Genomic DNA, 144,179 nt, shown 5'->3' with positions numbered 1-144,179 from the left:
TGAATAAATATATTCATAAGGACAAACTGGCTGAAAAATAAAATACCAGTGCTTTGTAAAAGCAATGATGGAGGTGAGCAAATCCTAATCTTAAATGAGACATAAAAAGGACCGCAAGTCAATTCAATTGTTTAATTAGAGATAATTCTCAGAAGAAAAGGGGTTAATTTTTTCAAAATAAATGGTTCAATTTATGATAAGCCCTAGAGGCTTTATGCTAATTACAAGTTATTTTAAGACTTGCGGTTGTAAGCACAGTTTATGGTTACCTCTGTGAGAGCTGTTTGGATCATGAGAGCTCTACTTTATGCCTTGTTTTAGCTGCTTGAAATGAGATTTTGTTGTCAGTTGCAGGAACACTAATATAAAAAGCAGAATTTGTGTGTTTTGTTGGTACGCATAGATCATAACTGTGGGCCATGAGAAATGTGCAGCTGTTCTTTCATTGCACTAGGAAGGAAAATGTTTTGCTGTGTTACAAGTCTGTGTGCTTATACCTTCCTGACTTGCTCCTTTCAGAATAATTTCCCCAGAGTCAAATCCCAGGCAAGTGCAGCCTTTACATATTGAGATGGGCATAAATGCTAGCTCGAGGCTTTTTCTGAAGTTTTGAAAGGTTGACAGTACTTTACTGGTTGGCTCAAGTAAGAAATTATGGAGGTTTTCATGTCAGAACAGCTGCACTTACATTTTCCATCCAAAACACTTACCAATTTACTCAAAATTAGGAGATAATTGAAAAGCAGTTTCATAACATTCTGGCTTTCTAAAAGAAAATAAAATTGTTTTAAAACATGCAAATTATATTGTTAATTGCTGAGTGTTTTTTTCTCTCATAGTAGCGGTTGTGCATTCTGTCTATGCCTGCTTGGATATTTATGTTGAGTAACTACATTTGTTTTGTTTTCAGTTATAAAATGTTCTTTTACTCGAGTAAGAGCAAATTCTTCCCTTATTTATTTTTCCAGAGATGTCATGCTCATTATGTATGCATTTGGGTGTAACTACAACAAAACAAAATGGATTTTCATAAATAAAATTTACATAGCTGAAAAGAGCACATTTTATCTCCAAGATAAGCATTGCCATCTTTTTTCTGATTGTTGCTCTGTAATTCTTCTGAACAGCAAAATGAAAATAAGTCAAAATGAGAAATCAATTCTGTCTCTTTATAAAATGTCAGATATGTATGTCAAATTCCCTAAGAACTGTAAATGGCTCTTCTTAGTATTTTTAAAAATCCTAGATGTAATTACATTAAGTAATTTGGTTTCCAAAGGAGTTTGAATAATTAAAAAGCACCTGCTGATTTTCTTCAGTAGACTAAAAAGTATTTTAATAATATACAAATAGCAGAAATTGAAAAAAGACTTAAATAGAAGGATCATTTTAACTAACCAATTTATGAATTTTGAAATTTCAAGTTTATGGTGTTTATACCAAGACATGCTACCTATTAGTTACAGGCAGATGACATTAGTGAGAAATCAGTTATATGTTAGGCTTTTAAAATTTAACTCAATTCTAAAAGCTTTCCTCTCTCTTTACATGGCTGTTCCATAACCATATGGGAGACATGAACTCCAGTTGACTCTGGATTACCTACGGAATTGGGGTGAGGGTTAGTATGGATAAATGAAATCCACAGATAATCTTAAGACATTTTAGCTTTCATCTCCCCAATCTCCCCTGCCTTCAAATTATTTCAGCCACTGAGATGCAGCAAAATGTAATATGTCCTTGTTTTATTTTTTTCTCTGATGTTTCCTAGTTTTCTCGATTACTTTAATAGAAGTTTAGGGAAAACTGAGTGGTCCGTGTGTAGGCATGAGGCAAAAGGCATTGAATTTAGATCCTCATCCTTAAATACGCATGACTGTATGAGCCATGCTGTTTTCTTGCAAACCATTTTTTTTTCTTGCCCCTGACAAATTGTAACCTGCTTTCTCTGGTGAAAGCAGTTCTGACCCTTTTCCATCCCTAATAACTGCTTGGAACCTGACTAAGATAAAGGGTCCTGCTGCTGCAGACGCCAGCTTACAGGGCACAATCAGGGCTAGCATTGATTGGCAATGGTTCATTACCCATGGGGACAGCTGCCCTATTTATCATCCTAACCTTTTTTGGACCCAGTGTTTTTTGTTTTTTCACCCACTCTGTGGTAGAGCTGAGGCTGGAGGAGGCTGTGCTTGGGTTCATCTTACCAGCTGGAAAGAATGAAAACGTGACCAAACACCTGAAAAATTGCCACCTGGCCACACAATGACTTTAATGAGACTGGCTCTCATCTCCCTCTGGGAATGCAATCACAACAAGACAATGTTTGTTAGTTTTTAATGCAATAATCAGTTCTTTTGAAGGAAAGCACTCTATGTAGGGTTAGGGGTGGCTGGGTGGCTAAAAACAAACTGTGTTTTTTAAAAAAAACATCAACTGCTGCTAAAAACCAATGTGTTCATTGTTTTTTAAAGTCAGGACTATCATGTAAGTAGACATTGCTTTTATTTCTTTTGAAAAAGAAGAGGCTGATTCAAATCAAGAATCTCTCAGTTTATTTCTTTGTAATAATTTATACATTTATAAATTCAATCATTTCTGTATTCTTCCTGTGAAGAATTATTATAATTTATCTGGCTCTAATAAGGACTTGGGTATCCAAGATTTAAACCTTCAGTATCTAAACACCAGGAGGTGCTCTAAGATAACATGAAACAACACATTTCCCCGAGATTTACGGATTCTAGTTACATGAAATTTACTAACAAAACTGTTTGCTCTGAGAGGCCCTAAACGTTCAGATTCTAAGGTATGCAGTGTAGTAGACCATCTTCTGGATCTAAAGGACTCTTTCAAGGGAGAACAGTAGCCATGTCAAGATTTTGAGGACATTAGTAAAAATTTGCAGAGAGATGTTTTCTACATGCCTATGACCTGGAACTATCTGTGGAAGGATAGTAAACAAAGAATGTTAATACTGAGTTTGTTTTGTGTTACACAGTTTAAAATGCAGTGAGAAAGCCAGGTAAGACTATGAAATTCTGGAGCTGGTGTATTACATTGTGCATGGATAAGTACTGTATTTGCTCTTCCAAACCAGAGATCAGGTAAAATTATGAAGACAACCTTTTCAGGTATTATATAGAGAGAAATTAAAGAGAAATTTATTTGTGTTTTTCTGGATAATCAATAGGATCCTATCCTGGGGAAAGCATTCTAATAAGTAATTAAAAAAAATAAGCTTCACTGAGTTACAATTTACATACAAGAAAATTAATACAATGAATTTTACAATTAGAAATGCACAATTTGATGAATTTTGGCAAATGTGGATAGTCATGTAAGTACCACAAAAGTCATGATATAGAACATTTCTATTATCCAAAAAGAGTTCTTTCATGTTCCACGTCAATTAATGTCATTGCTCCACACCTTGGACCCTGGTAACTAATGATTTGTTTTCTATTGCTATAATTTTGCCTTTTCTGGAATTTTATATTCATTTTTTTTGTGGCCAGCTTTTTAAACTTTTCATACTGCTTTTGAGATTCACCTATGTTGTATGTATTAATAGCTGATTTCTTTTTATGACAGAGTAGTATTCCATTGCATGGATGCATTGTAATGTTATTATACATTCACAACTTGATGAATATTTGAGTTTTTTCCAATTTTTTGATATTATGAATAAAGCTGCAATGAAGATCTGCATGCAAGTCTTTGTATAGACGAGTGCTTTTCCTTTTCTCTTGGGAAAATACCTGGGAATGGGATGGCTAGAACATATAGTGGGTATATTTTTAACTTTTTCAAGATACTCATAATATTTTTCAGAGCATTTGTACCGTCTTACATTACCGCCAGTAGATTATAAAAGTTCCAAATTCTCTGCACCTCACCAACACTTGGTATGGTCAGTCTTTTTAATTTTAGCCATTCATAGTGGTTGTAACTTGCATTTCCCTAAAGATACACTGAGAATCTTTTGTATGTGTTTGTTTTACATGCATACATTTTCTTTAAAGGAGTTTCATTCAAATATTTTGCCAAATTTTAATTTGGCTGTGTTTTCATATTATTGAAATTTGGGGATTCTTTATATATCAGAGTACAAATGCTTTATCCAATGTAGGCTTTGCAAATATTTTCTTCTAGTTCATGGCTTGTCTTCTAATTCATTCTTTTCAAACAACAAAAGTTTTTAGTTTCGATGACATCTTCTTTATCATTGTCTTTAATGAATCATGCTTTCTGTGTTGTTGCTAAGAAATCTTGGCCTGATCCAAGGTTACATAGGTTTTCTCCAAAGTTTTGATCTAAAGGTTTTATAATTTCAGTTTTTACTTTAAGCCTATTGTTATTTGTGTTAATGTTATATATGGTGTAAGATAGGATTAAAACTCATTTTTTGCATATTAATTTCAAATGTTTTCAGCATCACTTGTTAAAAAAGACTATAGTTTCCTCACTGAATTGCTTTTGCACATTTGTAAAAAAAACCAGTTGTCCACATGTGTGTGCAATTATTTCTGGACACTGCAGTTAATCTAATGACCTATTTCTCCCATCCAAATATTAGCTAGGCCTGACTCTGCTTAGCTTCTGAGATCACATGACAGCAAGTGCATTTAGGGTGGTATGGTTGGAGACTATTGACCTATTTCTTTATCTTTATACCAGTACCACTCTGTCTTAATTCCTGTAGCCTGGGCCAACTACCTAATTTTTGGGATCTAGTATAAAATAAAAATATGAGTTCCTTTGTTAAAAGTAAAGAATGTCAAGACAGAGACAAAGAGCATTAAACCAAGCACAGAGCTCTTCCGACGGTGGGACCTTGTGCAACTACACAGGCTACATGCCCATGAAGCCAGCCCTGATCACAGCATTATAATATGTCTTGAAATAAAAATCAGGCAGAGTTAGCATTTCCACTTTATTCTTCCTTTTCAAAGTTATGTTGACTAGTCCAGGATTTTTGTGTTTCCATATGAATTTTAGAGCTAGTCTATTTTTTTTAAACAAACCAGTGGAATTTTTATTAGAATTGCAGTAAATGTATAGATCAACTTGAGGGGGATAGATTTCTTTGCAATATTGTATCATCAGACAAATTTAGGGCTATGTGAGTTATTTATCTTTTTTATTATTATACTTTAAGTTGTGGGGTACATGTGCACATCGTGCAGGTTTGTTACATATGTATACTTGTGCCATTTTGGTGTGCTGCACACATTAACTCGTCATTTACATTAGGTATATCTCCTAATGCTATCCCTCCCCCCTCCCCCCACCCCATGACAGGCCCCGGTGTGTGATGTTCCCCTTCCTGTGTCAAAGTGTTCTCATTGTTCAATTCCCACCTATGAGTGAGAACATGTGGTGTTTGGTTTTTTGTCCTTGCAATAGTTTGCTGAGAATGATGGTTTCCAGCTTCATCCATGTCCCTACAAAGGACATGAACTCATCCTTTTTTATGGCTGCATAGTATTCCATGGTATATATGTGCCACATTTTCTTAATCCAGTCTATCTTTAATGAACATTTGGGTGGGTTCCAAGTCTTTGCTATTGTGAATAGTGCCACAATGAACATATTTATCTTTTTTGAGTGAGTTTCGTAGTTGGTGTCTATTGAGGAACTAGGCCATGTCATCAATGTTGTCAAATTTCTTGGCATAAAGTTGTGTCCTTCCTTATTCTTTTTTCATATATGTAGAATCTCTGTTAATAGCACATCTGTCATTACTGATATTGGTGATTTGTATCTTCTCTTTTCTTGATGAATTTGACTAGAGTTTTATTAAGGTTATTGATTTTCTCATAGAATCATTTTTGGTTTCACAATTTTTAAAATTTGATTGATTTCTGCTCTTATTTCCTACTTACTTTTTACTTAATTTTCTCTTCTTTTCCTAGTTTCCTAAAGTGGAAACTTTCAGATTTGAACCCTTTCTTATTTTCTAATATGGATGTTTAGTGCTACAGTTTCTCCACTAGTTATTGTGTTAGTGGCATCTACAAATTTTGATGTATTATGTCTGTATTTTTATTTCATTAAAATGGTTTCTAATTTTTAAATTTCTTCTTTAATCTATGGGTTATTTAGAAGTTGTTATTTAGTCTCTAAATATTTCAGGATTTTCCAAAGGTTTTTCCCTTATTTATTTCTAATTTAATTCTATTGTGGTCAGAAAACATTTGTATAACTTAAATTCTTTTCATCTTATGGGGATTTGTTTTATCACCAAGACTCTGGTTTATATTGGTAAATATTCCATATACATACATTTGAGAAGAATGTACATTCTGCTGTTCTTGTGTGGAGTGTTTTATCAATATCATCTTGGGCAAGCTAGTTAATGTAGGTCAATGTTGTCGAAAACTTTTATGTCTTCACTGATATTCCAGCTACTTTTCAACCCACTTTTGAGAGAAGGGTACTGAAATATCCAACTGTAATTATGGATTTGTCTGCTCCTTATAATTCTATCATTTTTTCCTTATATATTTTGAAGTTGTGTTATTACATGCAAAAACTTTAGAATTGTTATGTCTCCTGATATATGTTGAATTCATTAACAATATGTGATGACATCCTCTATTGTCAATAATATTCTTGGCTCTAAAATATACTTTGTCTTGTATTCATTCTGGTTTTTCTTTGATTTGTATTAGAATGGTATATATTTTTTCCATCACTTTACTTTAACCTGCACACAAGTATTTAAAATGTGTTTCCTGTGGGCTGCATATAGTTGTGCCTTGTTTTTAAATCCAATTTGACTTAGACACTATTTTCATCTAGAAATAAATTTGACAATTTATTTTAATTGAGGATGTTTAGACCATTTACGTTTAATGTGATTATTGATACAGTTAAGTTTCAGTCTTTTTTCTTGTCATTTGTTTTCTGGTCCTCTGTACTTTGTTTACCCTTTGCAAATTTCCTGTCTTCTTTGGGATTAATTTAACATTTCTTATGATTTTATTTCGTTTTCTTTGCAAGTTTACTAGCTCTTACTTTTTGTTTTATTGTTTTAGTGGTTGCTTTAGAGTTTATTTTATACATATTCAAGTTATCACAGTCTACCTTCAAGTGGTATTATATCACTTAATGTGTAGTACAAGAACCTTACAATAGTATTATTTCTATTTCTTTCCTTTTATTCTTTATATTATCTATGTCATGTATTTTATTATGCATATGTTATAGGTATTATAATTCATTGTTATTATTTTTGTCTAAATAGTAAATTATCTTTTTTTTTTTAATTTTGAGACAGAGTCTCACTGTGTTGCCCAGGCTGGGTTGCAGTGACACGATCTTGGCTCACTACACACCTGGCCTCCCAGGTTCAGGCGATTCTTGTGCCTCAGCCTCTCAAGTAGCTGGGATTATAGGCATATACCACCACACCTGGTTAATTTTTATATTTTTATTAGAGATGGGGTTTTGCCATGTTGGCCAGGCTGGTCTCAAACTCCTGGTTTCAAGTGATCTGCCTGCTTTGGCCTCCCAAAGTGCTGCAATTACAGGCATCACTGCACCTGGCCAGTCGATTATCTCTTAAATATATTTAAATGAGGAAAATATCTCATACATTTACCCAGACAGTTACCATTTCAAATGTTCTTTCTTTAAAATAGATTCATATTTCCATCTGGCATTATTTTCCTTTTGCCTGAAGGACTTCCTTTAATTTAAGGAATGTTTAAATATGTTTAACATATCTGTACTGTGGGTTTGCTGGTGATAAATTTTCTGTGCTTTTGTGTGTCTAAAAAAATCATTATTTGTCTTTATTTTTAAAATTTATTTTTTCTGTGTATAGAATTCTAGGTTGGCAATTTGATGTTTATTCATTCAGTACTTTACCAGCACTTCACTGACATTACTTACTATAAGAAATTTGCTATTATTATTATTATTATCTTTGTTCCTATTTATGTATCATGCTATTTTATTCTGACGTGTTAAGATTTTCTCTTTATTATTAGTTTTCATAAATTTAATTATGATGTGCCTTTGTGTAGTTTTCTTCATGTTTTTTGTCCTTATAGCCACTGAGCTTCTTGAATCTGTGGAATTATCATTTTCATTAAGTTCAGAAAAATTTTAGCCATTTTTTTTTTGTATCGTGCCCTTTTTCTTTACCCTTTTGGAGAATTCAATTACCTATATATGAGCTATTTGAAGTTGTCCCACAGGACAATACTATTCTTTTTATTCATTTCTTTCTCTATGTCTTTCATTTTAGATAGTTTCTACTGTGATGTATTTAAGTTCATTAATCTTTTCTTCTGCACTGTCAAATTTGTTGTGAATCCCAATGAATATTGATTTTATCTTAGACACTATTTTCTTCTAGAAATTTTATTGGTATTATTTTTATATCTTCCATAGCTTTGACTGTTAGTATAGTTGATACAGTTATATTATCTGTTTTAATGTTTTTGTCTGTTAATTCTAACATCTGGGTGAGTTCGGGTCTGATTTTGATTTTTCTTATCATCATGGTTCATATTTTCCTGCCTCTTTGCATGACTGGTCATCTTTGATTGGATGCTTGAAATTGTAATTTTATATTACTAGGTGCTAGATATTTTTATATTTCTATCAATATTTTTGAGCTTTGTTTTTGGATGCAGGTAAGTTGCTTAGAAACAGATCTTTTTGCATCTTGCTTTTCAGATGTGTAATGCAGGAGCAGTACAGCAGTTTAGTCTAGAGCTACTTATTCTGACCAATGAGGCAAAGTCCTTCTGTGAACTCTATTTAATGCCCCTGAATTATGAGATTTTCAAGTAGGCTGGTGCCAACAAGAAATATTCCAAGAACTGTGTACATGCCAGATTTCCGCTAATTGTTTTGAATGGCTTTCTGGACTCAGATAGTTTCCTCACATGCATGTACTGATCAGTACTCAAGGGAGACTCTCTGCAGACCTCTGGGATCTCTTTCTGCTCAACATTTTCTTCTCCAGAACTCTTTCCTGCAAAATGTAGCTACCTTAAGCATCCTTAGATTTTTAGTTCCACTTCTACTCAGGGAGTCCACTGGGCTTTGCATGGGTTGTCCCTCTCTGTTCTGTGGTCTGGAAATTCTTTTGAGGCAATATATCTGGAACAATCATATGGCTTACTTAGTCAGTTTCTTGTTTCTCTCGCATTGCTGTCCTTCATTGCCTGATGTTCAGTGTCTTGAAAGCCATTGTAACGTATATTCTTGTCTGTTTTCTTTTGTTTCTTGTTATTTCAGCTTGGAGGTTAAATCTGGCCCCTTCTTGACTAGAAATAGAAGCAATTCCCATACTCTTTTTAATTTTTTGGTATTATTTATCAGACTTTGGGTTTGTTTAGATATCTGTCTATTTTCTCTCTCACTGGAGATCAGGTACTCTGTTTTGTTCACGTTTTTTGAACATTAGTGAATGAATAAATGAATGAAGTATATGATCTAAAATGACAATGAACATAGAAATCTTGAAACTTTCTGTAATCACCTACCAAGTTATCTTGCCTTATAATTGTTTTATGTTGATAATCAGTGGCTCTTTTCTAAAGAATTTGCAACATTTTATTGATAATTGCCCACTGTTTCTAGTGGTAAGAAAAGAGTCCTTTCTCCTCAGTTTGCAGAAGAAAAAGTAGAGCATTTAAAACTTTTTTAGAGTGTCAAGCAAAGGTTGTTTGCATTATAAAATCAATGAAAATACTGAAGCTTTTCATCTCTGAAAAATATTGAATATGTAAATTAGGGCACAAATTTTAGTTTGCTCTTAGGTAGTTTGATGATAATTATGAGAGTTATATTATTTAAATCTAAGCTCTTGAGAGTTCTTTGTTTTTTATATTTCTAAGAGAGCCCAACCTTATGTTAATGTACAAATTCTTTTTGAGTATTAGTGAATCAATAGTTTTCACAAATTATCTAACTCCTCATTATCCTCACTTTCCAGTATGAGAAATCTCATTTAAGATAAGACAATATCTGTTACTGTAATAATTCAGTTCTGACAAATTTTAATTTTATTTTAAAATACTGGCAGAAGGTAAAATCTCAAATATGAAATTCTCCTTTTGACTTTATCTATCTATTTATCTTTTGGAACTCATGGTTTTCCACTTGCTTTTTTCCATTAACATATCTTGAAGATTTTTTCTCTATTAGCTTTTATAATTTTACCTTTTTCTTTTAATTGCTGCAGAATATTTCTCATGTACATGTATTATAATTTACATAATCAATCTTCTATTGAAGTTTTAAATGGAATTCTTTGTGCAACTAAGAATATTACTATCAACCACACCTTTTTATGTTTGATATGAAACATCTGTGAACCTTCTAGGATTTGTATTTAATTTACTGAATTTTCTGGAATTTTTGGACCATTCCATTGGGGACATTTAGATAATTTCTGGCCAAGATAAAGTGTGACTGCTTTGAAAAGTCTACAAAAGCAACCTTTACAAAAGCTTCTCTTGGCAAAGCACAGCCTAGAACCAAGCCAATAGCATTTTTCAGCTTCACTGCATTCATGGCTTTTGAGGCCATGAGGTGTCAGTATCCTTTCTGTAGATGTTTCAGAAGAATGCCTCAATTCATATTTCACTTGTGGGATTTTGTAGTTTCGCATAAATGAACACTACCAATAGGTTCTAGTTTGGTGACCATATATTACAAAAATGGTTGGATTCATATTTATGTATATTCGTGAATTTCAGGTTTTTTGAAATTGATATCCAGCCTGTGAAATCAGGTGTAATGTTTTCAAAAGCAAAATTTAGGATTACTAACATGTTTCAAATACTATTTTATAATACACTTGTTTATTAGTCTGTTCTCATACTGCTATATAGGACTGCCTGAGACTGGGCAATTTATAAAGTAAAAAGGTTTAATTGACTAATAATTCCACATGGCTAGGGAGGCCTCAGAAAACTTACAGTTATGGCAGAATGGGAAGAAAACACATCCTTCTTCACATGATTACAGGAAAGAGAAGAATGAGAGCCAAGCGAAGGGGAAAGCCCCTTACAAAACCATCAGATCTTGTGAAAGCTTCCTATCATGAGAATAGCATGGGGAAAATCACCCCCATGATTAAATTACCTCCACCTGGTCCCTCCCATGACACGTGGGGATTATGGAAACCACAATTCAAGATAAGATTTGGGTGGAGGCAAAAACAAATCATATCATTCCATCCCTGGCCCCTCCCAAATCTCATGTCCTCACAATTCAAATCACAATCATGCCTTTCCAACAGTCCCCAAAAATGTTAACAAATTCCAGCATAACTCAAAAGCCAAGTCCAAAGTCTCATCTGAGACAAGGTAAGTCCCTTCTACCTATGAACCTGTAAAATCAAATGCAAGTTAGTTACTTCCTAGATACAATGAGGGTACAGGCATTGGGTAAATACACCCATTTCAAATGGGAGAAGTTGGTCAAAACATAGGGGCTGCAGGCCCCAATAGGACAGTCATTAAATATTAAATTTCCAAAATCATCTCCTTTGACTCCATGTCTCACATCCAGGGCACTCTGATGCAAGAAGTGGTGGCCTTGGGCAGCTCCACCCCTGTGGCTTTGCAGGGTACGGCCCCCTTCCTGGCTGCTTTCATGGGCTGGCGTTGAGTGTGGCATTGCCAGGTGCATGGTCCAAGCTGTCAGTGGCAGTACCATTCTGGGGTTTGGAGGATGGTGGCCCTCCTCTCACATCTCCACTAGGCAGTGCCCCAGTGGGACTCTGTGTGTGTACTCTGACTCCACATTTCTCTTCCACACTGCCCTAGCAGAGGTTCTTCATGAAGGCTCCACCCCTGCAGCAAACTTCTGCCTGGACATCCAGGCATTTCCGTATATCCTCTGAAATCAAGATGGAGGTTTTCCAACTTCAATTCTTGGCTTCTTTGCACTAGCAGGCTCAACACCACATGGAAGCTGTCAAAGCTTGGGGCTTGTACCCTCTGAAGCTAAAACCTGAGCTGTACCTTGACCCCTTTTAGTTACTGCTGGAGTGGCTGGGATGCAGGGCACCAAGTCAATAGGCTGCACACAGCAGGGGGGTCCTGGACCTGCTATCAGGAAGCCATTTTTTCCTCCTAGGCCTTCAGGCCTGTGATGGGAGGGGCCACCGTAAAGGTCTCTGACATGCCCTGGAGACATATTCTCCATTGTCTTGGTGATTAATATTTAGCTTCTTGTTACTTATGTAAACTTCTGCAGCAGGCTTGAATTTCTCCCCAGAAGATGGGGTTTCCTTTTCTATTGCATCATCAGGCTGCAAATTTTCCAAACTTTTATGCTCTGCTTCTTCTTGAATGCTTTGCTGCTTAGAAATTTCTTCCACAAGATACCCTAAATCATCTCTTTCAAGTTCAAAGTTCCACAGATCTCTAGGGCAGGGGCAAAATGCCACCAGTGTCTTTGCTAAAGCATGACAAGAGTCACTGTTACTCCAGTTCTTGACAAATTCCTCATCTCAGTCTGAAACCATCTCAGCATGAACTTCATTGCCCTTATTATTATCAGCATTTTGGTCAAAGCCATTCAATACATGTCTAGGAAGTTCCAAACTTTCCCACATCTTTCTGTCTTCTGAGCCCTCCAAGTCTCTAGGAAGTTCCAAACTTTCCCACATTTTCCTGTCTTCTTCTGAGCCCTCCAAAGTGTTCTAAACTCTGCCTGTTACCCAGTTCCGAAGTCACTCCCACATTTTTGGGTATACTTATAGCACCCCACTCCTGGTACCAATTTACTGTATTAGTCCATTCTCACACTGCTATAAAGTACTGACTGAGATGGTAATTTATAAAGGCTGAATATCTAATTTAATAACAGTTTAGCATGGCTGGAGAGGCCTCAGGAAACTTACAATCATGGTGGAAGGGGAAGCAAACATGTCTTTCTTGACATGATGGCAGAAAGGAGAAGAATGAGAGCTGAGCCAAGGAGGAAGGCCATTAGAAAACCATCAGATATCATGAGAACTTATTCACTATCATGAGAATGCCATGTGAGGAACCACCCCCATGATTCAATTACCTCCACCTGGTCCCTCCCGTGACATATGGGCATTATGGAAACTACAATTCAAGATGAGATTTGGGTGGGGACACAGCCACACCGTATAAGCTTGATCAAATAAACTTTTTGCAAAAAAAAAAAAGAACAGAAGATCATTTTGAAAATAACACAAATGTGCCACACATTTCATACTTTTTCTTCTAAAAGCTTTAGATGCTTCCTTAGATATCATCAAATTATATGTCACTGCAGTCCTGGAAGAAAGATCAGTGATAGGAATTGTTGGCATTTATGGGCTTCATGGTTTTGTCCAAGATAAAAAGAGGAACCCCTATTTATTGCTCACATCCTTTAGAAAAGTAACTTACCATACATTGTCTCTTGTTAGCCTCAGAACATCAACGTAAGGGAGGTATTATTAGCCCCGAGGTTCAATGACATTAAGAGTTTAAACAAAGCCATACACCTAGAAAGTGAAAGTGAGGGTTTGAACTCAGGTCTTTCTTTTTTCAAATCTTGTGCTTTTTCCTCCAAAAGGAATACTTTTTTTCCACTATAGAATACTTTTTTTGTGTATGTGCACATGCATACATGTGTGTATGGAGAGTTGCTCCAGAATTCTCAAACATTTCTATATCCTAATGTAAAGGGAAAAAAAAATCCACATAGCCTATATTTGTTTTGAACAGGAAAGAAAATAATTTTTTTTTTTTTTTTTGAGATGGAGTCTTGCTCTGTCACCCAGGCTGGAGTGCAGTGGCATGATCTCAGCTCACTGCAAGCTCCGCCTCCCGGGTTCATGCCATTCTCCTGCCTCAGCCTCCCGAGTAGCTGGGACTGCAGGTGCCCGCCACCACGACTGGCTATTTTTTTGTATTTTTAGTAGAGAGAGGGTTTCACCCTGTTAGCTAGGATGATCTAAATCTCCTGACTTCGTGATCCGCCTGCCTCAGCCTCCCAAAGTGCTGGGATTACAGGTGTGAGCCTCGGTGCCCAGCAAGAAAATAAATTGATAGGAGATAGAGTCCTTACTAAGAATTTGATTTTTGACAGTTTAAAGAAAAACACATTTTTAAAAATATATATTCTTTCTTTGATTTTCACTGGAATTAGAAAAAGGAGAATAATGTTCTCATGAGAGAAGGGTCCTAGCATAATAAAAGCAAAGCCTAAGAATGAATTGTTCAGTAAGAGATTTCCTGTGGCTAGGACTGGAGGCAAATTTTTTTGAACAGTACTGTCTGACATATATTCAAAGTTGTTTACTATTCTATGTGATCATTATCCTCTTTGTCTTTAAATCTTCAAATTGATTACATATAATATCCTTGTGTTTGTTTTAATTTGGGTAATGAGGGAGAAGATGATGGCCATGGTGGGCAAAATAAGAAAGGGCTTAGCAGTACAGAAGGCTAACCATGAACAGCAATCAAGAATTAAGCAGGGGCAGCAACTTAAAGGGGGAGGGAGAGGAGATTTCACTTCTCTTCCAGATTTCCATTCTGTTCTTCTCAGAGAATCTGCAGCAGTATTAGAACACTAGACTTCTCATAGTAAGTGGAATGGGGACTAAAACCTAAAAGACTTGGGAATTCTGGGGAGGAGGGTGGAAGACTTGGGGATATTTGATTTAAATAACTTTCATAATCATTAGGCTTTCTTGTTTTACCATTTTGGGTAGCTATAAGATGCCTCACAAAAATATTCCTGTAGTTACCTTCAGTATCTCTGAAGTGATAACTTATTAATAAAATTATCGTTAGTGCCCTCATGAGACATAGAAAATGCTTGGTTGCATTCTCTCTTCCTTTATTTCCTCTTTCTTTTTGCATATTTGGGGGGTATGTGTCTACCTGCAGATGGGCAGAATTTTTTAAATATAGCAAGTGGCTTCCTAACAAGGTGTTTAAAATTCATAATGAACATGTTATAGGTTTTAGAAATAACTTCATTGTTAATAAGACTGAGAACTTGAGGCACGAAGAAAGTAACTCATTTCAGCAGAATGTGGAATATATGCACAATAGCATGAGGTAAAACAAGCTGTAGTATTTGCTAGATTATGTAGGCAGTCAATACCATTGCCTTCATGTAATTTAATTCTTAGTTTTGATTTTCTGTTGAAGTAATTGATGGAAGATCAACATAAATTAAATAATATTTTCATTTTTTCTTAAAGACAAGTAATACAACTCTGTTTTGAGAAAATATTATTTAAAATATCTATTTTTAATGTAATGATTTAGTTATCTATTTCTTTGAGTTTTCCTAAATTAAGTTTTGCTGTTAAAAAACCTTAACTAGATAAGCATCTGTTCCTTTTGTGTGGTTGGAGTCTACCCTCTTCCTAAGAATAAACTCATTTCAGTTATTTTTCTTTAATAAAGCCTGCTCTAAGACTGCCATTTATGACTCTCAATTTGAGTGGCCTTTTCTCAATGCCTGCAATTTAAGTACATAATATTTTCTATTGTTTTTCCTGCTTATTCAAGTAAATTACTGCCATTGTCCCCTGATCTACCTACTGTTTAAAATCTAAATTGACAATACAAAACAATTTGAATATTTGGAACAATATTTATCCTCTAACATAGGTCAGATATTAATAAATTCTTACAGAATCTCCATTAAGAGAGGTAGCTGTGTCATGGCTAAGAGCACGGACTTTTAAATGAAATGCCTGGATTTTAATCCAGGCTTCACCACTTACAATTCTGTGAAACTGGACAAATTTTAAAATCTCTCTTTAAATGGTTACCACATCTGGAAAATCTCAATGAAATAGCATATTTCCTATCTGGTTGTTGCAAGAAAAAAATATATGTATATGTGCCAAATTACAGCAAAATCTATCCCATGGTATTTCATGTATTTTACATTAAAAAAGTACACTAAGAAGCAAATTCATTTAATAGTCAAAATACCAATTAAAATAATCTCTAATGCAGTGGTATGTTGATTTAAATCATCCTTAATGTTATCTGCAGTATCTCAGTTGTTAGAGGAGATTATTTAATCCATGAATAATAATATATTATTGAAAGCACAAGTATACTGGCATCTGTCTTAGTCAGTCCTGGCTGCTGTAACAGAATACCGTAGACTGGGTAGCTTAAACAACATTTATTCCTGAGTTTTGGAGGCTGGGAAGTCCAAGTTCAGAGCACCAGCAGATCTCTAACTCTTGGTGCACATCAGTAACCCAAGTCTCCTCTCCTTGAGTGTGGATGGAAACTGTGATTTGTTTCTTAACCAATAGAATAGGGCAAAGGTGATAGGATGTACGTGATTATGTGCATGTGATTATATAAGATTGTAATGCGTGTCTTGTGAGAAGCCTTTCTTTTTTGTTGGCTTTGTAGAGGAAAGCTGCTGTGCTGTTAAGAAGTCCACAGGGCAAGAAACTTAGGCCCTCGGTCTGGCAACCCTCAAGATACTGAATATTCCTAGTAGTTACATGGGCAAAGAAGTGGAACTTTCTCCTCTCAAGCTTTAGAGAAACTACTAGGCTGACACCTTGGTTGTAGCCTTGCGGAATACTCAGTTAAGCTGTGCTCACACTCCTGACTCACAGAACCTGTGAGACAATAAAAGCATTTTTATGGTACTAAGTTTGTGGTAAAAGGTAGGTAATTAACACAGAATCTTTGCTCTGTAGTGGCAGAAAGCTTAGCAAAATTGTCTCCTACAATTTATATGGAAAGAAGAATTTGTAAGTATCATGCACATAGTTATCTAGCTAAGGAGATTTTTGAGGAAAGTATTGAATATTCTGCCTAATTTCTTCTTGCTGCTTATGGTAAGATGCAAGAGGAGAGTTGTAAATTGACAGAACTGTTAAACAAAAACAAACAAGGGCTGGATGACTTAGGAAATGCTCGGCCTCTCCAGAGACAAAAAAACCCATGACATTTGAGAAATGACTCCAGTCCCTGCCACAAATGAAGGTCTAAAGAAAAACATGAGGGTGTGATTGTACAACCTTTTGTTTAGAGTAGTCTTCAGTTATATAAACTGCCCTTTCAAGAGATTGAAATTGTGCCTCATGGAACTTTTTGATTAAATGACAGTATCTCTAAGAAGTTAAGTGTATTGTCCTTTTGTCTAATGGAGTGAACCTCAGTGAAATTCACAGGAGTCCTACGAAGTATTTGAGAAAATTGTTACAGCAAAAGCAATGTTAACTGGAACTGAAAGTGGCAGAGAATAAAATGTGAAAGAGGCTTCTGGACCCTCAAATTTTAGGTAGGAGCAGGCTGTTAAAATTACTCAGCTGCAAACATGCACTCTCTCTCTCTCTCTCTCTCTCTCTCTCACACACACACACACACACACACACACACACACGAAGGATGATTCAGAGGGCAAAGGTGAGAGCCATGAAGAATTATCCTATGCTGAGAAACCTAGTTAAGAAAATTTTTAACATTTGCCAGGCTGGATTTCAGAATTGCTATGGACCAGTGACGACTTTGTACTTTCTATTTCCCCCATTTTGAACAAGAACGTCTGTATGTCTACAGATGTTTTCTTACGCCTGTTCAACCACTATATGTTGGGTGTGTGGGTGGGCAAATAACTTGTCTTTTTAGTTTGACAGATTGACAGATCAATTTAAACAGCCTTCATCAATGCCTGGACCTGATTTAGATAATACAATTCTGGATATTGTGCAGATGCTATAACAGGATGGAACTCTGGGGGACCTTGGGAGAGGATGAGTGTATTTTGCACATGAGAAGAATGCGAATCATTGCCAGAGGGTGAACTGTGGCAGACAGAATGTAGGGTGCCTCCATGGTCTCCACCTCCCACGTATTTATGCCTTTATGCAGCCACTTTTCCTTAGTGTGAGTGGGATCCATGGCTCACTTCTAACCAATGGCAAAAGAGATGTATGTATGTAATTACATGAATGTCATTTAGTCACATATGGTTGCAATTGTATCTTGCAAGGTGACTCTCTTTTTCCCTTGCTGGCTTTGAAGAAGCAAGCTACCATGTTATAAGATACACATGAAGAGGGTCCCATGGCAAGAAACTGAGAGCAGCCTCTGGCCAATAGCCAATAAGGAACCAAGATCCTCAGTCCAGTAGCCTACAAGAAACTGAAAGCTGTCAACAATCACAGGAGTGAGGAAGCAGATCCTTTCCTAATTGAGCCTTAGATAGGAAAACCTGGACTATACCTTGATTGTTACCTTGCAGAAGAGCCAGCTAAGCTGTGCCTAGACTCCTAACCTATATAAACTGTGAAATAATAACCATGTGTTTTTGTAAGGTACCAACTTTGGGGTAACACTGTTGCACAGCAGTCAATAATGAATACATAGAATTTACTAAAATGTAAGTTTCATGATTGCAAATAATTTTGCACGTACCTAGAAATGGGTCTGGAATTTGGAGGTGTTCAGTAAATGTTGGTAGGAAATAAAGAAGTCAGAAAGAAAGGAAGGAAGCACAGGACAGCCACTGAGACATCAGTGTGGTCTGGTGAGCAGACTACTGATGTGTCATGTGATTTGCTGGTACAAAGCAAGTTTGGTAGGATGTGCTGGAAAAGTTTTTTTCTAGATGATTTTGTATCTGTGTCAAATGAATATGGTTATTTATATATTGAGTTGAGGGATTTACATGTAGGTGTTTGGTTAGGAGGAAGAAATGACATGGATGTCAAGTTTACAATTTCTCAGTACTACCCTATTCCCTAATATTGTGGTAAGAACTAGTTATAGCAGTCCAATCTCAAGAAATAGCTCCACTACTTCTCGCTTATGAGAATATATCATAATTGTATATTATAAATATGTAATTATATGTATTGCATATATTATATGTAATTATAATATGTATTATTGCATATATAATATGTAATATAACATATAAGATATATATAATACATATATAATTATAATGTATTTTATTCTCAGAGGTGATAAGTGGTTATTATATAATAGGTGGTTATATAATATATAATTACACATAATATATAGTATATAATATATATACTATATATACATATATAATACCTGTCAAGTAAATGGAATCATACAGTGTGTGATCTTTTGCATATTGCTTTTTCACTTAGCATAATACTTCTGAGGTTCATTCCTATTGTACTGTGTATCAGCAACTTCCTTTTTACTGCTGAATAATGTGCTGTTGTATGGTTGTGTCACATTTTGTTTAACAATTCACCAGTCGATGAACATTTGAATTGTTTCAAATATTGTTTAATGAAAACAATGCTGCCATAAATATGACTCATATGACATGAAAGTCTTTGTATGGATATATATTTTCATTTCTCTCGGGTAAATTTCTAGGTGTAGAATTGCTGGGTTATATGATACATTTAAGTTAACTTTTGTCATGCTATCTTCAGGACAAGATTTAGAAAAACAAAACCTTGTGGTGCTTAACAATGCTCTTTATAAATAATATTTCTTAAAGCTCTTTTGACTTGATTTGCATGTTTGAAAAAAAGGTGGAGTATGGGCTGCTTATTTTATATAACAAGGAATATTAAACATATAAAAAAGCACACCTTTAAGTGGAAAGGATATGTAGTACTCTAGTCAACTACTGATAGAAAGTATACATACAGAGAGAGATTAGGGTATACATACAGAGAGAGATTAGGTATTACTTTAGAACCCCAATATTACCCAAAATGATTCACTTATAGGAATACTTGAACCTATATTAAATGAAGGTAATTAAAAAAAATTAGATGCATGGATCTAATTATCACACATTTTGAGGAAGGAAATTTGAGGAAGGAAGCCATTTCATATACTTATTTATATAACATCTCTCAAGTGCAGAAACATAAAGCTAATTAGCGTAAATTAATGTACAAATAGAGAATTCATAGCAAATAAAATGAGAAACTATGCTCAGAAAAGATTGCTTCTATTATAATGAACTGCAAATGCCTTAGCATTTTCATTGGCTTGGTGAAAAGTTCATTGATCTGAATAAGGGGAATCATGAGTGTAACTGTAACTGTTTTTTTTTTTTTCCAGAAACAAGCGTCACTACAGGCTTTATAAGATTAATAAAGTTTTCTAGGAATTAAGTACAAAATATCCAGAATGGCTTTCAACTCATAGGTTATGTGTATGATTCTTCTTCTCACTTTAATGTTAATTTACTTATTTGTGGAATTCTAGCACAAAAAGGCACTTAGTGAAGATTGAAAGTGTAGTCTTTGGAATAAATATAAAAGGAAAATAACATCGATTTAGTTTGTCTTCCTCATAGGCTGCAAGAGATTAAAAAATGTAACATGATTTAAGAAGGAAAGGCATAAATTAATGAACAATAGATGATGGGTCTGAAGAAAGGTATATAAGATGGTTGTATACGTTCCTAAGTGTTTTGGTTTGTTTATATGGACGGCATCAATATTATCCCTGGAGACTTCTTCTAGGTACCATTGTCAAAGAGAGAATAATCAGCTACAGAGGCCATGGGTGCAATATGGTGTGGTATTTCTTCTGTTCTAAGCTCTAGGTATGAAAGGCTGGGCTATTCAAGAGACCAATACTAAGTGCATAACAATTCTTTACAATACCAAGCTTTTTAAAAAGTCACCATTTTTTTTTTTGGTGTCCAGATGTCATACATACATTTTGCAATAGTAGGAAACTTAAAAAAAAATTATGTGTACACATAAAAGATTGCGTGAGTGTGTCTACACTAGGACTAAAATTTGGGGAATTTGTAAGTCAACTTCAGCATGGGAAAATTAACTGGCAGCTGGGTAACTAATGCTTTTTGAGTGACTACCATGTGCTAGGCACTGTTGTAATTGCTGTATACATGTTAACACATTTAATCTTCTTAACAGTCCTATGATGTGGGTATAATTAGGGTCATTTCCATTTAGTGGATGAGGAACCGTGAGGCACTGGGAGTTAGGTAAATGGTCCAACATTACACAGCTTGGAAGTGCTGAGGTCAATATTTGAACTCAGACAATCTGGCCCCAGATCTTACATTCTAAACTAATATGCCATATCATTCTCTTTAATGATTACACTGAGTAACTTCTTTGTAGAAAGTAAGATATACTTAACTGAATATTGCCCTGTTATCCCAAAATACATACTACAATAAAAATCCTTCATATTTACCATATACTAATTGAATATTTGTAATCATTTGAAAAAATGTAATACATTTCCATGCTGTTAATAATTATGTTGAGAAGAAACTATTTTGTAACTTTTTTGAAAACGGAAAGTACTTTTCTGTTTAATATCTTTTAAATGGAAAATACTTTCTATGGTCGTGATTATAAACTTTCCTTTGGTTTTAATTCTGTCTCAGGGTTTGTTGGTGGTGAACTTGCCTGATTGAAAGTCTTGGGCAAGTTTGGGATATTCTCACTCTGACTTAAGACTTCACAATGCATTTGAACTCCTCTGTCCTGGGCAATGTCAGGATTGGTTCAAATAATTATTCATAAGACATAAAATGTAATGAGAAGAAACATTATAGGCAAATAGTCTTTTAGAACCTTGTTTTAAATTAAAACATGGTTTTAATTTACTTGGGCATTTTAATTAATGCTTAGGCATTTTAAATGCAAAATTGATAGCATCATTAACCAAACGAAAAATCATAATATATGTCTTTCAGATAACCAAAAAGATGTGGAAAAGTCTAGCAATTGATACCACAAAGATACTGAACTGTGGTTTAGCCAAGTAGAGGGCATGGCTCCTGGGAGTGGAACAAGTTGCCTCTGAAGTATGAGTTTATAAACCTCAAAACAAGACTAGCGACAAATTTTGCTTCAATACGTCTAAGTTAATATATAAAATAAGATTTCCGGTGGAGAGGTTTATAGATTTTTCAGTAAACAAATTGTTTTTAAACACCTTTAAGCTGGAGAAGAAGCAACTGCCTACCTGTAAGTAATTGGTATGCTAACTGTAGGTAATTCTTTTCTAGGCATCAGCCAAACCTCATAAAAAACACTACTGTGGTAGTTATTTCATTGGTTTGAATTGTCTCAGGCACTTGCAATTTTTTCAAAGATTATACTTCTCTGAAAATATCCTATAACTTAACATTTTCACTCTTCTGGCTGTTCTTTGCCTGGTTACTTCAAGGGGTTTCTCTCAAGTACTACCGTAACTTACAGGATGGATGTTTTCTTATTCCTATCTGCAATTCTGTGAAAATAAAGCAATTGTTCAGTGGGTAGTAACATGAATGCAAAAATATGTCTCCACAGAAGCATTAGCATAATTTACTGTACATTCAATGAAATTAAGACAGCCAATAAGGAATATAATTCTTATTTATTTTGAAATGATGGTAACAAATAGCTTTGTTACCTTCAAGCTTCATACTGGCTTAAGCTCTTTTAAAATTCTATGGGCTATATAAGCTACTCAATTTTAAGTTTTCATTTTTGAATTCAAGCTTCTTTGGTTAGGTAAAGAATAGAAGTAACTAGCATAAAGAAGAAAATATAATCATCTAATTTCTCCTGAACTCTGTATAACATTGGCCATTAATCTACATCAATATATGGTGAAGATATGTAAGCAGAATGTACAATGTATAAGACATGCATATATCAATGTAAGGTAGTAATGTTTATTTTAAATTCCGCAGATCCATTTAGATTCCTTTGGTTTTATATTTGGTCTATTTTGCTACTGCCTCTATAATTCTGCTTATTTATTTCAAATTTTACAACATCTATTTCTCCTTTGAGAAAATGTAGACAACTGATATTGGGATAGAGTTTAAATTGTGACAAATATTCAATTACAGTAAAAGAAATGCATTAGAACTAGAACTTGGGTGATTTTAAATTTTATTAGAAGTAGGTGTCAAGTTACCTAAGATGTCCAAGAGAGAGCTGATGGGTTATGAATTAAATTTTAGGTTCTGCTTATCGTTTCTTAGAAATCAATTTAAGGCATCAGTTTTCAATAGCTTTTTTATGTATAACTAAAAAAGAGATATATGATATTTGGTAAAATAAAGATACATGGCTTCCAGTCTCTTGAGACATCTGTCTTCATGAAAGAGATGGAGAGTTCCCATTTCTACTTACAAGAATGAATATATGTCATAATAAAGACCATCTATCATTTGTTATATACAAAATATGTGGTTCTTTCTTTGACTTTTTTTCTGGATTTAGACAACCACAGATGACATTTATGAGAAATGAACTACACTGAATTCAACTGAGAAAGTAGAAGATTCTGTATCTCCATTAACTTGTGAGAGGCTTATCATTCCAAACCTTCTCCAGACAGCCCAGCGATCTTCACATTCTCTCAACTCCGTGGTCTATGACTGTCATTTGTCAATTAATTGCAAACTGAGTTCATATATAGTCTGTGTATGTTTCAGTACACATGTAGGAATATCTAGGGAGGTATTGTTCTTCTGGGCTCTTTGGAAATATACTCTGAGACCCTGAGATTTACATGAGGAAAGTTTATTGAGGAATACTTTTGAGAACTTGAGTGAGGAAAGCAGGGATGGGCAGAGGGAGAAGTTGAACTGTGATGCAGTTGCAACAGAATCCCTACCAATCCCACAGGAAGGGGGTCTAACTTTGGGTGAGGCAGCTCTTTTTGCCTGAGGGTGATTCCCAAGGAGAGACTAAGCTCTGAACCACTGGCAACCAATGTTTCTGATAGCTGATGAAATGAGAGCCTCAGTCTCCAAGAGTGAAACTCCATCTCAAAAAAAAAAAAAAAAAAAAAAAAGGAAACGAGAGCTTCAGCCTCAGTCCTGAAGCTGGGATCTAGCAGGTACACTACAGCATCCACTACGGTAGGTAATGTAATGAAGGTTAATAGCACAGTCCAACAGACAGATGCATTGGCTTGAAACTTGCTTCTATCATATACTGGTTATGTAGGCTTGGGCAAGTTACTTAACCTTTCTGTCCCTATGAAGCGGGGATAAAGATACTGCAGGTTATCTCACTGAGTTATTGTGAAAATGGATGAGTTAACACATGTAAAGCTTATAGAAGTTCTTGGAATATGGTGAGAGCTCAACACTTGTCAGCCATTATTATTAGAGGCTGCTATAAAATAACAAAACTTGTTTTCAAATGAACTTACCTGTATGAATATTTGTTCCTGTTTAGATCAGGTGGGCTAGTAACAAATATACTCCAAATCTCTAGTTGCTTCAAACAACAAGGATTTATTTCTTGGCCATGCCACGTGTATATCATGTGTTGACTGGTGTTTTCCTCACTTTAGGACTCAACCTGACAGAGCAGCCAGTAGCTGGAACATTGCCCCTGCTGTGGTGGAGAAAAATATAGCATTTGAAATGCATGCTGACTCTTAAAACTTCTACCTGGAAATGAAACATGCCATTTCTACTCGCATTTCATTGGTCAAAATAAATCATGTAGGTACATATAACTCTGAGTGGGAAGGAAAATGTAATCCCGCCCTCTTCCTGGAAGGAAAACCAGAAATACCTCAGGAACAGCACAAGATTATGGCAACTTAATTTTTAAAAGTTATCTGGGGAGATATATACTCAGTTCTGAAAGCTAACTTTTTTTGAGCAATTAGTATCAGCCAGGCACTGTGACAAAGAGCAATATTATGAAATAGATTCTATTGCAGTAATATCCCAATATTGTACATTTAGAAAAAAAAGCTGAGGCCGGGTGTGGTGTCATGCCCGTAATCACAGCACTTTGGATTGCCGAGGTGGGTGGATCACCTGAGGTAAGGAGTTTGAGACCAGCCTGGCCAACATGGTGAAATGCCATTTCTACTAAAAATAGAAAAATTAGCTGGGTGTAGTGGTTGCGCCTATAATCCCAGCTACTTGGGAGGTTAATAGCACAGTCCAAGAGACAGATGCATTGGCTTGAAACTTGCTTCTATCATATACTGGCTATATACAGGAGAATCACTTGAACCCAGGAGGCAGAGGTTGCAGTGAGCCAAGATTGCGTTACTGCACTCCAGCTAGGGAGACAGCAAGACTGTCTAAAGAAAAAAAAAAACTGACGCTTACAGAAACTTGATCAATACCATATATCTACAGGATGGTGAACACAGGCTCTTATTCAGGCCTATCTGATTGCAAAGCTCATACTCATAACTACCACTCTACTTCCCCCCAAGAACTTCAGTGATGCCAGCATGACTTGAAATTTTTTCAACACATGTTCTAAGTTTTTTCCCAGGAACTGCTTTTAGAGTATGGTTTAGAGGAATCTAATTCCCTAAATGTATGAAGTCTCATATGTAGTAGAAACTTCTTTCTTGCTCCCATGATGGTATCAGATGGGTAGATAGACCAGTAGAGTGGTCCTCTTCCATGGAGTGGGAGACTGATGGACACTCCATCTTCTTCAGCACAAGGTATTCAGGGGTTATCTTCTTCCATACAGTCAGAAGGATGCCAGCGGGCCAGGCCTGGAAGTGATGCACATAACTTCTGCTTACATTCCATTGGCTTGAAACTCAGTCATAGTGCTATACCTGACTATAAGGAAGGCTGGGAAATGTAGTTTAGCTGTGTACTAAATGTAGACGCATGTACTGTGCTGTGTGTTTTCAAGGGATTGAATAGAACTTAAAATTGGGTAAATATACTTGAGGACGGCAGGGAATCTCTTAAAGTGACTTCATTGTTTGGCCTGCAATCCTCTCTCATTTCAGTATTCCAGAATATTGTCTTATTTTAGTTTATTCCACTCTCTAACATTTAGTATCCTGTACTTCTTAACATGTTTTATAGTTTGGCTTTGTGCTAATGGAAAGATTATGGTTAGAATTCTTTACCTTTCCTTTAATTTTTTTTTTTTTTAGTATGAATACAGGATAATACAGAGGACACTCTGATAGTAATTAGTAAAGAACCCTGCATTCTGACCCCAGAGAGGAGGGTTTCACATGCTCCTTGGCCAGCACTGCATGCTTTAGGGGCCCACAAGGCCACCAGATAACTCTGAAGTCTGGTGGGAAAGCAACATTTTCAGACTTAGCCCCCAGAGGGCTCCTAACAAACTATATGAGTTTTTAAGGAGCTTCACAGGGGATGGAGTGGGAGAGTGGATTGTTGAACTGGAAGAGAATTTTGAAAGCTATTGCAATGAATTGCAAAACTTAGCCTTTATTAATGTTTTAGAAACTTTCCTTTGCAGGTTGGGTTGGAGCTGTTTTTTTTTTTTTTTTTTTTTTTTTAGTTTTTTTTTTATTATACTTTAAGTTTTAGGGTACATGTGCACATTGTGCAGGTTAGTTACATATGTATACATGTGCCATACTGGTGTACTGCACCCACTAACTCGTCATCTAGCATTAGGTATATCTCCCAATGCTATCCCTCCCCCCTACCCCCACCCCACAACAGTCCCCAGGGTGCGATATTCCCTTCAGGAAGAGGAACAGGAAGGAAAGGAACAGGAAGGGTTGGAGCTGTTTTATTGCCTACTCCCATAATTAATCATAAGGTTACTAAAGGTTGGATTCTATATCACACCATGATTCTAGTGTGCTCATCATTACTGGAGACATGAGGAGTCCAGTAATGTATATCATTTAAAAATTTTTAAATGCTTTCACTAACACTATATATTTTTTTCATTTTGTTCACTAGGGAGACTCAGGGTCTATTCTCTTCTCCCTCTACTTTGTATTTCTAGACTAATCTGGGGTTTTTATATTTTGTTACATGGAACATGTATGTATAACATCTCTAAAAGTTAATAAGACAGATACCTACAAAATTGTTTGGTAGAAGAAAAACAGGTTCAGCTAGGTTGTATTACTTTCCTCAGGTCATGTAGTTGGTAATAACACCTCAAATTTTGAAGTAAGTTCTTCTGACTTTTCATTGTTCTTCTCCCCAACTATGTTGCTTATCATATTGTTAGAATGCAATCTAGAGAAGCAAATATTGACTCTTTGAGGATCAATTCCAGTTTTGAGAATAGCCGAAAGTTGCCCAGTATTAAAAGTTGGTGACTAAGTTAGATAACATTATTTTGGATAAATAATAAGGTATGTTTATAAATATTTTTGAAGCTCATTAAATTGACAAATAATATATATCCTTAAAATATTTGTTAGCTTCAATTGACAAACATGCACAAATTTAAAAAAATGCATAAGCTGACTATGTATCCATGTGACTATCAATTATTTTAAGATCGGAATCAGATCTAAGGAAACTGAAAACAGAAACTAGCTGAAAGAAAACATGCAGAGTTCAAACAATGGCCGTGTTTAAAAACTGAACTTTTCTTTTCAGTGATTTTTTAATGAAGTCTAGTATGCAGCACTAAGCGTGTGACTTGGCCTTTGAGAGGGGTTATTCATAAAGGTGGAGGGGGAATGAGCAGTTATTCCTATCCATTATGTGTCAGGTGATTTATTTCATTTAATCCTTGTATCTGTCTATGAAACAGATAATACTTCTATTTTAATGATGAGGGAAGGGCTCCTGGTTTTCAGTACCTGATCAAAGGTCACACAGCTAGAATCACACAGCCACCATAGGAGGCAGAGCTTGAATTAGAATCCTAGTCCATCTGTTCCAAGCCAAGGTCTTTCTTCCAAACAATGCTGCTTCTTTTCAAAGGGATAAGAAAGGATGGGGATGAAGTAGGTTGAATCGTGGTTTCATTCATGAATAGTTGTTCTGAGGGTCTTAGTCATTACAATAAATAACAACAACAACAACAAAAATTATAAAGATTACAAAAGAAGTAAAAGTGTTCCCTGCTATAGACTGTTCCCGAAGGAAATATGCAAGTCTCCAAATCATCTACATGAACTAACAAATGCATTCAGTAAGGGCACAGGAAACAGAGTTAATATAAAAGAATCAACTGTTTCCTTGTGTAACAGCAGCAACGAGTGAAAAGTAAGATGATATAAAATCCCATTTACAGGAGCACCAAAAATATGAAATATTTATGAATAAATTTAACCAAAAAAGTTCAAGATCACTACATTGAAAACAATAAAGCACGGCTGAGAGAAAAATAAAGAGGGCCAAAGAAAAGGTTCGTGGATTAGAACACTCAATATTGATAAGATGACAATTCTCTCCCAGTTGGTCATAGAGTTAGTATGATCCGAATAAAAATTTCAGCACTCGGTTTTGTAGAAATTGAGAAGTGATTATAAAGTTCATATGAAACTACATTACCAAGGAAATTTTTAAAAATAAGAATGGAATTGGAAGACTTACCTTACTTGATTTTAATACTTAAAACAAAGCTACAGTAACAAAGACAGTATGGTTTTGGTGAAAGCACACACATATAGTTTAGATCAGAACAGAGTCCAGAAATAGAGCCACAGGTACTTGGTCAATGAATTTTTGACAAAAGTGCTAAGGCAATATAATGGGAGAAATAAAAGTCTTCAAAAAAAGGTCCAAGGTCAACTAAATACTTGTGTGGAAACAAAATTAACACGTATCCTTACATCACCCTACACTCAAAAATTAAATTAAAATGAATCATAGACTTAAATGCAAAATCTGAGATTGTAAATCTTCTAGAAGAAAATATAGAAAAATATCTTCACACACTAGAGATAGGGGAAATATTTTGGAAGAAAAAAGTGCATGAAACATAAAGAAAACAATTGACAAATTGGATTTCATCAAAATAGAAAACATTTGATTTTTAAAGACACCACTAATAAGATATAAAATCAAGCCACAGACTGGGAGAAATGATTCACAACACGTATATGAAGAAAGTAATTTATATGTAGCACAGGCAAAAATACAGTCATGACTCATTAATAAGACAAACACTAAATAAAAAAATAGGCAAAAGGTATGAATAGACTTCTCCAGAAAAGATACATGGATGGCAAATAAGCACATTAAAAAGTCACTAGGGAAATATTAATTATGATCACAATAAAATACCTCTATATACATACATATAAAAATGGCTACAAATGGTAAAAAATGACCATTCCAAATGTTGGCAAGGATCTGGAGGAAATAGAACTTTCATAAACTAGTTTGATTGTAAAATTGTACAACCACATTGGAAAACACTTTTGGCAGTTTCTTTAAAAGTTTTATACATACCCTATGGCCCAGTCATTCCACTTCTAGGCATTTACTCAATGGAAACAAAAACATATGTTGACCTAAAGATAGTATACACATGTTTATAGAGTTTTACTTATAATATCCCCAAGCTGCAAACAACCCAAATGTCAATCAGTGGATGTATGAATAAAGAACTTGTGATATATCCATGCAATGGAATACTACTCAGCAATAAAAAGAAATGAGCTGTTGATATGTGGAGCAACATGTACAAGTATCAAAATAATTATGCTGAGTAAATAAAGCCAGGTAAAACCAGGGTACATATTGCATGATTTCATTTTAATATTGTTAAATGTAAATTTATGTATAGGGATAGAAAGAGGATGAGTGATTGCTCGGGGAAGAGCTGCGGGAATGCATGGCTTATAAATAGGCACAAAGAAACTTTTAAGAGTGATGGACATGTTTTCTGTTTTTATCATGATGACATTTGTATACATGTCAGGTTGCATGCCTTAAATACATACATTTTCAAGTACTTCAATTATACCTTAACAAGGTTGAACAAATTAGCACTAGCAGACAGGTCTATAGATTTTCCAGCTGTGGAGCAAGTGAGCATCCATTCTTAAACCCTAGGTTAATTTCCAGATTAAGATGGCATAAATCTAATTTTGTTTACTCTTGATAATCAATCAAATCTAAATAAAGGAATTTTTTAAAAGCCACAAACCTTTAACAAACAAGAATAGGGAAATGACAACAATAAAATTTTGAACACTTGAATCAGATTGAAAAGTAGTAAATTACCTGAGAATACCAAATCTTCAACTGGGAATGAGTAAAGTCAAGAATCAACTCAGCTGATGTTGCAAAAGGCTCAGGAATTATCAGCACTGACTACTCTTGGAAGTGGGAATGAAAGGGTGAAGGTAAATAAGAACTGTTTGCAATCTGATTTAGAAGCATTAGATACCTAGATTCCCCCTCACCTGCTCTATGATCCTATGCACTGCCCTTCTCTGTCCAGCCATAGAACTGGAAGTTTATTCCTGGGTCGAGTAAAACAGAGAGTCTCTGGACTGGGGATGCCTGGCAAAATTGAGAATAGCTTATACTGAAAATAAGGTGCTCAGGGAATATGTGCACAATGAATGCTGAGGCTTGTAGCCTACTTCCCTCATGGGCTTGAGAAACAATAGTAAGCAGACTTTTCCTTCTGGGCAGGAGATTGAATACTCTATGGAATCTGACCAGCCCAAGAGGAAAACATCTAAAGAAACTGATATTGGAGGTTCCAGACGAACAGCCCACCCAGTTCTGTTGACTGTGAAACTCTTGGTACAAAAGCTGTGCCCTTGGACTTATAGCTTCCATCAACTTTTTAGCTCCCTTTCCTAAATATGAGAAGACAACCAAGAATTTCTAGACAGCTGATGAAATTTCTAAATGAGATATAACAACTAAAAAAGAAAAATCCAATTTGGTGGAAAGAATACTTTTCAAAAACTCTCATTAATATCTCCAGAAACAGAAGAAAAAAATTATATACTTATAAAGAACAGGATGCTTCAAAATGAATATTCAAAAAAACCTTGGAAATTTAAATAAAGTAGAAAAAGAAATAAAATGCTCAAAAAAAGACTTGAGAGATAAAGGAATTTCTTCCTGTGAGTACTGCAAAACCAGAACTCAAAGCAAAATAAAACAAAAAACAGAAATGGAAGCTAAGAAAAAATAAGAAAATCAGAAGACCAGCTCAAAGTCCAGGAATTTCAGAAAGACATTCCAGAGAAGTGAAGGGGAGGAATTCATTATCAAAAATAATTTAAGATTATTCTCCAAAACAGAAAGATGTGATTTTCTGGAATGAAAGGATGCTGCAAAGTCATTAAAAATTGATCTACTACCAAGGCTCATCATGATATTTCAGAGTACTGGGGATAAAGAGAAGATCCCATCAGCTTCCAGGGGAGGGGAAAACCAAGTTATTTAAAAGGAAAAGAAATTAGACCAGCTTCTGAGTTCATAAAAGTAACATTGAAAACTGTAAAACAATGGAGCAATATCTTCTACATTCAAAGGGTAACTAATTTCCAACCTAGAAATCTATACTCAGCCAAATAGTCAATAAAATCCAAGGAAAGTCTCAAAACGTTTACTCCCATGTACCCTTCCTTGGGAAGCTACTGAGGATACACTTTATTAAAACAAGTTAGTGAACCAAGAAAAAGGGAGAGATTGGATCGAGGAAACAGGAGATCCAACTCAGGAGACAAGCAAGCTCCCTTTGTTTGATGGTGAAAGGAAATCTTTGAATGAGAATTATCAGACATAAAGGGGAATCACTGGAGTGTAAATCAGGTTATAATTTCAGAGAGAGAGATGTCTTCAAAAACACAAAATTGATAGAATAGTTAAGGTAAAGAAATGTATTGAGAAGGTATTTAGTGACATAGGGAAGAACTTGAAGCTGACTTAGGGATAAGTACATAAAAAGTTAAGCAAATAGGAGAAAACCAGAAACAATTGTTAGCTCCAGGGTAAGTAGGATATTGAGCAGGGAAGAATTTTAATCATAATTTATATTATGGTTCATTTTTGAATTATATACATAGATTTGATAATTAAAATACTGAATACTCAAAATTTTGATTTAACTCTATACTAGGAAGGAATGGGGTATGGGGAGTGAACATTTACTTGGAGAGCAAAAAGAACTAAACTCTTACCTTCTGTAGTTAATACATAACACCTAAAACAGAAAAGAAATCTAGAAATAGCAATATGATCATGTTTTTGGGGTAAATACCAAGACTCAGCTAAGAGTTGAAAGTGATTACTTTGTGGAAGGAGAAATGGAAAATGGGGGTGTCTTGAGATTCCTGTTTGTATTAACAAGTCATAGAAGTAGCTTACTCTTGAACTATGTGCATGTATCACTTTGATAAGAAAGAAACATTTAAAAAAATTGTCCTCAGTTCTAGAATTTTCAACCCCTAGAAATTTCTATTCACTCTGGTGTAAACCTTGAGAACTTCTAACATTCCTCCCAAATATGTGATGAGATCGTAGATCTCATAAGCTCTTTGCTCTAGGGCAGTTTCAAGCATGGCTTACATCTGACATAGCTGACCTCCTGGTGAATGATAGACAAGTGAGAATATCCAGGTAATATTCGCCCTTAGAAACGTGGAGAGTAACTAAATTTTGTTACGTTGGGGATAGAGACAAGAGGAGAGTGGTTCCACCATCAGCTAGCTTGTTAGCAGAATTTTCATGTTTGAAGCAGAAATACTAACAGAAAAAAAAATGCACCATTAGGTACGTGAGTGATATGGTCTGAATGTATGTGTGCCCCCCCACATTCATGTGTTAAGACATAACCCCCAAGGTGATGGTAGTAAAAGGTGGGGCCTTTGGAAGATGATTAGGTCATGAGGCTAAAGCTCTCATGAATGTGATTAGTAACCTTATAAATGGGCTTGAAGGAGCCTGTTTGCCCCTCCTACCATGTGAGGACCCATGGAAAGTTCCATCTTTGGAGAAGAGAACAGGCCCTCAGCAGACATCAAACCTGGTGGCACCTGGATCTTAGATCTCAGACTTCCCAGACTCCAGAACTGTGAGAAATAATTTTCTGTTATTTAAAAGTTACCCAGTCTAAGATATTTTGTTATAGCGGCCTGAATGGACTAAGATAGTGGGAAAAGTAAAGATGATAAGAACAGCTAAGTTCAGAGTAGATTCATTTATTGGATCACAAAGGAAGATCTTATTCTTCTTTTGGACCCATAATTAATTTCAAGGGGAAGTTTGCTGCTTTATATAAAATGGGAAATTCTGAAAATACTTCTAGATGAGGCACTATGGCAATATTACTCATTCAGAAAGGTTGAACTTTTTAAGGAGCTTTTTCTTCTTTGATTTTATGTTATTTGTAAAGGATTTAAGGTACCTTTTAGTGTTTCATGTCCTTTGTTTGGAATTCTGGACGTGATTTCCTGTGGAAACACTTGCAGGTGTTTGGGTCTACAATGCCAACCCTCTAATGACTCATTCATCTCTGGTTGCCACAACAGCACTGAACTAATTTTTCTATGGAAAAATTCAAATATGCCTTCATATAGGGCAGTCAGGAATACTTGTGACCTTATTTTGTAATGGAAATTAAAAAGGACTGATGATAGGTGGGATCAGGAGTAGAGATGCTCTTTAAGGGCAGGAGAGTATTACTATTGGGAAAGGTACAGCTTATAGCAGTGAAGAGTTACAATTCTTCTTCCAGTACCTCTTGGCAGAAAATACTGTGGTATCCAGACCCCATTCTGAATCTGATTTGATTTATTTCTTGGGCTAGAAGAGAATAAACATGTAGTTAGGAGCGTTTCTAGGCAGTAATAGGTTGAAGAGACAGGTAGAGTGGAATCTCAAGAGGAGAGAGGGAAGGAAGGAGATTTCTTTGGTCACATAATATTCTAGTTCTGGCTCAAGATATTTTATTTACATATATATGTATATCTTCTGAGTTGGATGCATGCACACATATGTTGAGCTCGTATAAATCAAAAGCTATCTGTACATCATTTTGGTATCTTGTCAACCTCACAAAAACTAGTATCAACGAATGTTGTGAAATTTCACAATTCATTAGAGAATAATGAAGTTTAAATGGTAAGAATATAAACTCTTAAGTTAATATGCTTAATAATTAAGAACTTTTGCCTTGGAGTAGACGAAGAAACCCAAGAATTATATATTAATTTAACGAAGAGAAAAATATCTATTTAAAGAATTGACCATTTTCTAAAATTCCAGAACAACAGTGCACATAATTGGATGCTCATAACAACACAGAAAAGGACGCTCAGTCTGTGAAGTTCAGTCTCAACCAGCTTTGCATTTTATCTTCATCTTTAATATCAGGATAAATATTATAACTTAATGCTTTGGTATTTTCCTGAATATTTCCTTTGGGAGACTGAAGTTTTTCATAGATAAAAGGGAGGTATACAGATATGTCCAATCCTATTTACCAGAATGAGTTTTTGGCTCATCTTTCATATTGTTTTAATGACTGCTATGAAGAATTGTCCTCCTCCTCTTTTATTTCATAGAACATTTCTTTTTCTTTCTTCTCTTTTTCTTCTCCTTTTTCTCCTTCTCCCCTCCCCCTCCTTCTTTTTCTCCTTCTCCTCCTTATTCTCCTCCTCCTCCCCCTCCTACAACTTCTTTTCCTTCCTCCTCCTCTTCTTCTTCCCCTTCCCCTTCCTCCTCCTCCTCTTCTTCTTTCTTTCTTCTGAAATGGTGTCACTCGGTTGCCCAGGCTGCAGTGCCTTAGCACAATCATAGCTCACTGCAGCCTCGAGCTCTTAAGGCTCAAGGGATCCTCCCACCTCAGCCTCCTGAGTAGCTGGGACCTCAGGTGTGCACCACTGTGTCTGGCTCCTATTACACAGAACATTTTACTTGGTTTTCTCACTGATTTTGTGATGTTGCCCTAATTCCATGCCTGGCACAAAGATTATATAAGCAGTAGGGTAGTTTGTGGACTCACGTGTGGCCAGGTTTGTCCCAGAATCTTCACCCTTTCACTCCCTTACTTGTGACTCACCCCAGCCTATACAGTGGGAAGAAATTGAGGTGGAGTTGAAGGGATTCATAGAGGTAATGCCCTCTTGGATTGCTGGGGAGGGCTGTGGCAACATCCTCCACCCACCGCCACCTCAGGTAAAGGAAGCAGAGGTGAGAGGAGGCTCTTCTAACACGTCCTTTAAGCCAACCAAGGAGTTGGCTGCAAGGATACTACTAGGAGACAGTGAGGGAACATAGAATAAGAGGAAACTGGCCTTCTTGTCCCCAGCTGGAGACTTTTGGAAGTACAGAAGCCCTTTGCCTTTCCTGGGGCTGCCAGGGAGTACAGAATCGGGAGTGAAACTGATCCTGAGCGAGTGCACAGTGCTCCTTGATGATTACTCCTCCGCAAATTCAGAGACTGGGGCTTACTGCTTATCTGGGGAATTCTGAAGGCAAGAGGGCAGCTGGAACAGCCATAACGACAGCAAAATGAGGGGGTGTCCGAGAGTAGCCTGCTTTTTTTAATCCTTTGGCATGGAAAGGATGTGTGACTTTCCCACAGATTAAGAGGATGCTGTGAAAGGTAAAAGCTCCCTTAAAAGTTTCTTGCTCCAAAGGTGGCTTGCTAAGGCAAGAGAACACCCTAGTAATAGGTTGGGATGGGAGGAGATATACCATTAAGAATAGGTAAGGGAGAATGTCAAGAGGCGAGCACAAGCGTGTGCTTGCAAAGCTTCTAAAGAAACTTCCTGTGTACCCCACTGAAGTGCTAGGATTTGGATGTCTGACCAACCCAGAGGTCGCTGATGGCCAGCCAGTATTAACCAAGGGAGGGCTAAAATGCAGAGTAATTGAAGCCAGCAACAAAACATGCACCTTTCCTTTAGTCTTCTCTTCCTCTGTTCTGACCTTAGAGAAACCAGAAGAGTGGGGTAAGGATAGGAAGGAAAAGAGAAGGAACAGTCCAGTTTCTTCTCCACCACTGCAGCCCTGAGTTAGGGGAGTAGAAGAGAAGCTTTGAATTGGATATGAAATTAAATTTTGATTTAGACTGGACCAGATACCTTTAATCCCTGCATGGATGCCATCATTGATGGAATGGGGCTTCTTTGTATACCTGAGAGAATGGGGCAGCTATGGGATCTGCCCGAGACAAGGACTGAGAGATGCATATCCAACAAAGCATGCTTAAAAGCAGTGATTGGAGAGAAGTAAAGCCATTTCCTGCTAAGTTCAGACTGTTCAGTCAATTGATTATACTGAGAGAGATTATGCAGTAAAGTTATTTAGCTGACTGGTAAAGAGTCTCTTTGGGGATGGTGTGCCCAGTGCACAAGGTTAAGGAGTTGGAAGATTTCTTCTGTGAATAAAATCAATGTTTGGGGCTCAATCTATCGGGAATGACTTATTACTAGTACTAAAATTTGTGTGTGTGAGATTTAATAAGTCTTTAATATGGTCTTCATTTGTTGCTTCATTTATTCAAACATTTATTAATTGCCTCTGTCTTACACATAGAAAAAACCTAATGCTAAGGCTGTTGTCACTGCGCTCAAGGAGAAGAATAAAATAACAGTAATTTATACCTGCTAGTATGTGCTAGGAACTATTTTAAGTGTGTTATGCACACAAATCTAATGTAATTAATCCAAAAGGTAGTTGCTCTTATAATTGTTTAATAATGAATAAAACTGTATTGCAAAAAGGTTAAGTAATTTGCCTAAGATTATGTAGCTAGTAAGAGTTGAGGCTGGAATATGCTGCTTCTCATAATATAAGGTATTTCCTCTAATACAGAATTTAATTTAGACTATGACTAAGTTTAAAGACAAGATTACAAGAAGGATTAATGTGACCTGAAAACATTGGATAAGACTTCAGACTCATATGTTCCAATGCTCCTGGAAGGCCAACCATAAATGGAAGGTGTATCTTTAGGACCTGGAATGAAAGGGCACGGTAGTATCATTTCAGAGTTTCAGCTGTTTGTAATATTTATTATAATATCTTTTTTGGTCTTATCACCCACAGACATGTTCTTTGCAATAAAATAGACAGCTTAAGAGATTTCTTTAATATTATTTGGAGCAGACATCATAATTTCATTTAGACTTTAAGCCTTAGGAGATATCTATATATGTATCTATAACATCTGTATCTATATTATCTAACAACGTCTGTATCTATTTGTATTTATATCTGATAATATTGGTGGGTCATTTGTAGAGTTGTCCTTGAATTCTGGAACAAATCTCTTCTGATGCATTCTGTAAAATATGAGGAAAAAGCCTTTAACTCTTTCATATCCCAATTTGGGCCAAGGGAAGTCATAGCTATAGAAAAATGACACCCTCAATAAACAGTAACAATTAGAAGGCTATTGCTTGTTGTATTTTGGGAACAGCTTTCGAATGCTGGCTTTGTGGCACCTCTTACCTCAGAATAATGTGGTATTATCTTATATATGAAGAATTTAGCATTCTAGCTGCTGAGAACTCAACATTTCTAAGGTGCTGAGATTATGTATCCTATCACTTCCAGAAACAGTTTTTGGAAGAAAGAGAGTCTAGGCGTACAGCTTCTTAGGAAGGCTTAACACAGGGTTTTTAGTTATGCTATTGTGGCTCCTAGGCAAAGTGCAGAAATGAAAGAGCCAGTACCTGAGTCCTAAACCTCCTTCTGATAACAATCTACTTCATGACCCTGAGAAGGGCAATTCACTTTCCGGAACCTTTTTATCATATATGAAATTAAGGGGTTTGGACTAGATATCTAGGATTCTTTCCTGGTCTAACATTTGAGTTATTTCTCTATGGTTCAAAGCATAACCTAATGGGGAAGTTTATGACATTCTAACATGGCATACTGGGTTAGGAGTGGATGATAAAATATTTATTTATACCACTCTTTCATCAGTAAATACAGAAAAAACTGGTGTGAAACTTACCAGTAGGGCAAGAAGTTGATTACCTCTCTTGTTTTGATCTCTTTTATTACATGTCTTTGTTTTGCAGGCCTCTACACTTCAGTGCCCTCCTTGACCTAGTAATAAACTCTCCTCCACACTGAAGCCTTCACTGAAAACTTCAGAATAGAAGTTGGCATAAAGTATAGTAATTACGACTTTCGTGGACTGACGTGTACGTTAAGGACTTCAAAGCATCCTACTATTCAGATGTGTGGACTGTGCTAAAGTAGAAGAATCTATAAAACCAAAGGAAAACAAAAGTGACAAAACTGGAGGAGTTTTATTTTTATGGAGACAGATGGGCAAAGTAAGGTAGGTTGAATGCCACTTCAGTTCTAAAAGTCTATTTATTTTCTCTTGGTCTGACTGGAAGTGCCATCTATATAGCCCAACATTTTCAAAAGAAGGATGACGATGAAGGCTTCCATGGCAAAATAATAAGACAATTGTCAAATTGTCAAAAATCAAGCTTTAGGATTCAACCTTTGACACTCATGATTCATGATATGCTTTCTTTACTCAGCAGTGGTGCGTGTTACTTTAAATGTTTAGAAAACATACATGTGCATGTATCTTTATAGAAGCATGATTTATAGTCCTTTGGGTATATACCCAGTAATGGGATGGCTGGGTCAAATGGTATTTCTAGTTCTAGATCCCCGAGGAATCGCCACACTGACTTCCACAATGGTTGAACTAGTTTACAGTCCCACCAACAGTGTAAAAGTGTTCCTATTTCTCCACATCCTCTCCAGCACCTGTTGTTTCCTGACTTTTTAATGATTGCCATTCTAACTGGTGTGAGATGGTATCTCATTGTGGTTTTGATTTGCATTTCTCTGATGGCCAGTGATGGTGAGCATTTTTTCACGTGTCTTTTGGCTGCATAAATGTCTTCTTTTGAGAAGTGTCTGTGCATGTCCTTCGCCCACTTTTTGATGGGGTTGTTTGTTTTTTTCTTGTAAATTTGTTTGAGTTCATTGTAGATTCTGGATATTAGCCCTTTGTCAGATGAGTAGGTTGCGAAAATTTTCTCCCGTTTTGTAGGTTGCCTGTTCACTCTGATGATAGTTTCTTTTGCTGTGCAGAAGCTCTTTAGTTTAATTTGATCCCATTTGTCAATTTTGGCTTTTGTTGCCATTGCTTTTGGTGTTTTGGACATGAAGTCCTTGCCCATGCCTATGTCCTGAATGGTAATGCCTAGGTTTCCTTCTAGGGTTTTTATGGTTTTAGGTCTAACATTTAAGTCTTTAATCCATCTTGAATTAATTTTTGTATAAGGTGTAAGGAAGGGATCCAGTTTCAGCTTTCTACATATGGCTAGCCAGTTTTCCCAGCACCATTTATTAAATAGGGAATCCTTTCCCCATTGCTTGTTTTTCTCAGGTTTGTCAAAGACACGTGTTTATTGCGGCACTATTCACAATAGCAAAGACTTGGAACCAACCCAAATGTCCAACAATGATAGACTGGATTAAGAAAATGTGGCACATATACACCATGGAATACTATGCAGCCATAAAAAAGGATGAGTTCATGTCCTTTGTAGGGACATGGATGAAATTGGAAATCATCATTCTCAGTAAACTATCGCAAGGACAAAAAACCAAACACTATATGTTCTCACTCATAGGTGGGAATTGAACAATGAGAACACATGGACACAGGAAGGGGAACATCACACTCTGGGGACTGTTGTGGGGTGGGGGGAGGGGGGAGGGATAGCATTAGGAGATATACGTAATGCTAAATGATGAGTTAATGGGTGCAGCACACCAGCATGGCACCTGTATACATATGAAACTAACCTGCACATTGTGCACATGTACCCTAAAACTTAAAGTATAATAATAATGATAAAAAATGTTTAGAAAAAAATTCTATCATAAATATGACCATTTAATTTCCTACAAGTTTTTCAAAAGTTTCTTCTTGGGTTTATTCATCCCTATGGAAATTTCCTTAGAGAGTTTTAAGAATCTTCAGTGAATACTTTTAGAACAAATGGAAAGAAAGCAAAAATGCTGTTTCATCATTGAGAAAAATAAAACTCAAAACAAGCTTAACCATCAAACCTCTTCTTTATTCCAATTTGTCATATTTGTAATAGCAACAATAAGCTGTTCTTAGAAATAATGTGTTCTTAGAAATAAATAAAATGCATGTTTCTTACTGCTAAATGCCAGTGTACAATGAGATTTCCAAGCCAATTTTTTGGGGAAAAGGTGTAACTTCTGTATAATGTATTTAGGATCTTAAGTGGCATATTTCTGTTGGATGGTTTATATGTCATCTATAGATAGCACCTCACTACTAAGGCATAATAAAGAAACTTGTGCTCAAAGAGGAGGGATAAAATAAAAATAGAATTTGATTTCAACAAATGGATTTGATCATTTGCAAAATGGTGATAACAATCCTTTCTCTAACTCACAGCATTGTCATATTATTAGTTAATTATAATGTTAATAGTACTAATATTCATCATCTCAGTGTTCCCAAGAGGGTCCCAAGGAGGTCATACTAACTTCACTTCTTATATTTTCCAGTTTGTTAGCTTACAAGTTGTAACTGCAGAGTCTTAGCTTCACATTCACCTTCCCCCACCATTTCTCCTCAGGTGTGCCCTAGTGTGAACTAAATCTGTTACTCTTTTTCTGTTCTTTTCCTTAAGGGGTGCTGCCATGAGAACGCAGATCCCCTACTTCTCTGAAAAGTGCCGTGACATTCCCACTGCTGTGTTGTTCCCCCTTAGTTTCTTCAGACACATCTACAATTTTCCTTCCTCCCAGAACTGGGAAAAGCTCTTTTTCTTTGCATGGACTTTTTCACCTGAGTTTGAAAGCACCGGGCATGGTTGTGCCTTTAAGTTTCACAATGCTCTTCATAAAAACGGTCTGAACTTCAGCATTTCTTTTTTTTCCCTGAGATGGAGTCTTGCTCTGTCACTCAGGCTAGAGTGCGGTGGCACGATCTCGGCTCACTGCAACCTCCGCCTCCTGGGTTGAAGCAATTCTCCTGTCTCAGACTCCTGAGTAGCTGGGATTACAGGCGCCCACCACACCCGGCTAATTTTTGTATTTTTAGTAGAGATGAGGTTTCACCATGTTGGTCAGGCTGGTCTTGAATTCCTGACCTCGTGATCTGCCCACCTCGGCCTCTCAAAGTGCTGGTATTACAGGCATGAGCCACCATGCCCGGCCTGAACTTCAGCTTTTACTTGTAATCTCTCTCTCTCTCTCTCTGTGTGAGAATGAGCCCTTGTTTTGCTAAGCCAGCCCGGAGAATACATCCCATTCCACCCTCCATTTTTTTATCATCCTTCTTCCTTTGTTTCTTCCTCAAGTCTCTCTTTTCTCCTTTAGAAAACACACACACACACACACACACACACACACACACACACACGGACAAGAGCAACAAACCAAGTATATCCACCCACAAAAAAACCCTCCAAACATCATTAATTCATGCAAATAGATGGGGAGAGACGAGACTGTCGGCCCCACACCAGCAATCACTGACTCAGTCTAAACAAAGAGTAACATAATAATGGTATACAACAGAGAATCACCGTTTAAATTTTATGACCAGGTCTTTAATAAGTATCTTGCAGCCTGTTATAGAAAAGCACTTTCAAATAGTGTGATATGTCTCATAATGGGAAAAGCATCCCCCGGAAGTACTGAGCTTCCAGCAATAAAGGCATTTAAGTAGACATATCATATGATCAACTTTAAGAGGCAGTTTCCAACATGTGTTGTCTTCATTGCTGGATTGGAAGAAACCTGGGGGCAACGTATCATTTATTTAGCGTAACATTGTATTTTGCATAATACTAGAGTTTCTAAAGAATTTTCATATATACTAAGCTATTTTAATCCTTGCAAGCACCCTGTGAAATAAAGCAAGGACTCTGCTTATTTAATAAGTAACGAAAGAGGCTCAGCATGATTCATAAATTTTCCTGGAGTTTCAGGACTGGCAAATAGCAGAATTGGAGTCTGATGCCAGCCAATTATATCCTTAAACTTTACATATATTGCCCAGTGTAAAAGTTCAAGAATGCTCATTTCTTTGTTATCTGGAAAGGGCTGTTGTAAAAGCCAACCTAAGTGAGACTGTTTGATCGTCCATGCCTGCCCCAAAGTTCCAAGAAGTTTTGAATCACGTAAAAACAATCAGAAAACCCTGTTGGTTTTATTCCTTTTTTTCCTCCATCCCAGCTGGACTGAAATATGTAAAATCTATGGGATTTCATGTCATACCAACTGTGCAAATTAGTGGCACAATAGATTGTGAGTTTCTTCAGGGCAGGAACCTTTCATCTTAATATTTCCCCCTTATGCTGCATAGTATTGACTTAAATACACACACACACACACACACTCTTAAAGAAATGGATAGATGGAGAGATGGATGGATAGGTGGGTAGGTGGAGGTGACCAGGGACCCTAAAGTCTGTGACTCAAGGATCTAGGCCCAGTTCTTAAAGATTCATATTGCAGCTGATTTTTTAAGAATCTCCCCAACTTTCTCACTACCATTCGACAGAGAGAGAGACATTCTGCTACATTTTTTCTCCTGGGTGGCCTATAACGGTTCACATTCACCAGTTCTTGTAACTTGTTTTTCACTCAAACCCAGCTTGCTGTTAGTCTGCTGTGTCTAAATAGTCATGGATCCTGCACCTGCTCTAAGACAGCCTGTTAAGTGAGGCTTCTTTCGGAGACTGCAAATTCAGGACTCCAGGCCCCGCAGAATGGTTGTTTCATGATTTATAGCTGGAGGTGTGTACTTCTGTGTGCTGTTGGTCAATGATGTTAAAGTAGGTATCAGTGCCTCTGTGAATTTTCTGTTGCCCTTTCATAACCACCATTTAGGAGCATTTAATCAGGAATAAAGTGCTAGGGGTGGGAAAACCATTTCAGGTTGCCATTGCACTGTGGAGGCAATTGTGGACTTTCCCCCCCCATATTTTCTAAACTACTAAAAATAGCATTTCACATTTACCTGCATAATTTTATGTCTGCTCTTTCCCTGCTTGAGCAGATAACATGATGACAGCTTCTCTGACCCCTAATTTTCCTTTTATTTTCAACTTTGACCATGGAAACATGTTAAGCCCTAAGGAAGCACTCATTTTTACTATCAACAGGTATAGTTGCCCCCTTAACTGGTCATAATGTCTGCTAAATAGCATCAGGCCCTAGTAATCCAGGAGGCAATCCACATTCCCTTACTGAAAGAGTGAAGGGGAAGATTCAAGATGGAGGGGATATTGAATATTTGAATATCATGCCTAAGTATTCTTACACATTTACAGGTTTAGTATGCTGTGGATATTGATGCTTATAAATCTCAAGATTTTGGCAGTTCTCAACATACAGTCTCTATCACCAGCAGTATCCGTATCACCTGGGAACTTGCTAAAAATGCAAATTTGTGTCCACCCCCATCCCCAATCTACTGAATCAGAAAATCTGGGGGCAGGGCCAGCAATCTGTGCATTTGCACAGATGATTCTGATGCTCACTAAAAATTGAGAACCACTGGTTTTAGGAAGTTTACAAAAGACTGAACCTTTTTCTTTCTGTCTTTTTAAAACATTGGTGTGGACAAATTAAATTGTCCCTTTTCTGAACAGCATTTAATCATACTGAACAATTATTCATACCTTTTCTTAAGCATATGTTAATCATATTAGAAATGCCATTCCCTTCTCGTGCAAAAGGGCAAAATCAGCAACATCCTTCCAGTGTGGGTGGGTAAATGAAGGCTCTGATACAAGAATTGAAATGAAATATGTGTGCAAACAGTTCTTAGTACTGAGCTGTTTAAAGAAGGCCTATCTTTGCACAGAAAATGTCTATAAGAATTACTCATTAATGCCACTTAACAGAGAGAGGAAGAGTAGGAGATAAGGTGGGAACAGGGTCTTTTTAAAAAATACCACTTTAAAGAAGAGGCTTATGTTTCATCATAGACAAAATGCTTTGTATAGTACTAACAGGGGCATATCTATTCCTTTAATGACACTCTAAGCCAGTGCTTTAAAATTTTGTTGTTTTTATTGCCCCCGGAATTCCATTTATCTATGATAGTGTTGGATTAATGTGTGGTAAGCACATTGCCACATCAGTCCATGATTAATTAGCCGACATTTATTGAGTACTTAATATTTGACCCAAACTGGATCAAAATTGGGGAATATAGAAACTGTCGTCTCTGCTAACAAGTTTGCAATCTAGTTGGAGAGATGGGAGTAAAACTCCTGAAAAACTTGGGCTCAATAAGATAACATGATCAAGAGTGAGGAGACATGATATAGACTGCAAATGCAGGGAAAGTGCACTTTGTGGAGTGGTCACTCCAGTGTTTAGTATGTCAGAAAGGAGGCTTCATGGGGCAGATGGATCTCAAAGGATGCCTAAGTTCAGCAGTGGATTGTTTGCAGAAATGGCCTAATTCTTCCCCTGCTTGTATCTCTGTTCTTTGGCATTGCAACTTTTCAGGTCCTTATGTGAAGAGGTAGAGTCTACTCCTCTGCCCCTGGCCTTGTAATGGTGGCAATGTTGACGTGCTAATTCTGATTCTAGACCTCAAGAGACCTCGCACATCTCCGGCCACTCTCTTGAAACACAACCAGCTGCCATGAACAGGCCCAGGTTAAGTCTGCTGGAGGAAGAGACCACATTCTTTATGAGATGAGATGTTTCAGCAGAAGCCATGGGAGACTAGATAGCCCCCAGCAGAGCCATCAATGAGGTCAACAGAAGAACCCCCTAGCTGAACCCAGTCCAAATTGCCAACTTGCAGAATCTTGGGCTAAATGAACCAACAGGTCACCAAATTTTGAAGTGGTTTGTCATATAGTGACAGATAACTGATACAAATCTGGAAGGTAGAGAGGAAGAAAGTGTTCTAGGCCAGAGTTGTACCTCCCAAAAAGTCGAGTCAGAAATATGGGAGGCCAGGCTAAAGAAAAGTAAAGAAATTAGTAGGATTGGATGTTTGAACCACTTTCTTTCAGTAAATCGCTAGAAGCACCATGCAGGGTTCAAGTGAACATATACTGGAGGCCAGACCTGCCCAACTATGCTGCTAAATGGTGATCTTCTCCTGAAGCGCTCCATCAGGGTATGAGTAACAGGAATCTCCCCTTGCCAAGACACACAGGGAGTGTGATGACCCTGTCCCTCCAAACTGCACTTTGAGAGAATGGAACCTTGTTTTGTAGCCAACTATATTATGCCAAGAACAAAAAGATCTTTGTAGCTTATCATCTGTTTTTATTTTTTATATAAAAATCTAAAGCTTCTATGACATACTTTCAAGAAACTGCTAGAGGCAACACGTAGAATCCCAGAGTAAAGATATTATGAAGTTAGAGTACTTTAAAATTCTTCAGTTCTCACAATGTGGATCTATCACCCATTGAATAACAACTTTAACTGTTTTATGAGGTCACTGAATATATTTTTCACTATAAAAGAACATAAGAGAAAATATTTACCTTGAAATGCTAAAAATGTGTTCCCTTTCTGTGGAATGGTATTTGTTGAAAGGAATATCCTGGGAGAGGACGGATTCTTGTTTTAGACACAGCTCCTTAAATTTGGCAGGACATATGGGGGTAGGGGGACAGATGGGGGTGGAGTTGGGGGAGCTTGGTATTCAGGTGGCACAATACCAGGTGGAGGTTAAATACCTACAACTCCTTATGCCTGGGATCTTTTGTTCCAATGGCCATAGAAGCTTCTTTCATTTCATTTTTTATTTTTATTTTTTGCAAAACCCATTAGTTGACAAAGTGCCATAAACTTTGTACAAAATGGCCTCGTTCAGCAAATATTTTATTCAAACTATGCTTCTATCAGCAGTACCACACATGTCATAAAGTCACGGTGAAGCAAGAATTTCAGTAAAAGAAAAGGCGGGGGTCATGAAGACCGAAGCATCAAAGGAGCATGGAGTAGAGGAGGCGTCACATCTGAAGTGCACAGTGTGTGTGAGCGCTGCAAGGAGAGAGAGCGTTATAAAGTTGTTGTTTTAATCGCTGCTTGTCGCCTGCGAACATGTTGCTCCCTTTTAAGTGTCAAGCAACGGGTTCACCCAAAACTTTTCTGCACCGAGGACCCGCACGCCCGGGGTCCCACCTGCCCCTCTCTGCCTGCCTCCCACCGGCGCCTGGGCGTCCTGCGCCGGCTACAGGTCCTCGCTCACTGAAGCGTCACCTCTCACTCCCCAGTAAACCTCCGCAGCCCACTCGGACTGCAGCCTGTTTGCCGCCCGTCCTCCCATTGCAGCACTCGGGGCGACAGAGAGGGAGGAGGCGCGCGGGGACGGGGACGCCCAGGAGGACCCACTCGCGGGTCCCGCTCCGCTCCGGCAGCAGCATGGGGAAAGGACGCGCGGGCCGAGTTGGCACCACAGGTAAACAGGCTGGCGAGGCGCAGGACGCTGTCGCCGCCGCGGCCACCCAGCGATTTCCAGGCACGCAACTCCGCCTCCAGGGCTCTCTCCCTCGCGCTCTCTACCAGCCGCTTGCTCGCAGCCCCAGCAGCCGCCGCAGCATCACTTCACACAAAGGACTGTCACCCGCGGAGCAGCTCCTCCACCTCCACGTCCTCCTCCGGTGACAGCAGCCCCGACAGCAGGGCTCGGGCGCGGCGGCGGCGCGGGGGGTGGGGGGACCTGTCACTCCCTGTAACCGAGGCGGCGGCAGCGGTTTTTTTGCCTTTTCTATTTTGCCTTTTTTTTTTTTTTTTTTTGCCCTTATACCTCTTCGCCTTTCTGTGGTTCCATCCACTTCTTCCCCCCTCCTCCTCCCATAAACAACTCTCCTACCCCTGCACCCCCAATAAATAAATAAAAGGAGGAGGGCAAGCGGGGAGGAGGAGGAGTGGTGCTGCGAGGGGAAGGAAAAGGGAGGCAGCGCGAGAGAGCCGGGCAGAGTCCGAACCGACAGCCAGAAGCCCGCACGCACCTCGCACCATGAGATGGCGACGCGCCCCGCGCCGCTCCGGGCGTCCCGGCCCCCGGGCCCAGCGCCCCGGCTCCGCCGCCCGCTCGTCGCCGCCGCTGCCGCTGCTGCCACTACTGCTGCTGCTGGGGACCGCGGCCCTGGCGCCGGGGGCGGCGGCCGGCGACGAGGCGGCTCCCGCGGGGGCCTCGGTGTGCTACTCGTCCCCGCCCAGCGTGGGATCGGTGCAGGAGCTAGCTCAGCGCGCCGCGGTGGTGATCGAGGGAAAGGTGCACCCGCAGCGGCGGCAGCAGGGGGCACTCGACAGGAAGGCGGCGGCGGCGGCGGGCGAGGCAGGGGCGTGGGGCGGCGATCGCGAGCCGCCAGCCGCGGGCCCACGGGCGCTGGGGCCGCCCGCCGAGGAGCCGCTGCTCGCCGCCAACGGGACCGTGCCCTCCTGGCCCACCGCCCCGGTGCCCAGCGCCGGCGAGCCCGGGGAGGAGGCGCCCTATCTGGTGAAGGTGCACCAGGTGTGGGCGGTGAAAGCCGGGGGCTTGAAGAAGGACTCGCTGCTCACCGTGCGCCTGGGGACCTGGGGCCACCCCGCCTTCCCCTCCTGCGGGAGGCTCAAGGAGGACAGCAGGTACATCTTCTTCATGGAGCCCGACGCCAACAGCACCAGCCGCGCGCCGGCCGCCTTCCGAGCCTCTTTCCCCCCTCTGGAGACGGGCCGGAACCTCAAGAAGGAGGTCAGCCGGGTGCTGTGCAAGCGGTGCGGTAAGTTCCTCGCCCTTGGGGGCGCGAACCCGCGGCGAGGAGGGCGCATCCCGGGCGCGCGGGCACCGGGGCTCGACGGCCGCCCGAGCAAGGCAGAGGCGCTCTGGGTCCCAGTTGTTGGTTTCAGGGTGGTGGGTTCTCAGCGATCCTCAGAGAGGGAGGTTTCGCCTTCTCCAGCTTCACTTGTCTTAGGCTTTGCCACTGGAGAAAGCCCAAGTTTAGTCCTGGGTTGGGGCCTCCTGAAACTTTTTAATCCTTTGGGGTTTGGCTCACCAAGTAGATCGGAAATGTGCCGGCCGCTTTCTTGTGGGTGATATGAACTTGGCTTTGGTTAGGAGTTGCTGATTCTGGGCCTCCTTTGAAGGAGGAAGGGTGAGTCCCGCAGGATTTTAACGCCTTCCCTTCACTTGGAGTCCAGAGTGTGGAGATGGTTAGGGGTTTGCTTCTGTGTCTGTGAAGTCTCTGCAAGGAACGGGCAGTGCACTGACATTCCCCGACAGATGTGGCAGAGTTTTTTGGCAACTCAATGTCCAGCAGAGAGGTGCAGTCTGTACCTTGTGAATATGTGTAATATGTGAGAATTATAAAGTTGTTATTGGTGGGGTTTTTTTTTTTTTGGCCAAGTCATCTCAAGAAATTTTGTTTTCACAATATTTTGGTTTGGAGGATGTTTTTGCACTTCACTGCATCAGAACAGATGAACGAAATTATGGAATATCACGTGTAGGCCCTGAAGAAGAAGAATTTTAGAAGTTTAGCAATTATTTGCTACACCTTTTCCCACTTACCGCTGAAAAGTATTCTTCCCGGGTCTGCTTCATGTGATCAGGTTTGAGAAATTAGCTGATTATCTCATTACGTTGCTGAGGTAGCATTATGTTTATGCCATTCATAAACTAATTTCTATGATCTAAATATCTGTATAATTTCCTGATTACTATATAATCACTAACACATAGCGGGGTTTCTTCTCAAACAGTAAATTAACACGATTACACATCACAAATTCCAACATGCATAATAGCTTTTCCCCCTGGTCTTTATGTATCCGTCTAATAGACGTTTGGGTTAATTGAATTTTTATAAAACTCAGCACCATGCCATGCAGAGTCTGCCTGTGATGGAGAGAGTGTCAGTTCTTTTAAATTTGTGTCTGGTGGGGGCCAATTATTTAAATTTCTGGTTGGCATTTGTGGTGGTTAAGTCCTGCTGTTAATTAATACCTGATGATTTGGTTTTAATGACAACAAAGATCATTGTTCACCCACCATTCCCTTATCTGAACAATGTACTTTGTATGCCAGAGACCTGTTAGGATTGCACCACTCAGTGGACAGAAGCTGTTCAGAGAGTGGTGCTGAAGAAAGCTGAGTGGCATTGGGATTCCCCGAGACCCACTGATAGATGTCACTCCAAAGCATGGGAAATGCTCTGCTGGGAGCTGTCTTATTAGGCAACCGAAAAGCTCAGCACCATCGTACTGCAGCATATGTTACTCTGTTACAGAATCTGAAACAAAACCTTTTAAGCAACACCACTGTCCAGTTTTCATATGTTTTATAGTGTGTAATTCAGGAAGGATTTTTCCTTTATCCCAAGTCATATGAGTTTTGAATCATTCACTCCACATGGTGGGAAGTTAATATAAAGGGGATTGTAGTTAGCTGTGATGCCTAGGATTGGGGGTGCATTACTAGATTATCAATTGTGTTAGTTATACCTTTTAACTAGAAATAAATGTAAGACTTGAGAGGTAAAGTTCTTACAAGCATCCAGAGAATGTTTGGAAATGGAAAACTCATGTTGTTTGGAGGAATCATATTCTATTCTTGTGCTTCTAAGGGGAAAAAACTTCATTGAAGGTACTTAGTTTTGTCCCTCAGTTTGCCAGTCAAAAGAAATATAATACATAGTTGTAAGTTGTGGCACGTTTTTAAAAAATGGGTTTTTAATGAGCTGGAGATCTTTTTGCATGTAATCGAGTATATTAAGAAATCACAAAGTTACTGCCCTGGGTTTCTATAGCTATTGTGTGTGCTTGGCGATTTTACTGTTATATGATTTAAAGTAGGATATTGCTTTTAACCTCAAATAGATTTAGCTAAGTTCTAACTGAAATCATGCTAAAAGTTTCTCCTCGCATTTTTACAAACATAGTGTTTCTTGTAATACTGGAGGATAAAAGTAAATAATATCAGCTATTTTATATGATGTAAATTCAGTAAATCTGCACTTAGAATATTGAGTGTAAAAGTGTGTGTGTGTGTGTGTGAGAGAGAGAGAGAGAGAGAGAGAATGAATGAATGTGTGAATTCATCCAGTTGTGTGGTGTCAGATAATGCCATTCAGAATCTGCCAGGCAAAGAAACACAGAAAAATGGAAAAGAGAGAGAGAGAGAACTAGCGAGAGGAGAGAATGAGAATGAGAATGGGGGCTGATTTGTTCTGGTTGATCTGCTTCTGGTCAGAAGATTTCAGGGAGAGTAATGGAGCAGAAGGCCCTCACCTAACATGAAGCTGCCCTGGGGGCGTGATGGTTGTGTGCAGGCTTGAGCCATAATGCTAGGCTGGAGAAGGAATAGAGCAAAGTCATTTTGTGATATCATACCCAGGGGAACAGTTTCCAGCTCTGCTGCTCTCAGCTGCAGTGTTGTTTCCTACAAGTTGTTTGCTAGTGTAGAAACTACACATGCAACAGATTAGCCTTAGGGTTGAGTTAATAAAAATCTTTCCTCTTGAAATTCCTTTTTCTCTTTCCCCCTCATCTAATATAAACTCCTGAATAATGTCGATAAAACAAGAAGCTCTTTGAAAAATGGACCTTTGGAAACAGAAACTATGAGTGTATTTTAGAAGACAACACGGAAATTCATAGCTTGTTTGCTTTGTAGTTGAAGTTCGTATAAATGACACTTCCTTTACAGTTATTTAAAGTTTTTGTAGTCTTCACTTTTTCTGTTGCTCACTGAACGACCTAAGAAATATCCTTGGGTTTTATGTTCATTGGAATGCAGGATAATTTGCTGTTCGATTAAATCTCTATTATTCAAACAAGTCATTGTTTGATGTGCTACACTTTTAGCTTCCAAAGCATTGTGGTTATATGAGGCAGAAGCTGATTTCCAAAAAGGAGTACAAACACTGAGGTTGAATAACATCTACAATTGGGCTATGCCAGATTTGTACATCAATTCTGATCTTACAAGCCAATATAAGTATTTTATATCATATGATGGTAGAATGAAGATGTATGCATGTATGCATGTATTGATAATGTAAACATCTTTATCAAATATTTATGATACATAGCACTTGCTCTTTTTAATATCTTCAGTCACTATTTAATAAAGTGTGCTAACCTTATGGTGTTTTAAAAATGAAAGAAAATGCTGCAGAGATTTTCCAGTCAGCATTAAAGAAAACTATTCTTAATAAAAGCTATATTAAGGAAATAGAAACAGTAACAGATATAGCCTGACTGCTTGTATGTTGTAAATACACATGTAAATTTAATTTCCCAAGTGTTTGTGACTGCTCTTTTTAAACTTTATAAATCTTGCTGTCAAGAATCTATACCGGATTTAAAATAGCTACTTCTACTGAGTAGAGAAACTATGTATTTATTTATATGTATGTTAAAAATGAAACCAACATAGGTCATTTGGGAGGAGAACTCCTTAGAATAAAAATATTTTAAAAAGTGGATTTAAATATCTGAGTTAGAATATTTCACTAGCACTAGGGGATCGTTCTTGTTGTTGTGGGGTATCTATAAATCCTCTGAATGTAGAGAAAGTCTTACCATATGTCCTGATGTATTAAGTAAGACTAGGAGGTTAAGACAACAGAGAATTAAAACAGTGAGCTGTACTTCCTCTGGCTTGTATATTTATAGCAAATGAGAGCAAAAGATGTGATTGGGCGGGTTATTGCCCTTTTCAAATATAATCTATTCATTCTTCCGGAAATCTCCTTTGCTTCGATACCTATTTTCTTCCTGTTTTTTTTCTTAATTATAAACATAATGTCTTTTACAACCCTCTTGTACATTTCAATGACAATTTATGAACTGCTTGGATATCCAAAGATCTCTAAATCCTCATAGCAATACTTAGCCTTTTATTTGTTTTTAATATGGTTGAATGATCTGAAAAAATAATCTCTTTTGATAGCTCTTAATGAATGGGTATTTTGATTAGCTTTGTATAGATAAATGATAATGAAAACAAAAAGTATACAATTAGGGTTCTTACTGATTCAAGCAATTTGTTACCACCCCAAAATAGTGTAACATGGGTTAGTGAAAGTCTTCATAAGAAAGTAAAAGCTAATTTACAATGTTCTTATTTCCTAATCACAGAAATGGGCATTGTGGACAGTTTTCAACCAATATATGAATACTCTAAATTTGTGCATACATATTGTTACTCCGCTTTTATGTTATAACATGTAAGTTAAAATTACTATTATGAAAGAATATATAACCTGGCTAGTTTACCCCCAACCTCTCCAGAATATCAGCCGCTTTATAATACTTGAACGTTTGCTTAGTGACACATTCTGTTGAAATCTAATGTTGAATTATTTGTGGATTTACAGAACATACAAATTCACAAATAATCGTATGACTAAGACAAAACTTGGTCATTTTAAGTTGAGGGATTGTCCTAGTTGAGAGGTTGTGTTTTCATATTGCCTAAGTTGTTGAGTGCTGTAGTGCACTTCAAGTAAATCTGTTTCTGAAGACTTGCCCCCTGGATTTTCATCCCTAAATGATCCATACAGGTTGAAGCAGATAAAATACAAGAAATTTTGGTGAAGTTGAAGGTTAAAAATAGATTGACTAGCCTCTTCTTGGCATAGACACAATTATTAGGAAACAGTTCTCCCTAATACAGACTTGCCATCCAGGCATCCTAGAGAGAGATGCATATGTGGTAATTTACATTAATTTTTGGTCTTCTTCAGGAGAACCAGGATATTTTTCCCTACGGAAAATAGTTTGTTAGGAAGTTCTTTCCTGGCCCTTGATTTACCTCATTTGGACCTAGTAAAATTTATACCTTGTTTTAAATTATAACTAAAAAATCAAAAAGAAGAAATGTTACCTACAGTCTGGATGGACCGTAGGAGACTGTCCTACTACTTTCTAACTCAGACTTCTGTGTTTTTTCTTTTCTTCATCTTTATTTCCCCTATGAAGATACTACAGGGGAAGCCTTGGGTAAATGATGGGGCCCAGGAGTGGATTGTAGTGTATGAGTTTAGGATTGCTAGTCATTATCATATGGACTAGCCTTCTCTTGAAACCTTGAAATTCAGCTGTTTGGGTCCAAGGAATGTTGGAAAATAGAGGTCTTAGATCACAAGACTGTGAATGCAAATGGTCTGTCTGTTTCTGATGGAGTCTTTGTCCATTCCATGAGGACGTGGATGGTAACCTGCATTGCATCTCTAGTTCAGAGGCTTTCTCTCCAAAGCCCAAGGCTCTGTCTTTGGACATCTGCCCTGGCTTGCTGGGAACAAGAAAACAGCTCTGAGTGGTGCATGAATCCGGAGCTAGTAGCCAGATTTACGAGGTAGCAATGGTCCAAGAGAACCTAGAGGAGGGAATTGTTTCCTTTTCTTTTGCTCTGCTGTGCTAGAATATGTGAGCTGAATCAAGCCCAGTGCAAGGGAACATACCTGATGAGGGCACTAGAGTCTTGGTACTGGGTATACCCAAGAGCCCAGGGGATGGACGAGGGATAAGAAATGTGAAGTACTGTCAGCTTCGCTAAATTTGGAAAACCCATACCAGTAATACTGTCATCCCAAATGGTTGTCTTTTATCTGGGAATTGCCATTAAGGCAAAGATAGCTAAAAAAATTGAGGGCATACTAAAACCACATAGTTATAACTACCACTTATGGAGTTGGTAAATTTTTTTGGCCTCTTTGATAGACACATAGAGTTTGATTTTTATGTGTAGATTAAATTCCTGTTAAATAATTAATGAATAAATGACTGAAGGACCCCAGCTGGTTGGATAGTGGAAATCACTGTTCTACCCTAAATTTAGAAAGATAAAAACATACTTTTGATTTTTTTGTCTTCTCCTCTCTGATATGGTGAGTTTGATACCAGGACACTGTTCCCTTCTCTTCCCATCCAGAGCCTTACTGTAATCTGGATCAACCTTTGGGGCTTCAGAGAAAGGTTGTTTAATTTCCCAAAACTTTTCCCTCATTTATTTTTAGAACAATATTTGTTCTGTGTAGCTTATAGTCCAGCAGGAAAAAAAATTCCAGTGTTGTAAATACTTAAAAGTACAGAAGAGTTTTGCAATAGTCTATGAACCCTTACCTTACCACTGTTTTCAGCAGAACCATTTGTAAACCATCCCAATTTATTTTGGGTGACAGACTTCAGTATTCAGAAATTTTGTGTTCTCCTTGGATCTCTCCTCACAGGTGTTTAACCATCTCAGTACTGTAAGTGATACTTTATGTTGAAATTCATTCTCATAACTGAAGATGGAAAAACACAGCTTATATCCCTAAGAAGTAATACAAAGAGGTTTTAGATCAGTTCCTCTTTACTTATTTTTCTTGTTTCTAATATCACAACAGCTCTTGGTTTACCTGCAGGTGGGGTGGCATGTGCCCATTTGGGCTCTGATGAATAATGAGGTTCTTTGCCTTCACTTCCTCAGTCGGCCCTGGAGGCACTGTGGGAGATGATGTGTTATCAGTGAAGCAGCAGATGTGGTGGCAGCATTTTCCTCCACTGCAGGGAGCATCCCGGCTGTACCTCTGTACAGAGCAGGGGAGCTGTCTACTGAGAAGGAAATGGATGGCTGTGTTTGCTTCACATAGAATTTCTCATTAGCCTTGGGAAGTGGTTCTGGCAGTTGGGGCCCCTTGGTGGTTGCCAGGATGGAGAGGTTCTGCTCAGAGTGGGTGTGCTCATTGTCCTGTCATCTGCACAAAGGGCCACAGCATTGAGATAACCTAGGCGTGCTGCTGCTTTGCAAGCCCGGACACCTCCGGATGATCCTTTCCTCTGTTGTCTTCATTCCCATCCATAGAGATGGGTCGCATCTTGTCCTCAGGAACACTAGCACCTTTCTTTTTGTTGAAGCAGAAATTTTATAAAACACCCTAGCATTTTGGAATATAGTTTTATTCCGATGAGCAGTTTAGAAAAATTTATGGTAACATAAAATTTACCATTTTAACCATTTTTAGGTGTGCAGTTCAGTGGCATTAAGTATTTGCATTGTTGTGTAACCCTCACTGCAATCCATCTCCAGATATTTTATCTTCCCAAAATGGAAACTCTGTATTCATTAAACACTAACTCCCCATTCCCTTTCCTCCTTTTCCCCAATCACCATTCTACTTTCTGTCTTTACAAATTTGACTACTCTAACTACCTTTCTTAAGTGTAGAGTTCAGCAGTATTCAATACATTCATAATGTTGTACAACTATCACCATCATCCGTCGCCATACTCTTGACCTTGTAAAACCAAGACTCTATACCAATTACATTACAACTTCTTATTTTCTCCTCCCCCAGCCACTGACAAACACTATTCTACTGTTTGCCTCTCTGATTTTTACTAAGTGCATCATTTAAGTGGAATCATACGGTATTTGTCCTTTTGTGACTGGCTTATTTCACTTACCATAATGTCCTCAAGGTTCATCGTGTTGTAGCATATGTCAGAATTTCCTTCTTTTGAAAGGCTCAATAATTTTCCATTGTATGTAAATAACACATTTTGTTTATTCATCCATCCATCCATCAGTGGACACCTGGTTTACTTTCACATTTTGGCTATTATAAATAATGCTGCTGTGAAATGTCTTCTCAAATCCCTGCTTTCAATTTTTTGGGTATATACACAGAAGCAGAATTGCTGAAACATATGGTAATTCTTTTTTCTTTTCTTTTTTTTTTTTGAGATGGCATCTCACTCTGTTGCCCAGGCTGGAGTGCAGTGGCACGATCTTGGCTCACTGCAACCTCCACCTCCTGAGTTCAAGTGATTCTCCTGCCTCAGCCTCCTGAATAGCTGGGAGTACAGGTGCATGCCACCATGCCTAAGTTTTGTATTTTTAGTAGAAATGGGGTTTCACCATGTTGGCCACGCTGGTCTTGAACTCCTGACCTCAGGTGATCCGCCAGCCTCAGCCTCCCAAAATGCTGGATTACAGGAGTGAGCCATGGTGCCCGGCCTCATATGGTAGTTCTAGGTTTGCTTTTTGGAGGAGCTATCATACTGTCTTCCATAGCAGCTGTACCATTTTACATTCCCACCAGCAGTAAACAAGGGTTCCAGTTTTTCCACATCCTCCCTCACACATGCTATTTTCTACTGTTTTGATACTAGCCTTCCTAATGCACGTGGAGTAGTGGTGAGCAGTTTTTATATTGTTGTTGTTTTCTATATAGAGTTAGTGTCTCTAATTACACTGTCATTAACAAGAAGCAAAAGTTCTCAGAAAAGAGAGGTGTTCATTTATTCAACTCTTAGTTTAAATAGCATGTAAGATCCTGAATCTGAAGCCATGAAATAAGGAAATTACAATGGATAACAGCTTAATAAAAACAATGATTTAAAGAGTAAGCTTAGAAATAAAAAATTGAATAAGCTTCGATTTAAAGAATAAGCTTAGAAATAAAAACAATGAAAGATGTAAAGAATAAGCTTAGAGAATGGACTTACAGAAAACAGTCCTCCAAGGTCATCATGAGAATATTGTATTTTTATTCATATTGCTATCAGTGTAGTCCAGAAAGGAACCTTATCATACTTTGATTAGTTTCAGAACCTTTTAATTGATTTAATGTATTCATTAATTGCCTCTACCCCAGCGATTTCCCTGTCTGTATTCCTGTCCATTGCCCCAATCCCCTTCTAATCAGTACGCACAAGAGGCTGAGTCATTCTGAAATACTACTTTTTTGTTTGTTTGTTTGAGACAGGGTCTTGCTCTGTCATTCAGGCAGGAGTGCAGTGGGACGATCTTGGCTCACTGCAGCCTCAACCTCATGGGCTCAAGCAGTCCTCCACTTCAGCCTCCCAAGTAGCTGGTATCACAGGCCCATGCCACTATGCCCAGCTAATTTTTGTATTTTTTGTAGAGATGGGGTTTTGCCATGTTGCCCAGGCTGGTCTTGAACTCCTAAGCTCAAGCAATGCTCCCACCTCAGCCTCCCAAAGTGCTGGGATTACGAGCATGAGCCACTGCACTTGGCCTGAAATGCTGCTTTTCTTAGGCCTTGTTCCCTACTTAGAAAGTTTCAATGGATGCACCATAGTTAACTCAAGATCTCAACATTCAATATCCTCCTTAGCCTCAATAAAGCCTGATCTTTCTCACCTTCCCATATGAACACTTCATCCACTCTGACTGCTCCCTGAACAGGCCAGGCACTTTCCTAACCCTCCTGTTTTTACATATGCCATTTCCTCTGCCTCGATCTTCTTCCACCCTCATTTCTACCTGTGGAATTTCTGTTCTTCCTTCTAGCGACAGCTCAAATCCTACTGCTTCCATAATGAAACTACTAATGATTCCTACCAGAGATATGCACTCTAGAATTTGAACACAGAGCTCCTCTTTCCTGTGTACCTTACACAGGGTACTGTTACAAATTTTCCTTCTGTCATATTGTGTTTTTTACAACGTATGTATTTTAAAATTTTTCTCTGTTTCTGTGTGTCTTGCCTCACTGGCAGCCAACGCTATTCTTGTGTTTGGATACTAGCAGGGTCTTCAGCTTACTTGCCAGTGAAAAGTGCCCCAGCCTCGAGTCAGAAGAATCCTTTCCACTTTCAGCTTTGTAGTTAGTACCTGTGTGATTGTGGATCGCTGACTTTATTCACTCATTTGGGTCTCAGTTTTCTAATATGCAAAACGAGAAGGTAAAATGCTTTTCAAGGTCCGTTTAAACTGTATTTGGTTCTCAGAAATGACCCAAACATACAAATCTCCTTTTTCTGGAGCTTTTCTCTTCCTTTCCTCTTATTTAGTGTTGTTCTCAGGAGAACACATGTGGGAAAACAACTGTGAAACTTTTAGGCACTCTAAGAGAGGAGAAAGAGAGCTGAATGAGAGGGAACCTTCAAGGGAAGGTGTCTCCTTTCTCCAAATCTTATCTCCATGGCCTTTTTGTGTCATTTTAAAAAATATTAACAGTTATTTGCATTCGCTGGCATCGTCTTTTCAAAAAGCAAATACCATTGCCTCTGCAAGCCTGTCTTTGAAATGATGAAGTATGATTAATCCACAACTGTATTCTTTAGAATGAGAAAGTTCAGTCATTTGTGGTGCTAAAATGAAAAATAAAGATTTGAATGGTTTTACTATTTACTGTGAATTTATTTTTACAATGTAGATGGGGCATTGTTTTAGGTTCTAATAATTAGCACTGTTGCTGAAATGGATGAGGTCGGCACAGAGAGTGTGGAGAGCTTGGTTTTCAGGGGGGTGGCCGCAGTTCTAATGGCTGCAGGGCGAGGCTTCCTGCTGAGATGCCAGTGTTGGGTTCTTTCTCAAATTATGATTTTTATGGTTTGGGCAAGAAAAGGATGCATTTAAGCCCTTTTATAAGTAAAATGAGCAATGCTGAAACAGTTGTCAAGTGGGAATAATTTGATCTGACTTTTACAGTTTCTGCATGAAGAGGTATTGGCAGCTCCATGGCATTGGGGCAGGATGGGCAGGGCTTAGCTGGGCTAGGTCTATTTTTTTTTCCTTCAGTTTAATGTCTCCGACCCCTGGTGGATTCACCTACTGCAGAAGAGCCAATGCTGCTTATAAAGTATGTTTCCTCAATCTGTATCTCTAGCCCAGACCTTTCTTTTTGGCTCTCTATCTGAACATCTAACTACTTACCTGGTAACTTATGTCCTACTAACACTTTATGTGAAATATTTTAACCAGTGCCTCATCTCCACTGCCAGTCCCTCTGCACATTTGTATCCTAATAATGACTCTACCCTCACTGCTAGTATGATCACCACAGTTATTCCCAGTGACTTCCTTGGTCGACACTTATTTGGTGCCAGAGTAGTAGGTGCTGAGATAAATTCAGTTAACCCCTCACCATATGGCAGCATTAATATTTTTTAGTTACCTCAAACCAGATACCTCTCCTGCTCCATACCAGATTAGTGACCACATCCCGTTGATTCTACGTCCTTAACAAATCTCAGATTCGTCCCGTCTTCCCTCACTTCAACTTCTCTGTAATAGATTCTTACTGCAACTGTAACAGCCTCTTTATGCATGGATTCTTTCCCTCTCACATCCATTTTCTATACTGTTGCTAGAGTGGTCTTTCTAAAATAGAATAGATGGTACTGTGCTTTTACCTAGAGCTTTTCGGTTGACATCAGGATAAAACTCAGACCCCTTTGAATGGCATGTGAGGGCTTTTAGCTTTTGTCCCAAGTGTTCTTGTCCAGTTCTTTCTCCTATCCAGAACCTTGTGCTACACTGATGGCATTCTCTACATGTGCCAGGCAGCTTTAGGGCTCTGTGGATTTGCACATATTGTTCTCTTTTCCCAGAATGGTCTGCTTCTCTATCTACCTGTTTGTTGTACTGTCACTACCTGTCATTTCAGATTGACTGTCCTTTCGTGGAATGGTTAAATAACACTGGATAGCCCTATAACGGATTGTGCTATGGTCTTTACAAATCTTCTTGTAGGAGAAAATATGATGACTTAGAGATATGTTTATATTACATTGTCAAGTGAAAAGTGTTGTATAATATATGTGTGATTGACTTTTCTTTCTTTGCTTTTCCTTTTCTTTTCTCTTTCTCTCTGTGTCTCCCTTTCCTTTCTTCCCCCTCTTTCTCCCTCCCTTCCTCCCTCCCTCCCTCCTTCCCTTCCTTCCTCTCTTCTCTTCTCTCCTCTCCTCCCCTCCCCTCCCCTCCCCTTCCCTTCTCTCCCCTTCTCTCCCCTCCCTTCCTCTCCTCTCCTCTTGTCTTCCCATTGATCTTTCAATAAAAATAAAAGCCTAGAACTCTATGCAGCTAAATGTTAACAGTGTTTATCTCTGGGTATTGGGATTATTGATCTTTAGAATGATCTTCATTTTGTATTTTCTAAAGTTTCTATAATGAATGCACATTACTTTGTAACAAGAAGTAGTAAATGCTATTTTCAACAAAAAATACTGACTTGTGGCAAGTACTATGTCTTACTTATCTTTGTCTTTTTAGAACATTGCCTTCCTCATGGAAGATGTATTAGTTAGGGTAGGCTAACTGCAGTAACCAATGATACCCTTAATATATAACAAGTAAAATGCAATAGTTTATTTCTACCTAGTGAATGAACAGAACACAAGATGTTCTGGTCCTGACTTTCCCCTGAATAAAATCTGCACTAACACCCGAGGCATAGCCAAACCTCACCTCCAGACCAAATTGGCTGAAATAGGCAGGGTTCCAATTTGTGATGGTCATTTATTTTTAATGGCCTTTCTATTCCCTGAAATGTAGACAAATTTGCCCTTTGCTGCCTCATTGCAGTGGAAGAGCCTCATACCTGTGTGCAGAGCTAATGATGAAAGGCATCTATGTGTGTTGTAGATAAATAGTGTACTAACTATGTGTAATTCCTTATTTCAACTTAGCATTTTATGGGTGAGTTTTGCAATATATCTTCAACGTTTAATGCTCACTATGTCTTGTTTCATTTGATATCACTGAAAATGCAGAGGGTCAGGCCACATTCACTCTGTCTCTCCCTGGCATGTTAGGTTGCCTTCTAGAGCTCTGTGTTTCACAAATCATTTTGATGTAGAGACTGTGGAGAAATATTCTCAGGCTTTATCACTGCTGACTTAATTGAGTTTCATGATGCGCTTTTTTGTTTTCATAGTAGGATAAATTAAAAATGGCTGATAAAGCTGCCTGTAAAAGCAAAATTGTTAGGTTAAACCTGCCTGGTGTATTAAATGTATTGATAAGTAATTTGGCCACCATTTTTAATCACTTTTATTAACTCTCAAGTAGTTTTATTTCCAGTAACTTGCAAAATAACTGTGATTATGGACTCAGTCATATTTCTCTTTAAAATACTATTGAAAAGTCCATGAAAATGATTAAAGTGCCAATATCATCCACCTACTTCCTGTTAGCAAGAATTGTTGGTGATTTTATGATTAGCTGGGTATACGGTTGTGCTCTCTTTGTGCAACCCAGGAGGAAACGGAACCAGTTCATCCCAGGTGAATAGAGATAATGAATGGGTTTGAAGCCGTGTAACAGGAGTAGTCTTTTGTGCATCTGTATCATGTATGCTATTGTTATGCTCTCTTTAAAGCATTTTATTAAATATTGAGAAGACAAGATACTTGTGAATTATGTGTAAAGTATAAAGAATCATGATACATGTAATGTGCCTTTCGGTGTCATCTTTGCCATCGGCCATTCGGCTTTGTAAGGATCTTGAGTTCAAGGTCACTAAAGAACAGCTTAACACATTGTCTTGCTCACAGGTCAATAAGGGATATATCTCTTCATTAAAATGGATGAGAAGTTTGTCATTACTTTACTGCTTCTTGGCTAGATGTGTGGCTTATGCCTGTAATCGCAGTGCTTTGGGAGGTTGAAGCAGAAGAATTGCCTGAGGCCAGGAGTCTGAGACCAGCTTGGGAAACATAGTGAGGCCCTGTCTGTGCAGAAACAAAAAATTAAATTTTCCAGGCTTGGTGGTGTGCACCTTCAGTCCTAGCTACTCTGGAAGCTGAGTCAGGAGGATCCCTTGAGCCCAGGAATTTGAGGTTACAGCGAGCTATGATTGCATCACTGCACTCTAGCCTGGGTAACAGAATAAGACCTGTCTTTAAAAATAAAAAATAACAAAGAGTTCCCTGTATTTTTTCCAATCCATTTGCATAGCCTCCAAATCCCATTCCTTTCCACTCAGATTTCGGCATTCCCACCCTATGGGAGAAATTATTATAGTTGCCATTCTTAGGATGTTTCCCAAATAAATTGCAGGAATCATAAGATTGCTAAACAAATGTAGGTGGCTAATAGAAAAAGAGAAGCAGCAAGCCTACTTTTTTCATTTACTTATTCAACAAATGTTTATCGGGCATCTATTATTTGATAGGCTTTGTACTGATTTCTGGCTTGACAATGATGAAGAAATTAGACATGCCCCTTTCTGAGCTAAGAAGATAGGCAAAAGGGTTACACAAATAATTATATAATTACAGTTGTGCTAAGCCTCATGAGGGAAAAGTACAAGGTCCCAGCCAGGTGAACATATAACAGAAGAATCTATCTTAGTCTGAAAGATACAAGAAGGTCTTCTTGAGAAAGAAGCATTTCTGTTAGGGTAGGGAGGAGGGGAAAGGAGGAGAGGAAAGATTTGCATTTCCAACCTTGGGGCAGAGAGGTGAGGAATAGCAGAAAGGACAGTCAGTGCAAAGGAAGCAAAAATGGGGTCTGAGACGTCAGGAACAATCAGACGATTCTAGACTTCCAGGATTCCAGATTTTATCTTAAAAACAGGGGAACCCAATGAAGGATTTTTAAGAAGAGGAGTTATATGCTTGTCATTTCAAAAGCATCACAGCTGCTGGTTATAAGGAGAATGGACTGAAAGGGAATAAGCTCCCTGCATGCAGGGAGCTGAGGTAGGGCCCCAATTGAGACTGGATGTGTGCCTGGACTAGAGTGGGAGCTACAGAGGTGAAGAGAAGTGAAAGATTTGAGATGATTTTTGGAAGCTTCTTTTAGCCTTGGCTGTGATGGGGCAATACCTGCAAAGGGCGGTGGGGAGGATGGCCCCCAGTGTTCTGGCTTGAGCAAATTGTATGCACAGTAGATAATGCGATGGCGAATACTGCGGGAGAAGAAGGCCTTGTTTAGTGTATTGTTGACATATCCACGTGGAAATACCAAGGAAGCATGTGCTTGTTTGGAGCTGGAGGTCAGAAGAAAATTCCAGGTTGTCTTTTGAGTGTGGTGGTTTTGGACAAGGACATGACATTTCTAGCTCCATGAAGTAGATAAGATTGCTTAGGGAAGGTGGGAGAGTGTAAGGAAAAGTGAGGAGAAAAGGAAGCATAAGGAACAGCCACCTTTAAAGGTGAGGCAGAGTGATGGGAAAGAAGCAATTAGAGCAGTGAAAGGAAGACCCAAAAAGGATTCAGGAGGGAAGAGTGGCTGCTGCATCTGTGTCCCTCGAACATCCTGATGGAAGAGGAGGAAGACAGAGCCCAAACCAGGACTTTTTGAGTGCTGACTATTGCCACACATTTTAAATGTAAGAGCGCACGTTGCATTTAGGACCAGTGAGGACTTAGGACACAGTTCTGGCCAATGCCAGAGGTGGAGCCCAGACCAGCAGCAGACTGAAGTACTATTTGCCAACTTCCGGGTTAAGATTGGGTTTTAGTAATATTTTTATTTATCTGGACATAAGTAGCACAAAGCTGTTTTAAATACTCCGAGGCTTTCTTTGGTGGTGGGGGATAAGACTGGGAAGAATAATTTGAGAGACCCAATGGATAGTTTGTATAAAGATATGATTTTTAAAAAATCATCAAAATTGATTAAGTGTTACTAACATGTTGCTGAAGGTCACTCGTTTATGTGTTTTTCCCCTGAGCTAAGAATTCTTTCCTATGTACCACCTAAGCCCTTTCAGTGACAAATTATTGTTCAAATTTTTCTTGGCACACTGACTTGAGAATTAACTACCATTCATAGCTGGTACCCAGGTCCTATGAGAATACAATGCCTTGTCACATAAATACTTGTGAAGTGACATCTAACAATCTAATTTAGAAAAATATTTGAGTCAAAAGGTCCTTGAACCATGTAGTAGGTTGACACAGGAGCTCCCTTTATCTGAAGCTGTGACTGAGCATTTTAATGAATGGCAGTCAAGGAATTCAAAGTTATTATTCTGATAGTAATTGCGTGCGTTTTTCCTGCCCATCTATATGCAGCCTTCTCATTGTCTAGGAAGCTGCTGATTTGATGCATTCATAGCTATTATTTGCATAGGGAGTTTGAACCACCATGGGAAGAATGATTTTGAATTTCCTGTTTTTCATTTATTTACTTTGGGTGCAATAACAGTGTTTTCATGGAAGGATTTTTTATATTGGGTTTTTCCTAATTTTAATACAGTGTAAATAAGCTAAGTGTTATATTTCTGAAAACCACACATTACAAATTTTTAAAAATGGGGGAAAGATGAAAATGAAATAAAAAGATGGGAAGACAAGTTCTGAAACCTCTGACCTTACCTGCAGGCTCCTCCCTCTAGTTGACCATGGAGAACCATAGATGACTTACTGGGCCAGATATTCTGATCTTGGACAGACCAATGGTTTGTAAAATGGGTTGCATATTATAGTGTGCAAATTCCTGGACTAGACTTCCAGAGATGATAGTTCATGTGGCCCAGGGTTTGTCCTGAGAATCTGCCTTTTTGAAAAGCTCTCCAGGTGATTTTTAGTGTGCACTTAAGTCTGGGAGCTCTTGGAATTGTTTTTTTCAACTAATAAAGTTGAAGACACCCTGCACAAGATTAGAAGATGGATAAGAAAAGAGAATTAGAATTTACTGAGTTTCTATTATGGCTGAACATGTTTACATATCTTATGTCATTTATTCTTTAACACCATCTTGCAAGGTATATCATTTTATTCCAGTTTTAACCTGAGATTCAAAAAGGTTTACAGAACTTTAAAGGTCATGCAGCTGCTGGGAGACAGAACCTTTATTTGCCTCCAGGTCATCTGATCTGCTGTGTAGAACCACGACAAGGCTGGGAACAAGAAGGTCTGGATAGAATTCTAGTCACACCATCACTTGGGTGAGGTCCTTTTGCCCTCTCTGCCAACGTGGGTACCTGTTGCTAAAGGTAGACTTTCCTGCTTATCGTCAAAGAGTGCCTATAGGTAGATGAGTGGGGAGGACTGCATACATTTTGAGAGTAGTAAAATCAGATCCACTTGGACAAAACTGTCTTCAATATTCTGCAATGAACATGCCATGTTATTGTGACCAGAATTGACATTGTATCTCTACCCTACGCTGACAAGTTGATTGTCTGAGCGAGGAAACAGCACTCATCATACATTTATATTTCTCCAGGAAGGAAAAGAGACATGGTAGAGTCTAGTGGGGAAAAATCTGGCTTCAGATTGGACTTAGTACTTGAATTAAGGGTCAGGCATTGGCTTCTACCTCTCACTCTGTACTCATGACCTTGGGAACTCCATGTTTCTAAACTTTATTTTTAGTTTTCTCTTTGTAAAATGAGAATGATGTGTCTCTCTCAGATCAGTGAGTACCAGCTGAGATCATGTCTGTGGAGCACTTAGGCATTGGTAAGTGCCTTCTTTCTTTCTTTGTTTTGAGACAGAGTCTTGCTCTGTTGCCCAGGCTGGAGTGCAGTGGTGCAATCATGGCTCACTACAAACTCTACCTCCCTGGATCAAGCGATTCTCATGCCTCAGCCTTCCAAGTAGCTGGGATTACAGGCATGCACCGCCATGCCTGGCTAATTTTTGTATTTTTTGTAGAGACAGGGTTTCACTGTGTTGGCCAGGCTGGTCTCGAATTCCTAACCTCAAGTAATCTGCCTGCCTTGGTCTCCCAAAGTGCTGAGATGACAGGTATGAGCCGCCACACCTGGCCACAGTAAGTACCTTCTTAATGTTAATCAGCAGAGGGAAGGGAGAGTGACTCTCTGCAGCAGGATTCAGTGGAGCTAGAGATCCAGACTAGCAATAGCAGCAGAATGAAGATGAATCTTGACTACTTGATTGCTGCATTCTTCATTGTTTTAGGAACCCAGCGGTTCTCCTAAAATGCATGCCAAAGGTCCTTTGACAGGGTGCTGCTCCAGCTGTGGTTCGTCGGTCTGCAGTGTTGTACCACCCTGGTGCTCATTAGGACTGCACATTCCCAGGTCACCTTCAGATGTACCACTCTCCAGGTGTTTCTCATGCTCACTGCAGTTTGAGAAGCACTACTTTAACAGGCAACCTCCTTCCAGGTGAATCATATCTGGAGAAGTTGCTTGGTCAGAGAGATATTTGTCCAGGCTCAGCCATGCTGGCTCTGCAGCGAGGGTTCCTTCACTAGAACACCATGCATTTGTGGTGGCAGCATAGGTGGAAGGCACTGAGTGGAAACAAGAGGAGCGAGATGGAGAAAGAAAAAAAACAACTTTCCCGGAAAAGTTAAAATGATAGCATGACCTTTCTGAATGGACTGTGGGACATGGCTCCAAGAATGAGCAATAATGAAATACCAAGGAAGGAGACTCCTTAGGAGAGCATCTGGGAACCATGCACCATGTGACAAGAGGTGATGCAGGGAAGCGGGTGAGAGGGTGAACTGAGGCTCCCCCCAGGGGAATCTCATGCTGAACCCGACCCTCAGGAGCAATAGATTGGGGTAGGAGCTTTTGGAGAGGGGAATTGAAATGGCCTTGTTGGCAGAATAACCCTGAAGGGAACTTTCCAGCACACACAGGAAAAAAACAAAACAAACTCACCAAACTGCCAGACTCCACTTTCTTAACTGGAGGGCAAGGTGGTTGCTCAAACATTTTGGGCTCAGGGCTTTGGAAAGATTTCTTGTCTTGCTGCATGCTCTGTGGAACTGGGCTGAGAGCAGGATTTTTGCATTTAGAATATCTTAGCAGAACTGGGCAAGATGAAAACCAATCTTTTTGTAGCTACCAAAAAGTGGACACACTTCAGCTTTCTGTCTTCTCCCTGCTGACTTGGGTGTGTTTGGTGTGCTTGCTCTGTGCTAGGCCCTTCCTGTCTCTTATCTCACTAAATCTTGACAATAACCCCAGAGACTGGCATCATTATACTCATTTTACAGATGAAACTGTCTCAGAGTGGTTATGGAATTTGCCCAAGACACACAGCTAAGTGAGTGGTGAAGCTGGAATTCAGAACCAAGTTCGGCTTATTAGAAAGTATGCTTATATACTACATGTAGAAATGAAACGCAATGTATGTGACAGCCATTATAATGTAAATAATAAAAGTAACAGGATTTTCTCCCTGCCCTCCGTAATTCAGTATACTTGTTGATTATTTGCTGATTCTGGCAAGCTATGATTGATTCCTGTTCTGTGGGATATGGAGAAGTTTGAGGAATTTATGATACAGCTGGGGAGAAAAGACATATTGATGCTTGACCAGGATTAAGCCACCATATCTCACAGGTGTTTAGACAAAGGAGAAGGCACCTCTGCTAAGGCACATCAGGGAAATCTCTAGGGAGGATACTGATTTGACATAGTACTTTCTGGGTATATAGAATTGTTTCATTTTGTTTGCCGAGTATGTTAAAACTGTTTGCAGGGTGTGTTAAGATGATTTGCAGAAGAATGTTGCATATATTATTCGTTTTGATTTGGAAAAACAATTAAAACAGGGAGAGTCTTATTATTTGCCCTATCTTTGGGTAAGTTCTGTACTAACAAAACTCCGGCTCACCAGCCACTAGAGTTAAAATTCTCACTAAAGAAATTGACTAAATGGAAGAGAATTTATTTCTGAGTTCCTTTTTAATGTAAACATATGTATTGACACTTTTCCTTGGAAGAAGTGTAGTTTCTCTTTTAGTAGAAGGAAATAGAATTATACTCTGGCTTAAATTATATTATTATAAACATACTTCTGTTTTTATCTTGAGGTAAGGCTTTCCTGTATACTGTTGGGAGTCTATAGTGATATAGTCATTTTCTATATTATTTGGCCATCATTTATTCTTTTAAATTCATTTATAATTGTTTTTGCATGTTTTATTGCTAACATTTAATAGTGACCACCCATTAAAGCTATTGCAGTACCTAAGTATTTATAAATTTTTCTGACATGTTATTGCTTCTGGATTATAAACTGGGAAATAATTAAGATTCTTGTTCTTGTTGTAATGCTGTTATGGTGATGATTTAGTATTTCCCCAAACAGTTTATATAATATGGTCTTTTTCCACATTGGTATGTTTCTTTATTTGCTGGACAGCGTATTTTAATGGTTACATCTAAATGGAATAAACTCATAGAGCTGTTGATTTGAGAAAACCTTCTATAATGCCATATTAATCTATTTAGCTCCCAGACCTTTTTTAGCAGATCAAAGGAATTTCCTGGCCACTCCCAGAGGTCTGACCGCCTTTTATCTGTTTTAATGAAGGTAATTAAAATTCCTCAGCTTATGAGGATCTGGTCCTGGTCCTAAGTGAACTAGTCCCCAGCAGAATCTGAAAGAGGACTATAAGCAAGCCACATTTATTTCTAAATTTTTAACCTTATATTTCTGTAGATCCTGATTAAGGTAGTTCCTGCAGTGTGAGGGCAAACTTAGGTTGCCAGTATTTTAGGGAAATATGAGTTCTTCTTTTATAAACTCTGATGATTATTTTGATTCCTGTGTCATTCATTTGAAATGAACCTGCAACACTTTGTGGGTACATAGGAATGAAGCAAATGCACTCTAAATAATTAACCAGTTGTGTCATTGATTTCTACTGATAGTTTTATAGCAAATGACTTTACACAAAGTTATTAATTAAATGCTGTGTTCTGATATTGTCTAAAAAATGTCATCTGGATGTCCACAGTTTAAATCCTCAACAAAATGTTAAAAGTCACAGAAAAAGTCTTTGACATAGCATGACTTAGGATCTCCATATTCATAGTTATTGTTGAGTAAATGTGCTTTGAGCACTTATCATGAGCCAAACACTGGGCTAGGTGTTACAGAGACAGTGCTGAACAAAGACCTCGCCAATATGGTGCATATTCCCATTTTACAATCTGTCAGCTCAGCCAGTCTCTTAAAGGCCATCTTTTCCTCAAACGAGTTTCTGAAATGAAAATGAAAAGAGTCATTTAAGGATTTAATCTGAGTTCTAGTCTATACCCTGACCACACAATGGGCCTCAGGGAGAAGAAGGAACAAGACAATAACTTACTGGAGCAAAATGACTTCCCATTATAGAACATGGTCTGGCACTTTCAAGATAAATGAAGCTGTAAAGTTAAGTTGTGCAATTAGTGGACAGAGACAGGTAATTTGTGGGCATGGAGGAGGTTTCCAAATATTCACAGCACCAAGTGATCAAAAGCTGTAAGTAGCATTTGTGCACTTTTCTTCATACATTTTACATTAAGAAAAAAACCATATAGGTTGATATTAAGCAGCTAACTGAAAATGAACTGTCCTTAAAAAGTAAGTAAATAAAAAACAGCACTTTTCCTGATGAATGAAGGACTGTGAAAAAGCTGTTATGGTCTTAGCCTATGTAGTTCCCAGCATTGTTTTAAAAAGATGAAGAAAAGAATGTTGAAGTCTTTGCATTTTCAATGCCTGCCAGGTGTACCTGCCACTCCTGCATTTCTGGGTTTCACTTTTGTCCATTGCTAGCTCTCATTTGGTCTGCAAATGTTTGAGTATCTTTCATGTTCCAGGAACTGTTTATGTGAGATAGATGCAATGGTAAATAAGTCAAGGTCGTCACCTTTTAGGACCTCATCCTACCAACTTAATAGGTGCTAGCAGAGACTCGTTGTGTGTCTATTATAGGATAACTGAGTGAAAGTCCTCCTTAGGTAGGTTTCATCATCTGCATTTGGATGGAATGAATTTATGAATGTTCTTAGAGGCACTTATAGATCTGAGAAATAAAAAACACATACCAAGAACTTATTGTTGGGATGAAGAAGAGTAAATAGGGGAATTTTTTGGGTTCCTCTTCTCCTCATCCTCCTTACACCTCCTCCTGCTGATAAGATATTTAGTCCTATGATTGACCCAGACTGTCATTTTTTGGGGCCCTTCTCTCCATGCCTGTGGCCAAGCCCTGCCTGGGCTTGTATTACCAGGGATGACTCCACATGCTTCTTGCCTGCTATTCACAGAAGGCCCTCTTGTCTTCCCTGCTCACTGCGTGGATGGAACACCCAGGCAATGGGACACCAGGGGTCTGTATGTGCTGCCTGTGCCAGTGTTCTGAGAAGCTCCCTGAGACTGGTTTGGTGTAAGGGCTGTCAGTCTGCTCCACAAACCCAGAATAAATCGGATTGGAAAAGTAGGAAACCTCATTTAGCTTTTGTGCCTAAACTTTGTATACCCAAGCACTGTTTACCAAAAAAGTTCTGGATTTGGAAGTAGTTAAGTATTCAAAACATATTCAACTATTTATGAAAATGATGCTTATTATTCTATGTTTATTTCTCTCAGCAGGGAAGCCCAAAGAGTAGGGGAGATGAGGAGTAGGTTGTGGAATCAACACCCTTCCTCCTGCCTCCAAACCACCTGCACTGCCCAAGGAGGGGCCATTCTTTGTTGGGAGCCCATTATGTATTTAGCTGTGGATGCGGGTGTATGTGTGTCTTATATTCCTGCTTACATTATGGATAGAAGATTGAAGGTCACACTTCTGTGGGTGTCCCACTGCACCCCAAAGGGTATTTTACATAAAGCATGAATAATTGCACCTTTTCCCCCAAACGTCATATACTTTGATATAACATTTTGTGGAGTTAGGAGTCAGGCTTTCATGGGGCAGAGGGCTGGGTTATGTCCAGTTAATGGGCAGGCATGTAGATTATACTTTGCTTTTGATAGGTGAGGGACTCTTTCAAGTACTATTCTACTTCCTCTGTGGTTAGTTTTTTTCTCCCATTCTTCTATTCTTTTTCATCTTTGGGGCTGTAAATCAGGGGAGAAGAGTGCTGCAGTTTGCTATTATAACGGGAAAAAATGAGAGAGAAAGCAAAGAGAGTAGGTAGCTGTACTCAGCTTTATTTATTTTATCCACACCTCAAGCTCTGATTAGGAAAGTGTGGGTTCTTCTTTTCTTTTTTTTAGGGGGGCGGTTTTCTTATAGAATAATTACTGGTATTATCTGGTTGATTAGCTAAGAGAAAAGAGAGTCAGGGAAAAGTACTTTACTGTTTTTCTATGTTGTGTTCATTGGTTGTTTTTGTCTGTCTAGTACCAAACTTTTCACCAACCACATACCCTCTTCACGGTTCCCCTCCTTCCTTCTCCAACAGGGCAAGGCAGGCATCAGTAGATTCCTTTGTAGTCAAGACTTAACATAACCAGGAATTCTTCCTAAAGGAAGAAGCTATCAATTAGCTAATTATACTTTTCCCATCCCAAATTTGTTGGACTTCTTTGAAGACAGGATGATTTAAATGAGTGGAGAAGGCTTACCTGGGTGGAGGGAAGCAGGGAGTACCCACACATAGAGTGGGAGGAAGGTTGGAAATATGAGTGAGAGAAGATGTTGATAGTGGAAGGTTGCAGAGAAGTTGTCTGAGAACTTATTCAGAGCCAGATGGAGGAATTGTTCTACTGATTCTCAAGAAGAATTGAGAGTTCTTGCAGCAATTGTTATTATGTGGTTTTGCAACTTCTCTATAATCTCTTATAAGAGTAGTTACTCTTAGAAGCCTAGTCAGTATACCTGAAACTTTAATTCCACTTACCATTATAATGAGAAAATAAATTGTCTTATTAGATTCTGTGCACCAAGGGGCAAGACCTGAAAGGAGGATGGAACGGTGTGTAGCGGGGAAGGCAGTTGATCTGCAAAATCAGGCATGGAAATTCTGAACTTTTATTGGAGAGGAAAAAGGAACAAGCTACAGTTAACTGGTAAAACTCAGTCATATTATAGGTTAATCAAGGCCATAGACTGTGTGCTTGGTACTATGGAAGATAAAGTGATATGGAAAGCATGATCAGTGACCAGTGGGCTTGTAATCTAAATGTGGAGACACCCAGACCTTAGAAAATAACTATCCGATAGGATTATTTTTGGCAAAATGTCAAATGAACAGGTCATAGATAAATGATTTAAGAATTCAGAGGAGGTAGAGCTCACTTCTACCTGGAAGGGTAAGAATAAGCTTTTGTTGAGGGGGAGAGGCTGGAGGTGGACCTTCAAGGGTGGGTGGGAAAGAGATTTGTCAGCAGACATGAATATGGGGTGCTGGGTTGGGCACTTTACACATCACAGTGTGGATACAACACCCTGGAAAAACCCTATCACTCCTATTTTAGAGTAAGGAAGCATAGGCTCAGAAAGTATAAATATATGACCCAAACTTCCTTAACCATTGACAGGACAAGTTATAGCTGAATTTCAAACTTAAGCCCTCTGGCTCCAAACCCATCCTATTCCTGTACCAGTTTGCCTTTATGACCTTCTATACACAGAAATGCTCTGAGAACAAGAAAGCAAGTATTTTGCACCCAGGATGGAAACCACATCATTTTGGTAAGGGTACAGGTCATTTGGAAAAAAATGAGTGATGAGTTTAAACAGTGGTCTAGGGTTGGAAAAATAGTCTAGAACTATTGAAGGAATTTCAGGCAGAGAATGAGGTCAGCCAAACTATGTTTTAGAGAGAAGAGCTGCAAAAGGAATGATTTTGTAGATATGGCAAAGGTTTATTTAACTTGTAGCATTTTAAACTAGATTACTTTTAGCTTAGGTCTGCATCTGAAAATCAGTGATTTACGTAGTCAACCTTTATGAAAGTTTTCTTTGATTAGTCAATCTAGAAAAGCATAGGCTTTATTTTTTTAAATTTTTATTTCTCATGCTTGTGTTTTGTTGCATTGCGTTTATCCTGGATGCATTAATGAAATGGTGCGATATGACCCAGGGCTCTCATCTGTTTAACTTTGCTAATTTGCTCCATTTTCAAATGAGTTTCCTTGGCTGCAGGAGCAGCAACAGAGCATGAACTCTGCTGAAAGGAATTTCAGTTACACCGCTACTGCCACCTCTGGGGCCCCCGGATAATTTTCTTATCGTCTTTTTGCCGTTTGGGAACAAAGCCACGTTGTTCACGACTGAAATACAGTTTTTAAATGTGCCTCCTACCGTGTTTTTATAGAAAGAGAGCCTCTTCTCCTGGAAAATAAAACACCATTGATTGAACCAACAGCCCTTGGAAAGGGCTTTAATTATTGCATTAATTACAAACTTCAGGACAAACCAGGGCCCAGTAGTAGGGAGCCATTGAGCAGATTTCTGAGCGGCTTTAAAGAAAATGTTAAAAGCCTTTTAGATGTAAGAGGCTGAAATTGAGAGAAGGAGGTGGGCATGTGGGAGACACTACCTTCTTCAAGTTACAAGCTTTGCATTAAAAAATATCCTCTTGCCTCTCTGATTTGTGTTTCCTGGGAAAGCTCCAATGACTCATTGCTCCAAGGCCTCAACATTTTCTACCCTGACATTGATGAGAGAGAGGAAAGTGGGGAGGTGCTCTATATGTCATAGAGTAGAACTTCGCCAGAAAATAGGTCACTGGGGAAAAAAGAAGTACTCTTGGAATAATCCTTTAACACGATCATCTTCAAAACGCTCACTTTTTATTCCGAAGAAAAAGAAGAAAGAAAAAAGGCAAGTAATTTCTTTCTCTGGCAAAACAGTCACTAAGGTGTTTTCATTCAATTACTTCGATGGTTGGCTGTTGGGAAAATTATCAAAAGTGAATATGGGTTTGGGAACTACTAGAAGATTCTCAAAGTTGCTTTTTATGATCTCTTTCCCAGAGAAAATAAATCATTAAATACTGAGGTGGCTAGATGAAATTGAATGCTACATCTCATGGTTTATTCAGAATGGGCTCTTCCATCTGACATCCTTTTGACAGGTTCTACCACATGTGGCATTTCTGGCAGATATGAGGGTAGGTTTCACATTCTAAAATGAAACTGGCAGTCACACGTTTCCCTGGTTTAAAACATTTTAGCACTTATTATGAGCCAAATAGTGCTCTAAAGCTGTTAACATGTTAACTCATTTAATCCTTACAACAGTTTTGTGAGGCAGGAACTATTATAACTATTTAGCAGATGAGGAAACTGAGCCTTAGCAAGGTCACAGTGGAGAGCAGGCTGTCCGGCTCCAGTGTCTACTTAATTCTAACCGAATACTCTAGAAGACAAAGACGTTCGTCTCAATTCATATCACCTTGAATATTCATTGACAGTTGATGATTGTTATTCGTAATTGCCTGCAAAGACTCAACCAGTCAAACTATTAATCAAATACTGATTTACCAATTTTCTGGGCACAAGATTAGGCATTAGGAGATGAGAAAAGATCCCATTCCTACATTAGGAGTTCCCAATCTAATACAGAAGATGGATAAGCAAATAGGGTGCCAGAGGTTGGAGTTTGTGGCTCAGATTTGGGAGGGTTCATTTATCAATTCATTATTTTAACAAAGTGTAGTGCTAGTATATGCCAAGCACTGCGAGTGATTCCCCCATCCCCTGCTCCTCAGTGGTTGCAGTCTGATCAGGGGAGATGGATAAGCAAGCAGCATGTTGCATTTTGCTGTGATAATTGCTGTAATTATGGGCAAGTACGTGCAGGGGTACTACATTTGTAAATGTACCAAGGGAGGTAATGGCCTGTTCAGGAAACTGCACTGTGACTTAGCATGGCTGGAGGGTCCAGTGTAAGCACAGAGAAGGTAAGAGGTGAGGCTGCAGAAGGCCCCCGAAAGGGTGGGGAGTCAAGGGCATTGTCTGCCATTTCAGAGACTCTGGACTCCCTTAGGACATTGAGAATGTTACTTGGTACCCGGCAGTAAGAGTTCCTTTTCATCCAAGCTCTCATGTCACTTTAATTGAAAAGTAGAAAAGCAGAAAGAAAGAGTATCCTAAAATTAAGCAATGATAAGACACTGCAAATTTCCAAAGACTGGAAATTGCCACTTTTATGTAGAGCTTATGGCTATTTTCTCGCTGGAGACAGACTGAAAAAGTGAGGTCCATATCTGTGTCTATTTCTGGGATATTGGCTTAGCAATAAAGATGTTAGAAAAAATAAAATGATGGGGTTAAAAATCAACACGTCACATTAATTTCTGATTCTTCTATTGGAAGAGGATCACATTTCAAGGTCAAAAGATGGAACAGTGAGATTTGTAGAGGGAAAATTTATGGATGGATATTTGAAAATTTTCTATAAGTAAGCATTGAGAACATTATGAAGCTAGCAGATTTTGTAATTTTCAAAATTACAAGGAATGTAGTGGAATTGGATAATGGATTGTGGAACCTCTTATTCTTGGATCATTGGTTTAGATAGATCCCAGATTGGCAATAATGGAAATTTATTTCAATTTTATGTCTGCTCAGTGGCTGAAATGAAGTGGGTTAATAGGTGCAGTTTTGCTTTTTGTGGAGGAATGCCCTAGTCACAGAAACCCCTAAAGCAAACTGGCCTTTATATCCCCCCAGATGTTTTTCCAGGATGGGTAGTAACAGAGAGGGACATATCTTTGTCTTGGATTTCCTTTATATTGTGTGTCAAAATGGACAGTGTACAAACAGTACTATTCAAAAGTGTGAGACTAATCTCAGTTTATTGTGAAATTCAATGGATCACAAAGTACTGTGTCCCCAAACCAAAACAGATGATTGAAAAATTGAAGACTAGGTATTTGGAATTGCCTGAATGCTGGAGGACGGTGTGGGCAGGGGTGGAGGCCTGGCTTTCTGGCATGTAACCCTAAAGTCCTTTTTATCTTTAGTCTTGTATTCTACCTGAGTAGTAGGTATTGTGAAAAGTATGTTTTCTATGAGTTTACAGATACAGTTCCTGGCATAATGTACAGCATATAGCAGGAATCCTGTAATCATTGAAGGAGTTAATAAATGATATCATCAGCATAGAACAGTTTGGCTGCTTTATGTATAACCAGGCTACTACAGATTGGGTATCTCTTATGGGAAATTCTTAGGACCAGAAGTGTTTTGGATTTTGGATTTTTGTGGAATATTTACTTATACATAGTGAGATATAGAGGGGACGTGACCTGAGTCTAAACGTGAAGTTCATTTATGTTTCATATACACCTTATACGCATAGCCTGAAGGTAATTTTACATAATATTTTTCTTTTTCTGTTTTTTGAGACAAGGTCTCGCTCTGTCACCCCAGGCTGGAGTGTAGTGGTGCGATCATGGCTCACTGCAGACTAGACCATCTGAGCACAAGTGATCCTCCCACCTCAGCCTCCCTAGTAGATGGGACGGGTCTACAGGCCTGCAGCACCATGCCAATGCCCAGCTAATTTTTGTATTTTTTTTTTTTTTGAAATGGAGTCTTGCCCTGTTGCCCAGGCTGGAGCACAATGGAGCAATCTTGGCTCACTGCAACCTCCACCTCCCAGGTTCAAGCGATTCTCCTGCCTCAGCCTCCCAAGCAGCTGGGATTACAGGCGTGTGCCACCATGCCCGGCTAATTTTTGTATTTTTTTGTAGAGATGGGGTTTTGCCATGTTGCCCAGGCTGGTCTCGAACTCCTGGGCTCAAGCAACCCTTCCACCTTGGTCTCCCAAAGTTCTGGGATTACAGACATGAGACACTGCACTCAGCCTTATACAATATTTTTAATAATTTTTTGCATGAAATAAGGTTTGTGTACATTGAACCATCAGAAAAAAAAGGATTACTATCTCAGTCTCCCATGTGGACAATCTGTGGCTTTTTGGCATCACCGTCACTCCTGACTCTGAATTTATATGCTACTGATAAGCTTTGTGTTCTTACACTTATTCACGCATAAGTACTTAACAGTAAAAAATATGACATGCATATCTGGTGTGCACAGAAAAGATATATCACAAATGAAGGAGGCTGGGAGGGCCTTTTTTCCCTTGGGGACATTGAATAAATCATGTGTGTGCACCTGTGTTTTGATTGCGACTGGTCACATGAGGATTGGGTGTGGAATTTTCCACTTGTGGTGTCATGTTGGTGCTCAGAATTTTCAGATGTTGGAGTATCTCAGGTTTCAGATTTTCAGATGAGGGATGCTCAACCCATAAACCCATATAGAGATAAGGAGTCTTGGTACAACATGTGCTTTATAGAAAGGAAAATTTTAGGTATCAGTTGTAGACTTAGAGAAATTCAGGACTAAGACATTTCTGTGCATTTAGTTCCTTTTCATTTTTATTTTCCTACCACCTTCCCCCAGCCAGCTTTCATCTTTTTCTCTCAAAGCTCTGCAAATCATTGAAAAAATTTTCCATGTTATTTTTTAGGACAAAAACTTACTAAAAGTCATCCATCCAGCACTGAGTTCTTACTCACGGGGGTCACCACTGCTGTGTTCTAGTTCCTTTGCTTTTGTTTTGTTCACTGGCCCCTCCTCTCCAATCCCTGAGCTCCTACACCGCAGGCCCTTCTTTTTATTTTACGTTTTACACTCTCCCAACCTGACTTTATCCTTTCAATCAAAGATCATTAATAAATCTTGTATTGCCGTTACCTCATAAAATAAGTATTCCATTTAATCACATTATCTATGTATCTGAAATCAGGAAGATACCGAAAGGTGGTAAACAGGAAATGGGAATATTGGCAGAAATGTACTACTGTACAGCTGAGAATTGTCATTCTCTTTGTCTTTTTTTTTTTGTCAAAAATAAACCTTCTGACAGAGATGATCAGAGAAAGGGATCATAAGTGGTTTCATATGAATATCAAGATTGGCTCCCGTTACATTTTGGCACTAGGTGTTAAGTTTGTATTTCTCTGATCCTGATAGGTGGTGGTACTTGGTGGGCAGTGTCATGAAAACCAAGAGAACCAGGGCCTTACATTTCTTTTATTTTAACTTGGGTTTTTATTTTTTTTCTTTGCAACTTTTATTTTATGTTCAAGGGGGTGCATGTGCAGGTTTGTTACTTGGGTAAGTTGCATGTTGCAAGGGTTTGGTTTACAAATAATTTCATCACCCAGGTAATCAACATAATAACCGATAGGTACTTTTTCAGTTCTCACCCTCCTCTCGCCCTCAATCCACAAATAAGTCCCAGTGTCTATTGTTCCCATCTTTATATCCAAGTGTACTGAATATTTAGCTCCCACTTATAAGTGAGAACATGTGGTATTTGGTTTTCTGTTCCTGTGTTAATTCACCTAGGATTGTGGCCTCCAGCTCCATCTGTGTTGCTTCAAAGGCCATGATCTCATTTTTTTTTAATAACTGTAAGGAACTCAAATCAACAAACAAAACATAACTTGAGTTTTGAGAGGTGTTTTCTACTAGATACTTCCCTTTGAACTTTGTATGTGACTTCCTAGAGAGAAAGTGTGTTGAAGAAGTTCACTAGTCTATTCTGCAGTGAGAGAAGACGACAGGCTACCAGGGAAAAATAGAAGATCAAAACCTTTTTATTTATTTATTTTTGTTTGTTTTTAAAGTATCTGTTTCCATATGTATACTATTGTACAATCAATTAGTTGGGGATAGCGGATTTTTATGTAGCTGGCAAACTTATCAGGCAGAAGAGAATTATCATGTATATTTCAGCAGCAATTTGTGAACAGGTTTGTTTCTAAAGGATGCACATGTATTTTGGGTTTCACTCTTAGTTTCACTCTGATTAATTTGCTTAATAAATCTTCCTCTTAAAGACAGAGGAGAGGCAAACACAAGTCAAGCTTTTGTTTTAGCCAGTAGATTTATAATTAATGACTATTGTTGATTTAAGAAGCTTTCTGAACAATTCTTGGAATGCAGTGGTGGCATCATGAAAGGAGAAAAGGGAACATTTTCGTGGGACATAAGTAAGATTTAGGAGAGGGAGGAGTTCACAGACTATCATTAATTTTACAGGAGGAGAAAATCAGTGTCAGTAGGAAAAAAGATACGTACAAAAGATGACTTCTGGATTTGAGGAACCATTCTCAATAGCAGAAAATAGAGCTGTTCTCAAGACATATGTTAGGTCTCTCACAATCTATCAGCAATAAAAAAGATAGCAATATAGAGATGAAAGAGGAAGAGAGAAGAAGGATTAAGATCAGCTGTCAAAATGTTGCATACAAAATGTATTGAATGTCACTATTATAAGAGGTCTTACTGTAATTAAATTTCCTGTCTATTTGGATTTGCTCATCTTAAAGCTTTTTCAGTTGTCAGTGTGAGAAATGTTTCCTATCTAGGTGTTTTTTCCTCCCTGTTAAGTATCAGCACAGTGTAATTCACCATAGTTGGGTAGGGTGGTACTGAGAATGTTTCCTACCTCAACAAGCCTAATGTATATGATTGCTTTTTGTGAAGAGTTTTTTTTTCCATTTCTACCATTAACAAGGTGTTAGACACTTAGCTTGGTAGTAGACAAGCCATTAGATCAATATTCCCAGAACTAGAGAGTTCTGATATTGGCAGGCATTATTTATTCCATTAAAAAATGACATATTCATTTAACAAAGATGGAATGCAGATAGTTTCACCAAAGCCATGAGTGTGATAAAGGCTATAGACAAAAGATTCCTGTGAAGTGACCATCTGGACCAGTTTAGGTGTTAGGATTTCTGAGGTTCTTGAACAAGAGCTGTGCCTGCTAGCTCATGTTTTAGAACCCATGTACAGGAATATTGAGGTTGTGTTTAAAAAATATGGCATGTAGCACAGGAAATATGTGTTTTCAGAGCAAATGATAACTTAATATTAGCTGAATAATTTGTAAGAATACTGATTTTTTTTGTCATATAACCTATATATTTTCTTAAGGAAGATAGGTTTATAAGGAAAAATTACAATAATTAAACTGAACATACCAACAAGGAAAAATAATTTAACTATTATGATGACTCATTTATTTGGCATCCTCGAGTAATGAGGTGCTCTAGATTAATTTTCCTGAGAGCAGAAATATATCCCTTTAAATGATTAAGCATTTTATCTTCATCAATCTTTGAATAATATATTTCCAAGATATATTTTACATTCCTTTGTGTCATAAATATGCTTTACAATGTATAGGGCTAGAATCATAGTTTTTTTTTTTAAGAGTTTAAAGAACACTGGGAGATCTTGGAAAATAATATTACCACATTGGAGTGCAACATTCTTGTCTCTGATATATGAGGTTTTGATTAGATGATCATCAAAGTTCCTTCTCTTTCTAACATTCTCTAAATAAAAAGTCATTTATGTTTTAAATTGTAGTATATATAAGAATCAGCTAGGGTCTTTGTTAAACATGCAGATACTCAGACATCATCCCTAGAGGTTCTGATTTAGTAGATTTGGTGGGAGAGAAGAGAATCCGTATCATAAATAATCACCTAGAGCCATTCTGATGACCTCATTTAGAGAAACACTGATTCTCTTTCCACTCTTGTATAACAGACATCATTACTCTTGCTGGCCACATGGTCCTTGAAAAGATCATTGCTGCTTTACCCTCAGTGGCATTGAGTTGTGAGGGGCTGATGAGACTAATAACTATGCTTTGATAGTCTTTGCTTTCTGAACCTTTCCTCAGTATTACCTGTCACTTTGTTAATGGTAGCTACTGAGGAAAACCAGATCATCAAGCTTATTAAATCAGATGCCCTGTACTTGTACATTTAATAAGTCATTGAGTTCTAATCTTAGGTCTGGGTAGAGGCAGGGGAAGGACTGTCTATTTTCTCCTGTAGTCTAAAGGGCATGCATTTAGCAGTGGTGATTATATTCCCTGTTTGGAGGTCTTTTACTCTTTTGTCATGTTCTGGTTGTTTTAAGAAAGTCAAGTTTTCTAGAAGCATGATGTCAGAATAAGTGGCACATTACTCTATAAATATCTTAATTTTCATGGTGAGATTCATAGTCAGGATGGTCTATGATTTTCAAATATTAAAAATTTAAATATACCATAAAATTCTCCTTTAAAGTATACTGTTCAATGATTTTTAGTAAAATCTGTAAATTTAGAGTTGTATGAAGCCAACACCATAATCTAATTTTAGAACATTTCCATCATCCCCCAAAAGAAATCAGGTAACTGTTCCCACTCCTAAATCCAGTCAATCAATAATTTACTTCTTATCTCTATAGATTTACCTTTTCTAGAAATGAGATCATACAGTATGTGCCCTTCTGTGTCTTGTGTCTTTCAGTTAGTGTAAAGTTATTGAGGTTCATTCATGTTTTAGCATGAATCAGATTGCCAGATAATATTCTGTTGTATGGAGTTACTACATTTTATTTATCCATTTACCAGTTAATGGACATTTGGATTGTTTCCACTTTTTGACTATTATGGCTAGTGTGTTCAAATCTTTGTGAAGACATATATTTTAATTCTACTTGAGTAGTTTTACCTAGGAGTAGAACTTCTGGGTCATATGGTAAATCTGTGTTTCAAGGTAGCAGTTTCACATGTTACAGTTCTACCCGCAATGTATAAGGGTTTCACTTTCTATACATCCTTGCCAATATTATTATTATTGTTGGATACAAGTCCCTTATTGGATATATGATTTTCAAATACTTTCACCTAGTCAATGAGTTACCTTTTTACTTTCTGAATGGTGTCCTGTGAAACACAGTATATTTTATTTTGATGGAACCCCGTTTATCTTTCATCTATTCTTCTGGGTACTTTTTTTTTTTTAAGAAGAATCTTTAACCCAATACTCATGCCTTCTTGAGGCTTACTCAAGATCTTGTAAGCTTTGTTTAGTATGAAGTCCCTAGTGATACCTAGCATATAGCACCTAGTTTAAACAGATTACAGATGAATATTCAAAGTTTTTGACCTGAATTTACTGTAGTCAACAGTTACCCTAAAGCCTTAAAGATTACCAAAGGCATGATAGACTCAGCCACCATCATGCAATGGCTATGTCCTTCCTAGCATCCTTTCTTCACATTCATCTTTGCTTTCAGCATATGAAGAGGGGAATGTAGGTCTTTCATTTACCTTGTACTGTGGGGTAGCACTATCCTTTCCTTACTCCATTTTCAGGCCCTTGGATGCAGGACCCTTCTCTGAGGTCCCACAAAGGTGGAGGCCCAGCCTGAGCTTTTACAGGTTTTAGAGTAAGATGTCAGGACAGCAGTTCACACATAGCCACATCCCATTAAAAGAGATAAAAAAGTGGCTGGGCACAGTGGCTCATGCCTGTAATCCCAGCACTTTGGGAGGCCGAGGTGGATGGATCACTTGAGGTCAGGAGTTCAAGACCAGCCTGGCCCACATGGTGAAACCCCATCTCTATTAAAAATATAAAATTAGCTGGGCGTGGTGGTGGACACCTGTAATCCCAGCTACTCGGGAGGCTGAGGCAGGAGAATCACTCGAACCTGGAGGTGGAGGTTGCAGTGAGCTGAGATTGTGCCATTGAACTCCAGCATGGGTGACAAAAGCAAAACTCCGTCTCAAAAGAAAAAAGTTACTGCTGTAGAGTTTTGTCATAAGAACATACTGGTTGCAGTGTCCATAGGCAAAGATGAAGCTTTACTGAGGGCTGATATACTCAATATTTCTGCCCAGTCCACTTGAGTCTGTCTTTGCCTAAATACTAAATTGTTTGAATTCTCCTTTAGTTTTAGATTTTCCCCCACTGAATTGACATGGAGAAATGTTATCAAGTCCAATTTGCAAGAATGCTGGATTTCCACTTGGAGCTTTTGTTTTCTTGGGCCTAGAAGGCATCTCTTGTTTATAAAAAAACACTGGGCATCATTGTACATGAGAAACTTAAAGACAGTGCATATCTGGTAGCAGCTGATATACAGTGTATTATTCCTAAATGTAGTAATAACACCTTACAATTGGAAAAAAATGAGTTATAGATGACCAAATGCTTCCATAAATATGATCACATTTTGTCCTCCCATCCCTGTGAAGAATTATTATTCCTCTTTTACAGGTGAAGAAAATGACTTGTCAGAAGTCATTTATTTCCAAATATAAGACTTCTGATACCAAATTTGGTGCCTTTTCTGTAGTGCCATGCTTCCTCCCCAAAGTAATAGTTGAATTTCTGCAATTTTAAGAAAATCATATATGTCGTGTTATATTAGACCCGTGGCTAATCTATAAGCAGTCATTTATATTTTAAATGAAATCCATTAATGATATATTCACTTTCTAGGGCTTATTTCCATCTCAAGCTTCCATTTCTGATTGTAAGGTGTAATGTTGCATTTCCTGTGAAAGGAATTCCAGGCTTTGGATTGTAGGTGGGTAAGATTAGTGGTGGGTCTTAGAGAGTCGGGAGATCCTGAGCATGGGAACAGCCTTTTGCCCCTAAGTTTATACTGTGCTCAAAGATAGTCTGGATAGTTTTAGGCTGCCTGGGGTCCCAAGGAGACTTTATGCCTCCCGATAGTAAATTTTGGGTCCCCAAAGACCCAAGAATATTTCCACGCGATCATAGCTTGACCCCAATTTATGGATGCTTCCTTCCTTTCTTCTTTAATCCTTGACAACTTTCTTCCCCAAGATTTCCTCTTGTCAGGGACCCAGAGGCCATTCTTACTATGATCTCTTTCTTTTCCATTTCATTCCCTATGGCTTAGACCATTTAGGTGGGGCAGTGGTTCTCACAGTGTGAACCACTCATCAGCAGTAACAGCTTGTTAAAAATGCAAACTCAGGACCCACCCCATATCTGCTTAATCAGAAAGGCCTGGGAGGTTGAGCCCTCCAGTCCGTGTTTGATATACCTTCCAGGGGTTCTGGTGCATGCGCGCATGTGAGATCCACTTGTGCAGTGGTTAAGAGCAAGGATTCTGGAATCAGCAGCCAGGTTTCAAATTTTAGCTCTGCCATTTGGCAGCTACCGCTTCCTGCCATCCATTTACCTATATGATCTTTGGGGAAATTACTTTCCTCTCTAGACTTTAATTTCCTAATCTGTGAACTTGTGGAATAAAATATGAATTACCTACATGGGAAGTTGTAGAAATGAAATAAGGTAATGCATACAAAGTGTCTCACGTGATGTCTGGCACTCTGCAAGCATCCCTGAATGGGAGCTTTCATGGTTGATATGGACTCTGACCCTAGTCATTGCCTGCACAGTGCTTGATGACCTTCCCTTGCTTGTCTCTAGCAGCTTGGCATTTAACTACTCAATTCTAAACCTGAATGTTTGCCATGTGCTCCATTTTCAGTAGTATGAAAATGAGACTAGTTTTCACACTAAAATCCCTGTATGAAATATATTTGAAATTTTGCTTAGGTCTTGCTTTTGTTTTCTGCCACCCAGCCAGTTTCCTATCTGGGATAGGACATCGCTTTTGATAATAATTCAATATTTAAAGCCTTTGTTTAAGAATGTGTCTTAAGACATGTTTAAAAGTCTAAATAAACATTATATCCTGTCTCAATTTATCTACCACTTAAAAAATTTCAAGTGTTTTTTATCTATCTATGTCTATCTATTGATATAGAATCTATGTATGGATATAGAATCTATGGATTCTAAATAGATTCTATATAGATATGGATAGGTTTGATATCCCTATCTGTGGCTTTTCTCCTATAACATTTTTCTAACTTAATTGTCAGAATCTGTTCTCTAGTAGAAAATCCGCCGATGTCAGAGGATCACTTGAGCCTGGGAATTTGAGGCTGCAGTGAGCTGAGATCATGCCATTGCACTCCATCCTGAGTGACAGAGAGACCCTGTCTCAAAAAGTTCATCAACATACATTATACTTCCAACAAATCCACAGTAAAATTTAATTTATTGGATCATTTTCAGAGTCGCGGCAGCCAGTCCTCGGGCTATTTGTATGAGTCTTTATGTAACTTTGACTACAAATTTGAAGTTGTCCTCAAATCCACTAGAACTCCTGGTTGGATACCATTCAATCCTGGTGATTTATTTTACTTTTATTTGTCGGTTAGGCCTAGTACATCCCTTGCATTTATTTTTCCTGAATTTAGCATATTTAGACTGCTTACTTCAGAATAGAATTTGTTTTCAAATATTCTCTTTGGTAAAATATACCTCAGAAGTTGGATTTATTCCCTTTCCTATCTTTTATTCATCTATGTACTGCACTTATTTTTATAAGTTCATCTGATTCTTCAGCTGGCTTTCTGCCAATGATAAATTAAAAGAAAAAACTACACATAAACAAAATCAACAACCAGAAAACCTTTTAACTTGTTATTTATTTATTTATTTATTTATTTATTAGCAACCTTTAAACTCTTTGAATTATGTCATGAATTTCCTCTGACTTACAAGCTCACAGGGCAGCATTTTCTAATAGTGTTTTGTTTTAGCCTGAAATAAAAGGTTCCATGGTCAAGTTAGCATAGGAAAGGCTACATACTTATTCTACGCCCCTTTATCCCCTAGCCTCTGAAACAGTTTAGTAATTCATAATTCACAGTAGCATTTGAAACACTCTGAGATGTCCTGCATAGACAAACCAGATTAACTCGGTTTGACCTAATTTCCCCCCAACATAAACACTTATTAACAATCTGTGAACTAGTGTTCCTTAGACCACCTTTGTGTCCATTGAATTTAGAAGTTTTCTTATTCTCATTTGGCATATCTTAATGTTTTTAGATGTGCTTTAGTTTTTTCCTCTTTACCTATTTGTTTCTATTTGGTTTCTTCACTTACGCTTTTCCCATATATATTTTTTTGACAAGTCCGTGTGACCCAATTTAAACTTTTCTGATGACATTTACTTTGAATTAAAAAAGATTTTTTGTTCATTACTTATCTTCCTATATTCTGTATTGAAATGATTATTTTAATATTTAATGTTATAGCATATTAGTTTATTAAAGTATTAAATATTTATATTATTAAATTTATTTTAAGTTAAATAATCAAATAATATTGATGTTAAATATTTAAATATTTATATTTAAATAATATTTAATTTTAATTTTATATTGATATAAAATTATTTTAATATTGATAAGGATATTACTTTGGTAGTACTGGTGGCTATAATGTTTTTAACTGTCTTTCTTATTCACTGAATATATTCACTGACTATTTCATGGTAGGTTTTTAAGCTTTATTGCTTTTATTAGGGAATAAATGACTAAAGTTATATATTAACATTTACATTTCTAAGTTAATCTGCACCATAGGTAATTTTTCCTTTTTAAAATTTGTTGCAGTACTCTATATTTCCTTGCAATACTTACTCTCTTTGCACATGCTTCTTCTTTTGCATGAAGGCTCTTGTTCCAGATATCCACATGTCTGTTTCCTTTCCTCCCTCAGTTCTCTTTTCACCTGTTGTCTTCTCAATGAGGCTCATTTTTGCTGCCACATTTGTTTTTAGATGTATTTGTAAACATCTAGACACCCTACCCCAACACTACCTATTCCCCTTCTTGACTTCATTTTTATTTTTTGTGTTGATCAATATGTAAGATACTATGTATTTCTTGTATTCATTGTATTTATTTGTTCTTTCTTAATAGAAAGTAAACTTCCCAAAAACAAGGATTTTCATCTGTTTTGTCACTGCTTTGTCTCTGCTGTCTAGAACAGTGGGACATATTTTAGGTGGTCAGTAAATTTTCAATTGGATGAATAAATACAATAATCTCAGAAGATGTAAAAACTGCATTCCATAAAATTCAAAATCCATTCATGGTACAAAATCAGTGAACTATGATTAAAAGGTAAAAACATTGAGCAAACATGATATTTATTGGTGAAACATTGAAAGTATTTTTTTTAAGATTACAAACAAGTTAATACATCTTTAATCAGCAAGATAACATTTCTATGCAGCATTATTATATAGGAAATTCTAGCTAAAACAATACAATAAGAAAAAGAAGAATTATTAGTATTGAAGAGGAAGAAACAATGCTATCCCTAGTCTTAGAGGATATTTTGTCTGCATAGTAACCACCCCAAAAAACATACAGATTAAGTATTAGAATGAATAAAAGAGGTTATCAAATATGCCACAAACAAAATCAATGTACAAAATCAATTGCATTTCTGTACTTTGCTACAAATATTTGGAAAAGGTAACAAAATACCATTTATAGTAGTAAACAAAATATAAAGTACCTAGGAAAAACTCTTAGAAAAACAGGAAAAGACCTGTGTGGAGAAAATGATAAAACAAAGATCCTTGAGAAAACCTAAATGAGTGGTAAAATAAATCATAGTTCTGAGTAGAAAAATATCAATCTACAAAAGATATGATTCTCCTAAAATTGTTTATTTTTATTTTTTATTTTTTTATTTTTTTATATATTATACTTTAAGTTTTAGGGTACATGTGCACAATGTGCAGGTTAGTTACATATGTATACATGTGCCATGCTGGTATGCTGCACCCACTAACTCGTCATCTAACATTAGGTATATCTCCCAATGCTATCCCTCCCCCCACCCCACAACAGTTCCCAGAGTGTGATGTTCCCCTTCCTGTGTCCATGTGTTCTCATTGTTCAATTCCCACCTATGAGTGAGAATATGCAGTGTTTGGTTTTTTGTTCTTGCGATAGTTTACTGAGAATGATGACTTCCAATTTCATCCATGTCCCTACAAAGGACATGAACTCATCATTTTTATGGCTGCATAGTATTCCATGGTGTATATGTGCCACATTTTCTTAATCCAGTCTATCATTTTTGGACATTTGGGTTGGTTCCAAGTCTTTGCTATTGTGAATAGTGCCACAATAAACATACGTGTGCATGTGTCTTTATAGCAACATGATTTATAGTCCTTTGGGTATATACCCAATAATGGGATGGCTGGGTCAAATGGTATTTCTAGTTCTATATCCCTGAAGAATCGCCACAGTGACTTCCACAATGGTTGAACTAGTTTACAGTCCCACCAACAGTGTAAAAGTGTTCCTATTTCTCCACATCCTAAAATTGTTTTAGAAATTTTATGGAATAAAAATATAAAAATTCCTGCACCTTTTTACTCACCATGGACCATGCAAGCTCATTCCTGCCTGCACATAGAACAGCGAACAGGGAGTTTTGCCCTCCCAGATCTTAAAACTGTGTACTACTATAAAACTAGCAATTAACACAGTATAGTATTGAGTAGAAAAAGAAAATAATAGATGATTTCAGACAGACTAGAGGACCCAGGAAGAGACCCACACATTTGTGTAAAATTCTTTATAAAAACTTGACTCTTAAGACAGGTAAATGCAATACATGCTACATGACAATTGGTTAACTAAGTGGAGAAAAAAAATGGATACTACCTCACATCACACATAAAAAAATCAATTCTGGTTGCAAGACTCATCTAGGAAATTGTTAGAAAAATATATATAAGAAGATAGCTTTATGACCTCAGATAATGAAGAATTTTAAAAACAAGATACAAAAAGCATGAACCATATGGGAAAAGATTTAGTTTTACTACATTACTACCCTATTTATCCATGTTAAAATGTTCAGTAGCTCCTAATACAATGGAAAAAAGACTGGGACCAGTGTCTCACAAAAGAGAAAACACAAATGGCTAAAACTAATATGAGAAGATACACAACCTCATTAGCAATCAAAGAAGCTTACATTTAAATGACAATGACATATCATGTTCCAGCCAGTATATTGGAGAAGCTAAAATGAGTAATAGCAAGAGCTGCAGAGGTATGGGAGAAACAGAACATTGTTAGAAAGGAAGTAGGTTGTTAGAACTAATTTGCAAAGTACTTTGACTTTATCTTGACAAGTTTAAGATACCTTAAATCCCATCAATTCCATTCCAATGTATAGACTCTGGAGAGCTTTTATATTTACATATATTTATATTTATTATATATTATATATAATTATATACATTATATATATTCACACACACATACACACATGAGATGACCATAATATTCACAGAATACTTGTTTGGAAAATTTTAGTAGACTACTTTTAGAGCAGGTTTAGGATCACAGCAATATAGAGCAGAAAATAGAGTTCCCATATAGCCTTCATCCCCACAAAAGGGCAACCTTTCCACTATCGACAGCCCAAAACACAATCGTGTATTTGCTGCAAGTAATGAACCTATGCTGCTGCATCAGTATTACCCAAAGTCCATAGTTTACATTAGGGTCTGCTCTTAGTGCTGGGCATTCTGTGAGTTTTGACAAACCTTTAATGACATGTATCTGTCATTGTAGATTCCTATAGAAGAGTTTCACTTCCCTAAAGAGCCTATGTGCTCTGCCTATTCATCCCTCTCTTCCCACTAAAACCTGGCAACCACTAATCTTTTCAATGACTTCATAGTTTTGCCTTTTCCAGAATGTCATATAGTGGCAATCATACAGTAGGTAAACTTGTCATATTGGCTTCTTTCGCTTAGTAATATGCAATTAAGGTTCCCACCAGCACTGAATTCCCATCAGCAATGAATGAAAGTTTCTGTTGCTCCACATCCTTGCCATTATGTGGTGTTGTCACCGTTTGGATTTTCACCATTCCAATCTGTAGAATCATTGTTATTAATTGGGGGGAGAGACAACCAACAAATAAAGGAAATAACCCAGAGGTTCGTTAGCAGAATGATTTTAAAAATTGAGGGCTGTGCATATAATAAAGTGACATAAAACTATATACACACGTTGTACTAAAGTCGATTTGCTGTTTTGATATTGTACTATAATTAGGTAAGATGCAAGCACTGGGGAAACTGGGTGGAGGGCACATGAAGCTTCTCCGTACTATTTCTCCAACTTTCCGTGTGCCTATAATTTTTTTTTTCAAACCAAAATGTTAAAAAAAATTGAGTGTTGTTTTCTCATAGATAAAATACTGTCCAGCTATGGAAGCAATGAGCCACAGATAAAAACCACAGGGCTACATCTCACAAACGTTATATGGAATAAAAAAATGCAGTCAAATAAAAACAGATGAAGTATAATGCTCAAAACATGCAAGCTAAATGATATATTACTTTGGGATACAACTGTGATAAAACTCAAGAAAAACAAGTGAATGATAAGAAACAGAATTGGTGATAATGCTTATCTCAGGGGAACCCCCACGCTTTTGTGAGTCTTACGTGCGGGAGACTATCAGGTCCTCATAGTGAATATCGGAGAATAATTCAGGGGGATTGGAAAAGGAACATTTTGAAATATACCAGAGCATTCTGTGTATTCTTATTAACTAACCTGCCCTCGGGAGAAACGATCTTCCTAGAGTCTAACCTGCTGAGGTTTTATTAGAGCCTAACTTACCTGGGCTAAGAGAAAGGAAGCAGGTTTCATACAAAATGAAGCATTCTCTTACCACATGATCCAGCAATCACACTCCTTAGTATTTCTCCAAATGAGTTGAAATGTCCACACAAAACATGCACATGGATGTTTATGGCAGTTTTATTTATGATTGTCAAAACTTGGATGCAACCAAGATGTTCATTAGTAGGTGCATAGAGAAATAAATTGTGGTACACCTAGACAATGAAATACTATTCAGTGCTATCAGTGCTAAGAAGAAATGAGCCATCACGTCGTGAAAAGACACAAAAGAATCTTAAGTGCATATCATTAAGCGAAATAAGCCAATCTGCAAAGGTTACCTACCATATGATTGCGATTATGTGATGTTCTGGAAAAGGCAAAACTATGGAGTCGTTAAATAGATTAGTGGTTTAGTGGGGAGGGAAGGGTGAGTAGGCAGAGCATGTAGGATCTTCAGGGCGGTGAAACTATTCTTTATGATTCTGAAATGATGGATGCATGTCATTATACATTTGTCAACACCTATAAAATGTACAGCCCTGAGAGTGAATCCTAATATGAGCTATGGACTTCGGGTGATAATAATGCATCAGTGTAGGTTCATTTATTGCAACAAAGGTACCACTGTGCTGGGGGATGACCATCGTGAGGGAGGCTGTGCATGTGGGTGGGGCAGGGGCTAGATGGGAACTCTCACTACTTTCTGTTCTATGTTGCTGTGAACCTGAAACTGCTCTAAAGTATAAAGTTTATAAATTTAAAAAACTCTGATCTTTAGTTTAGCATTTTACAATCTATTTTATTGAAAGGAACAAATAAAAGTTAGGATTAGGAGAATTAAATATTTTCCTAGAGCATATAAATATAGAGCATGTAAGAGAAGATTTGATTCTCATTTAAGTTCTGATCTGTCTCTAACTTTGGCTTAGCTGGTTTTAGCTGATGGTTTTTGAAGGATGGTCCCCAGACCAGCAGCATCAGTACCAATTGGATATTTGTTAGAAATGTAAATTCTCAGACCTCACCCCAGACCTATTGAATCAGAAACTCTGGGAGAGGGACTGCTATGGCTTGAATGTTTGTGTTCCCTACAAAATTCATGTTGAAGCTTGATCTCCAATGTAACAGTATTAAGAGGTGGGGCATTTAGGAGGCAATGATTAGGTAGTGAGGTCTCTGACCTCATGAATGGGACTAGCACCTTATTGAAAGGCTGGAAGGAACTACGTTGTCCTCTTCGGCCCATCAGTCTCTTCTGCCATGTGAAAACATAGCATCAAGGTGCCATCTTGGAAACAGCACTCATCGGACATTGATTCTGCTGGGACCTTGATCTTGGACCTCTCAGCTTCCAGAACTGCAAGAAATACATTTCTGTTGTTATGATTACAAAGTGTCAGGTATTTTGTTATGCAGAAGGAACAGACTAATACAGGGACTCAGCAGTTTGTTTTAGCACAAGGCTTCCAGGTGATTCTGATGTGCATAGACTTTTGAGAACCACTATTACTTTCAACCTTTTCATCTATAAAATTATAAATAACACTAGATCACTTTTTTCAGCGTGTGATGTATATATTACTGATCATGTGCAGGACAGTTTTAGGTGGCATAAATAAGAGCATTTTAAGTTTTACCAGCTCTGTATTTATTTTAAAGTTTGTTAGAAAAATATAAATAGCTTACCAAATTTACAAGTTCACTGGTGTTTTTGCCTCATATATGGCTAAGTTAAAAAAAAGAAAAAGAAAACAAAAAGAGAATCAATGGAATCAATTTGAACTTGATATAAATAGAAATAGCCAAAATAGAAAGGTGATAGGAGAGTATCACAAGGTGCATGGAGTAATTTCTTAAATTTTGAGGCCTTAGTAACCCTGCACTGGATTAATCTTCTACATATTTTCATTCTAAAACTATGAGATTTCATATGCTTGTTTTTCTTACAGATTTGCCTCCTTAATTTTCTTTTTAAAATTCAAGCTCACATATTAAAAATGTAGTCGATGCTGTTTGAGCTTGGAGGGGAAATGGCCTATTAGTGTGCTTTTGTACTGGGGGATACTTATCTGAGATTCATATTTAACCATGGTTAATGGACATGGGGATAATTCACATGCAAATCATCAAAGTTAAATATATTAAGAAGAAATCTGTTCTGAAAACACCATTTAATTTTAGAAGCATTTTCTTCTTTTCACTACTTGAAGTATTTATAGTGGCATAGGCAGATGTTTTTGTAAAAAGGAAATGAAACGACATTTGGGGGGACAGTAATAAACATATTTTGGTTAATTAGGGATTTATACTTTGTAAAAGTTTTCACATTATAAATAGCTAAAACATAGCTGGCCTTTTTAAGTGGCAGTTTAAATAGCTTTATTGAGATATAATTTACATTGTCATAGAGTCCACCTACATAAAGTGTACAATTTAGTGGTTTTGTGTATTCACAGAGCTATGCAACCACGATCATGAGCAATTTTAGGACATGTTCATTATCCCAAAAAGAAACCCCATGTTCATTATCAGTTACTCCCCATCCCCCATGTAATTCCAACCCTAGGCAACTACTTACGTACTTTTTATTTCTATGGTTTTTCTCATTCTGGAGATTACATAGAAATGGAATCATATATGAAGTGGCCTTTTGTGACTGGCTTCTTTGACTTAGCATGTTTTCAAGATTCACCCATGTTGTAGTGTGTGTGTGTCAGCATTTTATTCTTGAATAATATTCCATGGTATTGATATATCATGTTGGTCTATCCATTCTTCAGTTGATGAACATTTGGGTTGCTTTTACTTTTTGCTATATGAATAATGGTACTATGAACATTCATATACAAGTTTTTGTGTGAACATATGTTTTTATTTCTCTTAGGTGTATACCTAGGAGTGGAATTGCTGGGTAACTATACTTAATAATTGATGGTAACTATATTTAATAATTCAAGAAATTGGATATAAAGCACTCTTATTCAAAGTAAAATTGCGATTTTATTTAAAACTAACTACACTTCTGTTTTAATAAGGTATGAATTTTGTTTGTCAAGGATTTTACATAAAATCTGTCTCCAAAATGGTATTTGGCAAAAATCATTATTAAAATACATGTTTTTGAACACAGCAGCTTACAGACTGCTATTCTACATCACAATTTATCATCATTTATCAAAATTGTCATGTCCTCTGTGACATGTTTCTTTTTCTGAATATTTTATTGTCACATGTGTCATTAAGCATTTAGAAAAAAAATGGCCTGGAATCTTCTTCCTGAACTGATGAAATTCATGATTTTTGTGTATAGACATTTACAAATAAATTATATGTTGTTAAGAAACTAATGGTAGTTTTTTTTCTTTTAAAATTCTCACTTCAACATCAATAAAAAATGTTTCTGAAATGGAAACATACCATTTTGATGTCTAACTGCATCTGACACTTTAAGTTTTGCTGTCCTATTATTAATATTTTAAAGTTTTAGGAAGGGCTACTTTTTATATAATGAGATTTTATATTCCATAAATTATTATTTGACTTTGTTTTACTTTGTCACAATGCTTCTTCAAAGCTTTTCTGCCATATTGGCTACCTTTAGATTCCTTTTTAAGAAAGGTCTTCAGGATGGTCTTTTTGTTTTGTTTTGTTTTTGTTTTTTGTTTTTTTTTTTTTGAGACGGAGTTTCTCTCTGTGGCCCAGGCTGAAGTGTAGTGGTGCAATTTCTGCTCACTGCAACCTCCACTTCCTTGGTTCAACGATTCCTCTGTCTCAGCCTTCTGAGTAGCTGGGATTATAGGCGCCCACCACCACACCTGGCTATTTTTTTTGTATTTTTAGTAGAGATGGGGCTTCACCACGTTGGCCAGACTGGTCTCTAACTCCTGACCTCAAAGGATCTGCCAGCCTCAGCCTCCCAAAGTGCTGGGATTACAGGTGTGAGCCTCCGTGCCTGGCCCAGGATGCTCCCTTTTAATAGCTACTTAGGAAATTAGGTTTTGGTACCTTGTTGTTAGAAGAGAATATTCCTGAAAAAAGGAAACAACTAAATGCATAGACTATCTGGGGTAGTAGAAAGACAAGCGACAGCACAGAGAAAAGATGCCCCTTAGGGAGGAGAAAGAAACAAATATCAATTAGACTTGAACGGATTAGGTTTCTTTATTGATGAAAAAAGTTAAGCCACACTTTAACTTTCCTTGCCACACTAAAAGCAAACAAACAAACCCCAGAGAATAGTCAGGCAGCTGAGACATTCAGTAGCCTTGTAGACAAAACAAGACATATTCTTATTGTTGGAGTATAGTTGTGTAGGGCCTGTAGCCCCTTTCTTTTGACTAATTTATTCCTTTTGGAATGAAAATATTTACTCAATGCCTGTACCTGATCTGAAGACTGATCAGCTGAAATCATCCTTGATTTTATTTCTTATAGGGAGAACCTGTCCTGCACTTACCATGGTAGAGTAGTGGGTGTTTATAATGAAGATGTAAAACTTTATAGTTTGGATCATGTGGGAGGTAGACTCTGATACAGGGCTTAGAGTGTTTATTAGAGAGTGCTGTTGGAAACAACACAATGGAAGAGAAAAGAATCAGGATCAGACAGATGGAAGAGTCAAGGTGTTTCTGTGTCCAACAACATGGAAGCTTTAGAACTGAAATGGTTAATCTGCTTAGTGCCATGTTTGGCCAAAGTGGCCAGGTCTTTGTAAACCACCTCCATTAGTAAATGGATGCGGCTGTCACCTCCCACCCACCAGAGCATGACCTTAGGTCAGGCATTCTCTGCAGCTCAGACTATTCCAGCTCCTAAAGGGGCTTACAGCTGGGATTGTCCTCTGACAACACTCCGTACACCTGGGCCAAGAAGTTCTTCCTTGAGGATTGGTCTTGATGGTGTTTCTCCTATGTCTGCTGCGCTACATCAGTCATTGTCCCCTTAACCTTCACAAAAGCTTTTGAAAATATTTATATTTTTTGTTTATAAAAGTGGTACAATTAGACACCAATCTGTATTCAATAGGGCAATGGTTAAATCCATGACTTTGGAGACTATGTGTGCTCTTGTTTGAATGTTTCTATCTCCCCCAGATTTATATGTTGAAACCTGATCTCCAAAGTGATGGTATTAAGAGGTAGGACCTTTGGAAGATGATTATTAGATCATGAGGGTAAGGCTCTCATGATTGGATTAGTGCCCTTATATAAAAGGGCCAACGGAGCTTGTTTGTCCCTTCCAGGACATGCGAACACAGTAAGAAGGAACCATCTGTGAGGAAGTGGGCCCTCACTGAATCTGCTGGTACCTTGATCTTGGACTTCTCAGTCTCCAGAGCCATGAGAATTGAATTTCTGCTGTTTATAAGCTACCCGTCAACGATATTTTCCTAGATCCGCCCAAATGGACAAAGACAATTTAGAATTAACATAATGAGGAAATCTGTGTGTACTGATGAGAAAATATGTCCATCATGTCATAGACTGAAAAAACCAGTTTGCAGACTATACACATATATACACTATGATTATATTTTTATTTACAAAAGCTATACAAGTGTGTAAAATACACAGGTACGTGTAGATTCACTAAAGCTTTAACCTTCTGAAGACTGGGTTGGGGGTAAACAAGAAGAGAGAATGATAGTTTTCAATTTTTGTTTTGTATGCTCAGTTTATATGTTCATTTTTCTGTTGCTGATGTAACAAATTATCACACATTTGGCTTAAAGCAACACAAATTGTTTATCTCACAGTTCTGGAGGTCAAAAGTCAAAAGTCTGTCTTACTGGGCTAAAATCAAGGTGTCAGGAGGGCTGTCTTCCTCTCTGGAGGTTCAGGGGACAATCTGTTTTCCTGCCTTTTCCAGATTCTAGAGGCTGCCTTCATTCCTTGACTTGTGACTTCTTCCTCCATCTTAAAAGCCAGCAGACTCACATCTTCAAATCTCTGTCTAACTCTCTCTTCCGCCTCCATCTTCCACTTCAAGAATCCTTGTAATTTCATGGGGCCCACCCAGATAATCCAGGATAATTTCCTTATTTTAAGGTCACATGATTAACAATCTAAATTCCATATGCACCTTTCTTACCACTTGCCATGTAACATAACACATTCATAGATTCTAGGGCTTTGGATGTGAACATGTTTGGTGGGGTGTTATTCTGAGTACTACACTAGGTAAGTGAAACTACAGCTTTCTCACAACCTATGTGCTAGATGTTCATGCTTCCTGTTCAGATAATACCAGGTAAATGAGAAAAGAGAAACATCTGTGGGTAAACAATTATAATTTAGTACATTATTATTCTTTAATTTCTATAGTATTTATAATACAGTTCAATAAGAATTTATCTATGAGGAAGTGGCTTTTCTAAACAAGTGTAAAGCTGCCTTGTTTGGAAAAATGTCAGAGAGACTGCATACCTTTTCTTCTTGCCCGCTTTTCCCATGCTGGCCTCTGTTGTAGCTCTTCTGAAATGTAATCATTGCTTTATTTCTTTATTTATCTCTTTCCTAATTTTCTTGGAGGTTCTTTAAGATGGGGGCTACATACTTTAACTTACCAACCTATTCAATGAATATTCATTAAGTACCTATTATGGCTAACTATTTTCTGAACATTTGGGATATATAAATTGATAAAAACCAATAAAAATTTCACTTCTTTAATGGAGGAAAGACATCCTATATAGAGGGTGATGAATGGAAATAAACTAGAACAGGTCAAGAAGAATCACAAGTGCCAGGGTTAGGGATTGTTTGTGACTTTAAATAGGTTATTAGAATAGGCCCCATTAGGATGGTGATATTTGAGTAAAGGCTTTGATGTGGTTTGGGTGTGTCCCCGTCCAAATCTTATCTTGAATTGTAGTTCCCATAATCCCCACGTGTCGTGGGAGGGACCCTGTGGGAGGTAATTGAATTGTGGGGGTGTTACCTCCATGCTTTTCTCTTGATAATGAGTGAGTTCTTGAGATCTGATAGTTTTCTAAGGGGCTTTTCCTCCTTTTACTCCACACTTCTCCTTCCTGCTGCCATGTGAATAATGATGTGTTTGCTTCCCCTTCCACCATAATTGTAAGTTTCCTGAAGCCTCCCTAGCCATGCTGAACTGTGAGTCATTTAAACCTCTTTCCTCTATAAATTACCCTGTCTTGGGTATTTCTTCATAGCAGCATGAGAATGGACTAATACAGGCTTGGAGGAGTTTAAGGAGTTAGTCATGGGGTGTCAGAGTACGCTTCATTAGGAAGATGCTATTTGAGTAAAGACTTTGAGGACTTCAAGGAGTTAGTCATGTGGGCAACTACACAACTGCATTGGAGGCAGAGGGAACATTTACTCTAAAGTCCTTAAGGCAGGAAAATTCCAAGACTGATCAAGTAACAGCAGGAGAGTGTGTGCAGACGCCTTGGGCCAAGATGTTGAATACATACTGAAGGGAGCCAAGGGTGGGAGGTGATCCGAGAGAGTGATTTTTCTGGTGTGGATCAGGGTGGTAGCAATGAACGTGATGTAAACTCATCAGACTGTGGATGCACTATACTTGGAAGATAGGGCAAGTAAGGTTTGTGGACAGCTTGGTTGTGGGATATGACAGAAAGAGGTTTCAAGGATGATTTCAAGGCTTATAGTTTCTCTAATTGGAAGGATGAAGTTGCCATCAACTGAAATAAGGAAGGCTATGATGAGCAGGTTTGGTAGAGAAGATCAAGAGTTTGTGTTGGGCCTGTTATAAAGTTGAGATTCTATAAGACTTCCAAGGGTAGATGGTGAGAAGACAGTCTCCAGATATATGAATCTGGAGTTTAGGAAAGAGGTCTGAAATATGTGTAAATATGGGAGCCATCAGCACATAATAGATGCTGAGTGAACAAAGAGACTGCCTGAGATTATCAAATGAGGCATAGATGGCTTGAGAATGAGACTGAGGTTGGAGTCCTGGGTCACTCTAGCAGAGATTAGGGTAAGAAGGGAAACCAACCAAAGAGAGTAAGCTGGAGCCCTCTGCACCCTTTTTGACAGCAGTAGGTAGTAGATGTTTATTTAGTGAATAAATGCCCAAAGAGGAGGTAAAGTAGCAAATGACAATGGGGAATTTTATCTGTCTATGCAGAATAAATTAAAAGGTGAAAAATAGAATCAACTGTATTTATCTCATCAGTGAATGGGTAGGAAGCAAGTGATGGAAATTAACATAAAAGTAGATCTGAGGCCGGGCGCGGTGGCTCACGCCTGTAATCCCAGCACTTTGGGAGGCTGAGGCGGGTGGATCTCGAGGTCAGGAGATCGAGACCACGGTGAAACTCCGTCTTTACTAAAAATACAAAAAATTAGCTGGGCGCAGTGGCGGGCAACTGTAGTCCCAGCTACTCGGGAGACTGAGGCGGGAGAATGGCGTGAACCCGGGAGGCGGAGCTTGCAGTGAGCCGAGATTGCGCCACTGCACTCCAGCCTGGGTGACAGAGCGAGACTCTGTCTCAAAAAAAAAAAAAAAAAAAAATCTGTTTCTTTTTACTCTATAAATATATTTGGTTATAAAAATAACCGTTAATTTTAATAAGTTAAAGTGTTTTTTTCTTATGCAATTACTTCTTTTTAATCTTCATGATGCTTAATGTGCTGCTGTGGCTAATTCTTTGAAAAAGTATGTAAAAAAATCCCTTCTCTACAGAGATGAATCTAGTTCTTCAGATTGGTTCTCTACAGAGATGAATCTAGTTCTTCAGATTGGTTATTCCTATACTTTTTATTTGTTTTTGTTTTTGTTTCAGAGACAGGGTCTTGCTCTGTTGCCCCGGCTGGGGTGTAATCACAGCTCACTGCAGTCTCGACCTCCTGGGCTCAAGGAATCCTCCTGCCTCAGTCTCCTGAATAGCTGGGACTACAGGGGCACACTACCACACTCAGCTAATTTATTTATTTTTTGAAGAGATGAGGTCTTGCTATGTTGCCCAGGCTGGTCTCAAACTTCTGGGCTCAAGCAATCCCCCTGCCTAGGCATCCCAAATTGTTGGGATTACAGGTGTGAGCCACCCATGCTTGACCATGTGAATATGAATATATTGGAGAATAGCAACACTAAGTAGTTGAAACTCATTTTAGAAATTACCCCATGAACATATCTAAATTCTTCGTAATGAATCATAGAAGAATTTCTAAAGTCAACTTGGTAAAATGTACTGATGATTTTCATTGAAAAAGCATGATTTTGCTTTCATATATTTGATAATTTGTAGAACTTTCAACTTTCACTGTGGTCTTAACTGGTATTTAAGGTGATTTGGAAATTGTATTGAGCATGTATCTTGCTATAGTGTAAAGGAAGTAGACATTTTCCTTAAGAACTTTATATTCTAGGTTAAACAGTTAAAACACTTATATAAATGTACATATAAACAGTTTAGTTGAGAAAATATAAGATGATGTAATTGCAGGTCTATATGACTCCCACCTATCTCTTTTGAGAGAAGAATTTATAAAAGAATAGACTGAAAAAGTGGCAATAACTTTAAACTTGCATTTTGACAGAAAGGAAGAAGAATAGAAAAGGAAGCAGAATCAGCTGCCTTGATATGGATACAAGTTCTACAAATAGGACAGCCACTATGCTTGAATAGTAGTAGTTCACATACTTCACAAAGTAAATTAAATGTGATTATATTGGGCCTGACCTGTTGGTGAGAAGTGGATGTCTCAGCGTGGGGAGGTGTGTAAGCTTGCTCAGGACCAAAAAGAGCCCTAGGTAGTGAAATCTTTGTGAGGGGTTGGAACCTGAATAGGAAATAGCATTTTAACAATGCTCATCTTAAAACCACAAACCTCAGTTTTTTTATGAGTATGTTAAGAGTCTCTGAAGATACAACCTGGGTTGGACGATTACCCAAGATCTGTTACATATTTAACATCAGGGAAGTTATGCAAAGCTTATTATTGTTTCTTGTGTTTATTTTGGGTGCTGACCTTCAGAAAGGCCTTAGCTAATCTCCAGGTCAAAGCCTATAGTGACCACCCTTGCTGCCGCTGCATGCCACACCTCCCTCTCTGTGCTGTCTTGCTGCATTTAGGGACTTTGTTGTCATAGTTCCTCTCTTACTGCAAAGGGATTCCAAAGCTCTTGAAAAATAGGAAGTAGCTCATCCTTTTCTATGGGCTGAGGGGAGCAGTCCTTGATTTATGATACGAAAATTCTATAATCTTTGGACCTTTGATAGAGGTGACAAATACGGAGATCTTTCTTGGAATAGAATGTGTCCAAAACTATTTTGAGAAAGTACACAAGGCATTAACATTTACATTTCCAATTAAAGCATAGGGAAACTGTTTACAACAAGGGGACAGAAGTTGATGCTGTTGTTTATTGTGTTATATGCTGGTTATAGACCCTCGTTTTACAGTTATTTCTGTAAAATGCAGTAAAAAAAAAAAAAGAATGCCTAGCAACATAGCAACCTCTATGAAATGAGGCATATGCTGTTTCTAAGACTCACAATATGTTTTTCTGAACTGTTTGCTGATAAACATGTTTATTGTAGGTGCTGCTTGGGCAGGGACTGCTTTCCTGTAGAAATCCTCTCTTGAATACACTAGGTTCTGGTTCCTCTTGTGGAAGAATGAAGCTCTTTTTGACTGCCTTGGAAAATTTGATACTTTCAGGTATTTATGACATAATCAATGGCTGATATGTGTCTTCAGGATTTATGACTGTCCTGTCATAAATTGCCATAGTTTCAGAGTGCATACAACATCACTGTCTTTTTATTACTGTTATTATTGGAGACAGGCTGTCACTCTGTTGCCCAGGCTGGAGGGCAGTGGCGAGGTCTTGGCTTATTGTAACCTCCTCCTTGCCAGCTCAAGCCATCCTCCCACCTTAGACTCTCGAGTAGGTGGGATTATAGGAGTGTGCCACCATGCCTTGCTAATTTTCTTTAAAACATTTTTGTAGAAATGAGGTTTTACCATGTTGCCCAGGCTGGTCTCGAACTCCTGAGCTCAAGGGACCCACCCACCTCAGCCTCCTAAAGTACTGGGATTACAGGTGTAAACCATTGTGCCCAGCCCACTCTGTCTTTTGAGGTGGTGGGAAGGTGAGATGTAGTGACACAGATATTCCGTGTACCATAGTGATACCTTATTTATGAATCATCTTGCTCTCTCTCTTAAAGTCTCTCTATGCTAGAAACATCATCTGATGTGGTATTCGACACGGGTTCACCTTCTGGTTTTGTCACTAAATGCTTTATGACTTTGATCTCAGCCCTTCTCTATGTCTAGAGAATTGTTAAATTACTAAATTAAAATGAATTTTTGAGAGTCTTTGGATGTCAGGAAATGTAATAGCTGCTGAGTGCCCAAGTATATATCAATTTTTCTTTAGTGAAGAAGACGCATAAGTGGTAAAGGAGAGGCTGCTTTTGGAGAGGGCAGAGTGAGAGGAGATGGAAGTTTGGAAATATGTCTTATAAGGAAGGCCAATGAGGAGGCAATCATTCTGTAACATGTACTTGTGATCTAGTAAAGCTTGTGTTTTGTGTAGAAGGCTATGTAGGCTTTTATGACTGGGAACATGTGAAAATAATGACCTAGAGCCAATGGGGCATAGGGACATTTGCGGCATCTAACCCAGGTCTTTTTCATTCCCAGGCTAGGGGGCTACAATTCTCTTCTGAAAGTTACTTGGCATGATTCTCTTGCTGTTCTTAAAGCAAAATAGCCCAAATTTTGTTGAAGAAATGTTTTAGAGAAATGATTGCCTCATATTTCTAACACCACTCTTGGTTATTTGTTTATTAAATAGCTTTTTATTGGGGGAAAAGTGTATGGAAATTTAAGTTGGGGAAATTACTTGGGAGAACTTCTTAATGTATTAGTCTGTTCTTGCACTGCTATAAAGAATTACTTGAAACTGAGTAATTTATGAAGCAAAGAGGTTTAATTGACTCACAGTTCTGCAGGCTGTACAGGAAGCATGGTTGGGGAGCCCTCAGGAAACTTACAAGCATGGCAGAAGGATGAAGAGGAAGCAAGCACCTTCTTCACATTGGCAGAGCAGGAGGAAGAGAGTAAAAGGAGAAGTGCTACACACTTTTATTTATTTATTTTTTTGAGGCAGAGTCTCACTCTGTCACCCAGGCTGGAGTGCAGTGGTGCGATTTTGGCTCGCTGCACCCTCTGCCTCTCAGGTTCAAGTGATTCGGATGCCTCAGCCTCCCGAGTAGGTGGGATTAGAGGCATGCACCACCACGCCAGGCTAATGTTTATATTTTTAGTAAATACGGGGTTTTGCCCTGTTGGCTAGGCTGATCTCAAACTCCTGGCCTTAAGTGATCTGCCTGCAGTGGGCTCCCAAAGTGCTGGGATTGCAAGCGTGAGCCACCATGCTCGGCCTACACACTTTTAAATCTTTTAAATAACCAGATCTCATGAGAACTCACTCACTATCACAAGAACAACAAGGGGGAAATCCACTTCCATGACCCAATCACTTCCCACCAGGTCCCTGTCCCAACATTGGGGATTACAATTCAACATGAGATTTGGGTAGGGACACAGAGCCAAACCATATTACTGAGGAACAACTTAATGTAGATAGTTTCTGTGTATGTGTGAGAATAAAGTTTTCTCATAAACCATTCTATTTTTTAAGTTCAACTATTTTATCTTCCTTAAAGATAGGGGGGTTGAAAGTTGATTTTATAGTTTGAGCTCTTGTTATTTTTCAACCATTAGCCAATAAATATAAGTGGCAATTATTTAAGAAGAATAACATAATAATCAAATATTGGGAAATATAAGAAGCTTAGAATTGCGGAGTTGGAAGGGAAAAGTCACCTCAATTTATAGTCAGCATTTATCTAATTGTTCTGCCCCCCTTAACTGTAAAATGACAAAAGTAATACTTGATCCATAAATTTCTTTTAAGGATTAAAAGATAATGGATTAAAAGATAATGTATACATTCAAAAATATTTCTTAAGTGTTTTGTTTGTTTGGTTTGTTTTTTCAAGACAAAGTCTTACTCTGTCACCCAGGCTGGAGTGCAGTGGTGCTATCTTGGCTCACTGCAACCTCCGCCTCACTGGTTCAAGCATTCTCCTCCCTCAGCCTCCCAAGTAGCTGGGATTACAGGCATGTGCCATCATGTCCAGCTAATTTTTGCATTTTTAGTAGAGACAGGGTTTCACCATGTTGGCCAGGCTGGTCTCGAACTCCTGACGTCAAGTGATCTGCCTGCCTTGGTCTCCCAAATTGCTGGGATTACAGGCATGAGCCACAGCACTTGGTCTATTGAGTGTTTAGTATGTGCCAAGGCATATGCTGGTTCAGAGGATATATCTGTGTACTAGAAAGAAGATCCTGGCTTTACTAACTAGGAGGGAAAAAAACTTTACCCGGTGATGACAAAGGTGATAAGTACTTCCACAGTGCTCACTGGGACAAAGTGTCAGACCTTACACAGTACCTGATACTAGGGGAGAAAGAGGGATGGACCTGATGTGTCTTGGGTGTAAAGTATACCCATTATATAATCCTAACAGCAATTCTGTAAACCTGGTCTTATTTTCCTTCCTTTTACAGATGAGCAAACTTGTGTTCTTGTAGGTCTGTGTCAAGTAATGTTTGTTAAATAAGTTAATGTGTAAATGGAAACCTGAGCAGTTGTGCAACATGCCCAAATTCTTCAGCAAGTTAGTGACAGCTGGGACCAGAGCTGTTTCTGACTTCAGCCCAGGGGTCCTTTCATTATTCTACACTGCCTCTCAGAGTGTGCATAGGTGTGTGTGTGTAAGCATGGGAGATAGGAAAGTTGCAGTCTTATATATGCTACACTTATCAATATGAAAATTATTTCGCAAAACACAAATAATAGTGAAGTCAGGGCTCCTAGTTTAATCCATTTTAATTCCTATCACTAGTTACAGGTATATTCAATTATCCAGATACATTGACTTTGTGCTGTGGATTTAGTGTACTAAATAACAGGATCCAAATCTGTGAAGTTTTCTTTTTCTGGAAAATTACTGGCTCTGAAGCAATTTAAGCCAGAATTCAAGGCCATTCATCCAAAATTTAAGGTGTTCTGAAATAGAAGGTGTATATATCACTTTACCTAATGTGTGGGTTGTGTGGGAGACTTTTCTTTGCAAATTGAATCATTGGAGACCAATGATCTATAACTGCATTTGAAATCCTTCAGCTGGCAAACCTTTGGTAGTTTTAATTTCTTTCTCAAAGAAAACATCTGTTATAGGTGTCTGTAGTCTAGTTGTGTGTGGGCTACCATTTCAATTAGTAAAGCTATAATGATAGTCTTGGGATTTTGTAGAAACTCTAGTAATAGATAGAAGTGAACATTTCTAATCCTTTATTATGATCCCGTTATCAATTTCAAGTCAGTTTCTTCCCTATGCCATCTATCCACCAACTCCCAGCTGTCTTGAAAGAACATATATAATATTTTTCTAACTTTAGGGAATTTCTTTAAGTTTGAGGGCCTCTTTCTTTTTGCTAGGAAGGGAAGCTGGGTCAGGAAAGCAGAGGAGTTAGTTTTGGAGGGCCTTCCTTTTGTGCATCATTTAGTTGCAGACCTAAGCAATGTCTTTAATCCCAAGGAAATGATACAACACTCCTGGAGTCTTCCCCGGTTTTCAGAAGGTGAGTATTCACTAACAGTACCTAACTCTGTCCCTTCTGTAATTTATGTGGACTCTAAACATTGCTGTAAAGTACTGCTGGAGAAATACAAGACTTGCACATTTTTCTTTTCTTTTCTTCCTTCCTTCCTTCCTTCTCTTTCTTTCTTTTTTTTTTTTTTTTGATGGAGTTTCACTCTTTGTTGCCCAGGCTGGAGTACAGTGGCACTTAAAAGTCAACCTGAATCGCATTCTTCTCCAGTCTGCAATAGTTTGCCCAAATAATTACAGTTTTAAGTCTTTTAAATGGTTACTAGTCCTTCCAGCACAGAAAGGTGATGCAGCCCCAAATAATGTGTATGTCGGTACTGTCACTACAGTGCTTTGGGTCGACCAATCTCATCCTGACTTCTGATCTGGAGTCTACTGTCATAGAAAGGTATAATATGCTTATAATTTTTCTCCCCCAATATTTCTTTGCTTCTCTGTGGCAGTATTTCTCCCCTAAACACTTAGATATGTTTGATTTTACCCTTGCAGCTGTTATAAGGCAGACAAGCTCGAGCTGACACACACAGTTTCTCTCATGACAAGGACCAATTGTGATTTATGACCATTTACAGGATGCTAGTGATGTGGGGAAGGGTGTGTTTTTAGCTAGCAAGGCTATGTCCTTTCACTTGGAAATAAACAACATGTTAAAAATATGTAGCAGGGTTAAAAAGAGGAAGCTTCACTGTAATTTTCGTTTAGTGAAGAGCCCTTAGGCTAACTTTCTATAATGTTCAGCTAATGTGTTTATATCTTCAAATCATCTTAACAAATATTTATTGACTGCCCACTTCTTGCAAGGTGTTATGCTGGCTGAAATGAAAGTTTTCATGAAAATTCTAATGTATAGAATTAGGAAGTTAGAAAGCGGGGTTATTAGCATGGGTCTTTGTCTGCTTGGTTGAATAGAACCTGTTATGAAGCAATACATTTTCCTCCAAAAATCTGGCTTCTTTAGCAAGCAGCATATCAACTAAAGATGAAAGAAAGAAGTGGAAACATATATTCACTTGTAATGTTAATATAAATCTTTGTTTTCATCAGAAATTCCTGAAAACCTAGATTATAATATGTTACAGTACAACCTTGGGTTTGGCTTTTAGCACCAAGGTTAAACAGAGATTTATGAACACAAAAGATGCTGTGAAAGCTCAGATTCTTGCTAAACCTTGAATGTCCTATAGTCCTCTAAATGGTCCTAAATGTGGAAAAATCAGTCTTCTCATTGGTTAGGACCCACTGACTTCCGTCATTGTAATTACTGTGATATAACCTGTAGGGTATGAGTGATTAAATAATTTAATATCACTGGGAGAGTTACTTATTATGTGTTTTATTTGTATATTTGCAAGCAGTTCTTCATTTCTCATGACAGTTCTTGCATTCATCATTTACTGAAATGGGGTTCTGAGTTAATAACGTTTTTTTTCCTCATTATAAAAATTCTCAGAACAAGTCAAGATCTAATTAGACATCTTCAATTTATTAAATCAGACCTCTTTACAGAGCCCTTTTAGAAGCCCAGGTAACACTTGTTTTTATAAATCATTGGCCCAACATAGTCACATAAATATACCTTGATGCAAAGAAGACGGTGAAGATGTAATTTTTTAGCCTTTACATATTAAAAAAAATCAGAATTCTGATAGTAAGAAAAACATATTGTTTAGTTGCTCAAGTTGTGTCTTTTTCTCCACCTCTGATTTCTTCCCAATACTTTGATGAAGTACTCTGATGAAGTACTCCCAATACTCTGGCGATTTTCTTTTTCTTACCCACTATAAAGTATGGTGTTTGCACTTCATGCCTGAGTCTTTCTTTCTGAGAAGAGGCTCCTGCAAGTCTTTGGCAGCTTTCAACTACATTAATTTTACAGGTCTATCCTTGAAGCAAAACTTTAAAAAGGTATTTTATGCTTTTTTCCTTCCTTTTTTTTTAAAAAATTTTTTTTTCACCTTTTAATTGTCAGTTCTAATTATCTGTGCAAACTGATTCAGGCAGAAACATACAATTCTGAGAGATAAAGGGACCCTGGGACTGACAACTTAGGTTTACTGAGTGGGAGAGGCAGAGGTGCTTCCCAAATAAAAACTGTGGCTGTTACCAGAAGAAGGGAACATGGATGCTGGAAAAAGAAAGGACAGACATCCAGTTCTGGAAGGTTTATTTGGCTTTTATTAATAAAAATACGAAAACCTTTCCTTGGTTTTCTGCTCTTAATCTTCCTTTAAATACATCAACTAGACATAGTCGATATAGGTGGTTCTTCTAAGATAAAACCTCCTTGGCCCCATGCAGGTACTCTCTTGATATTTATACACAGAATTGCCCCTGTCTCTTAAAAAAGAGAACATCTGATTTGCCTTTAAGAAAAATGTGCAGGATGGGGTGGGAATGAGGGTGGGTGAGTGCTTTGCATTTCATGCAGTTGCAGACTTTTTGGAGGCAGCTTTTACTCTCTGGGTCATATTTTAATTCCTGATCCTGAAGTGGAGGGGAATCCTGATGTTAGTGTCTGGGTGGTATTCTTGATAGACTTTTAGTTGAATAAGTAAGGAAGGATGCTCACATGAACAAACCTTATTCAGTGTCCCAGTTTCTGAGCAGCCCAAGGCACCAAAGCCTAACCTAGGATGAGGATGGTTTGTGTGGAGCTGGTGAAACTACAGCTCCCGATCTCATCCAAGATTGTTGTTTTCCATTTGCTGCTGAACAGCTGTTTGTTTGGCTTTCCAGCGGCATGAATATGCCCACATAATCACAAACTCCTAGATATTGAGGCATCTTAATGAGAACATAGCCTGATTTTGGAAGGAATGGAATGAAGGAGGCCAAGTGAATTGCATCAGGGTGCCTGGTAGAAAAACTGGCATTAGAACCTTGATTCTATGCTCACTGTCCGTGCTCTGCTCCAGTACATGAAATTTGTCAGAGAAAATGAGATGAAGCGCCATGGTTTCCTATGCCCTCCCTGTTTGTTCCTGGTACTTAACCAACCTAAAATCTACTCATGGATCTGTCAGGTTTTAGATTTAGTAACAGGCTCATTGACTATGGAAATAATTGGGTGGGGGCTGAGGTCTTTATGGTAGATTCAAGTAACTAGAGCAAGAGTAGATGGGTTATTGTGGTAGAATGGGGGACATTTGCTAGTTTAAATCACATTTCTGCAGTTTGTGGTTGGACTTGGAGCTCCTTTGTCTCTGTAGCTTAGTAGCAGATGCGCTTTTCGCTGCTAGAGCAAAACTACCTACAGTAGTGTGAATCAGCAAGTAGGAAGTATTATTAGTCATGTGAATTCAGATACTTCCTATTGCCAAAGGCTTGATATATTCATATCTTACATTTTATCTTCTCTGTGACGATTCATTACATGTAGTGAGAGCATATACTTAGTCTTCTGTGTGGCTCAACTGGGGGCACATTTGGTCTAGTCCGAGTAATTATATGTAACGTAAAATTACATACAGCACAGTCAGCAAAGAAGCTGTCCTTCCTTCCCCTATCACTAAGATCTAGGGTGACTCTGGAGTGCCACTGTGTGAACATTTCTCACTCTTGTGAGCATGTTTCTAAATCCCAAATCAATCTGACAAAGGATTTTCTGTGAATTTCTTGTTAATTTCTTGACATAAAAGCTCTTATGAACATACATAATCCAAACTTAATTCTTTGTTTGAGTCAAAATCATTTTTATTCAAGAGGGAACAATTATATGAATCTAGGTTTGCCCGGTAAATCCATAACATACAGACCTGAAGTTCAAGCAGAACCCGAGGTAATGTGAGCCCTGGGTAAGGTATAGTAAGGATGGAGAGGTAGGTAAAGAAAGGCGAGAATGATTCATTTATTGAGAAAGATGAGCAAGGTGGTCAAATAGATTTGCTTCTCAACAAAGAGTGTAGTTTAAGCACTTAGTTTTGGTTTCTTTTGAAGCTGCCTTCCCTTTTTCCCATCTCTCTATTCCAACATAACAGAATAAGAAGGAAAAAAAATCAATACAAAACAACCATTTACTTATTTCCCAGAGTAATGCTTCTCAAACTTTAACAATGTGCATGCAAATCACCTGGCAATCTTGTAAAATGCAGATTCTGATTCAGTAGTGGTCAGGCAGTGATTCTCAAAGAGTGTTCCTTGGAGCAGCCTTGTTGGAGCAACTGTGAGCTTATTAGAACTGTAAATTTATGAGCCCCACCTAACCTATTGAGTTACAATTTTATTAGATGGGCCCAAAAAGTGTTTTAGGAAGCTTACCAGGTGATTCTTATTCACCTGAAAGTTTGAGAATCACTGACATAGAGGAGATTCTCTGGAGTTTTTCTCAGGACTCTGGTATTTTCTACTGTCACTGGGCTTACAGTATACAGTTGATCTTTAGCAGTGGAAACAGTTGGACAGAGATCTTTATTTAGGCTCCTGAATGGCTGTCGGCATCTTGAAAGTTGACTGGCTTCATTAAAGTCTCTATTTCTTGGTCCTTTGACATCTATTATGATAACCCTGATACTTTCTAAAGCAGACGTGCCACTTCATGGAATCACGCACCTCATGGAATTCCATGCACTTCATGGATTCATGCACGTTAGCACAGCTAGACACCTTTATGTGGCAATTGGGTAATACTTACTTTAAAAGATAGAATAAAGGAAAAACTACCTAAAATTTCCCATAACTTTTTTTTTTTTTTGCAGAGTTTTCAGGGGTATGGATACTATATGGGCTTTATATCTTCATATCAGCTTAGTCCTAGTTAATTGCTATTTTCAATCATATTAATGGCCATTGGTCATTGCTAGCCAGTATCTATGACTGGCTGGTTCTAATGGCTACAAGCATGCTTAGCAGTGCCCTCATGAATGTTGCTATTATTGTTGAAGGAGGAAAACATTTTAATAATTGGAATTGGATTTTCTCAGTATTCAGTATTGCAAAAGGTGGATGTAACTTCTTATGATGTCTCAACAGCTATTACTTTATTTTTTAATTTATTTTTAAAAATCTTATTGTCCCACCCCATGATTCTGCAACAGCTATAATTTTAATTTCTGAAAGTTTTGATGATTTCCTCCAAGGCTATAGCTGGAGAAATGCACATTGTCTATTATTAGTGACATTTCTCCAATTGTTTACAAGGCCTGCAATATAGATGGGCTGAGACTGTGTTTATGCTTTTTCATTGAGAAATTTTGGTCTTGCAGAAAGAATCCATTTGTTCTGTGAATCTCTATAAAGCAAAGAGAAGAGTTCAAAATTTATAAGGGAGCCCAACAAGTGTTCCAAAAAAGGCTATTTAGGCACAACATTTAGGTGCTTATCTAGTATGTTGTTTCTATCAATACATAGCTTAAATATAAATAGATCTAAGAACCTTAGTTAAGATGAAAGGGTATAGCATACCATGCTATAAAATCTGTCATACAGAATACACATAAAGTGTCTGCTGTAATTTTGTAATCTTTCCAAAAGCAATATAGTGTGTCTACAGCCCTCATTTACAACTTATAGAAATTTACTCATTTTATGCAGAAAATTGGAAAGGAGCAGATGTTTATTCCTAAGCTAGAATTTTGAAGGCCAACAATTAAAATAAACATGTCTCTGCCAAAACTTGAACTAAATTGAAAAATTTAGCATATAAATTAAAGCTCACTTAAAACTAAATTTATCAAGGAAATACATTTGTTTTGCATTGCTGGTTTCAATTATTCTGAAAAGACTTATTTTTATGGAACACTGAAGATTTTTAAAAGTTTCAAACAATTTATTGGACAATTGCACCATTTAAAATGAGTTGCAAATGTCTTGCTTAAATGTATGAGCTGTTACTACATAGTTGATGACCTTATAGAGAGACATTAAAGCAACCACATCCTCAAGTTTATGTCTATATTCCCAGGGGAGTACAAGAAACTGGTCTGTAGACCTGAAATAGATAAAGCTGTGGGCAGCATTCTCTTCTATTCATTTGTTCCTTTGGTCAGGAATCTGAATTTTGAGACATATTCAATAAATTATGCATACTCAAATATGTGTGCTCTTAGCTTATTGCCACAGAGGAAAAGAGATTATTTCCTACTTTTTAGTATCTCTCTGCTTTTGTCTGATTTGTACAATGTTGCCTAATTAATTTTTCTTAAACACTGCCCTCCACACATTTTGCCTAAAACCTTCATTGCCTCTTGTAAGATGTGCTAGCATTCTAGGGTCTCAGTTTACTGTTGCTACCCTACTTAAATGAATCTCCAATGCCTCCTAATTGTTACTTCTTGGCTTCAACCAATCCAATGAGTTTCCTTTCTCTGACACATATCAAATTTATGCAAAGTAGTTTCTTGGCTTAAGTTGCCCTATATTTCTACAAAGGTCTAGTCAGATGGTCAGATGTGACTATCTCTACATATGGGTCTGAAATCTAGTTTAGGAATTCTGTGCTGTGAATGTTTTAGCTTAAAACTCTGAAATTTAACTAGTTTTTTGAATTCTCTCTATTATATTACATGCTTCTGGAATAAATATAAACACAATGAAATCCTTTCTTGAAAATTTAGGATGATGTTATACACAATATAAATAAGTTGTAAGATAGTGATTTCTACTAGACAGTTAAGGTATTAAGGACTATTTGTCCTTGTATTAAATGGACCCAGGCTATGCCTTTCTAGTGTTTTTTGTATACTCTGATTTTTTAGTGGCTTTCCATTAAATCCTGAAAGCTCAGTACTAAGACTCATGACATTTTTTGGGGGGTTAGAAAAATTACTATGATTCAGGGCTGGGCGCAGTGGCTCATGCCTGTAATCCCAGCACTTTGGGAGGCTGAGGCAGGCGGATCATGAGGTCAGGAGATCGAGACCATCCTGGCTAACACGGTGAAAACCCGTCTCTACTAAAAATACAAAAAATTAGCCAGGCGTGGTGGCGGGCGCCTGTAGTCCCAGCTACTCAGGAGGCTGAGGCAGGAGAATGGCGTGAACCTGGGAGGTGGAGCTTGCAGTGAGCCGAGATAGCGCCACAGCACTCCAGCCTGGGCGACACAGTGAGACTCCGTCTAAAAAAAAAAAAAAAAAAAGAAAGAAATTACTTACTATGATTCTCTCTCTCAAATAAAATTCTGGTGACTTTTCTTTAACTCACCAAAAGTAGATACATACATATTTCTAATTCATTGTTTGAAGAAAAGCTTTAAGATATTTTGAAATAAAATTCTACACACATTACACACAACTTGTAGCTACATGAGGAGAGCAAGGTTTTTTTGTTTTGTTTTGTTTTGTTTTTGAGACAGAGTCTCTGTCTGTCGCCAGGCTGGAGTGCAGTGGCGCGATCTCGGCTGACTGCAACCTCTGCCCCGCCGGGTTCAAGCGATTCTCCTGCCTCAGCCTTCCGAGTAGCTGGAACTACAGTCGTGCACCACCACACGCAGCTATTTTTTTATTTTTATTTTTATTTTTAGTAGAGTTGGGGTTTCACCATGTTGGCCAGGATGGTCTCCATCTCCTGACCTCGTGATCCACCCGCTTTGGCCTCCCAAAGTGCTGGGATTACAGGCGTGAGCCACCGCGCCCCAGCCTGTTTTTGTTTTTATTTTGTAAAACGGCCTTCTCCACGCTGAAACTCTCTCTCTTTTGCTCTTTCATCTGTCATCTCCTCCCCACTCCCACACCCCACACTTCTTTACCCAATCTTGCCACTGCAGGACAAGAGATAGGATGAAAGTTGGAAAATAATAATTTATGGAGAAAGCCTGTGTTCCTTGCTTTATGAAAGTAAATTGTAGAAAATTAATGTTGTGACAAGATGATTCTATTTTGATGAATAAAATCATTGAAAAGCTATCAAGCCCCACTGTTTCTCTACTGAGAGAACTTTTTTTCCTCTGTATTCTGCATTCCTATTCTTGGCTTTCTTCCCAATTAGTCTCTGCTAAAGAGTGATAATTAGGGAGATAGGATTTTCACCTACCTTGTGAGCAGTAAAAATACCCATTTTTCCACCGCTGAAGCTATGTGTATTAATACTCTATGCTTTCAGAAAGAAAATCCCACACTACTGTGATTCCTGCTTAAAAAAGGAGGTAATCTAATGCCAAAATAAAAACAATTTTATGGTACTTTTATGAGCTTCTGGGAACAATGGCCATGTGATGTTCAGTTGCTTGTTTCATGTCTGATGACTGAGTTCACGTACGTCTTAGAGGCTAAATTTGGTTTAAAATATCTTACATCTTCTCAAATTCCTTATAACAAGAGCAGTAAATTAAAATTAAATTTCGACCTTAAATGGATTGCATGTTTTCCATTTGTAATATATTCATATGGTTCAAAAATCTGAAAGAGTAAATGAGTACATAGTAAGAGATTTCCTTCCTACATCCCCATCTTCCCAGCTCCTTTTACTCCCCCTCCCTTCTGCATGAAAACTACTGTTACGAGTTTTTTATGTGTCCTTCCAGAGTTTTTTCTGCATATACAAACCTAAAATAAACATAGATTCTTATTCTCCTACTTTTTACAAAAAATGTAGCACATTTTATAAATATTTTGCCTCTTGATTTTTTTTCTTGCTTAACATAATATGGAGTTATTTCCATATATACATACATAGGGACATTTCTTAATTTTTTTATAGCCGCATATCATTTCCTTGCACTGAAGTACCATAATATATGTATATTTCACAATTACCTGATTCATGTATATTTGACTAGTTTCAAATCTTTTGATATTATAAACAATACTGCAAATAATATTATATATGCATAATTTTATACAGTAGGATAATTTCCCAGTATTGGAATTGCTAGGTTAGAGTATAAGTTTATGAATGTTGATCAGCATTGTCAAATTGCCCTTGTATAGGGATTGTGCTTAGTTAGGCTCTTACCAGACTTATATGAGATTGTTCCTTTTTCCTCAGCCTTACCAACAGAGCATGTTGTCAGCCTTTGGCATTTTGCCAATGTGATAAATACAAAATAATACATTAGCAAATTTTTAACCTGTGTTTTTCTTATTATGAGTGAAGTAACATATTTTCATATATTTGAATGATGTTCCTCTATACATGATTCGTATCTTTTATTTTTTCAACATTCAAATATTTTATTGTTGATCTTCTTATTATTTATTTCTATAGGCTTCATCTAAATTGCACCTTTTCCTGTGATATAAAGTAAAAAATGTTTCAGAATTATATCATTTGTATTTTGACTCTGAGTATCATCTTTTTTTCTATTTTTGTTTTTTTGTTATTTTCTGAAGAATTGGTTGAATTTCTCTAGTTCATTTTTCTTCGTGGCTTCTGGATTTTTAGTCATAATTAGAAAAGGCTTTCCCCTTCCAAGATTATAAAGGAAATCTCCTGGGATTTTTTGTACTTTTGTATTATCTTTAATATCACATAAATCTCTGATTCATCTGGAATTGGCTTGTAGTAAGAAGTTTATTTTTTCTTTATGTGACTTAATTATTGAATTGACTATCTTTTTCCCACTGATGTAAGATATTACCCTTATTATACACTAAATTCTTCTCTATGTTGAGCAATAGTTTTGAATTTTCTATTCAATCTCTTTGGTCTGTTTATTTATGTGCCAGTATTCAGGGACTATATGTTTTAACATCTAGAATTTCTAAACTACCTTTAATAACTGAAATTGCTAAGCTATCTGTTTTCCTATTTAAAAGTTTTTCTGAATATTCTTCTTTTCTTCTTTTTTCTTTATAAACTTCCAGATTAACTTGTTTTATTCAAACAGCTGGTGTTTTAAAAATAGAATTTTATTACATTTTCAAATTAAACTGCTGTCTTTATGATGTTGAAATTTATTCTCAAAATTATGATATTACTTTTTCAGTTGTGTAATTCCCTTTGTTTCCTCTAATGGTGCTTTAAATCATCATATAAATCTTGCACATCAACTTTATCAACTTTATCTCTTGGTATTCTATCTTTTTCATCACTGTTGTTAGTGATTTCTATATGTTGATTTTGAATTCTATTTTATTCATCTTTTATTGCTTGTAGTTGTTTTTCAGTTAATTATCTTTTATTTTCCAGGTGTATAATCATAGCTTCTGTAGTAAATAATTCCTTTGTTTTCCTCTTTCCAAATTTGTATAGATCTAATTTGGTGGTAACTCGTCTAATTGCTTTGGATTGTACCTGGAGATCAGCTTTAAATTTTATCAGTGATTATCTTTTTCTTGTTTCTGACTTCTGCGATTCTAAAATTTTGTCATAAAGCATGATAATGGTTTTTGGTCTTGGTTGGCTGTATTTTATTATGTTAATGAAGTATCCATCTGTACAGTCCTAGAGTTGTAGCTGGACCTGTGAACACCACCTTAAGACACGCATTTCTCAGCCCCGCTTGTATTTAAGCCTTACTTGTATCACCTAGTGATTCATGTGTGCCCATGTTCTTGCCATTGTAATGTAAGTAAAAGTGATACATGCCATTTCTTCCACATCCTTTCTTTTCCCTTCTTGCTGGCAGGAAACCAGAAGTGATGGCAACCCAGCCTCAACTATGTAAAGGACAACAAGGCCTTCAGGGATGGCTAACCATGAGATGGAGGGAACCTGGGTCCCAGAATCACTTCGTGGAACAGACTACTCCCCTGAACAACAACTTCTGATTATTACTTGAGAAAGAAAAATAAACATAATTGTTTTTAAAGCCATTTTATTGTTGAGTCTTTTGTTATACATAGCCCTTTATTACCATGAATCCACATTTATAGTTGACCCTTGAACAATGGGGTTAGAGGGTTAGGGCACCGAACCCCAGTGCTGTTGAAAATCTGCATATAATTTTTGACTCACCAAAAACTTAAGTACTAATAGGCTACTGTTGACTGGAAGCCATACTGATAACCTAAATAGCCAATCAACACACATATTTCGTGTATTCATGACACACATTTTTCTTAAATTTTTCTATATTTCTAGTCTGCACAGCAAATCTCCAAGCAATTTTTATGTATATTTATTTTTTAAAATCTGCATATAAGTGGATTTTTGGAGTTCAGACCCATGTTGTTCAAGGTTCAACTGTAGTCCTTTTTTTTTAGGTGATTTTTTATTTAATCAAATGATTTATTTTTTTTTAATCAAGTGATTTTTTTTTTTGGTCAAAGACCTTTTTCATCAATGGAAATTATCTTGTGCTGTGTATCTCTAGATATATTCATATAAATTATATTAATGGTTTTACAATATTTGACCATTCTTGCTTTCCCTGGAATAAGTCACATTTCATATAACGAATTATTTTTCAAGTGCTTCTGGGAATGTTTCACTGATATTCATACCTAAGATTCGTCAGCTGTTTTTGTTTCCTGCAGTCTTTATAGTTTTGATATTAGTGTTACTCTTTTCTGTAGAGGAAAGAATAATTTTTTTTAAATTTTTCCTTGTTCTGGGGCTATTTTAAAATGCTGGAACTCACTGTTCTTTAAAAATGTGGTAGAATTTTCCTAGAAAACTTCCAAGACCTAGAGGTTTCAGAGTATTAATAATTGGCACATTTCTCTAATTCATTTGTTGAAATCAGATTATTTAGAGTTTCTATATCCTTTGGGGTCAGTTTTGGTGAATTATACATTACTAGAAAATTACATATCTCATCCAGATTAAATTTATTTTGGCATAAAGCTGAATAAAATAGTCTCTTTTGGCTCTTTTATTTTTCTTTGTTTTTGTGGCTTTTTAAATTCTTATTTTCATATTTGTAGTTTGTTCATATTTCCTTGAATAGTTTAGCTGTGCTTCATACGTTAAATATTTTTCTTAAAAAATAATTTTCAAAATTTATTTATTCTATTTTTTCCCTAACTCCATAAATATTAACTACCCTCTTCTCCTTTTCCATTGATTTTTTGTTCTTTTCTATAAATTTCATTCAGAAACTCAATTTCCTTCTTTCCTTTATTCTTTTAAATTTTTTAACAAAAATTAAATGCTCTGAGTTTTCCTTTGAGCAGTGCTTTAGCTATAGCTCATGAATTCAGGTATGATGTTTCCATTAATATTATATATTCAGATATATCAGATCGTATAACTCTTTGAAGAGGGAATTGTTTTGGAGGGGGTCTTAAAATTACCATGAGAAAATTTTTATTTTTCTCCAGTTTTATCGATTTCTATATTTAATGTATTATATTAAGAGTATGTTTTCTCTGTTATTTCTAGAATTTGCCTATTTCTGAAATTTTCTTTATAGCCTCATATATTATCAATTTTAATAAATATTCCATAAATCCATAAATATGGATTGTTGAAAAGAAGATAGGTCTTTTTATTTCTAATATAAAGTATTTTTGGTATATCAAACATCCATAACACATTAATGATGCTACTCTATTCTCATAGCTTGAGAGAAGAGAATTACTCTCCTCTCACTAGTGTGTTTCTGTCTCTTATTTCCTGTAATTTCAGGTTTGTGAACATTTTGCTATTCATAACAATTTTTTGTGAGTTACACTCTCTTGAGTTATACAATGTTGTTTTTTGCATCATTTTGGGCCTAAATTCTTGCTTGTCTAATATGAAAAATAAGACCATCTACTTGGATTCTTTTCTGTTTTGCCAGTATATCTTTGTCCACATTTTAATTTTAATTATTGTGAATCAGTTTGTTCTAGCTATTCTTTTAAACAGTATTGAGCTTGGTTTTACTTTCTCATTCAATGTAAATATCTTTGATTCTAACAGTAAATTTAATTGATTGATACTGTTATAGTAGGTATGTTTGTTCTGAGTGCTGCCATATGTTAAATTTTTTGCTTTTATGTTTGCTTTATGTTCTTTAACAGTCTTTCATTATGTTGTCTGTGTACTTCCCTTTGTTTTAAGTATACTTCTGATATGTGTGAAGGTGACATATTTATTCTATTGGCTATCTTTATAATTTTGTTGTTAACGTTTTGTAAACTATGTTTGTACTTCTATCAGTTTTTTTGATCTGCTTTAATGATATTACTTGATCTCCAGGAATTTTAGTAAAATAATCAACAAACATTTTCAACTTCCTAATTTCTTTTCCCCTCCTTCGCATTTTTTAAAATTTTACCAGTTCTGCTTGGCAGAGCACATAATATTAACATTTTTTTTTGGTCATCCCAACCCTCAAATCTTTTCTATTATTTCCCCAGTCATATTTATTTGGCTGAAGACCACCTACTACTGTCGTCAAGAAAGATTAAATCATTTTTGTAAGTAAAAGCTGTTTGTTGCCTTTATTCCTAAAGGACAACTTGACTCAAACTTTGTTTTTCTGAGGATCTTGTAGATGGTGCTGTTAATACATGTTTTATGGTGTTAAATGCAACTGTAGAGAAATCTGATTTTCATGCTTATAAGTAATTTACTGTTTTTGCTGGACTACCTTACATATTCTTTCTTTATCATTTGAAGTTCAATAACTGTCTGGGTTGTCTATACTGGGTTAGTTTTTCCTTGCCTCCAGTGTACCTTTCAATATGTATAGTATTATTTTATTTCAAAGACTTTTGGGGAGCTTATATCTTTAAGTTGTCTTTATGTCTCTCTGTTTTTCCTTTTTAAGTACTCTGTCTTCGTCTGTTAAGGCTGCTATCACAAATTATCATAATCTGAGTGGCTTATGAACAACAGAAATTTATTTCTTACAGTTCTGGAGGCTGAGAAGTCTAAGATCAAGGCACTGGCAGATCTGTGTCTGGTGAGGGCTGCTTCCTGGTTCATAGATTCTGTCTTTTCACTGTATCCTCGCGTAATGGAAGGAACAAAGAAACTTTCGGGTTCTCTTTTATGAGGGCGGTAGTCCCACGCATAAAGGCTCTGCCCACATGACCTAATCACCTCCCAAAGGTCCCATTTCCTAATACCATCACCTTGGAAGTTAGGGTTTAACATATGAATTTTGGAGGGACATAAATAACACACTCCAAATACATTTGTTGTATCTACTTTGCCTGTGTTCTGTATCTGTCATCTAGTCTCTCATTCTTTTCAAGTCTTTATTTTCATTTTATTTTGTTCTCCTTTTTTTAAATTAGCCTTTATGTTCCTTATTCTATTTTCTGTAGATTTTTTTTATCATTTCTGCGATTTCACCCTATTATTTCTTGAGCTCTGACAGGTTATATTTGAGCATTTCCTCTTGACTTCCTGTTTCTTCTTCATGATCTTCTTTTTTTTTTTTTTTTTTTTTTTTTTGATGGAGTCTCACTCTGACGCCCAGGCTGGAGTACAGTGGTGCATTCTTGGCAGCTCACTGCAACCTCTGCCTGCCAGGTTCAAGCGATTCTCCTGCCTCAGCCTCCCAAGTAGCTGGGACTATAGGCACGTGCCACCACATCCGGCTAATTTTTTGTATTTTTAGTAGAGAAGGGGTTTCACCATGTTAGCCATGATGGTCTCGATCTCCTGACCTTGTAATCCACCTGCCTCGGCCTCCCAAAGTGCTGGGATTACAGGTGTGAGCCACCGCTCCCAGCCCATGATCTTTCTTTTAAAGGCAGTTGCTTCATTTATTTTACAAAACTAATGACAAAAATTTTGGTTAGACTTTTCATTCTGTCATTGAAGAAATTCTTGTGCTCTTTGTCTGTTGGTAAGTGTTACTGCTCTTTCTCCAATTTTTTTTCTTATAGTAACCTCATATCAGTGTTGTTCCATCTCCTTTGCTAATACTCAATACTGAATGAATTGAGTCTTCATGCCTTAGGTATATTAGCAGAGGTGTTTGTGAGGTGGGAAGATCTAGGCAGGCTTCTAAACTTCACATCTGAAAGGTGTTCTCATTAGGTGCTTCCACAGAGACAGTGTACTTGCTGCTAATATGGCCCCTTGTTCAATCTGTCTGTCTATTATCAATCAATCAATCAGTCATCTCTGTCCATCCACCCACCCACCCATCCATCCATCCATCCATCCTTCTTTGTTTTCTGCCTCTCTAGTCTAAACTGTATTTAGGAGGCTTCAGCAGCCAGCCCTACTCACTGCCATACTCCTTCTCTTTTTTTTTTTTGAGACAGAGTCTCGCTTTGTCGCCCAGGATGGAGTGCAGTGGTGCGATCTCCACTCACTGCAAGCTCCACCTCCCGGGTTCATGCCATTCTCCTGCCTCAGCCTCCTGAGTAGCTGGGACTACAGGCGCCCACCACCAAGCCTGGCTAATTTTTTTTATTTTTAGTGGAGATGGAGTTTCACTGTGTTAGTCAGGATGGTCTCGATCTCCTGACCTCGTGATCCGCCGGCCTTGGCCTCCCAAAGTGCTGGGATTACAGGCATGAGCCACCACGCCTGGCCACTCCTTCTAATTTTTAACACATCGTGAGTTGTTGCATATTGGTATATTCTACTGTTATTGTAACTTCTTTTCCATGGTGGTGTATTTTTGTTGGTATTTTCTGAGAACTGTTAATGGTAAGCTACTTAACCTCACTCTTCACTTCATTTTCTCCTTAATTTATTTCCTTTTGCTTCTATCAGACCTTTGCCCTATTGACAGGATAGTTGAGTATACCAAAAATACAATTTTAGCATTGCAGGGTGCCACACATGTTGAGAAAATATTTTTGCCAGTGTCTTTGGAAATTTGCCCTTGAAGAACCAACTATTCTCTGTTTCTTTATAATGATTTTTCTGTACAATATCAGTTGCTTTTGGGAGACTATACATGCTTGGATGTGTGAACGTTATATCTGTTCTAACTTTTATGATTAAGGAGTTTTTTTTCCTCATTTTTTTCTTTGTTGCTTTTGTGTAATACCCAGCAAGTGGAAGGTTATTTATTCTGATGCCTTGTTTGTACTGTAATTTGAAAACTGACATTTTGGGATAATTTTATTTATTTTATTAAGATTTTTTTTTGTATTGGTGGTCATGTATGTAGTTTAAAATGAAGCATGTATTTTTAGGCTATAAAATTAGCCAGGATTTAGAATGGTAAGGTGGATAAAGCACGTTTACTTTTTTTCCTCTATTTTTCCTTTTGAATCCTGATGAGTGTTATCTAGTTTTCATTTTTGGTAAGTTCTCCACATTCATGGACTGCTTTGTTACTGTTCTGACCATAAAATGCTTGAATTTAGAGTTCTATGTGAGAAAAGTGATCCTTGTTGTGCTGTTATGACTAAGCATATTGTATACCACAGTTAGGAAATAAAAAGCACTTTGCTTCCTGAGATAAATCATCTATATGCATCTATCCATATATCTATCAATTCATCTATCTATCTGTCTATCACCTTATCTAGTACTATTCCCTCAAATTAAGGAAGGCTTGAGCTCTTTCTTATGAGTTGCTAACTCTCTCATTGAAATAATTCATTCCCTGAATTTTGCAAAACTGACATCTATAAATTTGTGATGACCCTTGAAGATATGATTAAAAAATGAAGAAACTGTTCTACCATGAATAGGCTAATTGTAACTTTAGTAGCCTTGTGATTTTTTTTCTCTAAATACCCGCTGTGTCCATTTGTCAAAGATCCTTGCAAATATTTAAATTTTGCATATAAAAAATACCTTTCAAAGAATATTTTTATGTCTGCATTTTTCTTTTACCGGTGACATTTCACTGATCATAGAAATGAAACCCAGAGTTATTGCTATATTTATGAAAGGATGAATGTATAATTGATTAAGGAGATCTATTTAATATAAAGCTTATAATTAGGGTCGTGATAAAGTCTTGAATTGTAAATATATGTTGTATTTATTGAATAGAATACAATTAGAGAATACGAACCTATAAAATATGTAATATTAGAGGTGGAAACAAGACAAAGTTTCTTTGACAAAAAGGTGCATGTACATAGATTTAGGTCAGAGATTGACTAATGCTTAAAAATGAAGAAAAAAATGAATCAATTTAATTGAGATAAATGATCCATGATTAGGATAAGAGAAAGTCTAGCTATTCAATTCAGAGTTCACTTGAATGCATGGGCTGCTGTCAAGTTTTTAATAAAAGTACAGAGCAGCTTCCTAACAGAGGTATGAATAATAAGTTTATATGTCTCTGAAACAATGTTAATATAATTGAATCAAAGAAATAATTAAATGTATAATAGTCTTCTATTTAAATTTGTTCTTAACGTGCAATTTCTTATTTAACTTCTGTATTATGAATTTAATTATTTTTGTCAAGATTTTAAAAAATAATTATTATAACCAGTTGGTACCATAATTACTTTTAGGGAAGGAACTGTGTTAGGTGCGGGGAGCAAAACTTGGTAAGTCACTTGGGATTAAAGGTGTGGGACTTTGAGGATAGAGCCTCCGCAACAGGGTGAGTTATTCTACATGAGAAATTGGGAAGTGTTTATTTTGAACTACTATATGGATTGGGATTGGAGGCTGAAGGCAGTCTTCTAGGTATCAAAGGGCAGGGAGGTTTTACCTGACATATGAATTATTGTTTCATGTAAATATAGTTGAAAGTCATATATATTTAGAATTTTAAATATATGGTTTCAAGACAGTGCTTTTAATTTTTTAAGAAAATATGTGTCATTTATTTTTTCCAAAGCTAGTGGAAGTTTCTTTGTGTCCTGATAGCAATTGCATGAATGAAATCGACATGAATAATACTTCCAGTTAGATTTTCATAAACTGACAGATAGTTTCATAAATACCCAATATGTAATGATAGTCAGAGGGAGAAGCTATATTAAGTGTGTATTTCAGGAGAGATTGTCCTCTGGGGCATATACTAGCATCAGACAGCTGCTTTATGGAACCACCCACCAATTCCCTTGGGTTGTTGTTATTATTGTTTGTTTTTTGTATTTTGTTTAGTTTCTAGGGAACATAATTTTCTTTATGTTTCTTTTTGCATGATGCTGACCAAGTCATGTTCATAAATCACATATGTTGATATCTACAGTGCTTTCATTGGCCTTCCACCTCGAGCATGGCAAAATATGCTTATTTTCCTTCAGAAGCACATCTTTGTGTTAACTAGGCATTAACAATATGTGCTTAATAGCAATTGTCTTATTTCTAAGGATCTCAGAGTTGGTTTGGCACATTGCCTCAGTGCTCTTCAAACATTATCAGAGAAGGACAACATAAACAATAAGATTTACAGTGTAAAATTAGCCTCCACTTACAAATTCTTTTATCAGCCAATCCTTATCTTAATAACATATATTACCTTTTATTAAAGTAAATATGTCCCTCAGCTCTAGCTTTTTTCTCTGTATTTTTATGTACATTTAGGGAGTTTCACTGAAATATTTAGAAGACTACTGTCTACGGTTCTAATTTTTAAAATGCATAATCTTTAGGGTAAAGTCTTGGAGAGTGGCAAGTTTAATCAAACAGTAACGCTATCAGAGATAAAGATCATAACTCGCATTAAATTCTATAATTTAAAATAAACTATGTTTGGTATGTATTCAGAAAATATCAGAGCTAGAACATTTAGTTCAGTCTCTATTTCATGGGTTAAAGAAAATAAAGCTTAGAACAGTGAAAATACTTCCTCAAGGTAACACTTACAGTTCATGGCTGAAGTGGTAATAAAAGTCACAACCAACTTTTTCATCTCTGCTTTCTTTTCTTTCTGTTCTGTCATTTTAAGTTTCTTAAAGGAAAAGCTTAGAGAAAATTAAGTATTGATGATAGAGCAGATACAGGATTTTTGCCGGGTGCAGTGGCTTACGCCTGTAATCCTAGCACACTGGGAGGCTGAGGCAGGTGGATCACTTGAGGTCAGGAGTTTGAGACCTGCCTGGCCAATATGGTGAAACCCTGTCTCTACTAAAAAAACAAAAATTTGCTGAGTGTGATGGTGCACACCTGTAATCCCTGCTACTCGGGAGGCTGAGCCAGGAGAATCACTTGAACCCAGGAGGTGGTGGCTGCAGTGAGCCAAGATGGCACTACTGCACTCCAGCCTGGGCGACAGAGTGAAACTCCATCTCGACATTAAAAAAAAAAAAAGGATTGTGTTAACATGGGTGCCTGGGTGAGAAGAGAAAATTTATTTATAGGAGGACATGTAGGAAGGGCACTGAAGATTACTGTTTACCATTTTGAATTGTCCCTGCTCCAGTCTTACAAAGTGGGACATGCATTGAGTTTCTTGGGCACATTCACTTCCCTAAGAATAAGCTGTATCATCCAATGCTATTTGCACAGAACTCACAGCTTTATATTTACTGTCCTAAAATAAGTGATTTACAATCTTTTAAACTTTAAAACAGTAAATTTGATTTTCAGTGATGCCTTTTTTTTTGTCATTTTAAGGCCCCCTCCAAAGTGTTGTAACCTAGCTGAATGAAAAATGTGGCATTTTTGTTGTTATTGTTGGTGATGATACTTTTCGTGGCAATCTTTGAGATACCTAGGAATATTCCAAGTTTTTGAAAAATCATGGTTGGGAATTACCACTCTGGAAACAGATTGCCATGGTTACTGTGTTAATGCTGTGATTAATGTGTCTTTTAATCTTGCATGTGTGTGTAGACGTAGACATCATTTTATATTCTAGTTTGGTTAACATGTTTGATCTTTTTCTATCAGTCAGAGACATAAAAGTGTCTTGACTCTCTTAAAAACAAGACTGTTCTCATTTTTTAACCTAATGGATATTTGTTGCTGAGGATCATTTTTTGTAAGGAGTGAAATACCCAGAAAACTAAAGTGGTCTAGAAGATAACTGCTAGTTCTACATTTTTTTTTTTGTCTGAAGTTGTGTTTGAATTTACTTCCTTTCATCACTTAGTATTAAAAGAACAGTGTGTCAATTATAGATAAGAATTCTACATCCCCTGTCTTTCCCTAAGTACCTGCTTCGAATAATGGGTGCAACTAGACTCAGTAGCTAGATGTGGTATGTGGAATGTGGATTCGTTTGTATCAAGCATGCTTCTTTTTTGTTTTGTTTTGTTTTGTTTTGTTTTTATTATACTTTAAGTTTTAGGGTACATGTGCACATTGTGCAGGTTAGTTACATATGTATACATGTGCCATGCTGGTGCGCTGCACCCACTAACTCGTCATCTAGCATTAGGTATATCTCCCAATGCTATCCCTCCCCCCTCCCCCCACCCCACAACAGTCCCCAGAATGTGATATTCCCCTTCCTGTGTCCATGTGATCTCATTGTTCAATTCCCACCTATGAGTGAGAATATGCGGTGTTTGGTTTTTTGTTCTTGCAATAGTTTTGTGGCGATTCCTCAGGGATCTAGAACTAGAAATACCATTTGACCCAGCCATCCCATTACTGGGTATATACCCAAAGGACTATAAATCGTGCTGCTATAAAGACACATGCACACGTATGTTTACTGCGGCATTATTCACAATAGCAAAGCATGCTTCTTATAGGAATCCTTTAATGCACTCAGTCACCCAGAGCAGTCAAAGGCCTAAGCTGCTTCATACTTTATAGCAGGGAACAGTCACTTCCATAAATACTGTGCACTCCCAAGTAAATCCAGAATGTTTGCAACAGGATTTGTGTACCATCCCCAATTCTCCGTTTTCTTCAATAAAGTCTTTGTACACGATTGTTTGATTGTTTTTATCTCTTGATACTCACAAATAATGCCACTGGAGAAATAAACCTAAGACATATCCAACTGGATCACTTTATGTACAGAGATATAACATTTCAACAACAGAAGCCTTTCTTGTTGAGGGGATGCACATTTGGAATACTCTCAAATGATTATTCGAAATCAAGAAAAAGAGCCAATGAGAAACAGCAAAACACAAATATCTCTAATAAGGAAAAATATTTCTACAATGAGATTTTTCTTAGATATATATGTGATGATTAAAAGCATTTGTTTATATTGTAGGTTCTTGTCCTAAACTTAACAATAGTAAGTGTAGACAACACTAGTTGTTATGGTAAAAGATGCTACATGTGTGTATGTATGTATATGCACATATATATACATATACATATATTATTTGGATATTCCAGTCAGTGGTACTTACTGCCCTTGCTTAATGCATAATTGTCTTGAGAAAATGATTATGTGTATCAGTGTGATCTGGCTAAAACAACTCTCTCCAACTGATCACCTGGTTTTGTTTCATTTCCCCGGGTAATCTGGTAGGTGGCCATTTCTTTTCTTTCTAGTCTATGTTCCCTCCTAAAGATAAAACTTGGTCAAACATATCTATTTATGGTAACCTGTCTTTAAGATAGTTTCAGGCATACCTTCTTCCTTTAATCTCATTTGGTTGATATGTTAGATCGTTTCCTATCAGCCAGAGAAATAAAAATGCCTTCAGTGTCTTAAACAAAATTGTTTACATTCTTTAATTAAATGGTCATTTTAAGGAGAGAAATGCTCAGAAAATTAAACTGAGTATAGAAGGTAACTGCTAATTCTACATTTCTTTCCTGAAATTGTGTCTTCATTTGTTTTTTTAAAAATCATTTAGAAGCTGTGTAGCCCACAGAGAAGTTCTCAAGTTTGTGGAAAAGAAATAATTAAGTCCCGAAGTTAGGAGTAGAAGAGAATGGAGCTTTGTTGGTCAATTCTGACATCTTAGAACACCTAAGTAATGTGGTTCTTTGAAAGCATCAAATTGCTGCGGTTACTTTAGAAAGGTCATTTTTAGAATGCTTATACTACTTTTCCCCCATTTTGAAGGTCAACTGGGGTTTATTTTAAGTTAGTATTGATGTAAAAGATGGCACACCCTCTTCTGGGGCATAAATGCTTGAGGATGAGCCATAGCCATGCATGACATGTGTCAAGATAAGAAATGGAAATTTATCTGCAGAGACTACCATATGATGTATGTGTAAATTTTCAGTCCCTGGGATTATGATTTTTTTTTTTAGTGAAGACAAATGTTTTTTGTTAGTTAGATCCTGATTTTTGGCATGACTTAGTAGGAGAAAGAAGGTTTTAGTTTAGACATAGCTTTTCTTACATCTTGTACAAAATTGTCAGTTATAGGGAGGGTAAACACTGCACTCTGGAAAGGCCTTCTGGAATGTCCTTATTTCTGTGTGAGTGTGATGGAAAAAAATAACTTTTAAAAAAATACATGTTTAATGAAAGATATTTCCAGGTTATTCCTTCTGGATTTTAATTTAACACTTGTTTGTATCTCTATGATAGCATGTATGAAAATGTATTTTAATGATTTAATTATCTCCCCATATTAGATGTTCTTGCTATCTTTATCATATGCCCTGTTTATTTTTCTATTCCTGGTGATAGGTGGAGTGACTGATACATTGCAGGTACATAATGTACATTTTTGAGTAGATATGTGTATGATTAATTGACATTTTGCAAGCCTTTTTTTCCAACTTTTAAGTTCTGGGGTACATGTGCAGGATGTGCAGGTTTGTTACATACGTAAACATGTGTCACGGTAGATTGCTGCACAGATGATCCCATCACCTAGGTGTTAAGCCCAGCATCCATTAGCTATTCTTCCTGATGCTCTCCCTCCCACCCCTCAACAGTGTGTGTTGTTTTGACAGACCCCAGTATGTGTTGTTCCCACCATGTGTCCATGTGTTCTTATCATTCATCTCCCACTTATGAGTGAGAACATGGAGTATTTGGTTTTCTGTTCCTGCATTAGGCAAACCGGTTTTTTTTGTTTGTTTGTTTTTGTTTTTTTTTTAAAGAAAAAAGAAAGACATGCTATGAAATGGCCTTGGACCTAATTCAAGAAACGAAAGAAAGTCAGAGATCAAGGAAGAAAGGAACAATGCAGAGTTTATGAAAGTTAGATGTTAAGATGACAGCTGAGGATGCTTCTTTTCTCCTCACCCTTGTTTAGCCAGGTGCTTACTTGACAATTTGTAAATTAAATTATTCCTTGAACAATATTTTGCACAGGAGTAAAGGAATGCTTCATGGATAAAGAGAGGCAATACCTGGAGCTAATCTTTGTGGATAAATGTGTTTATTTTGATTCCTGAAGCTGGGATGCAGAACTGATAGAGGGAAGCCAGGGGGTTTTCTCTGCTCCACCAAATAAATCACATATGACTAGAAATTGCAACCAGACAGCAATCTGTGAAGCAAGTGATAGGAGCTCCACCGTCTGGTGCCTGCTGTGGATGTCTGGCACCCATTGGTACCAGATTTGGTGTAAGTGGGGCTTCTGTTTAGGAAACTTTGCCAATTTTTTTTTCTTGAAAAGTGGATTTTGGCTTTGTTTCTGCATTCTTATATGGGAATAAAAAAATCTCATAATTGCAAATGTGTTTATTATGCCCCAAACATTAGATCTAGGCTATTCTTTCCATAGGATATTGTAATCCTGTGTGGGTACATTTGCTGCTGCATTTGACACAGTAAAGTTGTATTAATGTTTTTCATTCTGCTAGCTTTTAGAACTAAGATAGGCATAATTCCTAATTTATCTGTGCTCCCCCTTATGCATACATTTAGGTAGTGAAACCTTGGGAGTTTCTATAGAATATTTTTAAAACTTACCTTTGGTCTGTCTTATCCTTGGAAATGTTTTCACGTTTGAGAGCATCACCTCCTATCAGATCATTCTGTTCCCTTGACCCTCTCCCTCTGACAAATTTCACATCTTTCTTCGCAGGAAAAAAGAAATAAACTAAGGCTATATCGTGGCTTTCTTCACTCCTCTTCATTCTGATATGAACATTTGAAGCAAGCATTGATTTTTTTCTTCCTTTTTCTTATTTTTGCCAGAACCCATGATGCTGTTTATTCTGGTGGGGTATATGTGAAACGCATGTTGCAGTTCCATCTCTCTTGACCTTTTCTGTGTTTGCTATGTATATTGCATCTCCTCAGTTGTCCAGGTTATCGCAAGAAGTTGTGCTGGATTTCTACTCGCTCACCTTCTATTTCTTACTAAATATTCCTTGTTGTATCATAATCCCTCTCACCAGAATTCCTCCTGTGTGAACTCATAGATTACAATCTACATTGCTGCAAGAGACTACCAAATTTTCCATCTTTCTCAGGTTTCTGCCCCTTCACTCACTCTTATATCTTTCCAAACTTTCCTTTCCATCTTTCTTAATGTCAAACCTGATTAGTCATTCTCCTGCTTAAAATCTTCCACCGAGTTCTCAGGGCTTTCAGGTTGAAGTTCAAGCTCATTAGTGTGACATACAAGGCTCTGAGGACCTGGTAGTCTCAGCCCCTGGCTACTTCCCTAAAACACTGCCCACTCAGACCAGGTCTAACTAGTTTTAGTTCCCTATATCATGGTATACTACTGCGATTTTCCATGTGCGCTTACTTTACTCCCAGGTCTCTCTATCCTCTTCCTCTTCATGTAACTAATTTCTTCCTGGCTCTTTGACACTGGGCATCAGTGTCATGTCCCCAGTGTCTAATGTGATGTCTTTCATGTGTTCTCTTATAGGCTTGGATGCATCTCCTTCCTATCATCTTACTAGTATTATTGTTCACTGTCCTTCCACGGTGGGCACAGAGTCCCCAGGGTATATCATAGTATTGTTTGCAAAGGTCTACTAAATGAGTAAATGAATCTAATAATTTTTTATTGCTTTTAAGTGCTCTGTATTTTAATTCACTGCCTATCAAGCCTTGCTCTCTTTGAATTATATTTATGTCTAAATGTTCATGATAGCATCAGATTGAATTAATTGTAGCCTTATATATTGACTCTCAAACATGACCAAGACTGTTATTGTTGACTCTATATTCAGACAAGTAACCAGACACATAGAGTAAAAGAGTTAACCCATAGTCTGTATGACCTAATGAAAAGAGCTTAGACAAGAACCAAGGAGCAACAGTCTCAAATGTCAGATGCCTTTGCCATATTACTCCCATTTCTTTTTTTATAGTTAAAAATGTTAAATTTTAAAGGTTAATGTGATGATGCTAAGCCCTCTCTAGGGTGATTGATCAGCTTAAATGTAAACTATTTTGGTGACCATGATATATAAAGTCATAGTGTTGAAAAAATTCAACAATAGTTAGAATCATTTTAAGAAAACAACATTGATATACGAAAATATTCACAATTGAGAAATCTTTATTGATGAACTTAGAAATTACACATTTTGGTCTTGAGGCAGAACTCATCTTAGTAAAACTGCTTAAGAACTTAATCTTGATCTTATAAAATAAATAAAGATGGTATTTTGTATTTTAAGCTATTGAGTATGATTTCTTGCTGGGATCTATCACTATGAAAAGTGATTATTGGTTTAGAGTGGTGTTCTCGTTATTTTGGGTTTTGAAGGAGCACAGTTCATCCTGTTGGTCTGTGTTAACCAGGGGTAGGTAAAGAGGACAGAGGACACCTAGCAATGGCTCAGGTATTATCAGTGAGCAGGGTGAGAAAATCCTTGTGTACCAAGACGAATTTTGTCATGGATTTGCAGAACTTTCAAAAACAAGAAACATTATTTCCACTTTTCATGTGATTCCTCTCACTTTTTAACCTCTTTTTTCTTTTCCTTCTTTTCGAGATGGAGTCTTATTATGTTGTCCAGGCTGGAGTATATTGGCTATTCACAGGCATGATCATTACACGCTACAGCCTCTGAACTCCTGGCTCAAGTCATCTTCCCATCTCAGTCTTGAGTAACTGGGACTATAGATGTGTGCTGTGGTGCCTGGCAGAGCCTCTTATTTAACTGTGATAGACCTGCTTATCATGCATGAAATGATCTACAAACACAAAGTACCCTAGCATCATTATCTCTTTGGAGTACTATGTCCTTTAAATGTATTTTCTTACTGTAACTAACTACCTAGGCTGGAGGTCCTATCTCTAATTTAGAAATGAAGAAAGTGAGACCTACTTGGATTGAGTGAGCATTCAAAGTACATTCAGAAGTGGAAATTATTTTTAAAATTTAAATGGCTTCTAGAGGTCATGTAGTCTCTTTTGTCATATAGTGGAGAAAACAGAGAAGTTCAAGATTTCCCCAAACGTTTGTAGTTACTGGCCAAGCAGGAGCTAAATGTCATTCTTCCCGGATTTTAGTCAGTATTTGCTTGGTCACTTTTCTTAGTAGAGCTTTTTCTTCTCCTTGCATTCATAAACACTTAATAAAAGTGAATTGATAATGATCGTATATATTATATAATTAGGTAATATTAGCCGGGCATGGTGGTTCATGACTGTCATACCAGCTTCATATATTAGAAGAAAAGTACAAATTGTGTAGCTACTCAAGTGCAAAATGTAGAGAGAAAACCTAGAGAAGACATGAAACTCTCTCCTTGACTAATATCTTCAGGCTGGGGATACTATGAACAATGGTATGTTCAGAAAGAATGAACAAAATTGCTGTAGTAACTCAATTTCAGAAGAGTTTGACCCTGTCAGAATCATCTACTGTATTTGCATGAGAAATATGAAAGGAGTCCAAGGGAAAGATGATGTGTTCAGTGTTCTTTTCCACTGCATTGGAGCACCTGAGGAGCTGAAGAGAGAAACTTGTGTTTCTTCTTTGAGTGGCAAGTGTGTTAGTTAATATCATCAGGCAGAACATGCTTTCCAAGAGTTTAGTTTGATCCTTCACAAACTAAAATACTCTGAAGTGCCTGATTTTATGCAAATTACTTTTGGTTGTTGTATTGAGAAATGAAAGGATGCCAACATTTTTTTTTTTTTACAAACCAAATACTAATTAGCATTACCAAATTTATCTGTTGAGATACACCACTTATTTGTAAGAGAAGCTCTTTGACAAAATGAAAGGATATGAATAAATTCTTCACACTGGCTATATGAGACCTTGGAATGTCATTTTCTTTTTTTTCTGTAGAATTTGTGTAATACCCTCCACTTTGTTGGACTGAATGAGATGCATATAAAACAACCTTGTAAATTATAGCATTCTAGGTCAGAGGCTAGAAATATTTTCTGTAAAAGGCAAGAGAGAAATATTTTATGCTTTTGTGAACCATAGGTCTCTGTTGCATCTACTCAACTCTGCCATTGTAGTGTGAAAGCATCCGTAGATAGTACATAAACAAATGAGGGCTGCTCTGTTCTAATAAAACTTTATTTATAGATACAGAAATTTGAATTTCATGTAATCTTCACCTATTGTGAAATGTTATTTTTCTCTTGATTTTTTTAACCATTTCAAAATATAAAAAATGACTCTTAGCACACAGGCTGTATAAAAACATGTAGATTTGGTCCAAGGTCTGCAATTCACTAGCCTTTCTCCAGGTGACTGCCTCACTATGAAACAGTTCCAAATATAAAGGGATTAGGATATGATGCTGGTGTTGGGATTGCATTTACTGAGCTATCTAGGTGATTGACTCCAGGCTCTCTCTCTGATACTGAGAACATGCCTTGGCATATGTTCCCAGCTAACGTTTGAGAAAACTCATTTTCGGAGGAATAATTTTCTGTTGTTTGTTTCTGGGAGTTGGGCAGAATATCTCAGGTAGTGGAAGGAGGATACTGCACCACGCAACTCATAGAGCTGAATTGATACAGATAGATGTTGTCAGCATTTCTGTGCAAAAACAAATGTTTCAAAGTTTTGAGGTCTCAGCACTTTTCCAGGCACAGCATTCTGGATCTTGGCACACAGACGACTCTCAGTTTCAATAGAAAATGCTCACCTTTCTTTTTGCTAGTTTTATTCCAGCACCAATCTCTTTATAATAAAGAAAGCAACTAAAAATGGAAAACTCACTGAGCTTAAAGCAGCCAAAGGAAAAATATGTGCTCATTTTAAGTTTTTTTCTTTTGCAACTGTTGGCCAAATAGGTTTATTTTTAAATAATTTTCACAATTTACAAATGTTTGCCTTAGGACTTTGTGTAATGGCATTGGTTTTATACAGCTATTACAGTTAGGATAAAGAGATTTTCTTCACAGAGATGGTTTTGGAAAATGTCTCATCACACAAGTGGTAAGTGTAGTCGCTGTAATTTTATTGAAGAAAAGAAATGACTAATGGGAATCACAAAATTGTGAAATTGATGATCATTTCTGTTTTTATTGCCTTTATTTTAAACATAATAGTGACAAAGTCTGAAACAAGATTTGGAGATTGCTACATATTTAAATATTTAATGCAACAAGCATCTCACTTTATTATAGGAGATAGAACATCGACTGTGCCTAAGCTAAATTACTTTTCCAGGGGGTTTTAGTGGATTATTTTCCTATTAAAAAAAGGGGAAAAAAGAAAAGAACAGTCTGGTACAAAGTAGAGGTGACAGCTTCAGCTTTGTGATTACCTATTAATTGATATCTGTATATAAGTATAACAAATAAAGTTTTAAATACTGAAAATGAGATGAGAGATACTAAAGGAAACAATTTCCTGAGAAGTATTAGGTTAGACTGTACAAATGTAAAAAACATGTCAACAACCTGGCAGCAAGTAGTCTTGAGACCTTGAAGTTCAATGAGAGCAGAATAATTGTCGGTCTTTTAATAGTAATAAAAACTATCTAAGGCAAAATTTTGGCATGTAACTTAAGAAACTTAAAAAGTTTCTCATGCTTTAAGACACTTTGATTTTATTAGATCTAGAATGAGGTCTGGGAATGTATATTTTTATAAAGCTCCACTGGTGACCTGGGTCAAGTTTTGCAATACAGAATTTGAGGTAGATAATATTATGTAGGAGGTAGGAGATTTATTGGGGAGTGCTAGAAGTACCAATACCAGTGGGGGTGTGAAAAAAGCATGTCTGTAGAGCAGAAGAAGCTGGACTGCAGAGCAGTTGCAGTAGAGTCCCATCTGATCCTAAGGAGCCCTGGAGCTGGCATTCCAGGCCCTGGAGAGTTGTCCTGGAATGAGGCGAGGCGGAGGGGTTTGTACCCTTGCATTCATCAGTCATGGGATACAGGATGCCCCAGGGAGGGGGTGAAAACTTGAGGGAGATAGCTCTTTCCAACAGAGGGTAGTGTCCAGAGAAGGTCTGGTTATGAGGTGTCAGAAGCCAACACTTGCAATCATTGGACGAATTTCAGTCCTGAAGTTGTTTCTAGGCAGCACACCAGTGTGCCCATTACAACGGGCTATTCTTATGATTGAAAAACGATTGTCTAAGGGGTTGTTGGGAAGAAGTACTTGGACTGGAGGGTAGGCAAGGAGTATTTATCTGTTTCTTAAACATGTACGGAGTGTCTACTATGTATAGGTACTAGAGACATAAACATGAAGAGATAAGTTCCCTACATTTAAGGAGCTTACCATCTAGTGGGACTCAGATATGTAAATAAATAATTAAAACATAATTGTCAAAACAGGAGGGTATGTGGTATGTGCATGTTTCCAGGTTTTAAAAAAGCTTTACTTCACAAACAAAAATGTTCTGTTCATTCTGCTTATTTTGATTTGATAGATTACAGCTCGCAGAACTAATATTCTCTTAATGTAAGTTTCTTCCCCTTCACAGATGTTTTTCCATCTCCTCTAATTTCTCATCGTTCTGTGATGAGACAACCAGAGTCTTTAAAAAATAAATACTTTGCTTTTCTATGATTAAATGGTTTGATGAAAATTAAGCCATAAGCATAAAGTGCTAAATAGAATAAACCCCTGGCACATAAAATAGGTAGGTCCTGATATCCTCTTTCAATTCTTCAAATGTATAGGTAGATACTGATACCCTGTCTCAACTGTAGTCAATTACACTGTATATTTTCCTCTATAAAATGTATCACTGGCCATGTTCAGTAGCCCTCCATTACTGAATGGGGCAATTATTCGAGAATGCCCCAGTGAATGACTGAAACTGCACCTGGTACCAAGTCCTACATATATTGTCTTTTTTTTGTATGTACATACCTATGATAAAGTTTAATTTATAAATTAGGCACAGTAGGAGATTAATAGCAATAATAAATACAATAGTAAAACAATTGTAACAGTATACCAGCATCACTGCTCTTGTACTTCGAGGCCATCATGAAGGAAAATAAAGGTGATTTGAACAAGAGCACTAGGATATTATGATAACGCAGACATCTCCTAGACAGGATCTACTGGACAAAGGGATGATTCACGTCCCGGGTAGGAGGGGGCAGGACAGAGCGGGACAGTGGGAGACTTCATCTTGCCACATAGAATAGTGGATAATTTAAAAATTATGAATTGTTTACTTCTGAAATTTTCCACATAATAGTTTCAAACCAAGGGTAACTGAAACCATGAGAAGTGAAACTGCAGATATGGGAAGACTCCTATAGAAAATATTTGGGCTGGGCACGGTGGCTCATGCCTGTAATCCCAGCACTTTGGGAGGCTGAGGTGGGTGGATCATCTGAGGTCAGCCTGGCCAACATGGTGAAACCCCGTCTCTACTAAAAATACAAAAATTGGCTGGGCGTGGTGGTGCACACCTGTAGTCCCAGCTATTTGGGAAGCTGAGGCAGGATAATCGCTTGAACCCCGGAGGCAGAGGTTGCAGTGAGCTGAGATCTCGCAAGTAATTGGTTATTTACTACATAAAAATGTTACATAGTATTCATGTTTATGTTTGATTGCATCACTTCTTTTTTAAACTTTTGGCTCAAATATTGGTAGTTTTCAAGGAAGTTTTCTGCAGCATTATATGGATATGATGACAAGTAGAAAAACCAAAAGGGTGCATCAATGTATGAAAGCTGGTATTTTAAATTGTTATCATCATTAACAATTCACTGCTGCATGCTAAATTCATAGCTCACACAATTCAATTTATGCCTTATTACAAACTATTACAAGTCATGGACTTTAACGTTGCTCACCAAGTTATCAAGAAGGTCAAAGGTAAATGCAAATGTACTATTCCATGGTAATTTTTCACAAATCCCATTGATTCTTGTTTATGATACTATTTCATAAAACTCAGGGTCGTATAATAATGTTCTATTTCAAAACATGTTGGTGTATTTCAAGGTCTCAGAAAAGGTATTGAAATTTTTTGGTGAGCCAAAGAGAACAGGAAAGATGATGTTTTGTCTGTAAATTCCATGTTGACTCTGAGTTAGAAGAGACTCTAAGGGTCATCTGGTTCTGGGCTGTTAGTTTTGAGGTAATAACGTTTTCATTTACAAAAAGAACATTGGTAAAGTAATAAAAGCTTATTTTTGTATATATATTTATTTACGCACAGATTATACATGTGAAAAATGGTGCCCAGGCAGTTTACTTTCAGTGATCTATGTTAGGTGAAGGTCAGGAATAATACTGACATAAGTAAATATTGGAATAGAAGGCAAGACTCAGAGGTGGGATTTAAACAAATAAACAAAGTTTTTTTTTCCTTTTTATGCTACTTTGCAGGAAGGTCATGTCAAAATTAAAATAGATTCTGCTTTCTACTTTGGCAAGTAACATGTATTGTGCCCACTCACATGTAGGTCTTATCTGCTTTGGCAAATACTTACAGAAGAAAGTGTAATTTGGAAAGAGAAGAACATAATGATATTAGACAAAATAGGGTCACAAAAATTTACAATTGGAAAATGATTTGTAAGTTAATAAAATTACCTAGAGCCAGGTTCTACTGTCTAAATATACCACTGAATGTAAACAAGCTTTTGCTGAGCTAGTATAGACAGGTTTGAAAAACTTGGTTTTCTCCAATACTCACTCTTATCAAGGAGGAAAAAGGCCCAGAAAAAAAATTCTAAAGAGTATTTTTGTTTTTATGCCCCATCTTTTTCTCAAATATATTTAAGACAGTTTATCAGAATACATACTATGTAAGAAAATCACATAAATAAGGAAATCAGGGGAAACAGAATGTAAGGTTTTGAAAATGAAGAAGGATCTGGGGGATCTGGGGAATCTGAGAATAAAGTTAACACAAAAAATGCTTGAGGATCTGTTCATCTGCTGAATGATGGTTACAAATCTGTAAATATTCTGATAGCGAACTCTAAGAGAAAAACACAGTTATTTCAATGTTTATAGTTATCCTGGAGGAGCCCAATTCCTTCTCTAAGTGGGACCAGAGAAGAATTTCCCCTTTGTCCTAAGAAAGAATTCCTACGGAGTATAGGGTAATCAAGAACTCATGAAGCTGTGTGTCCTGTAATGCCCCTTAAGTAGTTAGATGATTGCAGGCCAAGAGCAATACAGTCAAACTGATTTTACCAGGAAGAAAAAGCAGTCAGTCCAAAAACAACATTCTTGTGGTTTGATTAATCCAAAATTTGTTGGATTATCCAGGAATGGAAATCTGCATAGACTTCAGGCAAACCTCAATAATTATTTCTGTAACCAAGATTCTGATAATTGTTGAGGAAGTAGTGAATTCAAGCTTATGCTCTCTGTACTTCCTGACAAATCCTTGGAGTGCATCACTGCTATGTTGTTAGTGCGTGTGGACCCATATGCCAGGCTGGGGATATAAATGACATATAAAGATGTTCTAATGAGGGCTACTCACTCTCTTTTCTCTCTCATAGACACATTCACTCATGCCCATGTATATACAGATAATCATATACACATGTATACACACACATAACTATTGAATAATTTGTTGTTTAAAAAATATGTTTCAAATTAATGGGGAAGATAGATTGGTGAACAGATGGGCTTCAGACAATTTGCTATCAATTTGGCTAGAAATCAAGTTAGATTCCTATCTTACAAGATATGCAACACATAGAAGGATTATAAAGTCAAATTAAAAAACAAAGTATTAGAAGAATATATGGAGCATTTTTATACTCTTGCAGTAGGGAAAGATGCTCAGAGCAAACATGAAATCCAGATCCCATAAAATAAAAATACGAAGTACTGAGGCAAAAACCAAGAAGAAATAACAAACTTTGGTAAGACACAAATGATAGTAAATGTATAAAAGTCAATATAGGTAAAATTAAAAGAGAAGTCATAAACTTGGAACATGTATTCTAAACATACAACATGAAGAAGTTTAGTATCTATGATTTTTAAAGAATGTCAAGATATTAATATACAGGAAAAACAGCAGAATAGAAAAATGAGTAAAGAACATAGTTTTTTCTTTTTGAATTAATTGAATTTGAAACAGCGGTTTTTCTCCTTCGAGGAGTAGGACTTTTCACAAAGCTTCAGTGGATTGTTCTAAATACTGGAAATGATATGGAGAAGCACGTCTCATCCTTCTGGAAAGCAATTTGGCAATGTATATCAAACCTTAACATTACAAATGAGCAGACCCAACAAATGTTCGTATAAAACTCACACCTAAAAATATACCAGACATAAAGGCAAAGCTATATATACAAAGGGTGTTTACAGAAATATTATTCTTTTTTTTTATTATACTTTAAGTTTTAGGGTACATGTGCACATTGTGCAGGTTAGTTACATATGTATACATGTTTGGAAACCATCATTCACAGAAATATTATTCTTATGTCAAGTGTGGAAAATTCTAACCGAAGTCCACATGTCCAACTGAAGAGGAATTAGGGTTTAACGATTCAAGAAGGTATCATGAAACTATTAAAATTATGTTTAATGTTAATTATATAGGAAAATCCTTGAGGTAAAGTTTTAAAAGTAGGATACAAAATTATGTCATATACACACACACACACACACACACACACACACACATTTTACAAAAGCCAAAATATATGTATGATATGTATTGTTTTACACATGGAGAGATACAAGTATACACATTATAAATACAAATTAATACTTTTGGTCATACAGGATGTCTCTATTTTTTGAAATACATTTTTCGATAGTTTTGACATTTTTAGCCATAAGTATATATCAATAGTGTTGTTTGAAAAATATTTAAACAGAACATAACTCAGTTAATATATATGTACTAAAGAAATTTATAATTTTTAAGGGCAGAAAAGCATCAATATTTCAGGAAATTCTGAACTAAAACACAGTTGAAAACTTCTAAGGCTCTATATCAATATGCAATTGCAATGATAAATAAAATAAAGATGTTAGCAAATAGCACAATAGTAGTTGGCATATTGGAACTAGAATTTCATCACGTTATTTGCAAGACATCTAATATGAGTCATTTAACCCAATATTTTCCTTGTCTTACTCTGGGATGATGAAACCTCTGTCATGGGGTTGCTGTGAAGAGTCAGTAAGATGTGATCAACCAGCGAATGTTAGGTGCTCAGTACCTTTTAATTCTTCATCCTCTTTCTCTTTTTCGTCTCAGCACAGATACCAGATGTAAAAATGTTATTTATTTTTTTCCTAGCACTAGTAAGGAGTTGAAAGTTCTTTCCCATAAAAACAGTGCCCAGTTCTTGGTGATGACAGCAGGGAGACCTTTCTCACTCCTCTTCAGGGTGAAGGTCAGTGGGTTCATTCCAGTTCATTGACTGGTTGTTCACAGCTGATGTTATCATGATTAGACAATGCTTTGCCTTACCAATTATTTAACATAACTGTGCTTCTGTCTTTGCTCATAAAAACTCTGGTTTGGATACTTCACTCATTGAAAGCAGCAGAGGCAAATCGTCAGGTATATATACAGCTTCAATGCCTAAGATATTGGGCTACTTTTGCTAGTTGGCCTGTGGTCCAGTAGCCGCCCCCACGCCCCACCATCTATTTTTGGAACGTATACAAATGGAGAAAGATACATTAGGTTCCTCCATTTTAATCTAGTTATTTTTTTTAAAAAAATTATAAGTATGAATTTTAGGCTGTAAGTGTAATTTTGTTAGATGGATAGATTGTATAGCATTGAAGTCAGGACTTTTAGGGTAGTTATCATCCAAATTACATATATTGGCCAGACACAGTGTCTCATGCCTAGAATCCCAGCACTTTGGGAAGTTGAGGCAGGTAGATAACTTGAGGTCAGGAGTTCAAAACCAGCCTGGCTGGTCAACATGGTGAAACTCCATCTCTACTAAAAATACAAAAATTAGCCGGGCATGGTGATGCACCCCTGTAATCCCAGCTACTCAGGAGGCTGAGGCAGGAGAATCGCTTGAACCCAGGAGGCAGAAGTTGCAGTGAGCCATGATTGCACCAGGCCACTGCACTCAAGCCTGGGTGTAAGAGTGAGACTCTGTCTCAAAAAGCAAAAAACAAGAATATTGTGCCCATTAAATAATTTCTCATTATTTATTCCTCTCCTATGTCCCCACCCTTCTGAGTTTCTATTGTCTGTCTTTTTATACTCTATGTCCATGTGTATGCATTATTTAGCTCCCACTTGTAAATGAGAACATGCAGCATTTATGTTTCTGTGACTGACTTGTTTCAATTAAGACAATGGCCTCCAGTTTCATCCATGTTGCTGCAAAAGACATGACTTTATTCTGGTTTTTTTTTTATGGCTGAATAGCATTCCATTGTGTACCTATTACATTTTTTTTTCCCAGTCATGCACTGATGGACACTTAGGTTGATTCCATATCCTTTGCTGTTGTGAGTAGTGCTGTGTTAAGTATACAGGTTCAGGTATCTTTTTGATATAAAGATTTCTTTTCCTTTGGGAAAACACCCAGTAGTGAGAGTGCAGGATCAAATGGTAGTTCTTTAAACTCTCTAAGAATCTTTACAAAATCCTGCCACTGTAGGTATAAAACAATATGTGGTCTCACTTAGAATAAAATGGAGACATTTTAAGAGTGTGTTGTTTGAATCCTGGCCATGTTCTTTCCCAGAGGCTACAGTTTGGTGTAGTTCACTGGATGTGCCTGTGGACACTGAACTTGACTGGCTATTGGATTCCTGACTCCTGGAAGATTTTGAGGAGTTGCAGCTCTTGTTCTCTTTCATCTCCCACCCATCTCCAGAAAAGTCCAGGTTACCCCTGTGGAAGGGTTACCAGCCAGAGGACAGAGTGTGAAGGCTTGCCTGGTACATGGCAAGCCCAGTTGCCATCCACATGTCATACTTTGCACCATGCCCTTGATTTGTATGGGTTCTGTACATGTCATAATTTCTAAGAGTGAACCTCTCTGCCCCCCCACCCACATGACTCTGCTGTCAGCTTTCCAAACAATGAGAGGACAGCTGCCTTTGAAAGATGCAGGTTTTCCATTCCAAAAGATGTAAATTTCCTGGTCCTGCAGAGGCTAGAAATACCTCTTGTTTGGGTCACTGGACTCGGGCTAGGTGATCTGCAAGATCTTACACAATACTCTAATATTTCCTCTGTCTCCAGCTGTTTCATGACTCCATCCCTGCCATGTGTGTGCCTTACCATCTTTTTAAGCAGAGCACAGGGCTGGGCAGTGGCTCATGCATGTAATCCCAGGCTTTGAGAGGATTGCATGAGGTCAGGAGTTCAAGACTAACCTGGGCAACATAGCAAGACCCCATGTCTACAAAAAATTTAAAAAAAGCCAGGCATGGTGGCGCGTACCTATAGCCCTAGCTGCTTGGAAGGCTGAGGCAGGAAGATCGCTTGGGCCCAGGAGTTCAAGGCTGTAGTGGACCGTGATCATGCCACTGCACTCCAGCCTGGGTGACAGAGTAAGACCTTTTCTTACAAAAACAAATAGAGTACAGGTTGTAACTGGCAACAGTGAGTCTGTCTCCTCCCTTTCCTTGAGCATCAGAGTCAAAAGAATGACAATAACATTTGCTATAATTATTTTAAGTTTTTTAAATGATATGGCCCACATATAGAAAATAATTATCATGTTATCTTCTAAAGGATTTGATTACTAGAATTAGATAACTGATTTCTTTCTTTCAAAAAGTGGAAGCTTTTTTTTGTTTGTTTGTTTTTGGTTAACTGCATTTTAAATTTTAGGAACCAGTAGATTCTTCTTCAATCTTAAACTTCAGCACCTGCTAAAAATAAGGATTATGTGTTAAACATTATATTTTCCCCCAATTTTCTCTGGATGTTACTGCAAAAATTTACTCACTCTCATTTGGATCACAGGGGCTGATAAATGTGTGTGTTTCCAGATGCTGCACCAGGACTGAACCTGTGGAGTAGGAAATGATTCTACCTTAGATACATATACCCTCCTCTCCTGTTTTTTTATTCTAAGTCTCCCTAGCCTCTTAGGTTTTTGTTTGTATTACCCTCCCTCTTTCCTGCTTCCAGCCATCCCTATTATGACTCTAAGGGTCCCATGAAAGATTAGGTCATCTGTGATGCTGTCAGAGGCCTGGAGAAGTCCTCCACCTATGTGTGCGTCATGGACACCTGGACACAGGCTAAAAGCTTCTTGAGCAACTTGGTAATGGCCTTCTGAAAAAAAATGCGCTCAGCCAATGTATTACTAATTCTACTGGGGGAATTTCCAAGTCAATTTCTGGGGACTGAGAGTGGTACAGAAGGATGAGCATGTTTAGGTACACTTTAAATTCACAGTGTATGATGTGCCCTGACCACCCCCATCCTCCACACACCCACTACTTACTCCTAAAACAATTTTTTCTAAGCCAAAAGTGGTTTATGACAAATTGTATGTTTGCCGATTTGGAGTCTAAAGAGGAGTAGATTTATTTAAGGGCCATATTTAGTGTTAGTAAAAACTACACTTACTATGCTAATTGCAACTTAAATTAGAGCTTTACCTTTATCACCAAAAAAACCCCACTGTCTTCCCTTGATGTTAAATTGTAGGAATTTAAAGTAATTTAAATTTCTATTTTTTCTACATTTCCGCTTTTTGTATCTGTACAATATGATTATACATGTGAATGGTTAACAAAAACTGTATACTTTAGTCTTTAAATGGAACCTCAGTGCAATATTTTGTAGGCGTAAAAAATGATAAGCACTTTCATCAGACTATTAGTTTTCATTTTGTTGACTTTGTTTGTTTAGTTCTTTGTGGTATACCCTGTAGTTATAATGAAATGATGTAAATCTATATATTTGCCAACACGTAGATGTATTTCTTTTTAACTTCTTTAACTTTTTAGCATTATGCAGGAACTGCTGCTCACTCGCTAATTATCCCACAACCTCCCAAGATGGCATCTCCTGTTTTCTAGCAGATCAGGATCAAAACTTTGGAATCATTTCTCTTTCTCTTACACCTCATATCCAATCCGTAAGAAATTCGCTGCATATATCTAGAACTTGGCACTTCTTACCACTTTAACTGCTACCATCCGTCATCTTTTGCCTGGATTATTAAAATAACCTCACATCTGTCCTTTTCTTGCCATTTTATCCTTTATTCATTAGCCAGAATGAGCCTTCTAAGACTGTAGTCAAAAGTCATACAGCTCCTTTACTCAAACCCTCCATGGACTTCTGACCTCATTCAGTGTAAATTCCCAATGTCCTTGCCATGACCTTCAATGCCCTTTATCATCTGGTCTATTAATGCCACCTGACCTCTTTTTCTACCACCGCCCTCAGGTCACTCTGCTTCAGACATAGGGGCATCACTGATGTTTCAGAGGCACTGCAGAACCCTTGCACTAACTGCTTCCAGTGCTAAGAATGAGCTTACTTTGTATATGCATGGCTTAATTCCTTACTTTCTTTGGTTTCTGTCCACATGCCACTTTCTCAGTGAGGCCTTCCCTGACTTCCCTGCATGAGCTAGAATCCACTCTGCACCTGGCAGTCTGGACATTCTTACCTTGGCTTATCCTCTATTATCCTAGAGATGTCTGTCTTCATCCCCAACACCTAGAACAGTGACGGACACATGATAGCTACCTCATGATTATATTTGAATGAATAAATCTTTAATTATCCATAATTGGGTAGTAGACCCAATCTTGCACAGGCAGCCAAAGAAACAAAACCAAGAACAAAAAACTTAGTTTCTGTGTAGACCTGCCACTAACTAGACATACTTCCTTTTGCAGGTGTTTAACATCTCTGAGTCTCAAATGTCTCAAGTATTAAAATACAATAGATTGAACTAGACAATTTCAAAAGTTCTGCTTGCTCTAATAAAATACTTTACACGAAGTAAACACAATTCCACTAATATTTGTTCAATATTTTCTATGGCAAGGCCATTCCTCATTATATATAACTCAAGTAGATAAGTAGCAGTTGCTATTTGTCATATGTATGTATGTACATACACACATATGCACACACAATTCACCCTCTCCCACAATATCACTGTGTTACACAATCCTCAGTCCTATTACCTCTGAGACCCATTGTAAATAAAATGTAAAATCTTTAGAGCAAGTTGGACACATACATGGTTTTAGTTCTGCCTCTTTCCAGTCGCAGACATCACTGTGAGATTATAGAACTCTTTCCATCTAGGCCAAGACTGGGTCCAAGAATTCTTCTCAGACTTCTAGGAAAGATATCAAACTTATTAGAGTTGAAACTAGAGATGTAACATAGATTTTATTCCAGGTTTTGGGTATCTGAGAGCCTAGAAGTGGTGTGAGATAAAGAATTTGATACACCTTCTCCAGTCTTTTTGCTTGGTTTTCCTTCAATTCATCCTTCCAAACTCATTGTAGATACCACTTCTCCTAGGATTTTCCCCCAAATCCAAGACTGTGTTATGTGGCCCTTGTTATCTGATTACCTAGGGCCCTGGTCTCAATTACAGAATTATTATGTTGTAATTTCTTTTTAATTTTAACTTGACTGCATCATCTACCTGACTGTGTTCTCTAGAGTTCAGACCATGAATTGCGTTTTGAAGACTGAGAGCTGGGCCTGACACTTACTAGGGACACAATAAATGTTGACTTATTGAACAGATAAATGAATGAATGAATGATGCCCAGGATAGAATCTTTGGTACTGCTGTCCTGTCTAGCACATTTCTCCAAGGTAAAATTATCTCCCACATATGACAAAAATCTGCCTTTCTCTTGGTTAAATCCCTTAGTAAGCTGCCTATCAGAGAATTTGAGGGTTAACTCATTCTTTTAGAATAACGTAAATAACTTGGATGGGAGCAGGCTGTATGCTTTAGGTCAATTAGACCACCTTCTCATGTCTGAGGGAAATTGTCCCTTAAGGTCTGTTCTATGGCACCTAGTCCCCTAAGATTTGACAAGAAAGGGTTCCACAGTTCAGTATATTTGGAAAACATTGCTCGCTGGCCTTTCCCCTTGAAATCTGGCCATGGACATTAGCTTATTAGAGATTCTGAGTCATCTAGTAAAGAATTCTGTTTAATTTTTTTATAGCTAGAATTTTTCATTTCTTTTGAACTTAAGGATAATATTCAACATTATATATGTTAACATTCTACTGGACTAATGCTTTAGGAAACAGAGTTTTACACACATAGAGGCCATTTAATAGCTTTAAATA

General features: G+C 37.4%; 1 protein-coding gene across 1 annotated transcript; it reads left to right on the top strand.

Moving 5' to 3' along the window:
• The first annotated feature begins 46,627 nt into the window (after window positions 1-46,627).
• On the top strand, window positions 46,628-114,677 carry LOC129524285 (pro-neuregulin-2, membrane-bound isoform-like). Its single transcript, XM_055349447.1, has 2 exons — window positions 46,628-47,372; window positions 114,583-114,677. The coding sequence occupies exons 1-2, from the start codon at window positions 46,628-46,630 to the stop codon at window positions 114,594-114,596; spliced, it is 759 nt and encodes a 252-aa protein (XP_055205422.1). The 3' UTR covers window positions 114,597-114,677.
• Window positions 114,678-144,179: the final 29,502 nt, after the last annotated feature.

Source organism: Gorilla gorilla, chromosome 7 (genome assembly GCF_029281585.2).
Source record: "Gorilla gorilla gorilla isolate KB3781 chromosome 7, NHGRI_mGorGor1-v2.1_pri, whole genome shotgun sequence".
In the NCBI taxonomy this organism is placed as follows: domain Eukaryota; kingdom Metazoa; phylum Chordata; class Mammalia; order Primates; family Hominidae; genus Gorilla; species Gorilla gorilla.
The sequence above is the reverse complement of the archived record's forward strand: the minus strand, read 5'-3'. Positions and strand labels throughout refer to the sequence as shown.

What these genes read in the sequence shown, in the direction of transcription:
- LOC129524285 (XM_055349447.1), top strand. Translation starts at nt 46,628, where the DNA reads ATGAGATGGCGACGCGCCCCGCGCCGCTCCGGGCGTCCCGGCCCCCGG.